Genomic DNA, 115,815 nt, shown 5'->3' with positions numbered 1-115,815 from the left:
AGGTGGTGGAAAACTAGGAAACATGCTTCTTGGACCATGCAAATGATATCTAATGGGATATGCGTTTTTAGATGCTCATGCATGATGATTGGCAGGGAGAACAAGGAAAAATGCATCTTAGACCATGCAAATGATATTTTATGCAAAGGCCTTGATGTAGATGAGATTAAGGCATATAGAAATCTCCATGCCCATCAAAGACTTACACATTTGAATGAGACACCTTGATGCATGGTTTTGGACCCTCGTGCATCCCCAACCATGAGAATTACATCCGATGGGCATGGTACTTTGCATAAGCCTTAAAGTGGATGATATAAAGTTCCCGTTAGAGATTTGCATATGCATATGAGGCACCCCAATGTGTATTTTTTGACCCTAATGCATGATGGGTGGTGAAAAATAAGAAAAAATGCATTCCCAACCATGAAAATGATATTCGATGGATATGATAGTCTATACAGGCCTTACATTGGATAGATTAAGGCCTGCACAAAGCACCGTGTCCATAGATGACTTGCACATTCGAATGAGGCACACAAAAACAAGGAAAAATGCATCTACAAGCATGGAAATGATATCCAATGGGCACAATACTTTTGCATAGGCCATACAGTGAATGAGATTAATGCCCATACAAATGCCCAATGGGAGACTCACACGTTCAAATGTGGCACCGTGATGTGTGTTTTCCTCTGTTTGGAAGCTTCATTTTCTTCGAATCTCTAGTTCGTTGAATAGGCTACAAACAGTTTTTGCACCCATATGAATTCTCTCAGATGAATGGTTTTGATGGAAGATGAGTCGTCTTGTCTTATAGTCCAAAATTGGCAAGTTTAGTAATGTAGAGGATCTTTAGTACTTTGAGGGTTTATACTTTACCTTTCTTTTATTGTAATTTGGAATTGAATGAGATAAATTATGACAAAAACCACCTCCCTTTTGAGAGATCCAGGAATCTGACCCTTAGAGTGGTCTCATCTAGCTCCCATGCCTTGTGAGCCCGAGGGCTAAGGACTACCTCATGAGCCAAGCTTTTGGGTAGGTCTTACAATTTGTGAACTACTTGGAGTACATTATTTCAATTTTTAAGACTTTAAATTTGCTTAATAACTAAAAAATTCTCTATTTATATTAACAAAATTAAACTTTGAATAAAAATAATATAACATTATATTCAAAATGTAACAATGAATGAGACAAAGTATGACAAAAATCATCTACCTCTTCGAGAGAGTTTAAAGATCTAGCCCTTGGAGTGGTTGTATCAAGCTCCCATGCATTGTGAGCATAGGGGCCAAGGAAAGATTCAAAAAAGGCTACAGTCAATGATAGGTACTATCGACTGCTCATCAGATCTCTTATGTATCTGATTATCACATGGCCAGATATTTGTTATGCAGTAAGTTCACTTGCATAGTTTATGTCAAATCCAAAACAATCTCACTCGAATGCAACCAAAAGAGTCTTGAGATACATCAGAAGTACAAGACAGTTTGGAATAGAATATAGAGGAAGTCATCCAAGATTGCATGGATATTCTGACAATGACTATGCAGGAGATCATGAGACTAGGAGATCCACACAGGGATATGCATTTTTCCTTGGTCAAGGTGCTAAATCGTGGTTGTCAAACAAACATCCAACTGTTTCTTTGTCTTCAACTGAAGCAAAATATAGGGCACTCACAATAGGTGCATGTGAAGCTAATGGCTCAGAAGACTATTGTAAAAAACATATTACTTTCATGAATCAAAGCTGATGAATCAAAGTCGACAACAATATACTGTGATAGTCAATAGACTATGCAGCAGATCATGAGACCAGGAGATCCACATAGGGATATGCATTTTTCCTTGGTCAAGGTGCTATATCATGGTTGTCAAACAAACATCCAACTGCTTCTTTGTCTTCAATTGAAGCAGAATATAGGGCACTCATAATAGGTGCATGTGAAGCTAATGGCTCAGAAGACTATTATCAAAAACAGATTACTTTCATGAATCAAAGCCGGCAACAATATACTGTGATAATCAATCAGCTCAAGCATTGGCCAAGAACCTAGTATATCACTCCAAGACAAAGCACATTGATGCCAAAGAGCACTTCATCAGAGAAAGAGTGTTACTTGGTGACATGACACTGTAACATTGTGATAGCAAAGAGAATGTTGCATACATCTTTGCCAAATCACATGGCAAATAGCTTTTTGAGAACTAGCCTAGCCACTGATAGGAGTTTAGAAAGACATAAAGATCAAGACCTTTGGCCTTACCTACCACGTTTGGTTCATTGTGATGGACTCGCATGGACAACCATATGGCTATGATGTCATTCTAGGGAGACTCTTCATGTGTGCTATGGGTCTAGTCCATGATTGGGTCTCTAATAGAATTTATATGCTCTTGGTTTGATGTAGAGGAAGGACATTCCCATTAAAGGGGTGTGATGGAATGTAATGCTCAATCCTTCTTCGATTCCCCAGAATCATCATCTTGAGGGAAGGCCTACTTCATGATGTTGATCTTGAGGGAAGGTGTCGAGGAACCATCTCAACATCATATGTTCGATATTGTGCATAGCACTAACACATGGAGTGCTATAAAGGAAAGGGTTGGAAACCCTAACCCTAACCCTAACCCTAAAAGAGTTTGTATATATTCTACATTTTCAACTAAATTTAGCATACACTTAGTCATTTCTGGTGTGCTCTCCACCAGTTGTGCCCTCTCTCCTCATATCCACTCTAGGTGGCAAGGCAAAAGTTTTATGCTGTAGACAGGCCAATGTGGTTGTACTCGAACCAACACGGTGGTCAGTGCAACAAAAGATTGTGTTGCACAGTGATGACGGATGGTGAAGCTACATAAGCAAACATGGCAAGGCAAAGGTTGTGTGATGTAGTCAAGCTAGAGGCAGAGCAATAGTCTCTATGCTCATGAGTAAATGCATATAGTGCCATGTGTTGAGCTCTGCGCTATTGACCATGATAAGATTGTGTCTCATTATTATGCTAGTGGGCCAATCATGATGCTGGAAAAACTTCCAACGATAGCATAGATCTGCGCAAAATTCAAAATCTCACCCACCAATGTGTCACGTCACGGCCCCAAAATGGCCCTGAAAATAGTTCTGCGATTGGCTACACCCAAGCAAACATTGACCCAATTATCTTTATTTTTAGTTTATGGCTCAAGAAACAATGTCAAAGCCCTACATAAACATGCCAATGTTGACTCTAAATGCACAAACCCTCCGTGGCCCTTTCATAGGATAACTTAAGGCATTTTTTACTCTCAACATTTTTGAAAATACCAAATGTGAGTAAATATTGGGATAGAACGTCACCCTTAGGCAATGTCAAACCGAGAAGAAGCTCTTGAAATATTCTTGGATGATTTCTCAATCTACAACACAAAGCAAACACACTTGGAATGTCTACACAAGGTAGGGAAACAAAATTTCCCTCAATCCATACAAGTACGTGTTGTATGTGCTCTTAGGAGTATTTCGGGGAACACAATTTCTATGAAAGTATCATGACCTCCAAAATTGATGGAATTCAAAAGTTGGAGGATTTGAACAATGTCAAGTAAGTCATGCTCATCGTAGGTTTCCTTAGTTGCTCCAGATCCTTCATCAAAAAGTTCATGGGAGTGGCTAAATCACTTAATAATCTAACAAAAAGCTCATGGGAGCAGCTGAATCACTTGATCATATAACAAGCAAAGATAGGAAGTTTGAATGGAGTGAAGCCCAAAGCGAAGCATTCCAGATCTTGCAAGAGATGGCAATAAAGGCCTTGTGCTCGTCAAGGACAATTGTAAGGAATGAATTCCATAGTGTGTTGTTTTCATGAAAGGCATCGTAGACTATGAGCATCTGTCCCCAAGCATCTAAACATCTACGGGAAGGCATTATCGATGAACAAAAGATTTAGTAGCTATTAGTTTGATGCTTGAATACCTCCCTAAGACCAACTCGGAGGTTCACAATCATGGCACGGTCTAGTTTCCAATGCAAAACATTTAATGTACCAAAAAAGAAGAAGAAAGATCTCAAACTTAAAATGTTGAATATGCTATATAATGCCGTCTTTCTAAGTGTCCTAATAATAAAGGTATGTTGAGCTCATATTCAATACTATCGATGACTTTTTGCATCCATTCTTTCATTACAAAAATTCCATTTCGTATTGAATTTCAAAATTTATATAAAATTTTAAGAACTCAAAAAGCCAGATGTATTGCCCCCTTTTTGAAAGCATTGTATATGTCTTTCTAAATATAGCATAAAAAGAGTCAACTTTTATATTAAAAATAAAATCCCACTCCATTCTAGTTCGTGTGCCATGCTCCCCACTTGTTACATATTAGTGTTCAAGGATTCCAATCTTTGGGAATTGAAGGAAAAAGAGGAGAGTTGCATCCACACACTTGGAACATTTATTGAATTCATTATACTCAAAGTCAAGCAAAAATGCATGCAAAGAAAAAGTCAAAGACAACTTGTAAGAATATGCAAAAATGCTCAATCCTTTAGTTATTCTATTGATCTCAATGTGCTCTTAGAATATGAGATGTTATCTATCTCCATACTTTCCACATTTTAAATGCTCTCCTTTTTTAAAAAAAACGCTCTCCTTGAATGTGCTTTTGACAATATAAGATGCTTCCTCTATACATACTATAAACTGTCTCCCTCTTGCACTCTTCTACTCTCTCAATGCTATCTTTCAGACCTCTATTTACTACCCCTACCCGAAAATTGAACTTTTATCCAAACGCTCAATTTTATTTTTAACCCTTTGTTAACCCTTCTTAACATTTATCAAGCCATAAACGCCGATCTATTCCAACCCTTTTTATGTTTATCTAATATCCCTACAATCCTCTCCTACTTTAGATGTACTTTTTGAATTATCAACACCATAGACAAGATGATTAAACTCTTTCCTGACTCTTCTATACCTTAAACTTTAGAGTGGTTTCTAATCCTTGTATCCTTTTCACTTTTACATGTCTACTAAGTTCAATGTTACTACCTTCACATGTGTAAGTGATTCTAATATTTCTTTTCCTATCCTCTCATACTGCTCCTTTTTCACTACCCTTCCTATCACCTCAATGGAATATAATCAAAGGTGCTATGCTACATTGGCACCCACTGTAGTCTAGCTAACAAAAGCCTCAACCTTCAATATTGAGATATAGTGAGGAAATTTGCACCACTACCAACGAAAGTAGTGCAAAAAATGAATAATGAGTATGTAGCTATGTGCATGAAGAACAATATTGAAAACCTTTAATGGCAAATAACCTGAGGTTTTCCATCATGAGCACATAATAAGTGAGTGGAACTCAACTCTTCAAGTTCTCTCATATTCAATTTCAACTGTGCATATAGCCTTTAAAGCTCACAATGGTTACATATGCACCACTAGACTAGCATCACAAGAACTACTAATTAAGCCCCTTACAACACTTGGGACTTAAAAAAAAAACTTAGCAAAAAATTTGTGTGGTATAAGAGAATTAATTCACAAATGCTAGAAGTGCAAGGGATATGCAAAAGACTTGCTTGATACATTTTGGATAACAACCATATGCAGAATATCCTATTTGATAAATGGGTCTCCCACAAATGCGATCACATACGTGATTGTAAGAAGCATGGATCTGACACAACCCTTATGTCAAGCATCTATAAAAAATGGCATTCATAATGGATTTATGCCTCATATAAGACTTGGTGAACTGGTCTTAGTGCAATGTTAATCTAGATTTGATGGTTCTTTTCATCAAGGTGTAATAGAGCCTTGTTTGAGGATGAGCCCATGCGCATGGTTGTTTCCAAGGCAGTCTAAGGTTAGGATCCTACATTTTGTACAAGGTCTATGGTTGCTCATGCTGCTCGCTCTTTGGAGAGCAAAAAAAGTGCAGGATGACCTTGATGAAGGTATTTAGACAATTCTCTTACATAAAGAAGATGGAGCATCATCAGATTTGCACTGACTGATATAGACAGCCAATGTCTCTAAAGGATAGGACCTACAAGATGAAGTTCACAACGTAAAGCTTATGCACATAGTCATAGATTCCCAATTAAATGAACTTATAGAAGCATCTCAAGTGCAAGATAAATATGCAAAAAAGGCAAAGAATAGAGCTTGGGGAGACTGTATGGACGAGGTCACACTTGCTTGTGATCTCAAAGACATCAATATCAAGCAAAAGGTTAGCTCCTAGGAAAAAATGTAAACAAGATAAAGTATCTTCATTGGGCCTGACTATATAGGCTATTGTATGTGTTGATTTGGGCCCTTTTTTTGGTTTTTTCTATGATGTTATTGTTATGTAAAGTAGGGAGTGGTCTGACCAATAAACATAGTTTGTTCCGTGCTTTGGAGGTTATGTGTTGTGGTTGGTCCATATTTGGTTAATTGTGGATATGTATATTGTTGTTGGTGTTGTGTCTAGTTGTTCCATGTTGTAGGTTTTCATTATTTCTTTTTTTTTTTTTTTTTGGATTTAGAGTTGTAGTCAATGTTGAAGTCTCCTGCAATATATGTTTTTGTTGCAGATGGTGTTGTCTCCAATATCTTCTTGTTTGTTTCTGCCAAATTTTATGTTTTGATTTTTGATGATTTGTATATGTTTAATAATAATTATTTGTTTCTTTTCTCTTGTTTTGAATTGTGTGAGTAGTGCTTTGTACCAATCATCATAAAAGCCTTCTTGTTGTAATAGTGTGAGTGTGTTTCTGGGGTCTATGGCTAGGCCTTGTCCTTTTGTCATCGAGACATTTTGAAATCTTGGCAGCTTTGTTGGGTTTTTTGTTTGGTCATGTTTTTCTTGTAAGCATAAGATGGATGGCCCAAGGATGCTTCTCGAGGATAACAAATCTAATTTATTACTCTCAGTTGATCTTGTGTTTAGGCTTTATAGCGTTTTGTCATAGTTTCTTTCTTCTTCGAAGTCGATTTGTTTGCATATACCATTGTCTTTCTATTCTTAGCGTTGATAGTTCATGCATAACTTGCTGGTCTACTTTGATGTATTTTTTTTCTAGTTTTGAGAGAAAGAAAAGGTTGTCTGGGTTACAGATCCTCGATAGAGCAGTGTATATGAGGCCATGCATTTTTATTCCAGAAGGGTCAAATGTGAGGGATTGCATGGTGATACCTTGCGAGCGGTGTATAGTCCTCCCGGTTGTAGCTTGGATTGGTAATAATGTTCTTGTGATTGTGTTTAGGTGGTTGTTGCCTACTTGGAATTCACGCATTATTTAAAGAATTGGTGTCCACGTTTTTGGTGTGCAACATATAATCTTGTGTTATCGTACCTTGTTTTCAGCCCTATTTTTTTGTCGTTGAATTCCACCCATGCAATAAATGGTTTGTTGGTTATTTCGAACCCTTTGAATATCTCGTTTGCACTATTCAAATACATTTCAACATTCGCATTCTAAACTTTTCTTGATAGCATATCTTTGACTGACTGATCATGAGTACCAGCTTGCTTTGAGAACCAGCATATCAGAACCAAAGTTCTTCATGAAAAGGGACCCGAAAGACATCTACACAAACAACTTCAATGTGTCTTTGACAAAACTGTGGGGAGCAAACATGGACATCCAATTCATTCTAAACCCCCACGGAGCAGCCTCTTGCTGCACATCATACATAACTAAAATAGACAAAGAGACCAACAATGCCGTGAAGGATGCGATTGTCCAAAGCGTCCAACAAAACAGGCCGACAAATGAACGTGTTCAAAATGTAGGCAACACAATACTGAACACTCAAGACATCAGTGTACAACAAGCTGTATACCTATGTCTTTCATTGCCACTTACAAGCGCGACAAGAGAATTTGTCTACATCAACACGAGCCCACTCAAGCAAAGAAAATTACTTTTAAAACATCGAGCACAACTCGAGAAACTCCACCCAGAAAGCACCGATGTCTTCTTCAAGGACATAATCACGAGGTCGATGTTTGTTGTGCTTTTGTGTGTATAGTAACATCGAATGCCTTTTGCTACTAATGTTGCCATGAATGTTTTCCCCACTCCTGCGTTCTTGAATAAGAATAGGGAAAGCTGCTTGGATGGATATGTTCTTTTTACGAGCTTTATGTCGTAAAAAATGAGGCGTCGTCGTGGGTTCATGTCTCTTAGAGAGGAATAGTACTTTTCATTGGTCAGATGGATTTGTTTACTTTGATAAAGATTGTTTTGCTTGCTTGTCTTTTTTTGTTGGCCCTTTTTGGTTCCCAAGTCATATTTCTCTGTTGATGTTGTTGACCGGTTGTTGCTCGTGCTTGTGTAGGATGTGTTGATCTTGTGTAATATGTAAAGGGCTTGTTAAAGAGTCCCTTTTGTTCATCAATACTATTTTGGTAACATTTGTACATGTCTTTCCAAGTTTTGAATTGTTCGAGAACATGTTCTTTGAAATGAAATGGCAAGTATAACAAGAACATCTCCCTGTAGTGGTCCTTTGGCTCTTTGTCCTTGCTGTAGTTGTTAAATCGTATTTATCTACCTCGTTTTCTTTTTTTTGTTTTCCCTTATTTGGAAAGGCAGCAAGAACAATTGGAGGTAGCACCCTACATGGGGCTCTGCACTTGCCTTTACTAATAAGTACATACATTGGGCTTTCACTAGAGAAACAACAGGTCCTTGCAGAACAATACCAAGATGCCCAACTAATTCTAATCGATGAGATTTCACTAGTGGGCATTAACACTTTCCTTGCAGCAGACATGCAAATGCGATTAAAAAAACAAAACCACCAACAACCATTTGGCAAGGTCGATCTTATACTATGTAGTGACCTTTGCCAAGTGAGCCCCATTAAAGACTCCTGGATTTTTAACACACAATCAACAACAACTTTAATGCTTGGATCTTTTTGGAGATCGCATACACAATACTACAAATTGCTGGAACCAATGCACCAATCAAATATAGGCTTCTTAGAGGTCCTCAATAGAATACGCACAAGAATTCATACTAATGTGGACATCGACAATCTAAATGCAAAACACCTTAAGGACATACCAGATAAAAACAACACCTCGCATTTGTCCCTAATGCAGAAAAGGACAATTACAATCACACCATCTTCAACAGCATGCTTGAGGAATTCTTCCAGTGAAGGACATCAAACAAAAAACATGTAGCAAATTGTTTCCAAGAAAAACTTGCGGCCTACATGAACAGTTGCAACTCAAAAAGATATGATTATCGAAGTATGATCAGGGAACCTTGATATCAACGTGACGACATTGTCATTCATGTGTCCCATAGCGAAATAAAATCTCCAAAAGTGTATTCATCATTCCCAAGAGCACACTGAAGGATGTATATCTTTTGCATCTCTCATCTATAAAGCTTAAATTATACTTTTTTGCATCTTTATGTTTCATATGAACTTGAAGTGTTTCTTGGTTACCCAAGGTCAAAATGTTTGTGTTTTGCATAAGTGGTATGGGAAATCCAAAGCGGCATTGGTTCTTCTTTTTTTTTCTTGTTTGCCTATGCTTATGGGTTTGCAAATCTTGGTTGTTGTGATGGATTTTTGTGCTGTCAGTTGTGATGTAGTTGTCAATAAATTTTTCAATGCAAGCACTGTCAGAAGTATTCAACGTTGGTGCCACACTTATTCAAATCAAATCGTGGTCATGTTGGCTACCTCTATTTTGGAATTTAGTGGCAAAAAAGACATCCTCCACTGAGCCCAAAATATTGTCACCTTGCTGCAATAATATTTTCAAGGCTTTGAATTTGTGCACATAGTATCGGGCTGTTGTTACAGGGTCTGATATGATGAGGTATCACACATCATGTTGATCTGGTTCTTAAGTTTGGCTAGCACCAGGTTGTTTAAGTGTACAAAGGCATGCAATTAATGGCTCCCACCTTTTCTCTTCTACAAATAATGTGATGAAGAATGTTGGCAGGCCAAGTTGCCGTAGCATTGCGAAGACATTTTGCTTCAACTGTTGTTTATAGTCTGTTGATGTTTGCAAGCAAACAAAGTCTCGAATTCCTTTTTTCGATTGTAGGAGTTTTTCAATGTTGGTGTCTAAAGTTACTGTGCTTATTGCAATAGTTGCTCCCTATAATTGTCCTTTTCTCATGCGAACCCAAGTTGATGATAGTACTTGTTGCACAAGAATTTTCATTGTTTTGAATAAATTTTTTTCTATAGACCATGCAAACCTTTGGTCTTCATTCCGTAGTTCCCATTTCACTATGTCTTGGTAACTAGTTCGACTTGCAAGGTCATACGCACGACTATGACCATAAAATAAGGTCAGGAATGCCAGCTCTTCACATTGTTCATCTTTGAAAAGACCAAGGGGTGAAAATCCTTTCAAAGCTGCAATGATTATCGGTCTTCTCTCAAAGTCTATGACCTGTTGACTTGTATATAAGCCATGACTAATGCCTCTGTGTTTAGGTCATCCAGTGTCTCATATTGTTATGATGTTCCTATTGTTTGATGTGGCTCCTAATTGTCTCGTAGTAGTCCGTGCATATGTTGGAGCCATTCGTGGTTTATCATGACGTTGTTCTTGATATATAAAGGTGCTTCCAGCATTTAGGAAAGGGCACGCATTGTCAACGTGGGTCGAACCAAACCATTGATGTAATCATGGTTGTACTGCGTTCGTCTTTTAATCCCCACCATGACACTCGTATTGTCATTGTTGATAAATCTTGGAAGCAGTTGTTGTGCTTTGTCAAGGTCTGCGAAGACATTGATTGCACTACCATGGAGCCCTAGCTGTCCTTCATATGTTAATTGCCTAATTTGTGTAAAAGGAATTCTTATAGAAATAAGATGCTGTTCGATTTTATTAAGAGCAGATGTGTTTTCCTGGGCTCTGGACATTTCCATGTTTGCCTTGGAGAACCTCGGTATTTTGTTGGCACAAATTCGAGCATGGAACAACTAACAAACATAGCTATTGCTTTCCGTTCTATCTATATCCATGCCACTATCTGGCATGAATGATTGGTTGTCCATGCTGATTTTTTTCAATTTTTCTTTGAACATGAGGCAACCGCATATGAGCAAGCATAGTTTGGAGTGCTGTTGATTTTTGACTAGTATGTTCTATGCGGCTTTGAGATGCCTCGCTTTTGCTTCAAGTGGTTTCCTACATTAAGGCTTGTATCGTTGTGTGTGCTCCCCGTGGTATCATTATTTTGAAGATCGTGTTTTGATCTTGGAGTGAGCTCATGCTTGCTTGCACCTGCAATGGATCATTGATATGTAGCTGATCTTATTTTGTAAACCTTGTTGCAAATTGCCATTGTATTGTGCTTGATGTTTTGGTGCATGCTCTCATAAAGCTTGGATACAATAGTTGCTGGCAAATCTAAATGTTGTTGCAGGAGCTCTATCAAGTGTGCCTCATCCTCTCTTGTCCACATATTGTATGTCTTTTTCTTCTTTTTGGGGAGGAGTGGCCAAATTGTTATGGGGCAACTTGTTTGATCTGTCAATATCATGTTTCTTTGTATTTGCAATGGGTCGTCGAGTTCCCATTCATGCACCAGTGTTTGACCATCATATATAGCAATAGAGGAGGGGTCATGGAAGATGTTGTGGAGGATTTCAAGGCAATGGTAAACCAGCGTCAGATTTGTCGGACAATCTTGGATTGCCTGTAGCAAGTGAACATTTTGGTGCAATATTTCTTTCCAGGCTTTCTCCTTTGTCTGCGTCCAACGACGGCATTGTAATCTGAGCGAGTTTGAATGTCCCAATATTGCTCTAGAGCACATCAAGGATCATGTGGTAATTGTAGGCAGGACAGAGCACAAGCAAGCAAAGAATCATGTCGGTGTTGTTTGGATTTGTCTTGTTGAACGCTTCATTCCATGCTGTGTTGCAAGAATCCAAATTGGTTCCTTTGTCCGTTCTGAGGCACAGGGAAAACAAGTGTTCTTGCATGAAAGGACCGACGAAAGCTTTTGGAAGGAAACGACAAACAAATTGCGCCCCTTGGGAGATGAATATGTTATTAAAGCAAATTGCCTAAAGGCAACATTTTTATATCGCAAGGAAGAGTACAGGGATTAAAAAGTAGGGAATAACCAAAGCACCACACAATATTTACATGGAGAGCTTCCGTACATGAAGTCTCTTGTAGTGGCTTTTTTTGGTAGTATCTCTTTAGATGAGAGGCATTAAAGCTACGATGTGGAGTTGTTAAAACAAGTTTTTTATAGATTGTGGCTCTTGGCGGGCTGGTGTAATGACCAACAATCTAGTGTGGAATAAGGTTTACGATTAAACCATGCTTCTGCATGGAAGCATGAATGAGAGCTCCCAAAAGAAGACAACAAAGGACTTCGACCGTTGAACAATGAAAAACTTCTTTGGATAAATTATGCAAGGGAAATTTCTTAGCAATGCAGGAAAAAGTATTGGAATTAAATACCAGGGAATAAGCAAAATATCACACAATATGTACATAGAAAGCTTCCATACATGAAATTTCTTACAATGGATTTTTTTTTTTCTGACAAGGCTATCTGTATAGTGTCTTGGCATGGGCGAGGCTATGCATGTGAAATGCAAGGGACAAAGCATGAAAAAACTTCAAGAACAACACTCTGAAGGGTGAAGACAACCTGAGGACGAGTATTTTCAACAAGCTAGGAACGGAGGACATCATTCTCCATATACACTTTCAGTGAAATTTGTGACGAAGCCTAAACTATTGATAGTGAACTCAATTGCTGCAAAAGAAGAAGTGAGAAGACGCATCCATAGAGACAAAAACACACACATCCAAGGATTCTGCTCCCTGCATGCATGTATCAAAAATCCCTGTCCGTCTTGCTGAGCGACCAGACAGCTGCATGGTAGATGTGCAAAAACACTAAAGTCTGGATGCTTGTGCTAAAATCCACAGATGCGTTTCGACAAACCCAATTCTTGTTTCTACTGCTGCTGCGGCAATTGAGCAGCAGCTTGAGATGGTCCCCATGATGTTGCCTTTTTGCAACAAATCAAAAGCTGGTTTTGCAAAACATCCAAAGCTTAGCAGAAAATGGGAGGAGATGCTTGCTATATACACAATGCTTCCATCCTTTCAACCTACACATTGGCCTCCATGAAATCCTCGACTCTTTTGATGCTCAACCGATGGAATCGCAAGAAGCACCCTTTGGCACGTTGAACGCTGAGGCCTCGTCCCCCCACAACCCGCATTTACGTGATTCACTTCTCATGCAAGCCTTGGCAGAGAGATCCGGAGGTCTACGGATTTCGAGGATAGGATCTGTGCATGGTTCTTGCTTGTTGAAGGATTGCATGCTGATTGTGCATGCCCACACCCAAACGCCACATGTAACACCCACAGGCCATGTGTAGCACAACCCCCCAACCCCGAGATACCTTCGGAAGCCCAAATAGGAAAAGCCACGTTCCAGGAAACCAAAGTATAGAGCGCCACGTGTAACGTGCTCCACCACCCCCGTGATGGCTCTCAAAGCCCAAATACAAATTACCACGTCGCGGGAGACTCAAAAAAACACCAAACATTCCAAAAAACCGAAGTATAGAGTGCGCCACATGTAACTCCCAAAGCCCAAAGAGAAATTACCACGTGCCCTGCAAACACCAAAAATCAATTTCGCTTCTGCCAAAGTCACATTTTCAATACTAAGCACAACATCACCATACGCTAAGTGGACACCGGTGACTTTGAGCAAAGTGCTGTTGCCCTCTTCTATTTATGTCCATGGAGCCTGATGAAATATGCTTGGTGCTCTCGCGGGCTGCAGAGCTGCACGCAAAGATCAGCGCAGCCATCCATAGGTCTATCAATTCGGATTTCAGGCTGACCTCCACAGACGAGCATGACTGTGTTGCAGACATGGTCGCAGTCGCACAGGATAACCACCATACTCGAGAGTTGGCCATCAGTGGAGCGGCCGAGGCTCGGAGTCTTGTTTCCATCAGAGATGCATTAGAAGTTCTCGAGGAGCAATTGGAGTGCCTGAAAGTATGAGCTTCCAATGCAACTCAGCTCACGCACTCTCTATATTGATTTTTGGCAGTCGCCCCGTCACCTTGTGAGTTTGGGTTAGCTAAACTGAATAGCAAAGGATTCTTTGCATCGCGTGCTCATGGTAACGTTCTTGTCGTAAACGGTGTGGAGTGCAGGATGTTGCGGATGAATAAGCAACATCTAACCGAAATGCTCGTTGCATCAGCACCAGCTTGCGGTGTTATTTTGCAATTAAACTTGAAGACACTCAATAAATATTGCATGGCAGCTAAAGAATGGTCCCGTTAAAGATGCAATAGCCTCCAATACCTATTACCATCTCATTGTCTCAACTTTATCACTTTTTGCCTTTGTTCCTCTTCCATCAACCTGGACTCCTGGAAACATTTCGTTGACAGTCGCAAATAGCCGGTTGCTCCAGGGACCAAAATCCTCGTGGCGATTTCAGCCTGCTTGTTCTCTCGCTCTGTTTCACGTCGAGGTGTGAAGTCCATGAGCTTGCTTAAGAGAGCAGCAACATCGGGAATTCACAGGTGTCATGCCAGCACTGGTTTGTGCAGCAAGTGTTTTTGCAGGACAATAATTACTCCTTTACATGCTTTGGATGCAATACTCATCTGGACAGAAATTAGGTCTTAATAGCCAGCTGTTGGCTCAAAAGTCAGCACGTCTAAGTTCTATTTCTTGTTTGTATAGTCTAATGGTTAGTGAGATAATTTTTCTGTTAAATCAACGGAGTTTACAAAGCTAGGCATTTAGTTAAACACCTAATACTGCTCCTCCAATTTAAGGCTTACCATAGTAGATGCACATCCCTGGTTTCTCGGGGTAGTGTCACCTTCTTCAGTCTCAATTCTGTATATTGCTGATTGACTATCTGCAAATATTGAAAAACTTGCTTTGAAACCACGTACATCCTTATTTTTTCTAGCACGATAAGCTTCACTTGATTCATAATTACTTGTATTTCGGATATGTGCAGATTTTGCAACAGCAACAGAGGGTGGAGAAAGATGCCACTCTTGCAGAGCTTGAAGAAAGTCGCGAGATTCTTCTTCGTAGGTTGAAGAAGCACCATGGCAGGGAATGGGAAGTTATAAAAGAAGCCTTCTTATTTGCTGGCGAGCCAATGCAGGAGAAAGATGGCCTGCAACTTCCTCCGTACACCATGCCAATTGCTGCTGATGCTTCTTCATGTGCTGATTTTAATCACCCTACTTCCTCATTTTCTGCTAGCTCATCGTTTCAACAAGATGCCACTTCTGGACACTTGGTCTTTACGGATGGACAGGTAGACAGTGACCAAGAAATGTTCTCAGTGATGGATGAAGACAATGAGAGGAGAGATGTAAGTGAGGAGGGAGAGGCAAGTATCTATGAGGATGATGTACAGAAATCATGTGGAGGGCTTTTTGGTGGTCTGAGGTCTAGAATTTTAAAGTTCTTTAGCGGTAGACTTGCAAAAGCGTCAGCTAAGACTTTCCTCCTGATGGCTGGAGCAGCAGCGATAGTGAAGCTCTCTGATGTTGCCTATGGGAGGCAGACTAGCAGAGGATCTGGAAGAAGGGATACGTTCATAGGACCAGATATGTCAACAGAGCTGTGGTTAAAACCTCAAAGAGGAACATGTCCTCCTGGAAAATGGAGTGTTGTACAAGATGGGGTGCAAACGTGTGAGATAAAGGAGCGAACTGAGATGCCTTTTGAAGAGGACATACACACTCCAGATGTGTCGTATGGACGTGGCTAAGACCCTGTATATTTCTTTGAGAACAGTGGACGGTCATCCGTGGGCTATTAAAATAGGACTCCTGTCTCAGAATTTTGTCAGCTGAAAGTTCCTGAATGAAGTTTTCAATGGCCTGCTTCTTGTACATAAATGTGGGCTGTCTATACATGAGAAATTTCTCATTGCATGAGCCATTATCCATTTTGTGATTTTGTTTGGTCATTTCCCCCCTCTTGTTAGGGTTTAATCTGGATAGGGCAGGTTGTGTTTAAATTTCTTTAGGAATAGTGTATTGGACTAAACTTGTCTTGCAAGTTTTGCTCTCCACGTAATCCATTGAACATTCACTCAAGAAACATCTTTTGAAAATCTGTATTGGGGTCAACTTGTCTTATGTGTTGTTCCACCCACGCTCCAAATTCTGGTGCCTTGCATTGACGCTGCTGTATCAAAGGCCCAGCGCTAGAATGTAGGTGACAAGTTTTGTAATTTTTTGAACGCATGATCATGAAACATCTGTTCAAAGACTGATTTGAATTTTTTCATTATTTTTACTCTTCTAGAGCATCATTTCATGATTAAAGCAAGGAAAGAATGAGACATTATTTGAGAAACATCAGCTCACTGGCCTCAAAGAGTAGGAGAATATGGGCAGGTACAACAGCCCAACTTGGCTTCCAGAATAGAAGTATGGCTTCAGAATCTGCAAAATTTGAGGCTGGCCTGCTGCTGGATTTTCAGAGACTTGTGCAGAACTGCTAGGGGTTAGAGCAGGAGTCTTCAACTCTTAAGCCCTTGTTGTGCACACAAATGGGGTCCATCAAACCTTGGTTACCTCGTTTAGGTGGGGAAATTCTTGCTGTTAGGATTCAAAGGGGAATGGCGACCCATGCTACATGATTCCAGCCGACTATGTACATGTCACACCTCGCCGACTTGAATGGCAGAAGGCCTTTATGGCATGGCATCCTGCTACAGTTGAGGTTGTTACACCTCGTTGAACCTGCATTTGTTAATCAAATCACCTAGGTTTCGATGAGTTTGGCATGTTCCTAGATTCATCTAGATATATGCTTCTGCCGTATTAGTGGACATTGTGAAGTTTTCGTCCATGTTGCGGCTTGCTGATATTGCGATAAATTCTTTCTATCTTAAGTGTGGCATTGCCTTATCGGTAATTCCTAGTATAGGCAGCCTTCAAATGGCTTGTAAATAAATCCCAAAGCTACCACGTGGCATCCTAGGATGGTTATCCCATAAGCATAGGTGTACTTTTTCCTGGCCTATACCTATAAAAGGGGGCCCTAGTTGTACTCGGGGACTTATCTTTCACATCTATTCATGAATCCAAACTACCACACATTCATTACTAGCTGATCCTCCATGCTCTTGGCTGTTTTGAATCATAATTAACTAGGACTCACCCTCCTAGCCTAGGAACCCTCTTCCTAGCCTGTGGCTTGTGCAGCCCCTCACAAGCTGAAGACTCACGCATGTTTCCAGGTATTTTGATCTTTCAGCTCATGAATTTCTGCAGTTTACATGCTGTCCTTTTCTTCTGCATTCATGTGCTGCCATTTCTACATTACTAGGCTGCTGAACTAGACCTCAACACCCTGTGCTGAAGGAAGAGTGATAGTGTCCCAAGATACTCTTGCTCTGGTATCCATTGAGCCACCCCCTCCACTCCATAGGAAATTCCTGAGCAGCCTCTTCACTTGTGTGATGTTTGTCTGCATAGAAATACTAAGAGGAGGCCACATATCACATGGTATCCAGAAGCACCTGGTTGAGGTGAGTCTACGGGCCAAGGAAAGTCGAGCAGTGCTCCAGTATACTAACCTCCTTGGTATACTTCCAGCATAGGTACAAACTGTTGAGCTGGAGACACACCAACCCCGACTTGAAAGCCAAGATATCTAAGTGCCTCCGAGAACCCAAGTGAAACCTCTGTCAGCACCCGAATCCAGAGTATCATGTATAACACTTGTCCAAATACTTTTGATTCATTCCAATCGTAAGGCTAGGCAACGTGTCAATGGATGTAGCAGTGGTAGTCAAACTGTGCTGATCTCCCTTGGCTGTGATTGATGTGTCGTATGCAAACTCCATATCTAGTAGCTCCTGCTCCTGCCTAATTGAAAGAGTCCCAGTGTTTCCTGACTGGTAGCCTACAAGAAGCAGCGCATAGCCTCAGCTACAAAAAGGAAAAGATATGGAACTAGGGGGTATCCTTGTCTAACTGATCTGGAAAGGTGGAATGGAGGGACTTGACCTCCACATGACACCATCGTACTGGTCGTTTGTGAGTATAAGGAGGATACCCAGGAGATCTATTTGTCATTGAACCAAGTCTCCTAGGAAACTCTTGTTGATTTTGTCGTATGCCTTCTTGAAATCGAGAAGTAAGACATCAATATCTTGGTGGCTCATCTATGCCCAGTGCGTGGCCTTCCAAGAAGAGAACACGTTGTCCAAATTTGCAATGATTAGCCGGTCGTCTGAGTGGCTTGGATGATGTCAAGAAGAAGGGGCCTATGGCACAGACTTGGCCATGATCTTGTAGGTAGTCCCAAGAAGTGTAATGGGTCTCCAGTTCCTAAGGATTGTCTTGTCTCCTCCTTTTGGGATGAGACTAATAAGACTAGCACACATGGGCTCATTTGAAGATCCAAGATGAAGAGCCTTTGAGAAAGTAGACAGGAGGTGTAGTCTGATGAAATCCCTCAAGGTCCTGAAAAAATGGGAAGATAAGCCACCCTCTCTTGGGCATCTATTTGTGGGAAGCTTTGTAGTGCATTTCTAACCTCTTTTAGAGAGAGTGGGCAATCTAGCATCTGGCACATCCTGTCTAAAACAACCTGCTTGGGAACATTGTCCCAAACCGCCTCCCTCACACTAGCTCTCGTCTGTCACTAGATCTGACATAGAGAGACAAGAATAGAAGGTAAATGTAGCTCGATGAGACGGGGGTTTACCTATAATACTCCCCCATCGGTTCTACATCTCCCCAGGCTATCTAAAGAACTGGCCACCCTCCTAACGTCACGTGTCCACACCTTTACAGCCTCTTGTGCCTGCTGAGCCACCTACGCCTCATGTACCTCATGTGCCTCCGGACTCTGCTCAACCCCCGTCACCTCTTATTCCTCGCATTCCCACCCTGTTCCTCCTCCTCTACCTCCCGAGCCTCCTAAGTCTCTTGCGCCTCCGTGGCCTCTGCGGCCCGCAACAACTGTTACTAAGCCTCCTGACTCTCTTGCGCCTCCATGGCCTCTACAGCCCGCAGCAATTGTTACTCAGCCTTTGGAGCCACTGGAGCTTGTTGCGGTCACCCTTCAAGGAGAGCATCAAATCAGGGTCTGGAGACGTAGATAGATGGCGGAGATGTACGACTAATACAGAGATACAGTCGCCTATAGATCAAAATTGGTTGCTACTCAGCGAGAGTTAGACATTGGAGGATCACATCTCTTGCTTTAGTCTCGGGGGGCCCTAGTCATGACATCACCACAGTATCTTTACAATGTTGCAGTGGTGGCCCCCTTTCTTCACAGCAAGAGCCAAGGATAGGAGCTGCTCCTCCCACGGGTGACAGTCTCAGGAGGTCCCCGTTGCAGCTTTTACGGCAAGAGGGAATTCTCTCCCCTCAGTACTAGGTGACTCAAATCAAATGATCCCGCTCACATCTCAGGTGGCCTTCCTAATTGTGAGGGATTCTCTGGGGAGCAGCAGCTCAGTTGCTCATCTCGTGTTGGAGTCCAGACAGCCCCGTCGCTCTATTCCGATTTTTGTACCTATGAGGAGTGTCTTGCAGGACTCATTCGTCAGTTTGTCGGTTTTGCCCGAGCTCCGAAGTGTCTCTCCTTTCTTATGCACACATGGTCTTATGCCCCTGAGTGTCTTTGCTGCTGGCAAGAGGTCTTATGGACATGGTCTCACATTTCCTGAGCTTGGGAGTAGAGATGGAGGGAGACAATTATAGCTCACAGTTTCCTTTCACTGAGGGGGATCAGGTTTGCCATGTAGTCTCTCTGCTTAGGTTTTTCTCAGTTTGGGAAGGGATGCATTGCCGGAAATTAGCATTTCCAGGACAGGTAACAGGTTGGCAGTCAGAGTACTCCCCTCTACCTTCTTGTCTCACTTGTCACCAGGTTCTGCAGAAGAGGGAAATCAGAGACTTGAGTTGATCCCAGTTCTCTGAAGATAGTCGGGCAAGTCGGAAGAGTACCTAGGCTCCACGGTTTCTACCACTGAGGGTCATATCTCGCACTCTACTTCATGTGGTTTCGCATCACATGGAAGTGGACATCAGAGCAAATCGATAGCGAGATTGCCAGATAAACGATGCATGGGACACATACTTCTTTCGTCGTAGTTTGGTTCGATGTCAGATTCACTCGTGTCTATGGGTACTTTGGTCCAACTTTGGAGAACAAGCATGTTTTCATAGTCTGCGGTGAGATTCTCTTAGACAGTTAGGCACACCGGTTGGACATTCAGGACCTCGCTTCAATATGAAGTACATTCTCACTTGGGATGCTGTCATTTTTCACTTGAGTCAGGTGTGGTCCTCAATCAAAGAGAGTTTGTAGACTACCCCTTCCCTAAGGAATATCCGTGTTGTTGCCAGTGGCACCTCCTCACTTCCCATCTTATCTCTAGATCGTCCATCATTTTATGGAATGTGAGGGGCCTTAACAGCCACAGATATATCACTGGCCTGAACAGTCACAGGATGGGAGTGTCTAGATTACAGATTCTCAGAGACTCCCTTCGGTCCATCCACCTCACTGGGATCGCTTTCAAATTTTGTACTTCTGCAGGAACATAAGTTGTTGCAGGCCAGGATTAACAGATGCAGATCACTAATCAAGGGTTAGAGTAGGACTAATTAGGGTCTAGCAAATGGCACTAGAGGAGGGTTTCCATTTCGGTTTCCACCAAATGACTGCAGACATAATTCAAGAGCACACATCATTGGAGAGCATATCAGTTTACATTATCGTTAGTATAAATGGATGCTCAAGTATGTGTGGGTGTGTGGATTTGTATGTGTGAGAGCATATTTTTATACTATGGTTTACACCCACGGCGCTGATGATGTCAGTGGGGATGTCATAGTAGCTAGTCCCTGCTATGCGTGATGGAGTTTATGGTTTTTAATCTTATGAGTGACTATCGTGAGATTGAAACTGCACTATGTCGTGTTTTTAGAGGATCAGTTTGGGAATGTTCCTGGATTCATCTAGGTATTTACGTTATCGTTCGTATTACTGTAGGTATTCTCAACATACATGCTCCCACTATACCAGCGCAGAGATGTGTCTTTGGAGACATCTTGGGGAGACTCTTCCTCAAGCTGACACTTGGATTGCAGAAGGGGATTTCAACATGCGTGAATCTCTGAAGACAAGACCAGTTAGAATGAGGGAGGACTTTCTGACAGAGAAAGGACAGAATGGGGCGTCTCTTGCTACATGCGGATCTTCATGACACATCTCAGTTGTTTGAACTTTCTCATCTACCAGACAGTCTACAGTTTATTTGGTCACGGGTCTCCCATGGTTCTCTCTCCTTAGCCAGACTAGACAAATTCTATCTCGATCAGTGGGGCCAGGCTAGAGGAGGGGAGGTAGGTATTCTGTCAAGCTTTGTTCTCTCGGACGACAACCGGGTGTTGATTCGACTTCTAGACTGGGAGGCACTGGTACAGTCAGAGTTCCAGATTTTCTATTTCAGGAGATAGAGTATGTGCAAGAGCTTCAAGATATCTGGCTCTAGAGAGAGTCAGTGCCAAAGGGGCATGGATGGGTTAGGCTCCGTGGGAGTGGGCTCTAGAGAGAGTCAGTGCAGCACACCAGTTAAAAGCAAAACGGGAAACGGCAAAGCACAGACAAAGAGGGGCTCACAGGGCTGAGGTAGACTAATTTCAGGGCTTGGTACAGCGTTTCCCAACTCCCTTTTCCTTAAATGTGAGTTTTTGCAGCTCAGGAGAGACTGGAGAACTTGCAAGGTACGAGAGCCGAGTTTCGCTTCTATTGCAGCAAATGTTTTGTGTTCAGAAGGGTGATAGATGCTCCATAGAGTTCTTCGCAGCAGTTGGACAGAGGTCCTTTGATGAGTTACCGATGGAGATTTTTGCATCCTATGCATATATCTGGGAGTGCTTTTCTTTGGCTTGATCTTCACAATGAGACCACTGATGCATGCTCCATTGAACAGGGGGTACCTAGCGCTTGCTAGGCTTGAGCGATAGTGCTTTCGCTCAGACTTCTAGGATCGCTTCTGTGGGATGAAGGCTCTTCTCTTTGATTCTTTGGTCCGCCCAGCTAGTATGCATGGCAGCCCATGGTCCAGTCTTATCCTGAACTGGGCTTAGGTGGAGAGGCTCCAAGTTCTCTTATTGGCCAATGGTATGGATGATCCATAGTAAGTTGTCATTCCCACACCAACATTCCAGGTGATCACATACCTCCACAAAGTCAAAAAATTTGGTTCCTCAACCTCCGGCCGATGCAGGTTACCATGGCTACGTCCATGACATTAGTAGTTGAGGGCGAGCCTTGGATTCCACATGGACAGATTGCCTCCCTTTCAGTATAGCCGCCTGCTCAGCACCAGGCTAGCTAGCTCATTTGGGAGAATCTTATAGAACCTATACACAAACAAGACCTGATTAACACCGTGAGCTTCCTTCGAAGCTCAACTTCTATAGAGATCATTGCCTACAGACATCAGAGGGGGGCTTCATTACCCTCCATTACACATGGATCCACCTCGTCCACTCCTAAGGATCTTGAGTGGGCAGTTCCATGCTTTTTAACACTGATTACGTATTGAAACTAGACGTGCTAAGGGCATACCTAGAGAGGGTTGTTGGAGGTGGCAAACCTCCCAGCGCTTAACTAGACGTGTTGAAGGCATACCTAGAGAGGGTTGTTGGAGGTGGCTAACCTCACATGCACTATGGACACGTGGAGTATTGCATGCATGGCAAGTTCTCTGTGTTGTGTGGCATTTGAGCATGAAGATAGTGTTAGATATGGGGTTGTTGACAGCCTCTTGATTCCTGCACACTCACTGACTATTTGGCATCTCCTTGGTATGCGAGATTGCCGCCTTGAATCCCCTGGCTGATGAAACGGATCTACTGCGAGGTTAGCTCACCCTTGAGCTTAGTGGAGTTTGATCTTCATCTACAAGATGGCTCGGTGTTGGGGTCTTATATGGCAAGGTCCTCAGTTTGTTGTCTTAGCTTTCAATGACGTATCACTGAAAGGTTTGATCCTCCAACAAGACCTGTAGGAATGAGGAGGATCCTGCATGAAGTTCACTGTAGAACTTTTGTCTACATGGAATAATAGAATTAGGGTTGCAATTTTATTTTGGTTATCAATCTCTTTCATTTTTCGAGTCGTGTGTGTTCTCTGAAGTATTAGCTCATTGATGTAGGATTAGAATTCGGTTGTGGTTCTACAATTGGTATCAGAGCGCGAGAAGGTATGGAGGTGAAGATAGATTTGTTAGCTTCAAAGATTGTTGCATTCGCCAGTTACGATTTTGCTGCATGGCAGCTCAATCCGAGGGCGTACTTCATGGAGAATAAGGCCTGTGGGCAGTAGTTGCAGGCACAAAGCCTACCAGCAAGTCTGCTCAAGAGTCCTTGAAGAAGGTCACCGCATGGGAAGGTAAAAACGAATGGCTCTCGGAATTCTTGGACGCCCTCTAGGTTCAAAATTCAATCACCATCTCGATTTCACTAAGAATGCTCGTGAAAACTGGGCCGCATTTGAGACTCTTTTTGGTGCAAGATTGAAGAACTCAAAGGTTCTTCTCAAGCAAGAATTCTTTGGCCTGCAAATAAAGGATGTCATGCTTGGAGAGCATCTAAACCGAATGAAGGCGATACCAAGTCAGCTCTCCTTTCGAGTCTCCCCTTGATTTATGATGACATCATGAAAATCTTGTAGATAAGTGCCCATATTTATCTAGATCTTGGATGATGAACGCACGAAGACTCAAGTCGATGAGGAAAGAGTTTATGCTTGCAAGACTTTGAAAGGCAACAACAATGTGAATATTGTGGGAAACCTAGGTACAAGATGCAGTTTTGCTTCAAGAAGCGAGATGATACTGAAAAGAAGAATAGAGGGCTTTAAAAAATAATTAGGTGGTTGTGCAGAATAAAGGCGGCTTAGTATGAGCCCTGTATGTTTGTCAATGTTTTTATGTTTTCTTAGTGGTAGTCTCTTCATCTTTGAGATTCAACAGTCTTGTGTATGCCATTTTTCACTCCTCTTTGTTTTGGGAAGGTGTGAGTGTTTTCTTGTATTGTGCTCTTTGTCTTCTCGGGTCTTTTTTGGCACTAGATGAAGAATCTCTTTTGCCCCTATTCAGTTTGAGGTGGGTGTTGAAGGTGGCAAACCTCACACGCATTATGGACATGTGGAGTGTTGCGTGCATGGCAAGTTCTGTGTGTCACATGGCATTTGAGCATGAAGGTAGTCTCAAATTTGGGTTTATTAACAGCCCCGTGATTCCTACACTCTCATCGACTCCTTGGAACGCGAGATTGTTACCTTGAATCCCCTGGATAATGAAACGGATCTATTGCAAGGTTAGCTCACCCATGACCTCAGCGGAGTTCAATCTTCATCTACAAGATGGCTCGATGTTGATGGCAAGGTACTCAGTTTGTTGTCTTAGCTTTCAATGATGTATTACTGGAAGGTTTGATTCTCCAAAAGCCTCTAGAATAGTAGTATCCCTAAAAAAGATAGGATCTAATAAAAATCATCCATACTTTTGTGGTTTTAATGTGAACTCTTTCACACAAGATTAGTTGTCAAGGGGTATGCATAGACGTATGGCATTGATTATGAAGAAACATTCAGTCCAATTGCAAGGTTGGCAACCGTAAGAGCAGTTGTAGGGATGAGGAGGATCTTGTATGAGGTTCATTGTAGAAACTTTGCTCTACATGCAAGAATAGAATTAGGGTTGTAGTATTATTTTGATTAGTTTTTGAGTCTTGTGTGTTCTTTGAAGTATTAGCTCATTGGTGTAGGATTATAACTAGGTTGTGATTACACAAGGGTCACATCTACATCCTATGTGATCTACAAAAGATTGAGTCAGAGGAGCACTTTGCTTTCAGATGTCATGTGTACTATGAAATTTAAAGTCGTCTTTTTAGAGATGGATTTGAACCCTTCTCCAACCTCGTGGTTCGTCTGAATTAGAGACCTTTAGCAATCTTCATTAAGGAGGCTATACGACACAAAACATAGAGTCGAGTTCGACAGGCTCAACTGGGCTTCAAACGGTGATCAGCATAGCATGGGCCAACAGTCCCAAGGGGGGCATCATAATCGAGACCTTGAGCAAGAGACATACAAACCCGCCATCGTGTTGATGCACAAGGGAGGGTTGGGGATCTTGCTTCCATGTTTGCTACAACAAGGACATATCCAACAGGGGTGACAATGGCACTCATCTAGTGGAGAGCTACTACTAGGAGACCACAGTCGACCACACAAGTTGGTTGATCAGCACTCTATCTCGGATTTCATCAGCATTGATGACCGTCGGAGCCTTTGTTTGCCAAGAATTTCCTATCGATTCTCATGCCTTGTGGGCTTGGATCCTCAGAGACAATATACAATGGAATGTCACATACCACATTGTATACCTATCTTTCCATGGGTTCATATATTTAGTATTAGTATTTGTATTCATCTTGGTTGCAGATGCTTGCCTAGTGGATCCACCCATTTAACTCATTGTATTTGTTTTTTAAAGTCTTATATTTCAAAGACTTTAACAAACTTTCTTTCTTTCTATGGATGGACATGCTCAAAGTAGCAATAAGGCTCTCGTGGATATTGGATGTTTGAGCTCAAATCCCCTCTTTGCATGAAGCTTTGAACGTGTCCCTTTGACTTTAGCATAAAATTCGGCTACTCCCTCTCTCCAAGGAATAAACAATCAATTCTCAATTGAAAAATAAAGGCCCCTTCAATTGTCTATCTCCTTAGGTTAAGTTATATGTATGTAATAGTTTGTCTCTTTCCTAAAGTTAGAGTTATGTGTATGGAATAGTTTGTTGAGGATGAAGGGCCTTCAATTTAAGTGTAGATGAGCAAACCAACAAAGGGAAGTAGGTGAGAGCTGAGAATCTATTACATTTCCCTAGTGAAAAATAAAGTAGCACATTTCTTAGAGGACATCAAACCGTAGGCATGATAGAGCATTGTATGTATGGAGCCTAGTCACATTATTTCTACTAGGAACCATTATGCATCCTGTTGAGGATCAATAGACCTAGTGTCTAGAACTTGGCTCTTCACTTGAAGAAAACTTGGACAAAAAATTTAGTCTTCTAGTTTTGACACATAGGAACTAAGTTCCCTTAGTTTTGTTACATTTTAACCAAGGCTTTATAGTTTTCTTACAATGTAACCAAGATCGTTCAATTTGGTTATTTTGTAGCCAAACATCTAGTTTGGTTACATTATAACCAAGGCCATCTAGTTCAATTACATTATAACTAAGACCATCTAGTTCCGTTACATTGTAACCAAGACTATCCAGTCCAATGACATTATAGCCACATCCATTCGGCTCAATTACATTGTAACCAAGACAATCTAGATTGATTACTTTATAAACAAGAACATCCAGGTTCATTACATTATAACCAAGACCATCTAGTTTAGTTGCATTATTACGAAGACCATCCAATTCAATTACAATGTAACCAAGTCAGTTCGATTACTCCAAAACCATGTTCCCTATTTACAAAACCATATTCCCAAATCATGGGCACTAAACCATCTATCTCTAACTGTGGGCTCCCAATTGGTGGGCTAACTAAAGAACCAATGAAGTTAGGTTCCCAATCCAAATCCGCCTTAAAAGAAGGCATTCTTCATTAACTTGGCAACATTCCTATGTTTTGAGACTCGAATGCTACTAGAAACCACATCTACCATTTTTCCATCCTCTTCATGTATAGGTGCTCCTTTTGCAATTTCCACCAATTTCTACTCCTTCACTTCCTCCTCCCGTCCACTTCTTCCTCCATTCCTCCTTTCTCCTTGCTTGGGTGGTGCTTGCATGTGCAAGTTAAAGTGAAGAATTGGATCCAAAGTGTCTCCTTTAAGTCACCCAAATTTTCCCTCTCTTTCTTCATCCTCTTCATGCCTTAATGATGAAGAAAAAGCTTCTTGTTCGTAGGATAAGCTCTCCTTCATGGGTGTAGGAATTTTCATTCATGGAGATCTTGGTGATACAAATGTAATCTTGATTTGGCGAATTGAATTAAGGGGCCTTATTTGTGTTATTTATTGGCAATTAAATGAAATCCTCTTCATAAGGGTTTGGGATAGCCCATTTGAGTCCATATAGGTCTTAACAATTCCTTTTATGTAATCTTTATCACATTTTTATGAGTTGAATTCTAATAAAGTGAATTTTCTTATGATGATGCTACATCTCTTTGTTTATCATACTTTTTTTGCTTATATCTTTCATTTCGATGTTGGATTCCACAATTCTAATTTATTATATGCTTGGGTTAAGTTAGTGTTGAAGTTGCTCTCTAGAGTTAGGAATGAAGCCCCCTTGCTTTAGGTTATGACATAAGCTATCAAAAAATTACAAGATCATGCCCCTTGTAAAAGGAACTTGTTAATAAAGGCTATAAAAATAAGATCAAAGTGCGTCCAAAACCATAGCAATTTTTTTGACACAAGTGCTCAGATTATCTCAATTAATGGTGTCAAGATTTTCATAGAAATGTGCCAATATGTTCATCTTTTTATGTTTGAAACCTTGGTTCAAACTAGGTTGAAATTAGCTCTAAAAAGGGCAAGCTATGGCTTTTAGATATTGATTAAATTTTTTAAAAGAAGATTCCTTTGGAACTCTAGGTGGAAGTGTAAACCTACTTAAAGTCTTGACTAAAACTTGTGTAGAGGCTTAATAGAGCAAAGGATTGCTAGAGGCATATTAGTTTCGTCCAAATAAGAGGGCCTAAGGTCTAGTGAAGTTTTACGTAACTAGGGTCATGTTGTTATATTCACCTACCCAATCGTTAGTCACACAAGTGCGACCCTAGATTAAAGATTGGCCTAGGGTTTGCTTGAGGCTAACCAAGGGCTAGGAACATATGGTAATTAAAGGGAAACAAAAATGTTGACTTGCATGAAACTGTAGGGAATTAAATTATGAGACGTGTATTGATCTAAAAGCCTCACAAATACCTAGATGTAATAATGATCACACAAGTAGAGGTGAGAATGATCACACAACTACAATGATCAAAACTCTTAAATGTAAGAATGGTCATACAACTAGAGGGTTTCAAAGCGGGTGATGGAAATGGAGGCCTAGGTAAGGTGGGCTTATGGAACACAAGAGTTAATAATAGGGGTGGAAAAAATGGAGGATGTCTCGATAGTAACACAAACATTGGTGAGAAGTAACATGCCACATGTATATGACTCAATAGGGACATATAACCCCTTGATGGGATATAAGCTGCCATTTTGGCCCTGTGTAAATCCTTATCTACTTGTATGGAAAAAATATATGTATTATTTTACAATGATATTGAGATTGCCATCTCTAGGAGGGCATTAGTTAAGCCTATGGAAGAATACAATGATCTCTTATAGCAAGCTAGCAAAGCGTATGGCTTCCATAAATGGAAAAAAAAAAAAGTCATGTTAGGGGATGTGCATCACATTTGTCCCTATTGATGGGTATTGGCCTGTGATCTAGCTAGGAAACTTTACATAAGAAGAATGGAGGCTACCACAAAGGTGATGGATGTTGTTTGTGGAAGGATGATAATGAGGAAGTGCTTTTGTCAAGAAAAGTGTACCCAATGTCCTAACCAACATCTTGCCCATGTTGTGAGGTATAAAGTCATGATAAGGATTCCACTATCTTCTTGAAACTTGTTTCTCCTTCCTTTTTGTTCATTTTGTTGCAGATAATATCCTAGATCCCTATTATAAATGCTACAATGCTTATATGTTTATGTTTCATAGTTCTTCCTTACGTAATTGTTTAATTTGAAAAACAAGGTTTTCACCACCCATCCTCTCCCCCAAATCTCAATTTGGACGCGGAACTTATTTCTCACATCGACAACATGGGTAAATTGCATGCTATTGCAACAACAAGGGCTAATTAATTCTTGCCAATTATGTTTGCCAATTGTGCTACGATACAACTAAGTAGGTTGTATGACAACATTTGATGACAAGTGAAAATCAATGCTCTCTCAGCCTCCATATCTCCCCTTATCTCAATCTCCCCATGTTCTTACCATTTGCCCCGAGGTGATTCTTCAAGTGATTAGGTCATACTTACACAAATATCCAGCTCTAATGTTTAAGAGATCAACTCTACTAGATGCTCTTAGACCAACAAAAGAATTCTAGAGATGACCATTGACTTGGTTTGATGCTCTTTCCAGCCGATTTATCTCCAAGTCTAAGATTCTAGATATGAGAATTGACTTGGATCGATGCTCTTTCAAGCCAATTTATCTCCAAGTCTAAGATTTAGGACCAAATTCCCTCATGGTCACTTCAAGATAAGGGGCAAGATATAGGCCTAGTTAATAGCTTGGGATTTACTTGAGGAGTTGCATGCTGTCTTGATGTAGGACTAACTTGGATTGATCCATGAAATTCTAGAAATGACCACAGACTTTTAACGATCCACTAGGATCGATGCTCTTCAAGTGGATTCATCCTCTCAAGTTTGAATGGCCGTGGTCGATCCAAAGATACGAGACAAGCTTGGGACATAGTTGAAGAGTTGTTGGCATAGAAGCTCCCCAAAATCCAAGGAGGATGGACTCACTTCCACATTCTTTTGAGACTTTTGAGAATTCTCTCTATTTATTTTAGGAGAGCCTTTAATAATAGGTGCATGCCTTCCTCCCTATCACATGGCCTTGCCTCAAAGATAGAGATGGAGTAATTGTTTAAGAATAGCACCCAATTGTTCTTCTTGATAGGGATTACAAGGTTTTAGTTAAGATTTTCAAAAATTTCTTCAAATTTTCCTCGTCGACATCACCCATGTCATGCATGTAAGTTTTGTCCAACACCTCATCAGCCACAACATCTTCAAGTTTTGGGAGGCCATTGTTGAGCACTAAGCAACAACAACTTCAGGGCATGCATTCATGAGGCAAAGTTATTGTTCTCTATGCTAGTAGCTCAAACAAAATGTACATTGCTGATGTTGCACAAGTGAAGTATATCCCCTCTCAAGATAAGTCTACTAGGGCTACCTCTTGGATACAAATAATCACATATTCCCTAAGCTAATATGTGTACAATTAGGAAGGCATCCGTTTCACATTTTCACACACCAACAAAGAGCTCCAATTTTGAATGATACCCAATATTGATTTGAAAAACTACAAACTTGGTAGTGAACAAGATCTTGGCCAAAATTTGTTATGTCTCCTCCCAATGCTTCCACAAGAGATGTATCACATACTTAAAATGACTTATATGGAACCTCCTCTAGGGAGGCTTTGATGGGACCTGTGATAGCCAATATAAGCTATCATAGAAGTAGTGATCATCCACTAGGAAAAGGAGGTTTTTGTATTATAGATCTACATATACACAACAAGGTGCTCTTAGGAAAGCTCATTGCTCATAGCTTGACTCCAAGCAACAATCCCCAACTTCCTTGCATGGACTTCTCCAAAACACATCCAAGGTGCAAAGAGCAATGGCAACCTTAATTTAGACTCTTTTTTTGAGACACTTATGTCATGTGGTGTGCTTCGCCCTTTATAAAGAAGTTCATATGAATTGGGAATAGTATTCAATGGATCTTGTCCTAGACTCCCTCTCAATGCAAAGAGAAGGTTTAAGAGGAACCTCTCCTCTTGCTTCCATAGGTCAAAGCTCTAAATGGGATAGGATTGTGGCTTGTAAGCATATAAGTTGGGCCTAATGGGATGTAGGGACAACACATTTCTTTGGTGCATGGATCCATACTAGAGAGCCTAGTCTCTCTTTCACATGAGAAATTCCTTAGATTGGACTCTCTTTCATGAGAACAACCAGCTTCAAAAGCAAGCTCATCCCCAAATCCTTTCCCTTTGTGGGCTAACTTGCATCTACTCACACAACATCTTTCTTACTATTTTTACATGTATGGCATGACCTCATTGAGAAATTATATGGTTTAACAAATGTTTAATGAGGATGAACAATCGGAACTTAGCCATAGTGAATGTAAGTTCATGCTTTTTACAAAAAGAAATGTAAGTTCACACACTGAGTGTGTTTGATTGTGATGCACGAGCACACATCTCTCTTTGTGAAATGAAGCAAGAGGAATGTACTTCAAACTCATTCACACAATCAACATGAGTTATCTTTAAAGAATCCTTTTGCTATAATGAAGTAGAATGTAGTATAAATGATGAGGACAAAAAACTCTACTCTATAATTGTCTTTGAAATAATATTCAAAATGTGTATAATGATTACTCTGTATCTAGGTATCTTCTTGTAAGGCACCTAACCTTCATCTAGTCCCAAAATCAAGTCTTGAATCTACCTCAAGCTCTATGCAACCTCTAAAATATGCATAGGTTCTCCCATGTGGTTCCCTCCTATAATGGTGACTAATCTATGCAAACTATATAGTCTTACGCATGCTGCATTGTGCTTGGGCCTTGCAATTAACCTTTGGGCCTATTTTCAATCCCACTCGTCTGCAATCCTAGTTGCTAGAGCCAAGCGTGATTGCATAATAAGCTTTACATTGGTGGTGGTCCACATGGCCTATGTAATGCGCAATGTATCCGAAACTAACTACTCTTGGCATTTGCACCACTGCTAAGATCAAGCTTAGCAAAGCTTTACTAATATTGTTATGTGCATCTACACATACAATCTGGCAAGAGAACATTCTCCTCAAGTTAGTTATGCCAAACTAGAGACTAGAAACCGAAACTCACTGCCCAACTATAGAGCTCATCCAACTCGCCCACAAGCACATACAAGTCACTCTAGTAAGGTGGATAAATTAACCCTAGCCTAGTAGACTTCCATGTCCCATACCATGGACACAAGGCATGCATCGAACTAGCTCATCAACCTGCTAGCATCAGGTAACCCATGGTTAGTTAGGGATGTAACAAGAAGTCTTGCAAGTTTGTTGCTTCTTAAGAGTCTAAGAAGTGAATAATGTCAAGGTAGATGTCTAACAATGGTTGCAAGGCACGTATGCAACCATCCAAAAAGTATTAAGAAGCAACCCAAATATGGGATAGTGTGTATGTTGGCTATCATATCTCAAATGTTGTGCTTTTGACAGTGTTTAAAATAACTTAAGAGAGCTTGGATTTAGTCACTGATCCATCCTAGATCATTTAAGTTGTGACTTGACATGACACAATCTATCTCTATGATGCTCTTCAACAATGTAGTAGGCCATGCATGTTTTCAAGAACATAGTACACCTGATACAAGCTACCATGCATGCACTCAAGTAACTTTCGCATATATTGGAAATCTCCTTCGGAAGACAACTGCAACCACCAAGCTTCCCTTCACCAATACTAGGGAAATATATAAGGTTTGCTTGTGCTGAAAATCTTTCCAAATTTTCAAAGGTTTATTAAAGTCTGTAAAAGGCAAAAATAAGGATATCAGACCAAGAGACTTTAAGTGAATGTGAAAGTATATCTTCCATGGGAGGAGCTGGAGGTGTATTACATAATTCAAAACAAGAGATACTAGCACGCACGCCCACCAACCCACCAACCCACCCACCCACACATTAATTTTTTCCTATTCTCCTATTTTTTCTATTTTCCTTTTCTTTTTATTTCTCTAAATTGCCTTATTATTCTATTTTTTTTAATTTCCTTTTCTCCCATTTTTATTATTTCCCTAATCTCCCTAATTTCCCTAATTTCCTATTCCTTTCCCCCTCCTTTTTTTCCTATTTTCCCTAACCCTATTTTCCCTAATTTTTTCTGTCTTTTAACTAAACCTAAAAGAAATTAGCCCAATTTTTTACCTGGCTTTTAACTAAGCCAAAAACTAACTAGTAAACCCCCCCCCTTATTTTATTTTCCTTGTTTAATTAAAATCTCCCTCCTATGCCAACACGTGTGCTGCCCCTTCTACCTCCCTTCCCACTCTCCTTGCTTTGCGGGCTGATCTCCTCGCTCTACGCGTCGTACCCGCTTTCCCACAGCAATCCTTACGCCTCGCCTTCCGCGGATCTCACCTCCCCGACGGTCCCTACCCAACTTCCTCTCCTAGTCCTATATATTAAGGCACCTCACAACTCATCGCTCTACCTTGCTCACTCTTTACTACTCAACAGTCTACCGGCTCTACCCACGACCCTTGCACACTGACACACCTATGTGCTCCTAGTACCTCTCAACCCACAACACCCCTACTACTCTACTCTCTGCGCACCCCTGCCCATTGCGCTATCCTAGTACCTCTCTGCCTCTTCTACATCTCCCTACTCCCTTTTGCCCTCTCACTGACCATGATTGACGCACGAAACTGTGCGAACTACTGTGCAACAAGCCTCCTCCCCCGCCGTACTTCAATATGGACTCTCAGGTTCTTTTATTATTAGTATTCTCCCCCTCCTTTTTTTACTTCTCTTTCTTAAGTTATCTATAATTATTAACCCCCCCCCTCTCTCTCTCTCCTAGCAGTTTATTTAGTTCCCCCCTTTTCAAAATTTCCCTCCCTCCTCTCTTTATATATTTCCCCTATCTTCCTTTTCCCTCCCCCCTCTCTAAATCCATAATTTTACCTTCTTTCTCCCTACCCTCTCTTACAATATGTTCATTAAAAACCCCTCCCCTCTTCTTTGATTACGTTTAATAAATATACCCTTTCTTTTTATTTTCTATTGCAACTTATTTTTTAAAATTTCTTTATGTTTTCTCTATGTTCCCTCTTAAAGACCCCTTCCTTTAAAAACCCACTCTCTTACAATAATCCCTCCTTTTTTTGCTCCCAAGTCTTTCCTCTTACTTACCTTAAAAAGTCTTTCCTCACCCCCTTAAGCCACCCCTATCTTATTAATTCCTTTTAATTAAAACCCTTTCTCTCTCTCTTACCTTTTTCAATTTGCATTAATCTTTTTTAATATAAATATGCATTATTTTTTCCTCATAAACCATTGATTGATAGTGCTAAAAATTGCTCCTTAAGCTTAATAAGTGCGTAAGCAAAAGCATCAATTTTTATTGTGACTCCAATAATAAGGAAGAGGTGTTGATGACATCCGTCTTCCCAACCAAAGTTAAAACTAATTCTTACTATTTTGCTTGTTGGATGGTGACAAGTAAGCAACTCCCCTCTTCAATAAATGTGATGCTGCCAATGACTTTTCAAAGCTCTATTGCTCGCTTTCTCTCTTTTAAAAAGATTGTCCATCCTTTAATGATGTTACTTTCTTTTTTGAGAATATTTATTGCAAAGTATTTCTATTAAAACATCTCTTTTTTCACTCCAAACTTGTCTACTTTTCACTATGAAAAGGCTGTTGTTAATGTCTACTATACACACACACATATATTAATATTTGCAAAAACCTCATGTGTCTATGAGACAAAGTACAACACCAAGTAGTAACTTACTATATCTGGATAATCAGAGAATTGGGCACAAAGCTTGACTCTTCTTGAGCTATTATACAACATAGCTACATTCTAGTACTATTATATAATAGCCTTTAAAACAAGAAGTTAAGACAAAGAGCCTTGGTTTTAATTTGCAATCCCTAATCAGTGCTTGCTCATCTAGATAAACTACTCATTTGTCTGCTTTCTTTACTTTGGTGACTTTACTATTTCTTCATTTGAGCTGTAGTAGGATTTCCTACTCAAGTGTGTTAGCTTTTCCTAGTGCAAAGACATACAAAAAGATGAGACCATTTGAGACCTCCAAGAACGTATTTATTATCTAGAGCTTAAGTTCGAGATCTCAAGCTTTGACTTGCAGCCTAGATAGCAAAGTGCATTATATGGAAGGCAGTGGAAAGCAAGGAGTCATCCATGAGGTACTACAAAAATGTAATGCATCTACACCGTCATTGCAACTAGTTTCTATCAGTGAAGTAAGAGATGATTGCAGATGTAAATAGCAAAGTGAATAAAGTGAATCTTTACATGAAAGTAAAAGAGCAAGAATCTAGAGTGAAGAACAGAATGATCTTCCACGTGAATGATGGATGCCTTCATGATGATGAGGAGAAAGACATAGACGATATAATCCTATGCCTTAGAAAGTACCACAAGTCTATGGGATGCGAATGACATGTATTAGTCAAAATTGCACATTAGCACAAGTCTGCTTTAGAGGGAGGGCAACAAGAGTTAAGATTCTCATACAAATACATAAGTTAAAGGGTTAAAGATTTGGATATTTAAGGAGCTCACTCTGACAAGTAGAAAACGACTTGAACTTGGTAGACTCCATGTTGGCCTGCATAGATCCGACTCCCCCAATGCTGTTATAACCTTCAGGTTGGGCCAGAGATTCAACCCAACCTGGAGTCTATGAACTAATTGATTGTCTGTGAGCTAACTGAAATGTCCATCTATGAACTGACTGAACTAATTGAACTGAAGTGACCTGACCTGAGATTAGATTTGTGAACTGAACTTTGGAAAGAGATGAGCTCTGAAGCTGAGGCGATGCTGGGAGCTGATGTGAGGCTGGGCTGCTGAGAAGTAGGTGTGCTGAGGAAGTGAGGCGGAGCCTAAATGGACTAAGAAAGAGGCCTGAGGTGAAGATCTGAGAGAGAGAGAGAGAGAGAGAGAGAGAGAGAGAGAGAGCCCAAAACAAGGAGATCGCACAAATAAAACGATTTGAGAATAACATGCAATGGATAACATCACAAGCTTAAGCAATTGAAGGTCACTGATATGATGTTGAAACAATGAACACATGTAGACTAACAGCATATAAACAACTAACTGGCTAATATCATTAGAGCTCTTGACGTTCCTCGTTCCTCCCACATTGGTTGGAGCACAAAGCACCTAGACGAAGAAGCTACATAATTTATCATTAAAAATATTTGTAACAAATTGCTAGAAAGGCCGCCAAGAACAAGAAGTTCAAGCCTAACCATCGAAGTCAAGTGTTTTCATGAAATAGTCCCTCTTCAAAGGGACGGGAACTTCCAAACTTCAAATGAGGCAATTTTATAGTTCTTTTAAGTTAATAAACCACTGGCGTTAATAAATCACCAAATTTGGCAAAAGGGTTTTGTAGAAGAAGAATCATCTGGTACAGTCAATATGGCCCCTTAAATGTCTTCTCAACTTGCAAACTATTGTTTAACGCATCCATGTTGAGCCAGAGAACGTTAAAGTAACTATTGTACAAATGTTACACTGCAAGTATAATACTGTAGGCAATCAAACGAGATAGCAATCAACCAAAGTTACCGAGCGGATAAAATTCGAGCAATTGCATATAAGACAACTGAATTGTGAATTTGATAGATTACCTCATTTTAATGTTGGTGTACTACTCTTGCTTCAGATTCTCACTATATATTGAAGACTACTTTTACAGCTCAGTCTGGATGGGAGTGCCAGAGAAACTTGTAAATGCTCTGCTGGACTTCCTTTTTGTATTTTCTAATCCATGATGTGAACTATTTGTTCCAGCCACTAGAAGAAGGTTTGGTTTGAGAGACTGCCAACTGGTGTTTGATAAGAGATAAGCACACTCTGTTGCCAGAACACTTACAGCGGGTGCTGCTATACACCTTTCCACCTTGGTTCAAACTTTTAAAAGAGACGCTCGGATCCCTACACTAACAAGCCTTGAACTCTGCAAAAGTTCCAACATTTTCAAACTGAACTCACAGGTAAGCCCATTGAAACTCAAACCGTCTTTGTGAAACATAGAATGATCCCACCCATAAAACCTTTTATTAAGCTTTGCTGAGCAAGATATGACACTAATAATGCCTCACATGTAAACCCATTGTGTCTTCAACAACGAGAGACTCTGTACCATAGCTCAGGCGACACGAGGGAAAAAAATAATGGGAAATCTGACCACTCAAAGGAATAAAGGTGCCATGACCAGAGTTATGGTTGCCAACATCTTTATGAGCACATGAAGTGATGGTCCTGCAGTATCTTTGAATGGATCACCTACCCTGTATAACAGAGAAACAGAAGCCTGTGAATTCTTGAGGAAAAACCAGTACCCTCATAAATAAACGTACAATGTAAGACAAAGATGCAAGAAACCATGGAAGGGGTCTGTGCTCTGAAGAAAACAACACACCAAAAAGTAGGGTTATTTGGACCTGCACTAAACGATTAGCTAAGATTATAGCGTCTTTCAGGTTTTTCCATTTTGCGTTGGATTTATCCTGGTGACATCAAAGAGAGGCAAAGATAAATGAGTCAGACTCACGTGTCTCCTGTGACCGCTGCTTTATGAGCCTCACTTCCCTTCCCACCAAGGGCACCGCTTTCAATGAATTTCTTGGCATTATCCCAGGCCCCACCAGCGGTGTTAAAAAAGAGTGCCATCAAAATGCCTGAAACTGTGGCAAACATGAGCATTGCAGCAACTGCTTTTGCTCCCAAGAGAGGCTGATCTGTGTACTGCCCAATAATTTTGAAAACAACGCCTGCATAAAACCAGTAGTTGAAGATCATGGAGATATCAGAACTATAGTATAAAACTATCAGAACAGGAAACATATACCTTTGTAAGACTAGAATATATCCAATCATACAAATTTAGATTTTTTGTTGTTCTAAAGTCCAAAAATCTACACAGAAAATAAAAAGAGAAAACGAAAGAGAAGAAAAAATAGTATAAAACTATAAGAACAACAACAGGAAACACATCAGCTAATTCAAGAGAGTCTCACAAAGCTGAAAACCATGCAGTCATTGATTTCATCTTAATGCAACCTAATTATGTCATCAGCACGCCAAGGCAGGGTGCAGGTCATATGAACAGCCAACCACTCCGATTCTCTACCACTATACAAAGACCCCATCACCCCCGGGTCTCTGTCCCCTCGCTTTGAATCCATCTTGAGTAATCCATTGCATCCGATACTGAGGAAAAACCTGTAAGGCCTGCAGTAGGTAGGAGACTCTGAGAGGAACTCCTATCCTGGAGAACTGCCAAAACCTGTGTGGAGGGTCTGTGGCATCTGGGATAGAGTCAAGCCTCTCCTGCCATGCCGTTGGGATGGCCTCTTCAACATCCTGCTGCTGGCCCCTCTAAAGTGGCAGGAGCGCTCAGCCTCTCCTCAGGCTTCTAGGGAAGCCAACTCCAAACCACAGGGATCTCACTGGCCCGTTGTCCCAATGTGCCAACCCAATGCCCTAGCATACGACCATCGTGGTCACAAACGTCCGGGTGCTGGACATCCTGCTCTGAGGGGTGCCTCGAATGAGGCTGCCATGAGAGATGCCACCACTCTCATCAAGCTCCACATTAGTGGTGACCCCGTCCTTGTGAGGGGCTGCTGTAAACATCCATTGGTCAGACTGCTACCATTGTCCTTCTGTGCGGTGAGTGCTCCTTATGAGCCCCTCTGATTAAAGAGCTTCCAAGGTTTAAAGCCTACAAGGTAGACCCCTGTAAATAAGCTTCCATAACACGGCTCTCCTCTACATCACTGGTTCAATCTGCCTCAGAAAGAACCACTGTCTTCCAGGCGACCCTGGCCCGAGTATTTTGTGTGCCATACGAGCTTGCCCAAGAAAATTGCACACCAAGCGCCTCAACTGCCCCATGGACCCCCTTTGAAAGCACCAGCATGATGTGATGAACTAGGCCGTTGCCAAGAGGACCTGCTTCACCACAATCTCTCCTTGCCAAAGAGCCTGCTGAGCTCCAAGAGAGGCACGTGCGCCGAACACACTAGCATTGGGAAAATCTGTTGAACTGCTGAAATATCCAATGTGACCTGACAGCCTTGGGATCTAGCCGTCTCCCCCGAGGGAATCCACACAAGCTAAGGCCAGTGCCCCACAACTAGAGCTCCTTGAAGACTATGCTAAAACTGACTAACTCATTCCAGTTGACCTTGGCACCCAAAGCCAAACAATGCACCTCCAAGCAGAGCCAAAGCTTCTTTAGGCCCTGGAGTGACCCCTCTACGAATAGCTATATCATCTACAAACTCCGAATCAAATAATCTGTCGTCCTATTGGATCGGAACCCAGACTGCTAGCACCTCCAAGATGTCCTCCTCTGCCTGAAACAGCTGCCAGTAAAAGGAGGTGATGACCTCTAGGATATCCCACAGGTCCGAGTGCAGCTGGCATCCCTCATCTCTCAACAGCCGGAAATAATACCTTGCCAAGCTACGGCCCGTGGTCTGAATCTGCCGTGTCATCCGGTCTCTGCACCCATCTCGCTTTGGAGTAAAAGTAGTTTACGCGCTGGATCTCTATCACCTTTAGGTCTAGCTTGGTGCTCTTGTATGTCTCCACAAGCCAATGAGAGACCAGCCCCGGCTCCATTAATTGCTCGATGGAGGCTAGGTCCCTCCTGTGTGTTATCTTGCTCTCGTGAAGGGACTACCTGCGCACTGGAGAGTCAGGCTATAATGTAATACAAATAGGAAGTGGTCCGACTTTGTTGTCCCAAACAAAATGCCTACTGAACCTCCCCTATGTATGGCCTAGGTAAATTCTTCTGGTCTCTCTCAGTAACCATCATGTTGACGCTACAAAAGCGAGAAATTGAGCTCCTTGGAAACCCTATAGACTCATCCTCTCACCAAAAGTCCTAGCCATTGATGGTAAAAATAAGTTGCTCCCACGTGCCCTGCTCCAAAGGCAGTCCCCCATCCTTCCCCAAGCTTGTCCTCCTCGTACTCCAAGTTATTGATGTCTCCTCTAACAATGCAAGAATCATATCTGAAAGACTCTTTGTCACCTACCTCTAAAAGGATGCTATCTGTTTGTCGACACACACATGCATAAACGTACCTCTAGTTAGGTATCTCCCATGCCCACTGCACGTCTCGCTATAGGCTCATCCTAATCATACACCTAGCTAGAGTAGAAAAACGTCCCTCGCATAGATCATGACGACCTAGACTTCCGGGACTAGACTCGCCTAGACTCAATCTCAAACCTGTCATCCCGTGGGAGTAAAGTCAACAATTCATCCTACTAGACCTCAATCCTGAAGGGAGAGAATACCTTTCTCCTTTGGGGTCCAGAGACCTACAGATTGTCAATAGAGAAAAGCTTTGCCCTGGCACGAAGAAAGAGAGAAGGAGATCCGGATGGATGATGGTGGCGAGGATGCTCCCATATGAGTCCCTCTTGGCTAGACTAAAGGGTCACCTTCTGAATTCCTTCCCTTTGTCAAGCAAAACCTACGCTTGCTCTAGCAAGAGAAAGAAAAGGGAAAAAGAAAAAGGAAGGTAGATACTCATATACATATGCATATATGCACACACACATGTATAAATACAAACAAACAAACAAACACACGCATGCAAGCACGTGCGCGCACACATATGTTCGTTTGTTAGGTGAGCATTTGTGTGTGTTTGTTTATATAAACAACACACAAGTGCACGTGTGCACGCTTCCACACACATGTTCGTTTGTTAGGTAAGCATTGGTGGAGCTAAGGGGGTCAACACTATTGCTTGCATTGCAATGCATGCAACAACAACAGTATTGGGGTTGGAGTTCAGATGCTGCTGCTTTCCAATAAGAATCTTGCTTTCACGAAGGCGATTGGCCTGACTCTCGACTTTAGTGACATGCCTGCAGGATTAGGGATCTGTTCATGGTGTTACTCATTGCTTGTAGAGGACAGCATGGTGATGTGGAGGAAGGTGGCTCCTTCACAGTCAGCGGAGGAGAAGACATCCTAAAGGCATTCTGAATTCCAAACAAAGCCAGAGTTTGCTGCTTCTGTCAGCATCTTGTCTTTGGACTCAGGAGCTGATTTCATAATCTCGACAGAGCAGGCTCCGTAGCTTATGGTGTGCTAATCACTGTTGCCTCTGCCTCGCCCCTGTTACATACGCCAGGGCAAGCATTCCTCTGCAGCAGGCTGAGGGTGGTCAAGTATGCCACGTGGCTCTCCAGGAGGAGTCATGAAAGCACTGACAGAGGCTTTCTCAAAACTCCCCACGCCCCCCCCCTCCGATGACACGGTCAAAGAGTGTGGGGTATCCTTAAGGGCTGCCTGTGGAATGCATGCAATGGATAAAATGCCTAGAGGAGACATTGGATGCTATTAACACTGAGAATTAAGGCCTAAAAAGGATGGTAGAGGAGCAGGCCTCAAGCCTCAAAGCCCTTCAGCAGCAGTCACATGCACACCACAGGTGGACTTGGAGGAAATTCAAACAGAGAATGCCGACCTGGAAAAAATGGTCGAGGACTGAGCTTCAAGCCTCAAAGCCCCTCTGCTTGAAAAACAGATTGCATGTGCACCACGAATGGATAGCTTGGAGAAAAATATGGAAGCATCATGTACAAAATGCGGATCTGAAAAGGAAAATTGAAGACCAAGCATCATGTATAAGGGCCCTTCAGCTTGAAGGCCAGGATTTAAGGGCAGACCCAATTCTACTAGATCACAAAACAATGGAGTTGCTGAGGGATGAGAATGCAGCACTTAAAGTTAGTTAGAACCAACCATGGACAAGCCTTGGAGGAATAGAAAAAATAGAGGCCAAAATGAAAGAAAAACTAGAAGAGCACACCAAGACGACCCAATCCTGGTCCCAAGAGCTTAAGGGGCAGCACCCTATGAAAATGATCCAAGAAACACTCGAGGAGGATACTACAAGAGGGGAAAAAAACATTAAATCTCGATCTGGTGAAGGTGACGACACGGTCAGCCCACTGGAAAAAGCCACAGTGCACACCACCTTCGGGGTGTGGATAAAATTCAGATTGTGAATGCATGGAGGGTGGGCAAGATGACGAGAGAAAAACCATCGAATGCCAAACTCAAGGATGCATCTATGAGACAGCAAGCCTTGGAAAAGAGAACATGCCTGAGGGGTACTATGGTCTTTATTAATGAGGACCTCCCACAAATGCAGGTAGAAAAACACAAAGAGGGCATAAAAAATGTGATGGAAGCCAGAGAAAAAGAAAAGTGGGCAGTCTATAGGGATGGAAGCGCCATCACCCAAATAGACTGATAAGGACACGCACTTTGTGGGCCCACGAGTGCTTTGTCTTTTGTTTCTTGGAATGGAAATGGGACCCTGTGGTCTTCCCCTGGGAACCTTGTGGGAGACCTTCCGGGGGAAGGATCCCATAGTGTACACCGAGACACACTAGAGCCCAGAGACGGGATTACCGACAGTTCATGGATGCACATGGCAGTCTGCATACAGGTCAGAGACCCGCACAAACGGAGGAGTACATGGATCAAGAGGGGAGGCGATTCCCTTCGGTTCCCATCTATAGGCGCACATCACAGTCACTAGTACAGATAAGCATGCCCGATCTATGTGGATCCGACTCAGGACCCCAGATCTGGGATGTATACATTGCAGCATGCTTCCTCACAGTCATCAGATTATGCTATAACAGCCTCGGGGAGACGACAGACATCCCCTTTCCAGTATTGCATGAGGACATTCAGAGATACAGACAGTAGGGGGAGGTCCTACTTATCATGTACTTCAATGCTAGGACCAGAGGCACACAGGCAGGGATCCTAGACTTTCAGAGAGATGCCATAGCACTACCACCTCCAGCCTGGAGAGTTCAGTCGCAGATGGAGGACACACATGGATCCTCCATCATCCAGTACAGGAGACATTTGCTGGATATGTCTACCCATCACCAATTAATCATATATATTGGATTACAGAGCTGGCCAAGCTCAAAGAGATATATGTATTGCCCACACGGAGGTGGTCACAGTGTAGTTGACTACATCATGGGATTTCATATCGCAGATCTCTGAGAGCTGGCCCAGCACAAAGAGATATACGTATTGCCCACATGGAGGTGGTCAGTGTAGTTGACTACATCATGGGATTTCATATCATAGATCTCTGTGACTTAATAGTCCACCCGCATATGCCAAGAGTCAATCATACCTCTTCCACATTACAACTTCGACCATTAATTAGATCACATTTACAGATCCACCTCTCATGCAGTACGGATGCCCATCGGCCAGCCTAGGACATCATATCACACTCTCCACATCCAGGTAGGATGCGAGATTGCAGCCACACGACATCGTACAGATTTGAGGCTCTGCACACTATACAACACACAGCAGCTGAAGACTGAGGAGCATGCCTTGACATGATGCTCCCGATACTATGAGATCCGAGGGACGTACCATTGCCTTTTTGTCGAGGGGTTTTAACTGACATGATTCGATCCATTGACTACCCAGATCTGCACTCTTTGTCCACGCTCATAAGACATACTACGCCACACAGCCCCGAACAGCAAGAGATCACAGACTTCTTCTTCATAGGAGAAGAAAAGACCCAGAGATGCCGCGATCATGGCCTCGACTTTCAGATACGTTAGGTTAGTAGGAGGTTGGATACAGGCCCTGCGAACACAAGACCTGTTCGGGGTACCATCATAGCAGCCGTCGCCCCCAAGTATGCTCTGCAGAGAGAAGAGAAGATGCCCCAACAACAAATGTATGATATGTTCCAAAGACATCAACACTCTCGATAAGATCATTGTCAGGCCCACAATAGAGCTCAAATCACACCCCTCAAATCACACACCTACATAAGATCATTGTCAAATCACTCTCAAATTCATGACATGAGAAGATTTACTCCCGACTTATAGAGCACTCTCTCTAGTCCGTGATATTCACTCTAGCTTTTGTGTATCCGTTCCTCAGTAGTTTTTTCTTTGGAGGTGTGCTAAACACCTGTAGTTCCCACCATGGGGGTGTATTTCTCATCATGGATTTTGGCTCCTTGGTCTCATAGGGTTTTTTGCTCTTTGCAGATGTCTCTCTCTCTCCGTGCGTGCGTGTGTGGGTGTGTGTGGGTGTGTGGGAGGAGCGATGGTGAGCTCAGCCTCTCCCCCACCCGTCCTTGTACCTTGCTCGCAGCCTGCTGCTGCTGCTCCGCCTGCATCTGTACCCCCTCTGTCAGCCCCCGTACACCCTCTGCCTAATTCTGTACCAGGCCCGCTGCTGCCTGTACCTTCTGCGCAGCAACCTCTGCACAGGCCGTCCCCATCCGTACCATCTTTGCCTGTCCCCTCGGTGTTCTCCTTTGCTCTTGCCCCTGTGTAGGCCGTGTAGGCTGTACGGTCGTCAGTACAGTTTCCTTCATCCGTACCTGCTCCCATGTCCGAACAGCCGGGTTTTGTACAGTCTCTTCCTGATGTCTCTTCCTCCCCTCTTCTTGTCGCTCTGACATATGGCTCCTTCGTTTTCTCAGCTTCAGCCCCCCCTTCTGCCTCTGCTCCTCCTGCACGTGTCTTCTTTCGACGGAAGCGTGGTGGTTTGCCTCCCTCCACTTTGGTTAAATCGGCAAAGCTGGATATTGCGGATGGTCCTTCATCTTCCCTCCAGCTGGACCTTCTTCGCCAGATGTGCTTTGCTTCTGTCACAGATGTTCCTTTGTTGGGTTCACCGCTTGGTTGTTCTTTGGATTCTACCCTTCTGGTTTGCGGTCTTCTACAGCCTCAACAGTTTGGGGTCTGTCTCTACTTTATGGGTAGGGTTTTATTTGCAACTCAACTTCGTCGTTGGGCTGAAGTTGCAGTGGGTCAGGATTTCCTTTCCTCCTTTGTCTTTCTGGGCAAAGGTTTTTATTATGCTCACTGCTCTTCGCCTAATGTGGTGGAGCGACTTGTCTCAGTTGTGCTGGTATTCATGGGGCTGGTTTCTTTGCTTATGTGATGCCCTGGGATCTGCTTTTTGATCCGTCTGTCTCTCTTCCGACTCACTGTCCGGTCTGTATTACCCTCAAAGCGTTGCCGCTGCCTCTTCTTCTTCCTACTCTTGCAGCGCTTTTGGGGAGGCCTCTACATGTTCCGAGACACAAGTTTCTGCAGGCTACCCGGGATATTCGCCTTTGTATTTTATGGGATATGATGCAGCCCGTGCCCTCTGCTCTGGATCTTGATTTGGGATTTGCCCATCTGATGCGCATCAGGCTGCATTTTGCCTCTTTTCCTACAACATGTTATCGGTGCCGGCAGGTTGGTCATTTTGTACGTGCTTGCCCTTTTGCTTCAATGTCCGCTCTTCCTACTACTCCTTCCACTGTGAAGGTTACTCTTCCTTCTCCTCCGTTTTCTACTAAGGCTTTACTCGATAAGCCTTCTTTTACTGCTCCAAAGCATTACTGGAGGAAGGTAGAAAAATCACAAGCCAATCTTTCTCTTGTTGAAGAAGTTTAATATCCGACTCCTGTTGAGCATTATCAGCCTCCTCCTCAAGATACGGATGTGCCCCTTGCAGAGGGAATCATGCAAGATGCTGCACATGCTCTTTCTCAGGTTGATCCTCGAAGTGAAGCTGAAATGCTGAGTCTTGCTTTATCAGATGCAGCACTTTCGTCGGAGGATACAGATGTTGATCTAGCTCCTTTGCCTCTGATGCCTGTGCCCGAGTCTTCTTCTGTTCGGGATGCAAAAGTGTCTTTTTTACTGGAATCTTTTCATCCCATGTTACAACAAGTTGTTGACCCTGTGATTCAGAAATTTCGGGTGCCGGCGATTTTGACCCTATATCAAGAAGAATCACAAGGACAAAAAACAGCTTATTTTTATTGATGGTGTGGTTTCATCACTGCATCAGTTTTTACAGAGCAATAATTTGAAGCTAGAGGATGCTGTGTTTGATCCAACTTAATATGTAACTTTTTACTTGGCTGCCTCATGACTTTTGCTCTGAGGCTTTACTTGTAAAATTTTTCCTTGTACTTATTGGTGGGTTTTTACCTCTTTTAATGTTTCCCACACAAAATATAAGATTTCACCCAAAAAAAAAGAAGAAAAACTTTCTCACTGAATGTAAGGGATCACTATTAGTTGATAGTGATCCCCATAGATCCTGAAGAATCTCATGTGGACTTTACTACAATCATATCATATCATCTCTCCCCCCCTCTCTCTCTCTCTTGAGTATGGGCTGGCGCAGCGAGGGAATGGAATGGATAGAAACATGGGGTATGACAGCCAGTGATTTACCAGATCAATGTGAAATAAGGGAGATTGTGACGCAAAAAATGTTACAAAAACTCTGGCAAAACCCGGGGACAAAAATGCAGTTTTATAAACAGGAACTTTACTCAATGGACAGCCATGGAATGCAGAAATACCTCAGGGAAGATGTATTAACATTTAAAAGGCATCTTATTTGCAAAATCAGAACTAGCTCACATGATCTCGAGGTACAGCGGGGTAGATGGGCAAGACCACGGATTCCTAGAGAGGAAAGAAGGCTGGGTGCAGCAAAAAGCTTAGTTTTCTTCCACCTCATAAATCAACCATCCATCCTAAATAATGGGTGCACTCCCTTCTCAAGCACTATATTCTAATTCAAGGTGTTTTTCTCTACATAAAAGACTTAGCTTTCTTCTACCTTGTAAATCAACCATCCATCCTAGATACCTGATAAAAAATACGATTGCACTCCCTTCTCAAGCACTACAACCATGTTCCATATTGAAAAACCCTCATCTCAAATATACAAGCCTCCTCTTCTGTGTAAAAGAATTTTCATCCTCTTCTCCTGCGTGAAAGATTCTATTGCCATATGTGATGTCTAGACTCCCAGTAAAAACGACCACTGAAAAATTGGATGAAAAACCAATTGCTTGAGGTTTTGATAGGAACAGTTTGGATTCTTAGCATTGCACCACACAAAACAAAGAGGCAAAGGACGGGAAAAATAAGCGCTGGGTTTCCATCATCAAGGATGCCGCAGCATGTTCCTATGCTTAGAGCAAGGGACGAGCATTTTCTGAGAGAAATCTTCCGAGCGTCCGAGCGAAGGAAAAAAAAAGCTTCCAAGTATGCATAAATATGGCAAAAATCGATTAGAAGAAAACATAGTTTCACTTAGAAATATGCAAAGTATTATAGCTATGCCTATTTTATACAAAAATCTTTAGGTGAATCTATAGGAATGGTGAGAGCATAATGGGATGGCTTTTGAAGAAACCCACATGTAGAATAGACTTCTCTATGAAAATTCCCTTATGATCCTTCTTACAACTTTTACTTAATAGGGGGTGACATTGAAAACCCTCTCTCAACCTATCTTCATGAAAGAGTTTCTTTAAAGAAAACTCATTGAAGCAAGCCATCCAGGTAGTTTCGCCAGCGAAACCCCTTCGAAGCAAGTCTCCCAAGGTAGTTTCGCTGGCGAAACTACCTTGGACAGCACTTTTAAAAGTGACAACTTTCATATCCAATGTCCAAATATAGTCATTCAACCACTCAAATTGATCGGAACACCCCATTTGAGCACATCTATGGAGTTATATTTTGGAAAATCTTTCATATATAGTATTAAATATTACATGTATTTTATGAGAGTGATATATAAGCCCAAGTTAATACTTATTTATAGTAATTTAAACTTCTTTAGAAACATGTCCATAAATATGCTATAAAAACACTAAAAAGATATTGCCATATGATATAAATGTGTTAATAAGTAATTATATATGCATAGTATTATTACATTGAGAGTGATTATGAGGAATGTTTCTTAAAGGAATCAACACTTTTTTAAGGTAATAACAGGGGTACAAAGGGATGTCTCTAAATAAGAAAATTATGTTGTGTAAAAATGAATGAGTGACTAGTCTGTATATTTTTATGATAAAGGGATCTAGTTCTAGTGAAAATAAAAGTGTAAAAACCAACCATGTTTCCTAAAGAAAAACATTTTTAAAAATCTCTTGAAAAACACGCTCGGATAAACCTGCTCATAGGTTTTTGCTCGTAAAATTGACGCATCCCTTAGAGCACAAGTAAACCATAAATTTGATATACATTCAAAAGAATAGATGGCCTGCTTTACCTATTGCTACTGGAGAGACCACAGCTAGCGCTCCAGGCTTAATCATTTCGCGTAGAGCTGCTGATGCTACAATAGACACACAGCGACCATAGTCTGGCTTGTCTTGATAACTCTGCACACGTTTCCCAACATGCATTAGAAGGAATCCTTCTCAACCAGAATGCGTATTATAGGAACCTTATGGAGTAAGGGGAAGGAAATAAGTTTTGTGCAATCTACATGCAGTGCTGCATCAGTTATTTCCTTATGTCATAAAAATTTGACGACATGTTTCTAGTCTAAACAGCCACAAGTGTTCGTATGACATAGCTTACCATGATACCAGGGCGTTCTATGAATTGCCTCCGAACTTCATTCACGACCTCTTGTGCAGTTCGACCAACCGCAACACATGCCCATGCACTAAAAAGATAAATCAACATTGAGCCAAGAAGACCTCCAATAAAGACTTCGGGGATGGCAATATCAACCTGCTCAATAAAAATCCACATACTCTATATTTTTAGTACATTTGAAACAGACTGTTCATCAAATCCACTATAAAAAGACAGGCCACTACATCAATTAATATGTGAGAGAGAAAACACACAATCCCCATGAAAATGCAAGATTGTCCTTTCAGACAGCATCAAAATGTCAGCCATTTGGAGTGCTTCTCATGTTTAAGGAACAACAGAGAAGGACCCAAATGGCAGATTGTCTGTCCATCATATTTTTTAAGGTTCCAAAGTTAGACAGTTCAGTTCATCCATAAACTCAAGTGACAGTTCAATGTACCTCCAAGACAGGACTGACACCATACTATGTATATATTGAGTTCATCCTTAAACTTCAATTGATGGTTCAATCTTCCTCCAGAACAGCAACAACTTAATACAACACACACATACACATGCACACGTGTGTGTGGTATTAAGTTGGTACTGTCCTGGAGGTAGATTGACCACACTTCTTTTTTTGGCGGGGTGAAATCCATATGTTGTTACAAGAGGCTGTCCCCAAAGTGGAGATCAGAAAATTTCATCGTACGACAAGCGTAATCTATCTGACGAACAGACATGCAATCATAAAGAGATTGCCAAAGCGACGTCCGGAAATAGTAGTACATGGAAGAAGTAGGCTCTCTAAAGACTCGATGGTTGCTATCTTTCCATAGAGTCCAGTGTCACCGAGACGTGAAAAGTGATGTAAAGTATCTTTGTAACTCAACACACGCTTGATCCGGGTTTAACCATGGTTAAGTCTAGTAATGGTTTGGCCGTGAGGAGAGGAAGTGCACACTTCCTAGAAGTTCCTAGGGGCAAAGTCTAGGTGCACCACTAGGTCCTAGGGGCAAGGCATAGGCACTAGAGAGGGGTCTAAAAGTTGGGCCTAGGGACAACCAACGTTGTCCTTGGTCAGGTAGCTTAGAGCTTTAATGAAGGGCCAAGTGTCATGCATGTAGGTGCATGCCCTTCTACCACTTCTACCACTACGATCTCTCTCCCCTCACCCTCGCGGAGCATTCCAGGCCTAGCAGAAGCTCCCTACACAGATTTGAACGTCAGGCTCAGGTTTTCTCCTGCTCTTTTTGCTATTGGGTGCACTCCTCACGTTTTGGGTGGCTCCTCCCTCTTTTTCGCTGCTGCACACAGCCCAATGCTGCAGGCTCGAGTCTAGAGGCAGCTGTACGGTTGTCGTGCAAGTTGTATGGGCAGAAAAAAGATCCCCTCCGTGGATGAATGCCAAAGATCCAAAAAGCTTGCCAAAGCAAGCTATGGGAAAGTGTGCTTGGAGGCGCTGCCTATGTGCCAAGAGTAGGCCAAAAGGAATAACACCTAGCATCACTCGCCATAGAAAAACCTGCTCATGAAGAGGAAGTTCTAGTACCAGCGCTGCTGCAATCTTTTACGCCACCATTTGGCATTACGATTCATAGACCAAAGCTGATTCCCCTAATGTGACAACAGCCAAGGAGGAGGCATCAAAACCCAATATAAACCAGGCACCAAGATATCGTCCAGGCGTAAGGGGTGGGTAGCAAAACCATGGCGATGTAAGGTCCAATCAGTAAGACGATACATAAGCTCTAGCCTAGGCAATGGTAAAAAGTCATGACGCATCTGAGAAGTATAGTGCCAAAGAGGTCTATAATGCATGCCGATTCCACATTGTCTGGCCGCCAAAGGAAAGGGCAATAAAGTACCATCATCAGGAAGCACATCATTAACCAAAGCAATCCCTTTCAATGAAAGAAAATATGGGCATCTGGGTTCCTACAAAGCAAGGGGTGACCAGTGCAGACTCTCAACATGCAAGGAATTCCCATCCAAAGAGTCACGACCATGCCATTTTGAGATGTGAAAGAAGACTTCCCTCAATGCCTGGCTTCTCTGTTGCAAAAAATTGCAGGTTCTTTGGGCAAGGTGGTGTGTCCACCACGGCCAAACGGTGGTGTGTCCACCACGACCAAATGGCAACTCTAATAGATTTTGTATTTTGTGACAAACTGATAACAAGGTGGTGTGTCCACCACGGCCAAATGGCAACTCTAATAGATTTTGTATTTTGTGACAAACTGATAACTCAATTCCAGAATCTTCTGTTGTTACTGTCAACAATGTTACCATGGGAAGTGCTTCCTATAAGCTTAAATGGGGATTACTTGCAGGAGCTTGCTTTGAATGCAAGAAGTTTAGACACATGGCTTTGCAATGCCCTCTGGTTTTATACAAAATACCTCCAGATGCTATGCCTGCTCAAATGCATCCTAAGGATTCTCATGGCTCTTCTTTGGTTAAAAATAAGCCAAACAAGCCTCCTACTGCAGCCCAGGATAAGGGAAAATCTCCGGTCGTGTCGAACGGAAATGCCTCTTCTTTGATACCTTCTACTTCTCAATCGAAAGTAAAGGAAAAGACTTTGCAGGACGCTTGGCATAGTCCAAGAAAAACTGAGACATCATGGAGACCTCTCCCTCCTTGGACATGGAATGGTTCATCTTCAAATGGTCATTCTTCTCAAGAAAATTCGAAATTGGTATTACATGGCCTGCTGTGACAGCAAGTCGGACCCGCTTTATCTGGTTCATAGTGATGTTTGTGAACCCATGAGGGTTGCAGCTCTTGGGGGCTTCTACTATTTTGTCACTTTCATTGATGACTTCACCAAGTACACTTGGATTTTCGCCTTGAAATCCAAATCTGAAGTTTCTTCATGCTTCAAGCACTTTATTGCCTTGGTTGAGAATGAGAGTGGGCTGCATATTCCTCATCTTAATATAGATAGAGGGGGTGAATACATGTCAAAGGAGTTTGCTGTTTTTTTGGCTTCCCGTGGCATACATCATCGAGACTTTTGCTCCCACTTCCAGGATCACTACTATTTGCATTGTTATTGCCTTTGCTGCCCACTTTCATCGGAAGATACATCAGCTTGATATCAAGACAGTTTTTCTTCATGGGCATTTGCAGGAAGAGGTCTATGTTTCCCAACCTCCCGGCTTTGAGTTGAAGGTTCTGAAAAAAAGGTATGCCGCTTGAAAAAGGCCCTCTATGGATTGAAGCAGGCACCTCGGGCTTGGTATTCCAGGATTCATACTCATTTGCTCACACTTGGCTTTCAGAACAGCCCTACGGAGGCTACCCTTTACATCCACAAGCGTGGGATAGATTTGCTGATTTTAGTCCTTTATGTGGATGACATGCTTGTGACATAGACACATGCTCAACATATTACAGATTTTAAGCTTGATTTGCAAAAAACATTTGCTATGTCTGATCTTGGTCTTTTTTGGTCTTTTGCACTACTATCTGGGCATCCAATTTACTAGCAGTGAGGGGGGCATTTTGATGTCACAATCCAAATACATTGGACAGCTTTTGCAGCATTTTCAGTTTGAGGATTGCAAACCAGTATCCACACCATTAGAGCTTGGTTTTCAATTCTCTTCTGAGGATGGCAGCGGTACATGTGATGTCACTCTCTATCAGCAGGCAATTGATTGTTTGATTTACCTATGCCATACAAGACCTGATCTACAGTATGTTGTCTCACAGTTGAGCAGATATATGCACAGCCCATCTATGCATCATTGGCATGCCGTGGAGCGTGTTTTCAAAAATATCTCAAAGACACACAGCATTTTTCTAGGAACTCATCGAGGTCTTGTAGGTGAGGTGAAGTTGTAGTTGAGGGTGGCAAGGGAGGCTAGGAGGAGAAAGGAAGCAGGAGAGGCTAGGGGGAAAGAGCACGCGAGGGTAGTGAGCTAGAATTCACTAATAGTGATTGGGTTGGTCGTTCAGACACTCGTATGTCACACAATGGCAACTATTTTATGCTTGGTACTTCATGTGTTTCTTGGTTCAGCAAGAAGCAGAGTACAGTTGTACTTCTAGCTGTGAAGCTAAAGTACATAGCAGCTTTTACAGCTACAGTGGAATGTGTTTGGCTTCGGAAGCTACTTACAGATTTTTACGCATGTCAGAGTGCTCCTAACGTTATCTTCACTGATAGTCAGAGTGCTTTGGTTGTTGCACGGAATCCTGTTTTCCATGCTCGCACAAAGCATATTCGGGTTCACTATCACTATGTCAGAGAGTGATTATCAACAGGTAATATTAGGTTGCCTAATGCTCCCACTGAAGACAACTTGGCAAATCTTTTTACGAAGGCTCTACCTCGACCTAAGTTTGAGGCTTTTCAACGAGCTTTAAACTTAGTACCTTTTGTAACTTGATCTATTGTACTTTGTACAATCATAGGTTGCTATGACCCTACAGGACGAACATGTGTAACCATGACATTAGATATCTAGGTATCCTAAGCCATGTCCACGATACTTCCGCCCATACCATGGAGGGGTGTGTGTAGGCCATTCTATGGGCTATCCATAAGTGCCACTTATTCCTTGATATGTGCCTTGTAAGCCTAGTTATAGTCAGTTAGGACTATTGGTACAGTTAGTACATGTACCACCTAGGTCAGTTAGGATAGTTAGCCCTAGGGTTTTGTTATGTTGGCTCCCCCTTGAGCCTCCACACTTGCACTTGCAGCATTTTCAATATAACAGCTCGTTTTTTGCTTCCTTCCGTTCATTTCTAAGCTTCCATTGCTTGCCATAGCCAACATCACTGTTGAATTCTTCTTAGCATATTGGAATCTCCTCAAGTCTCCTTGCTACAAATCATAAATAGTGCTTGGCAAAATCTTTACATGCCGGATTCTTGGAAGAAAGGGCTTGTAAAGCTTCTGCCTAAGAAGCCAATCAATGAATCTTTGGCTGATTGGAGACCTATCCCTCTGATGCATGTTATTTATAAGATCATTAACAAAATGGTGGTTCATCGTATCAAAGAATATTTGCATGATGTCCTTCATCCAGCGCAATATGGTTTTATTCCTCATAGGCATATCACTGACAATATTGCCTATAATGGGATTAAGTATGCCAAGTATACATTGCAGGATATTCTCTTGTTGCAAGTAGATATTGTAAAGGCTTTGGACACTATCCAATGGGATTTTATAGCTCAGACCATGCAAGCTTTGGGTCTTGGTCAAAAATTATAGCATATCATCTCTTGGCTCTACAGTGACAGCAAAGCTGCATGCATCTTGTCGAGGCATATTTCTGAACCTTGGACACTCCGTTGAGCAGTTTGCCAAGGTTGTCCTCTTAGTGCTATTCATTATGCTATAGCCACACATCCTATGCTTCATTATATTGATCATTTATTGGCGACTGGCATGTTACATAGCTCACACATACCTGAAAGTCGCCCTCTGGTTGCTGGGGCTTATGCATATGACTCTTTTTTTGTACCACGAAATACTGAAAGGGACCTTGCTTCGCTTACGCAGGCTCTCTCACTATATGGGCTGGCTGCTTGCCTTCATGTCCATTCTCAGAAATCTTGATTGTTGCCTTTGCATTCTCAAGATTGGCATAGTCTCATATGGCTAGGGGAAATTGTCCCACCCATTCAACTAGTACGCCATCTTGGTTATCCTCTAGGTTGGACAATTACCCTCTGGGAAACTGTCCCGCCCACTCAACTGGTACACCATCTTGGTTATCCTCTGGGTTGGACAATTACCATCGTCAACAGATTCATTGGGTTCTTGCAAAAGTAAAGAAAAAGCTGGACTATTGGAAGTTAGCTACTTGGCCTTTGCATGTCCAGCTCATAATCGTTCAATCTATTTTAGTGCCCTACATTCAATTTAATCTGCCATTGACATTTTCTACCAAAGGAGATCTTACATCCTTTATGTCCACCATCATGGAAATTTTTTCGCATTCAAAGCAGGAAAAGCTTGTGCTTGCTTCCAGTACAGCAGTTATGTTCACCAAACCATCACTGAACGTTGAAAATGGTGTGATAATATCAATTTCATGAGCAAAATGCGACTTCCTAGCACAAACTTGCATGTGCATATTCTGGCTCATAAGGGAAAAATGATGCTACAATTCCAACATGGTGATCACCCTTGGGCTGCTATGATGCGCTTCTTGCTTCTTCAAATTACCACTCCTGCTTTTGGCTATTGGAAACCTACTCAGAGGGATTTTCTGTTGGGCAGTATTAAAGGCAAGGTCAAAGGTTGCTCTCTCGTCTCTCAAATGTTTTTGGATTGAAAACATACTCTCACATTTGGCTTGCCATGGTCGTGCCTCTTTGCAAGGTAACTCTTTGAGAGCTGAGAGCATCCACTGATCACGGGTTTTTTCTCCTCCAGTGGCTTTGCACGAGCCCAAACGCTCATATTTTCTTAATTCAAAAGGAAACTCCTCTGTGGCATACCTAGATGAATCCAAGAACTTTCCCCAATTCATCCTCTAAAAACACAACATAGTCTCACGATAGTCACTCGTAAGATTGAAAACCATAAACTCCATCATGCATAGCAGGGACTAGCTACTATGACATCCCCACTGACATCATCAATGCCCAACAGTGGGTGTAGACCATAGTATAAAAAACTCATCTCACACATACAAATCCACACACCCACACATACTTGAGCATCCATTTATACAAAGTCTTCGTACTGAATTTCTGTCGGCACTTTGGAGGTGAAGGGCAGATGTCATTCATAATGATGGCACTCTTCTATCCTTTCCTTTGGCTGCTGAAAAATATGGTTTAGGAATGCATTATCGTCCCGTATAACAAGCCATTACTCGGATGCTTCAGTCTTTTCAGCCAGTATTGCCTTTAGAACTTCAAGATAGGCTTGAGGATTGGACTCTTCTTCCAGCACACTAGTCCATTCATCCTTTGAAGTTGTCTCATATTATCGTGTCATCTTTATATAAGATTCTATGTTTTCTCCTTTTGTTTTCTTTCGCCGTTCTTTGCAATAATCACTCTTTGATTGTCTGCAAACTCACTACAGAGACTACAATGTATATTTGTCCTACATGGAAATTTTCGCTTTATGTATTTTTTCAGCTTCCCAGTTTTGGGATAGCTACCTTGTAATCTTACGCATTCAAAGTTTTCACCCCCCCCAAAAAAAATGTGTGTGTGTGTAAGAGAGAGAGAGAGAGACATTGTATACAATCTCATAAACTCAGAACTTTTTAAAAAATGATGGGAAGAAACAAGAGACTAGTAGAGAGACCATAAAAGAAGACGACAAAGGAGAAGCAACATTAGAAGAAGAAGAAACCCAATCACCAAGGACAAAACAGTAAAGAACATGAAAAAGTAGCAAGAAATCTAATTACTAGACAATATACCTTTGTAGAACTAGAATATGTCCAATCATACAAATTTAGATTTTTTGTTGTTCTAAATACCAAAAATCTACACAAAAATTAAAAGAGAAAATGAAAGAGAAGAAAAAAGAGGTAAACAAAAACTTTTATGAAAAACAAAAGGAAGACATACTTAGCAAGCAAAGCAACACTTATGTCGTCATCAGTGCCCAAGCATAAGCAGCTATACTAGGTTTCTAAAGACCCGCGGAGTCTCTTGGGAAAAGTTATACTTATTTTCTCATTGTATGAAAAACAAAAGGAAGCATACTTAGCAAGCGAAGCAACACTTATGTCGTCGTCAGTGCCCAAGCATAAGCAGCTATACTGGGTTTCTAAAGACCCGCGGAGTCTCTTGGGCAAAGTTCTACTTATGTTCTCATTGTACTAAGCTTAAGTTGTCATCTAGACTTCAATAGGTTCCGTGATCTCTTGGAAAACCCAATGCTTACTAAGCTACTAAATACAACCTAAATACACTTGAAAGGAGGGGGGGCATACGGGGGGGCAGAGAGAGAAAGAGAGAGAGAGAGAGAGAGAGAGAGATTCGTGATAGCCATACAAGTCCAGATGAGATAAAATACCTGACTGAAGTCCGTGCCAGCAAAGTGTGCTACCTCATCCATATATGCACTGAACAGCAAAAATGATGCCAAAGCAGCGGAACCAATGGCAAACCCCTTGGTTGTTGCTTTTGTTGTATTGCCCACTGCGTCCAGGAGATCTGTAATCTCCCGCACATTGTCTGTCTGCATAAGCATGCAACTCTCAAATAAATCTTCGACCCAATCACGACTGTATGAGAACGATATTTGTATAAAATCCCCCCCCTTCCCAACTAAAAAACAAAACGCAAAGCCAGGAAAAGAAAACAACACGTTCCAAGAACATCCACCAACCTAATATATACCTAGATGAATCTAGGAACATGCCCAAACTCATCCTCTAAAAACACAATGCATAATTCAGTTTCAATCTCATGACAGGCACTCATAAGGTTGAGAACCATAAACTCCATCATGCATAGCAGGGACTAGCTACTATGACATCCCACAACGCCCAACAGTGGGTGCATACCATAGTATAAAGTTTATGCTCTCACACCACAAATCCACACACCCACACATACGTGAGCATCCATTTATACAAAGGTCTGTGTACTGAGTTTCTGTCAACCAACCTAATACTGTATACATAATTTAGAGTCTTTTTTATTTTTTTAAATTTAGAGTCTTATTCTACCTTCTTCCTATGGCATGGTTCTCAAAGGGAGCAAAGAGTGCATGTGTAAAAACTTCATGTGAGTCATCCAACTGGTTAGGAACCATGACCTCCATTGTCTACTACTGACTCTCTACTATCACATTCCAACCCTCATTACGTAGAGTTAGATGATGTGTGAGTATATGCTCTCTCTCTCTCTCTCTCTTCCCTTCTGCTTAGGCTACATACAGCTCTGGATACTCAGGCTGCACTCCATCAGCTAACTCAGCTTGGCTTCTCTCTCTCTCTCTCTCTCTCTCTCTCTCTCTCTCTCTCCATGCATGCGTGTGTGCACAAAACATTGTACAAACGGTGATACTCTATGGATGTCCGGCTTAGGCTAAGAGTGGAGAGGGTACAAGAGGTTTACATTACAAGAACTAGGAACTAAATTCCAGACCTCCTACCCATTTCTGCTAGCAAATGCAACTATGCTAAGAGTGAAGGGGAGCTCTATACCAACACATTTGTTACCTTGTTACAGTTGAAGAAATGTTCATGAATTGCAAGACGATGGAAGCATACAAACACAAGGTTTCACGTATGAGGTTAGACACATCAAAGTTTCGTCAACAAAGATACTGCCATCTGAGAGATTGTGCTGCAGAAATTCCTAGCCAAGATAAAGCAGCTCAAGACCTTTGGCGGACTGCCTAGTGTCCAAATCACCAGCCAAAGCGAATCACTGTTAAGCATGTAAATGCAAGTCAACCCCCACCCCCCAAACCTAGGAAACAGCAAACCAAAAGGCCGAGTACCTTGCAGGTATCTGCAAACACGCGTCACAAGGTGCTAATACGAAGTCTTCGGGCTGTGCATAAACCTGCTGTACATATTGAATGGCTGGCAGTATAATACACAAGTAAATTAGGCATCTTACAGCCTGGCTGTAAATTCTGGTATCAAACGGCTCACTGTCATGCGTGGATAACTTGATCCCTAGCGCCCAAGGAGTTGTAACAGGCTTACAATTCTGAAATCCAATCCATTCAAGCAGTTTCCCAATGTTCTTGGACTGCAACAAACCAATGCACTTGTCATCTTGTACAAATCGAATGCCCAAGAAAGAGTGTAGCAGCCCCTAAACAAACATCTCAAATGTCTACTGCAAATCAGCCTTAAAATCTACAACTTTTGCACCATTAGTACCCGTGAGCAGCATAACATCAATACACAGCATATCATCAAAATACAAGCTGATGATGAGCAAATCACCCCCTTCTTTCTTGACATAAAGGGTGCTTTAAGTTGGACTGTTCTGCATACCCTCGTTGGTCAAAAATGCATCAATCTTTGCATACCAGGCTCAACAAGACCAATGGGTTGAGACACGTAAACCTCTTCCAATTGGTCCCCATTCCAAATGTTGTCTCGATATCCAACAGATGGATTGCCGTCCATGAAATGCAGCCATGGCAACCACACACCTAATGGTAGCCATATGAAAAGTGGGAGTAAAAGTATCGTCATACAACAGCCCTTTGCAACAAGACAGGCTTTGTACCTGTAAGTAGATCCATATGATCTGCATTTTAGATTATATACCCACTTTGTATGTATTGCTTTACAGGCAAGTCCACCAAATTCCCCGTGTGGTTTTTTTGAATGGAGTCTATCTCCTATTGCATAACCTGCATTCAATGCAAATTATCACGTGCATCCAAAACAATCAGGTTCATTCATTTCCAGCAAATTACCCACCCAACTAGCTGCAATGTCTTTGCAGTCCTACTGCACCATCCTTGGGGAATGAGAATACACCCCTCACATATATGCTTAGGACGAGCTTCCAAAGAAGGCAAGGCATGTATCATCTGAATTTCACAAGACTACCAAGTTTACATGCCCAAACCTGGCATGCCACAACTGTGCATCCTACATGGCATAGGTACATATAGAAATGAAATATGCACTTTGTGCTCTTTTCGCACATGCATCAAGCTGAAAAAGGCACAACAAAGTGTGCCTAATAACACCGATGCATACTCTTCTCCCTGTCACAAACCGTACACTTGTCATCCTCAAAGATGATCTGAGATTCTTTTCTAGTGAATGAGGAAACTGAAAGAAAATTCTTCTTATCCCGGGGACATACAAAGCATCACTAATGCGGAGATCAAAGCCATCAATAGTTGTAAGCAAAATCTCACCAATCCCTCTAACTGGATAAGAAGAGTTGTTGGCGCAGGATACCTTCTCGCTAACAAGAAAGAAAAAAAGAAAGAAAGAAAGTTTATTAAGTCTTCGAAAGACCGATGGGTCTATGAGACTGTGAAAAAACCTAATACAATGAGATGTGGTAGTGGAGCTACTAAACGAGCATCCACACCAATGCAGAATGCAAAAAAAAAAAGCAAAATGGCAGTACTAAGTCCTAAGTACAACATAGTCATATCTCGATTATATATATCAATCTCAGCATCATCGTCGACATCATCATAACCATCATCATCATCAACAGCAGTAGCAAGACATCAAGATGGATGAGGCTATGGAAGTGGAGGCATGAGGTCAGTAATAGAATAATGTCACCCCCTCAAGGGTGCAGTCCTCGTACGTCTCCTGGTCATAGCTCTGCTTTTAACCAAGGCCACTGTGACCCTCGTCGGTCGGGCTCCGACCCTAAACAAGGAGGGGATGTCCCCAAGTATGATCTGTGAGTCAACCCTCTGTCTGAGCTGTTGGGTCACAATCTCCGGGTCGCGGTCATGTCAAGGTCTCGCCTCGTGGGGGTCTATGTGATCTGGCTGAAAGAACTCCGTGAGAACTCTAAGAGGTATCAGTCGAGGGAGAAGTTTGCTCCTATCTCCGTGCTCGGAGTACCCTATCGCGGTGCCTGAGCACCTCATGAATGAAACCAGCCAAACATGGCTGGTCTGGGTAGGAGAGTAAACGGGCCAACACCCCATAACTATCTCTGAAGAGGCAGTAGGAACGCCCTCGGATCTCATAGTAAACAGGATACCTGAAGATGAAATGCTCCTCTGTCTCAACCTCCTGCATGTCACACATTGTGCATATGCGCCTCTCCCTGGGTAACCGCTCTGCTCTGCTGCTCTCGATACGAAGTTTGTGTGAAGAGACCCAAAACTGCTGCCCAAGGGAGATCCTCAGCGAGTGGGGTAGGTGAATTTGCGTGTATCCTAGTGGATCAATGAAACCCTCCACTGTGATATGTAAGAAATGATCTTTGTAGAAGCCCAGCTTCACTGGAAGATCACTCGGGCCCAACCAAGTCCGGAATGTGTGTAGCTGTAGTAGATCCTCACCGATAACCTAGTTGACCTCGTGTGATAGGAGGGGAGAGAAAGGAGCATCCATGTTAAACTCGAAAGGAGGTGGTCTATCCATGTGGAGCCCTAGTCCTGCAAACCATCTCTCTGTGCGTGCATACTAGCACCTCTGATCTCCCCCTGCTGCAAGTGCCACAGAAGAGGACAGTGCTAGCCATGGTATCCTGCTACACCCGGATGTGTAATCCCCATACTCCCTGACTCGGTACAAATATGTAATGACCTGAAATGCACCATCTAGCTGTAATGGGGGTGACCCAAACTCCGCCCGAATGATCTGGTGAGGGACGGATGGCTTACCATGGACATCATCGCTAGTGACAGAGTCGCAAAGTCCCTTGAAAACCAAAAGATTTCTAACCATAAGGCACCACAGAGAATAGTTGGTGCCATCCAACTTATCATCCTGGGGAGTACATCAAAAACATCACTTGGATTCTGGGCCATCTCAAACAGATGCACATATACAACAGGCTCTAACGAGTTCATGTACTGTGAACACAATGCACAACCAATTGAAAGCTCACTTTCAAAGCCCATGTTTGGCTTGACGATGCACTTCGGACAGCAAAAGTTGACAATTTGAACAATCCCAATGTTCCCTGATGCAAAACAGCAAATGCTCCTCAAATGTGACTGAATGGCAGCACCGCATGTGCACCAAACTATGGTCTTCACAGCGTCAGTACAAAAAGAGATTTCTCAACCTTTGTAGGGTAACACTATGAGAACCGCCATGGAAGATGGCCCCAAATAGCAAGAGACCACAATTTTCTTCACATGAGAACAGTGGTTGGGAGACATCAGGACCGAGACCCAAACTTTCTAGCACCCTAGGTCAACAAGAGACTAGACGAAGGACCGATGACCACTTGCCCCATTCAAAGTACCATCATTACAACACCTCAATGTTAGGCTATCTCACATCGCCCACAAGTACATCCTACAAAGAGGAGTCAAGGACGTTAGTAATATATCTCGGACATGTTCCAAAGAAGGACCCTAGTCTCACCCAAGCGGACAGAAACATCTTCACAGGCAAGAAGACACCCCAAGACTGAGACCCTGACTTTCAGGCACGCAATGTCACTAGGAGACCGGTCACATGCCTCGCAAGCACCTGTCCCATCAAGAGGACCATCCTTGTGCATCTAAATGACACCTAGTGTCACACAATCTATGAGTACACCCTACAAAGAGGAGTCACAAACGATAGATGTCACAGGCATCTACAGCCCGTGGCCATACTGGACTGCCACGCAGGCAGCCAGCTCAGCAGCAGCCCACACAAGCAGCCATGTGGCTTGCCACGCAGGAAACCACGTCAACAGCTGCCACGTGGGACTGCCACGCAGTCAGCCAGCAAGGACAGGGTGCAAGAACAGACACAGCAGAGGTGCCATCTCAGCAGCACCACGTCAGCAGCCCGTAGGCCACATCAGCCCTCATTCATCATCCACACCTCAGGCCTTCACGCCTTCAGAGCAGCACAGCCAGGCCTCCCCGCAGCAGACCAGCAGGCAAGCCTCAGCTTCTTGAGGGAGCTAGTGAGGTTTCACCTCCTCTAGTTCTCTCCAGTTTTGCAGTTGAGGGTTTCAGCCCCTCCTTTGGGCATTCATACATTTCGGTTATATTCTCTCCCTCTGATTCTCACACACACATCCACAGCATCACTTTGTGTATTGAGTGCATCATCTTGCAATTTGCAGCCAGTGAGCAGGAGAGAGAGTGAGGATAGTCTATCTCCCGCTGCAATAGAAGCTGATCTTAGACGTGCTCCAGCGAGACACCGAGACTCAAGATGGGACCCAAGTTGACCTCGCATGGAGCTTAGACTACTCATAACCGAAACTTGACTCACAATACATGTTAGGACATGATAGGAACTACTCCGAACACATGGAGTCTTTCTTGCGCTCCTAGGTTCACAAGTACTTTATTTTATCTTTTGTTTTCGAGACACCTCTGGTTCCTACCCATAAGGTGTACTTTCGCATTGACTTCAATCTCTTAATCTCATGGGCTTTTTTGGCCTTCCACATTATCTAAAGCTCGGAGTCATGCAATGAGACGGACCCTTGGTGAGCATCAAAGGCCTTCCAAAATCCTCTAGGGATCATCAATGACCTCCTACAAACACCTGAAGAAAGACTCGTCCTCGCCTAGGCACTTCTGTATGACGCGAGCACCTTGAAAGCCTCCAAGAGCTCCTTGTCTGTGAAACATGTCCCCACCTACACAGGATGATCACAGAGGGAATGTGCACCTGAACTACCTCTCAAGCTGCAATAACCTGACGGGACTCCTCCCGAGAAAGCTAGCTTTAGAAAAAGGTGGTCATCTCTAGTATGTCCTCGCTGTCCAAGTGAATTGTCCTCTCTTATCCATAACCACTGTAGCTGAGTCCTTGCCCAGCATGGACCCATGGTATGGAATAATTGCCTACCCCCTTGCTGAACCCTCGCACCTTGGAGAAGTGATAAAGAGATCTCTTTCTTACGGATCTTCGGGCCCGGGGATCAAGCCACGCTCTCTCGTACCTGCCTGCAAGCCATTGTGACGTTGGTCAAGTTCCCTAAGTCTCTCTAAGGAGGCCATGTCATTGTCTCAGTGCTCTCTTCTACTCCTGTACAGATTGTTGTCACTGAAGTGCATGCGTCTGTAGCTTAACACTGCTACTCTGGATAGCAACTGCTACCCATCTGGCCCAACCATCTGGCGGGGCATCATCCTCCTACTTCCACATCCCTTCTATGGCTTGCTCAACCTCCTTTGAGAAGCAATTTGACATTGCCCTGCTGCCAAAATGCCCATGGCTCCACCTCTATGCATAGCTTACTCCCCCCACATCAGTCTATCAACTCTCTCAAGTAGTCCGCCATTATGCAGCACGGAGAAGGAGTAGCGAAGGCTACCCGGGTGTCTAGCAAAATTTGTCTCCCATCGCAAGGGATCCCAACTGCTAACAATGAAGATAAATTGATTCCATGGCTTCGCGAATCGAAGGCATCGTGAAGGAGGCTCTGCCCTACTTGTCCTCCTCCAACTCTAGGTTATCTTTCTATCTGCTGCTCGCGGGTCGGGTTAGGAGGGGCTGGTGGAGGCCTTGTGCTCGCTTACTCTCATGATGGCTTCAGTTCTTTGCAGCACTCTTGCCAAGCTTCTTGCCGTCCATGCAAGTCCAAATCCCCTCGGATGGCTCGACCCAAGGAGTTTGCGACTCCTGCTATCTGTCAATGAGGGGAGGTCTATCCTATCGCCTCTCCCAATGTTATCCTCGCCGACACTGCAAGTGGAGGGAGGCACGACCTCCACTAGGAGGGCAAGGGGCATGCTCTCGCAACCTGCCTTGGCAGACTTGAGATCTCGACCCTCTGTCTGAACTAGCCACCGTCCAAGGTCTCTAGAAGAATCTCCTCGAGTTAGCACTCTCGAACTCTGCAATCATCCTCTATCTGAACTCACCGCTATCCAAAGTCTCTAGAAGAATCTCCTCGAGCAAGCACTTTGGGAACTCTGCAGTCACCTTGAGCCATGAAACACCAATACCCACAAGGACTTAGCTTATCACCTCCAATATCTGAGCAAGCACCGATGGACCATAGAAAGGATCGACATTCCTATGAAATCCCCAAGAACGTGACATCACTGGAAACTTGGCACATGATCTATCGTAAAGCCATGGTACCAAGGTATGAAGAAGATCAAGCATGGGGTCCAAGGAAGATGGGGGACTCTACTCCACAAGGGCCTGGGTAAAGACTTGTCTCCAATAGATGGTGACCTCCTGGATGTGGTCACCCTCCAGGCCCACCATTCTCTGTCCTAAAGCGACTATACAGCTATCTAAACTTACTACTTGCCCTCTAAGGAAAGGGAGACCCGAAGAGCTCAGGGAGTCAAGGTAGCTGCCATGAGAACCCCTAAGTCACTCACAAGATTGCAATTAAACAGAGAGCTGCTCCTACTAGCAAAGGAGGAAAATGGAGAACGGGGGCAGACGGGCGGGGCACTGAGGGAGAAACATGGAAAAAGAGGAGGGGTGACACAAGGGGGAGGCGGAGACGGACTTAGCATGAAGGTGTCGAGCAGGGAGTGGAGTCCAATGAACAATAGTAGTTCCTTCATCTGAGCAAGGATGGCTTCATCCCGACAGCTGGATACCTAAAACTCAGACTACTCATGATCAACACTTGATTCACAATACATCTTAGGACATGAGAAGAACTACTCTAGACACATGGAGTCTTTCCTATAGGTTCACCACAATTGTAACAATGTCATCATGGGTGCCAAGAAGGAGCATTTAACCCGCTATATTTTCTAATACATATACTCCACTCCAGGTCATTATTTCCTCAACACATGGTACAGACCTGCTCTTGATGCCTTCTTCACTCCTTATGACTTTGTGAAACTTTTCTATGCAGTTTTCGGAACATTGTTTGGAAGCAACTTATGTAGGCTTACAAATATTCCCAGGAAAAACTTAGATACGATCACATATTCCAATGTAAAACGAAACCAAAGATCACTAGACGTCACCACCACAAATATGTCTTGAGGAGCTTATATCAAGATTAAAACATATGGTTAGAGATCACATCCAAAACCCTATGAGTCAAAGCACTATGCTTGTAACATAGAGCAGGGCATTCCTCAAGATATGGGATGGCAGGATTCCTTTTGGTAAAGGGATGTGGCATAAGTTGCCATTTCCTGCTGTTTCTATAGCCGTTGTTCATTCAATACAGCACACAGGATTGGAGTTGCCTCTTCTCGCCTTCCACCTCAATACACTTTAACCCTAAACAGGATTGGAGTTGACTCTTCTCGCCTTCCACCTCAATACACTTAACTAATCAGCGCTATTACATATTTGCAGGGCTATTGCATATTTGCAGCTTATCATTTTCATCGGTGACAAAGCATTGCAGACCATCTGTTAGCATTCAAGGATCATAGTAGCCCTGATTACCACTTTGCTCATCAGGGCTATTACATATTTGAAGTTTATGTTATCGATTGGTGACAAAGCATTGCAGAACATCTGTCGGCATTTGGTGAATTCCTTAAAAACTTTGAAGGAGCACATTCATACTGCAAAAGAATCTCAATCAGTGTTCTAGAAAATTCTCTTCTTAAACTAGATATTCTGATTAGCATGGCTGCCATAGACCTGTTTACCTGTTGACTCATCTCTGCAATGCCACCTGCATTGTCCGCTATCGGTCCAAACATATCCATAGTGAGAACATAAGCAGCTGTACTCAGCATACCCATTGTGGCAACAGCGGTCCCAAAAAGGCCACCAATCGGTACTCCATGTGAGTCAACCAGACCTGAGGTTTTCCCCAACCAATATGCACATAATATGGAAATGCTAATTGCCAAAATAGGCAAAGCTGTCGACTCCAGGCCAAGGCCAACACCTGCTATGACATTGGTCCCATGGCCAGTGGAACTTGCTAATGCAATTGCACGCACAGGTTCGTACTTGTAATCTGTATAATATTGAGATATCCAGACAAATGTATAGGCTGCCATAATTCCAACCAGCCCACACAAGGCAAAGTGCAACCAAGCTGCCGGTGCCTGTTCTGTGTATAAAAGCCACCTTGTGGACTGTCAAAATAAAAATCAAATGCATCAAAGCAGGCAAAACTTTTCCAATGCTAAATTCTTACATGTATCACTTACAAACACTAACAATGCAAAGGATTACATTTAGCAACTTACTCCACCAAAAGCGAGAACTGCCAAAAACAGAGTCAATGAGTAACCCTTCTGCAAGATGGCCATTGGATCTTCAACCACAGTCTTCGAACTCGGATCGCGCGTACCTCTGATTGACAGTATTCCAATGGCAGACACCACCAGATCAAAAGAATGTATCACAAGAGGAAAGAGGATAAAGCCCGAAGCATCTGCAAGTTCACCCCGCAATCACTATCATTTGCAAACTTTGAAATCCTCAATCTCCACTATTTACTCCAACCAAATTGAAATTTGATTTCTGACAGCCTCAATACTTCTGGCATGCCTAGAAGAAGTACAAGATACCTTCAATTCGGCATTGTTTTGCCATACTTCCTCCTAATATCATTGCACTTATAATTTCTGCAGCTATGCTTTCAAATAAATCTGCCCCACGTGCTGCACAATCACCTACATTGTCACCAACCTGTACAAAAATAAGCCATGGATCAAGATGAAAATTCAGCTTGCACTCTTGAAGTACTTCACATTAAAAGAAACAAGTTCCCACCCATACCAAGCCATATTCAAAACTCTCTAAAAACTAATGTAAGTTCAGAGCAAGTGTGTGCTCAAAGGCAGACAATGCATTTGTACTCTTCATCCAAAGTAAAAGAAGTTTTACGTACCTTAAAGGCCAACTTTGGAAAATTTACAACACTATTTGCAAGCTTGAGAATCAACGGAAAGATTCGACCTAAAAATGGCCTGTAAGCATTATGATATGGAATAAGTAGACAAAGCCATAAGAGCACTTAGCCACTAAAAGTAGCTGGATGGGCTTATCATAACCTGAATTGAGAAGCAAAAACCCAAGCAGTACTTGGAGGTCACAGTATAAGAAATGCATCCTCATTTGCATCTATACTTTTTGGGTCTACTTATGCCAGCACCCTCCTTTCAAAGCTTAGTTTCAAATCCATTGAGGCCCTTTTTTTTAAAACACCCAAAAGTTGTCATTTCAAACTCTTTGCATAGTGTTGTTTTGAGCTGCTCTAAGTTTCCATGTGGACTGATCTGTAGTCTGTGACTTGCGTGTGGCATGTTTGAGCACTTTATGGCTGCATGTAGGAGTTGTGGTGTGGATGAGTAAAAGCAGGGTTGCATACATCTAACGTATATTCTACAAGTACTTTTAGAAGTACTAACACCAAACGTATGTTCTAAAAGTACTTTTAGACGTACTCTTAGAGGACTTTAAGCCATAAACACTATCCTTACACTTCGGTGAACATGTATATGTGGCTTGCATGCCACCTTTTCCTGGAAGTGCCAAAGCCCTCTTTCTATACATGTGATCCGTACATAAACTGCTGGCCATCTTTTTTTAATTCGCATCTTTCATGATTCAACTCTCAGATATTTCGTCCAGAATTCTAGCCTCCATGCCTATCTTCGGCCTTGACCAAGCCTGCTTGATCTCAACAGCTTTTCAACAACCTCTTGCCTCTACAAATTGCTCTCATCTATCCTTTGCTATCCCTTATTCAAGGACTTAGCAAACCACCCCGCTCCCCTACCCTTACATCCTGGCTCCCCCTCTCCTTTCTTCACCTTCCGTGGCCTCATATCAATGCTGAGGTGTTGTATAATCTGTTCCAGCAGACGCAGACTATGTAGATTGCACAGCAGAGTCACAAGTCCTAATGTTTACACAACAGGATGCCAAACTTTTCATAGAAGTTTATTCAGGAGAAAAGGAAGAGCATGAACCAAGGCATGTGCACTCCCGGTTGAGTAGATAGGTGGTGCATTTTTGTTGGAGATATTGTAACATTAAAAGGCAATGACCAATGGATTATATTCTTAGGAGGGTTAGGGGCACCTTCTTCTTCTAAAGTTTTTCCCTTGACCACAATTAGTGGTTGAGTGAGTTTTAACTCACCCTAGGGTTTACCTAGGATTTCACAGTTTTATCATGTTGACAGCCCCTTTGTACTTCATTCTTGCATCATCAATTCAGGATCGCTCCACGTTTTTGCTCCCCGTCCATCTCCACTTCTCAAGTTTGGAATCAGAACAGGTTCCCCCTACATCCCCATGCTTGCCCAAGCATCCAAGGCAACTTCTGTCACGCAAGAAATCTGCAAACAACACATTTTTGGGGCAGATTGATTCTGTTTTGGTACTACTTTAAACACTCCAATTCTTTAGTTCAAAACTGATATATTTGAGCTGCATTTGCCTAGCAAGGTATTGGCTTGTGGAACAGTGTTCTCTTGTTATAACATGTAAACTTCTGGGACTGTTTGTGCATTCATTTTTGGGCTTAGAATCAGAATTGAAATGTTTTTGGACTTGTGGCAAAGGAGGATAAATTGGATGGCACCAATTATTCCCTGTCAAAGATGGTATCCTCATAGGAGCACAGATGTAACTATGTATGAGCACCATTTTCCTCTCAACTCTAAAAGATCCATCTTGAGGAAATGCATTCCTATGCATTTTTTCTAGTATGCACCCTTCACATAAACGTCTAGGATGGTTCTCTAAACAAGGCATATCTTGTACCATCCCATGTCTTTGCAAACTACTACATGGCTGTATCTTGCATGCCATAATTTGGCATTTACATTTTTGCGACCACTCTCATTAGACAATCACGTTTGTCCAACATGGTACAAACCTTGACTCAAAGAGCATGTAGTGACCATCTAATAGTCTGTCTTTCTATTCCTAGCAATGTCCTTATTATCCTTAAAAATGACAACAAAGCCTCTTTTCAGAAAAGCGGACATACAAAGTGATTCTTCTTAATCCCTAGCACATTTTGGACGGCATAAATCAGTCCCATCAGCCTATGACAAGCAAAATCCGCCCACTTCTTTCACAAGAATGAAGAATTCTATTGCCAATGGGAGCGGGCTGCAAATCTGTAAATAAATCCTTCTTGGAAGTAATGTACCTGGAAGCACCACTAAGAAAGTACCAAACTGCATCACTCACACTGCGGGAAGCAACCTCGAGGTTGGCATTACACCTACTATCCTGATTGCAAAGGAAAAAAGACCAATCTTCGACAACAAAGGTTGACACTTAGCCCTGATATGGCATTGTAGGCTAGTTAGGACAATAGTCCTATCGCGAAACATAGCACAATTAGGACATTTTAGTCTTTCGGCCTTAAATTCTCCATCTCTTGTACTTTCTCATTATCCATTTAAAAGTACACTTGAGTTCTCTCAGCCTGTTGTTTGCTCCCTTGCATTCCATCTTTGTTCCATTGCTCCCCGCACCCAATAGTGGTATCACAACAGGTTATCTAATCCTTGCACTGGCATTGGCATTAGAATGCATTTGCTTCCCCCAACTCTATACCTTGCTGGTTCAACTCATTTGCTCAGCCAGCTCATAGTCACAAGAAACGTTTCGTCTGTTTCGTTGTTTCGTCGTTTCGACAAGTTTCGTTTCGGCTTTTCGTACGAAATGGATAGGTTTCGAATTGATACTTAATAGATACCCTTATTGGGACAAAAAGATATGTTATATTTAAGTTAGAGTGAACAAAGAGAAATATAAGTCAAGATACTAAAAGGAAATTCAAAACATAAACACCTTGGATTCTAGAAAAAACGGGGCAAAAACGTTTATTTTGATATGGGCAAAACAAAGGTTTCATTGAGAGCGTTTCGTCCTATTTCGAAACGTTTCGTCTGTTTCGGGCTTCGAGGTTTCGAACACTACGAAACGGGTTTTCATGTGACTATGAGCCAGCTACAGTTGGCGATTTGGAAGCAGTGAACTGCTCGTTGCTATTGGTCCTCCCCATAGTTGCAGCAATGGCTTAACTGGCTACATTCGGTGATTTAGCTACGGCTATAAACTAGGAGCGTCGTCATCCAGTCCGCCATGGCAGCCCACTTTGCTGGTCGCTCAGCTCTACACCAATGCTACTCGTCTCCAACGCTGCAGAATTTTAGCACTGCTGTACACACCCTCTGTAAATTGTCAGTCCGTACCGTACAAACGTCAATACAGTCCGTAAAGATTTCTAAAAGAAAATTTTGCAGTTGCAGTCTGGACGTTGTGTCCATCTACACCTATCTGTACATGCATTTAGAAGTCTGTACAACCTATCGAAACTCTGTACATCCATACAACTGTATGAATTCTGCATTTTTCCAGTGAGTACATTGATTCCTTTGTTTTGGTTATAAATTACAATTCTCATGTCCTTTATTTAGACTAGAAAGCTTATGAGTATTTTTTGAAGTTAAGAAAGCCTTACTCTTTTGTTTTATGCTTTCAAGGACATCGTCATTCAATTTTGTGCTACACATATATCTGTACTCCTTCCCACCACCTCGACATGCCTTCCATGCTTCTTGCTACGACTCTCAATCTAATGCACTCTCGAGTCCTTTCTTCATTTTTACCTCCTCACATCTAATGTGGTGGCCTACTATCCAAGGGCCATTGTTGGCTTTGAGCCCTTTCAAAGCTTCCCACGATAGGACTTGTGATGAACATTTGTGAGATGAGGCTCTCCAACAGCCCTCGATATCCTTTGCAGCCCTCATCTCTTATTGTAATTGACTGTTGACGATCTTCAAACCTTGTTGGATCCTTTGCTTCACACTCTCTAGACTTGTTATCATTGACTCCTTTCTTTCATCCACACTCTTCTTTAGACATAAGCCTCCTATCACCTTAATAGCCATGTGACCCTAATGTCACGTTATTTGGTCAAACCTTAGTAGATTGCCACCTCATTAGGTGTTATAATTAGCAAATAGCAACCAAAAATGCCACCTCACATAGTAACATGTCATTCATATGTCCTTTGTAGGCACACTGCCCCTCACAAGCATGAATATAATGTCACATCATCATCAAACATGTGAACATATTTCAACCATAGAAATTGTTGAACATTGTCATTGAGCTAAGCAAAAGACCAGAACCTCCTACAACAAGCTCAATAACACTAGCAGATGAAGCAAAAGTATTGAATGAACAACAAAGCACATTGTGCTCAATTCGCACTACCAACTTTTCATGTTCCAACTTGGCACATCCTCTTTATTGGGAAGCATCCAAAGTGTCATCCCCAAGGTCTAGTCTTGGTAATATTAGATCTAATATTGTAAGGACCACTACTATAGTAGTCTCTTTCATGGATCTCTTTGAACTGGCCCTTGTGCTTGGAAATTTCATTTTCAGCAACATTTGAGCAGACTTGAGCGGATATTTGCCTCTAGATTTAAGGATTGGCCGGTGTTTTGGTGCACATACATCTGCAGAATTGCTAGTAGATTTGTACTGATTTCAGCTTGATTTAGTGGTTGGACAGTGGTTCCTTGCCAAAAGTATCTTGGACAGTGTTTTCTTGGACAGAGTTTTGCAGGACAAACTCAGGCGATCGTTCTATCTGCAAATGGTCAGTACTACTGAAAATCACTGCTTTGGTCACAGATTTGAGGCTTTCGGTTGTCATTGCTTCAACTTTACACGAGATTGGCTCTTATTTGCAGGATTGCTTTGCTCTTTAGAAATGGGGCTTTTCATATTGGACTTAATTTTGCAAACCACAAGGCTTTCGGCAAATTTACAGGCACTTTTACACTCATTTAGAGTGAGGGTGCAGACATCTGCTATAGTTAGTAGTCTCAATTTGGTAAATTTTGGGGTTTTTTTAGCTGACGGTAATTTATTGCAGACATTGTATGCAAAAGCACTGACATTGGCTAGAAATTGCATGATATGAGTCACATTTGCAGAATTTGCAGCACAATGTGCAGTCGCATGTAGCTCGATGGTGTTAAGATGAATGAAGGGGACAGCATGGATGCCTACTTCACAACAATGAAGAAAGCAACTCGTCAATGTTGTGTGAGAAAATGCAAGAGAGCAAGAGTGAGCAAGATGGAGAGTGAGCTGAACGTAGTTCACTCCCAAACTTAACTGAACTGAAGTAATTGAGGTGTAGTACAATGAAAGAGATAAGGGTTTTGTCTAAGTGACAAAACCCTACTAATCACTAACCGTAGTAAGAGATTAGATCGTGGTTAGGGGGAAAAACCTCTAAGAGGGACAAGTGCCCCTAACTCACTTATTACATTACATTGGCCACCGCCTTGAATATAATAATAATTCTGACACCCCCCTATAGTGCCAATGTGGTGTACAAGGTAGTGATCAATCACCACAAGGAGATAAGTTTAGGGCACTGCGAAATGCCTCAAACTTCTCACGTGGAAGTGCTTTGGTGAAGATGTCTGCAACATTGTCATGTGTTCACACATAGATCATACTTATCTCCCCTGCATGCAACTTCTCTCTGACATAATGATAATGAACCTCAATGTGCTTCGTGCGAGCATGAAACATAGGATTCTTTGCCACTGCAATAGCACTCTGACTATCAGTGAGAATAGGAGAAGGACACTCCAATATGAGACGAAGATCAGCGAACAAACATCGCAGCCAAACACACTCAACTGTCGCTGTCAAAGCTGCCTTGTACTCAACTTCACATGAGGAAGTAGCCACCGTAGATTGCTTCTTGCTTAACCAAGAAATGCAAGCGTTGCCCAAAAAGAAACAATCACCACTAGTGGACTGCCTAGTATCCTAGTCTCCAGCCCAATCTGAATCACTGTAAGCATGCATCTGCAAGTCACCCCCCCTCGGAAACATCAAGCCAAAAGACTTTGTGCCTTGCAAATCTCTGAAGATGCGTTTTACAGCCTGCCAATGTGTTGTCTTTGGGATGTGCATATATCTGCTCACCTGAGATAATGCATACTGAATATCGGGCCTAGTATTGCACAAGTATATGAGGCATCCAATAGCCTGGCTGTAAAGTGTGACATCCACTGATTCACCTACATCATACATAGGAAGCTTCAGCCCCCGCTCCATGGGAGTGGCAATAGGCTTACAATCATGCATGTTGAGCCTATCCAAGAGCTCCTGATCATACTTGGATTGAGACATAACGATGCCATGCTTGTCTTGTATAAACTGGATCCCCAAATAAAAATTTAACATGCCTAAATCTGTCATGTCAAATTCAGCTTTCAACTCAGCCTTAAAATCTGCAATTATATCCTTATTTGCCCCTGTGAGCAGCATGTCATCTACATAAAGAATGATGACCAAAATATCCCCCCCATCCTTCTTGATGTAGAGGGTGCTTTCCGTGGGACTATTGTGTAATCCCTTACTTGCCATGAATGCACCTATCTTGACATACCATGCACGTGGGGCTTGTTTCAGCCCATATAAAGCTTTGTTAAGCTTGCAAACCTGTAGTACATTGCCAGAGAGTTCAAATCCATGAGGTTGCTTGACAAAAACCTCTCCCTGCAAGTCCCCATTAAGGAAAGTTGTTTTTATGTCCAACTAATGAACATTCCACACAAAATTTGCAGCCATAGCAATAACTGACCGTATGGTGGTCATCCGGGATATAGGAGCAAAAGTCTCCTCATAATCTATGCCCTTCTTTTGAGCATAGCCTTTGGCAACCAGCGGTGCCTTGTATCTGTCAATAGACCCATCTGGCTTCCTTCCTTGAAAACCCACTTCGTACCAATGGCATGCTTACCCGGTAGCAAATCCACAACATCCCAAGTCTGATTTTTATCTATGGACTGCAACTCATTGTGCATGGCATGCATCCAATGCACATTATCCTTTGCTTCTTCAAAAGAGTCAGGCTCCTCTTCATCAAGAAGAGTCCCTGCATAAGCTGTCTCAACTGAAAGAGCCCCCCCTGCATGCCTTACTGCACTACGAGTCCTGCCAGGCAACGGGGCCTCAAGCCTCTTCTCCTTGATAGTATGTAGCAACCGATTCGGGACTGTTTTGGCTGCGTGTATCTCTTGAATCTCTTGCCTGACGCCGGTGGCTGAATCGGGGGCATGTGGATCAAGAGGAGGTTGCTATAAATTCTGATTTTCAACAGGGGAACCAAATGCTGTAGGAAGCATCCCCTCAAACACATCATCTGAAGAAGCTGGAATCTGAAATTCAGCATGTGTATGTGCTGAATTTTCAGAGAATATAACATCTCTACTAACAACAATCTTGCGTGTAGCAAGATTGTAGAGACAATAGCCTTTGCTTTGTGAACTATAGCCCACAAAAATGCATTTAAGTGCCTTATCTGACAATTTGTGTCGAAACTCCACAGACACGTGGGCATATGCAACACAACCAAAAACTCTGAAATGGTCCACTGAAGGCTTTCTCCCATGCCATGCCTCATAGGGAGTGATTGTCTTCAAAGCCTTTGTGGGAGCCCGATTCAAAATACAGTTGGCACACATGAGGCCTTCAAGCCAAAACCTGTGAGGCAACTTCTTACTTGTAAGCATGCATCTATCCATCTCCATGGCAGTGCGATTCTTCCCACTGTAAACTGATGCGTGATACCTTTCTCCTTCAAAAATGCCTCAAATTCATGAGACATATACTCTCCCCCTTGATCTATGCGAAGTGTCTGCACCTTGAGTCATGTCTCATTCTCAACCATAGCCACAAAGTGTTTGAAATGCATAAACACTTCTGATTTTGCCTTGAGACCATAGAGCCAAGTGTAGTTGGTAAAGTCATCTGAAATCTGTGCCATCAGTGGATGTGAGAATAATGTCTCCTACTCCACACACTGAATAAGAAGACTTATTTGCACAAGTCACCTTCTTTTTGGTGGGTGGAGGATGCAGAGATTGAAAAACACTCTTCTTGGAAGTGATGTGCTTTGAAGCACCACTGTCAAAATACCAAGTATAAAGTGTCTCATTGACACTAAGAGAGCATGCATCCTTTGAAGGATCATAACTGCAAGTCAAAAAAGCATAAGGGTCATCATCATTAGTGGCTGTAGCATCTGAACTACCCTACTGAAAAATCTTAAGTGCAAGATAGAAAAGCATAGTGCTCTTCCACAAAGTTGGAAGCAACATCTCTTGCATCACGAGAATGTCAAGCTGATGCATCTGACACAGCAATACCTGAATCCCTTTTCTTCTCTTTGGCTATGCGCTTCTTGCATTCTCCAATATAATGACCTGGCTTCTTGCAATAATGACAAATGTCTTTCTTTTTCTGCTCATCTGCATCACCCTTAGCCTTATAAGAGGGCTGTCTTGAATCAGCTTTATGCTGATGTCTGGGCTGATTTGCATGTGGCTTTTGCTACCCTTTACCCTTGGGCTTGAACTTGGAAAACATGGCATGCTCGCCAGCCCGGGTTGCCATATTTCTGCGAGTCTGCTCCTCTTGTAATAAAGTCCTACCAACTCGTGAAAAGAGAGAGGATCGCTGCCCCCCCTCAATGACAAATCCAGCGAGGTGTGGAAACCAAGATAGGACTTAGGAAGAGAATTCAGAGTGGTGGTGATCATCTCTGAATCCGGAATGACTTCATCAATATTCAGCAACTATTCCCTCAAGTCCTGAAGCTTTGTGAGGTGAGAATTCATGGAATCTCCCTTATCCATATGCGTAGGGAAAAGCTCTCCGGTCGTGTAAGACCTCCAAGGCAGCGTGGGATATCTTGGAAAGCATGTATGCAGCTCGGAATGATGCAAGGGTATCTTTCTTGAAAAGAGAGTTGAGCAATACACATATGGAGGAGGGTGACTCCATGTCAATCCACCTCACAAAGCTACAGGATCTCAGAGAGCAATTGTTAAACATAGATGAAATTATTCCTGATTCAGAGATGATTACAACCACTCTGAATTCTCTTCCTGAGTCTTATCTCAGCTTTCACACTTCGCTGAACTTATCATTGAGGGGGGGTGCAAATCCCCTCACTTTTCATGAGTTGATAGGACTTCTGCTTCAGGAAGAGCAGACCAGGAAAAATTTGGCTTCACGTGCAGGTGAACAAGCCATGCTCTCAAAATTTAAATCAAAAACAAAAGGACAGGCAAAGACATCAGTAAATCAGCCTTCCAGTGGGTCAGGACAGCCTTCACAAAAGGCAAAAAATGATGCAAGTAAGCCCAAAAAGAAGGGTTTTTGTCACTACTGCAAAAAGCCAGGTCATCACATAGCAGAATGCAGGAAAAGGCTTGCAAAAGAAAAGAAAAACAGCTCAGGTATGGCTGTTTCAGATTCAGCCCCTCATGCATCTGACAGTGGGGATGCTGCAGCCAACTTTGTTGGTCAGAATTATGCCTTTTTATCTTGCATTTCAGATTCTAGGTTGGCTGTTCCATATGCTCGGGATAGTACAGCCTCTTGCAGTGATGATACATATGCATTTTTGACTTGCAGCTTTGACTCTTCTACAGATGCATCTGCTTTCAGTGTTAATGAAACACTGAACTCATGGTATTTTGACAGCGGTGCATCCAAGCACATCACTTCTAGGAGTGTCTTTTTACTTCCTTGCATCCGCCTCCCGTTGGTAAGAAAGTCACTTGTGCCAACAACTCATCATATTCAGTACGTGGCACAGGAGAGGTTGAGCTCACTACCATTGATGGCTCAATTTTCAGACTTTCAGATGTCTTATATGTGCCTGGCATAACCAAAAATCTCCTTTCAGTGTCCACTCTTAACAGAGGGGGATTTCAGGTCATCTTTGAGGATGACAAATGTGCTGTCCGAGACAGGGAAGCTGACTATGCCTTAAGGTTATCTGGTACTCTGATGCGTGGGCTTTTTCAGCTTGATATTTTTGAGAAAAGAGCAGTCCATGCTCTGGCTGTTTCTACCCCTACAGCTGCCATGCAAAATGCAGAATTATGGCATGCCAGATAAGGCCACATGCATTACAACAGCTTGATGACACTTCAGAAGTTTTCAATGGTTGATGCATTGCCACCTCTTGAGATACCTCCTCCACATGCGTGTGAAGGGTGCATTTTAGGTAAGATGCATAGATTCCCCTTCAAGAAGGATGGTTCAGTTAAAGCTGTTCGCAAATTGCAGCTTATACACAGTGATGTATGTGGTCCCATGAGGACTCCGTCGTTGGGTGGTCATCTCTACTTCGTTACATTTACTGATGACTACTCCAATTTCACTTGGGTTTATGGGCTGAAAAAGAAATCTGAAGTGTTCACGGTGTTTAAACACTTTTCAGCCATGGTTGAAAATGAAACCGGACTCAAGATACAGACATTGCGCACGGATAGAGGTGGGGAATACCTATCTGCAGAATTTGATGCTTTTCTCAAGGGCAAGGGTATTGTGCATCAGCTCACAGTCAGGCTGACCCCTCAGCAAAATGGTAAAGCTAATGAAAAATAGAACCCTCATGGAGATGGACAGATGTATGCTGAAAAGCAAACACATGCCTCATAAGTTCTGGCTAGAGGGTTTGATGTGTGCCAATTACATTTTGAACAGGGCTCCCACTAAGGCTTTAAAAACAAAAACCCCTTTTGAGGTCTCGAATGACAGGAAGCCTTCAGTGGATCACTTCCGCGTCTTTGGATGCCTTGCCTATGCACATGTGCCAGTTGAATTTAGGCACAAATTGTCAGATAAAGCCATCAAATGCATATTTGTTGGATACAGTGCAGAAAGCAAGGGGTACCGTCTCTACAATCCTGCTACACGCAAGTAGAGATGTGATATTTTCTGAAAATTCAGCTCACACTCAGGCTGAATTTCAAATGCCTTCGTCTTCAGAGGATGTCTTTGAGGGGTTGCTACCCATTGCTTTGGGTTCCCCTGCTGATTTTTCTGATCCAAATCAGAATTTACAGCAACCTCCAAATGCTTCAGTTCCGCCGCAGGATGTCTTGCCCCCTCCACAGGCAGTGGAACAGGTGGTGCAGCAACAAATTGCAGACATACATGCAGCAAAAACAGTCCCAAACTGGCTGTTACAGACTCTCAAGGAGAGTAAACTTGATGCTCCGTTACCTGGCAGGACTCGCAGTGCAGCAAGGCACATGGAAGGTGCTAATTCAGTGGAATCAGCATATGTAGGTACTCTCCTTGATGAAGAGGAGCCTACCACATTTGAAGAGGCAAAGGATAATGTGCATTGGATGAATGCCATGCACGATGAGTTGCAGTCCATTGCAAAAGATCAGACTTGGGATGTTGTGGACTTGTCACAGGGCAAAAGCCAGATGGCTCCATTGACAGATATAAGGCCAGGCTGGTTGCTAAAGGCTATGCTCAGAAAAAGGGCATAGATTATGAGGAGACATTCGCTCCCACATCCCGGATGACCACCATCCGATCAGTAATTGCAATGGCTGCACATTTTGAGTGGAATGTTCATCAGTTGGACATAAAAACAGCCTTCTTAAATGGGGACTTGCTGGAAGAGGTGTATGTCAAACCACCTCCGGGCTTTGAAATTACAGCAAATGCACTTCAAGTATGCAAGCTCAACAAAGCTTTATATGGGCTGAAACAGGCCCCTCGTGCATGGTATGCCAAGATACATGCCTTTTTGACCAGCAAGGGGCTGCACAATAGTCCTACTGAGAGCACCCTCTACATCAAGATGGATGGGGGGGAAATATTAGTCATCCTTCTTTATGTCGATGACTTACTGCTCACAGGGTCCAATGAAGGAAAAATTGCAGATTTCAAAGCTGATTTGCATACCAACTTTGACATGTCAGATTTGGGGCTGCTTCACTTTTATTTGGAGATCCAGTTCTCTCATGAGAGACGTGGCACTGTTATGTCTCAGTCCAAGTATATTCAGAAACTCTTGGACAGATTTAACATGCAAGAGTGTAAGCCCATAGCCACTCCTATGGAGCCGGGGCTGAAACTCACAATGCATGATGCAGGAGAATCAGTTGATGCCACACTTTACAGTCACGCTCTGTTGGATGCCTCATATATCTCTGCAACACTAGACCTGATATTCAATTTGCAGTATCTCAGGTGAGCAGGTACATGCACAGCCCAAAAACTATGCATTGGCAAGCAGTTAAGCGCATCTTCCGTTATTTGCAGGGCACAAAGTCTTTTGGCTTACTATTTCCCAGGGGGGGTGACTTGCAGATGCATGCCTACAGTGATTCAGATTGGGCTGGTTATTATGTACCTCATCATGTGAAGCTGAGTACAGGGCAGCTTTCACAGCAACAGTTGAATGTGTCTGGCTGCGATGTCTATTTGCTGATCTTCATCTGTCTTTGGAGGGTCCCTCTCCAATTCTCACTGATATTCAGAGTGCCATTGCAGTGGCAAAGAATCCAGTGTTTCATGCTCGCACGAAACACATCGAGGTTCACTATCACTACGTCAGAGAGAAGTTGCATGCAGGAGAGATCAGTATGATCTTTGTGTTCACACATGACAACGTTGCAGATATTTTCACCAAAGCACTACCACATGAAAAGCTTGAGGCATTTCGCAGTGCCCTGAACTTATATCCGTTTGGTGATTGATCAGCCTTGTACATGACATTGGCACTACAGGGGGGTGTTAGAATTATAGATATAATTCAGCAGTGACCAATGTAATATAATAAGCTAGTTAGGGGCACTTTTCCCTCTTTAAGAGGTTTTTCCCCCTAACCGCAGTTAGTTCACTAACTATGGTTAGTGACTACTAAGGTTTTGTCACTAGAACAAAAACTTTATCTTTCCTTCAGTGTGTTGTACTCTTACACTCTTCTATTGCAACTAAGCTTTCATCTTCCAAGCTTCCAGCGCTCACACTCTCTCTTGCTCTCTCTCACTCACTCTCTACTCACAGCGCGTACCAAGCATAATAAAGTTCACTATCATTATGTTCGGGAGCGGTCGTCAGCAAGAGACATAGAGTTGTCCTATCTTCCCACAGAGGACAACATAGCAGATATGTTTAGAAAGGCACTTCCTCGTCCCAAGTTCGAAGTCTTCCTCGTCCCAAGTCTGACAGGCTTTACACTTTGTTCCCTTTGTTACATGATCTGACATCCCTTGTACATTCATAGGTGGCTATATCCTTTTGGATGAACATGTGCCACCATGACCAGAAATTACTAGGTATTCTGAGACGTTTCCAGAATACTTCAGCCCATCCCATGGAGGGGGGTTTGTAGGCCATCTCCTGGTGGTTCTACTGATGCCCTATAGGCCATGGTATGAGCCTTGTAGGCATAAATATAGGAACTTGTAGTGTTAGTGCCTTTTAGGCCACATAGGACACTTAGTCCTATGTGACACCTAGGACACTTAGTCCTAGGTCTAGGTACTTGTACCTTGTACTCCTTTTTTTTCATTATCCTAGTTGACGTGACGGCAGACTCTATCGACTCTTTGTACCTTGCTCTCTCCCTCTTTCCATTCATCGATCCTGCACTTATATTGGCCATCTCTTGTAGTTTCTCATTATCCATTTGCATGTACATAGTTCTCTTAGCTTGTTATTTGCTCCCTTGCATTCCATCTCTATTCCATTGCTTCCCGCACCCAACAAGAAGGTTTGTTGAAGCACCACCCTTGCATGTGTCTAATGCATTGGAATCCGAAACAAACATTCTATCTTCTTCTTTTTCCTTTCTTCCTCCAACCTTTTCCTACAATAATGGCATTTACCTTTCTTCTTGGGCGGACCTGCAACAACCTTGGCAAATGATTCCTTTCTTTCGCATTTTAGATTTGTGTCTAGATCTCTTGCAATAATGGCATTTACCCTTAGATTTGTGAAAAGAACATCATTCCCATTATCACATACGGCTAAAACTGAAAGCAAGTTCTTTTTGGGTCCACGGGTTATTTACTCATGGACGTGGATCTTGGTGTAGAATCCATCAAACTTCGTAACGCACCACTCACAACCGCTAACCGCCTTTGTATTCTTTAATTTACAACTTTGTTCATTGTCATTTTCTCCCTACCTTTCTACATTCCTCTACATCCTCTTTGAACTCCTTGATGAGACATATGCCCTATTGACTTAGCAAAAAACTATTTCATCTTATCCCTTGACACTAAGCCCTTGTACTAAAAGGTCTTACAAAACTCCAACGTTGATATAGCTCAATTGCACTATGGCTGCAATAGTCACTACTGATGAGAATGATCTCTTACAAGCTAATTCTGTTGAGCTTCTTGTGTTAACCTTTGTAAAAGTTGATCATTTCTCTCTGAAATCTCATTGTAGTTCACAAAAGCCTCTGCACTACACATACATAGTGTCATAAGACACATCAAGTTGAAAAATCAACAGACTCAAATAAGGTTAAGCTTGATTTGATATCCCCAATCAACCTGTAAAACTCCCGCTACTAAGCATGGCCAAATAATTCTAAGTGATCCATTCGGGAGCTCAAAATCAGTTTCCCGATTACAGCTCACTTATTGCATACGTTTCAAAAACCACAGTAACAATACACTGCTCAAACATTTATCAGCTATAATAATAATGGCATTTGTACTACACTAGGATTCGTTAAATGTGTACAGGAAGGAAAAGTGGAGTAAAAGTGCATTCTTGAAAAACTTTGAAAAGTGTGCCAATATCTTTCAGATGGGACGTCCTAGTAGGCAGCCATCCTGAGTGGGTGTCCAGTGTACCATTGCATACACTGAACAACTATTTAAAAAAATCATGCCACGTCATGATATCTGTATGCTATTGAAGGGCAGTTTCTGGTATTAATTTTTTGCTGAGGGTGTTAATGTAAGATTTCTAAGTTAGAAATTGTATGAAGAGATACTACATACCCCTAACTGCAAAACAGCATCCTTAGTGTATAGGCCAGAAAAACTATACCATCTACAAAATATCAAAACCTTGTGATCTACAGTTGTCATACCTCACTACAGAATAACAAGACAAAAACCTACTTCATCTTATCAACTATAAATTGAAGTGTACCAGGTCTGCAATAACAGCAGGATTCCTTGGATCGTCTTCAGGAATTCCTTGCTCCACCTTTCCAACCAAATCTGCACCAACATCTGCTGCTTTTGTGTATATCCCTCCACCAAGCTGAGCAAAAAGGGCGACAAATGATGCTCCAAAACCATAACCCACAAGAAGCAGAGGTACTGCAGCAGGGCAACAATAAAATATCAATAAATAGTTATGTGAGGTGTTGACTGAAGGTAACCTACTCAATTAGTTCTAAAAGGAAACATTGAAAAGCCATGAAAAGAGTCCACTGTCTAAAAAAGTATGTCTCACTACAATATCAGTTCCTCAAGACCATACAACCAAAAACTATGAGTCTTTATACTGGGCCTTGAGCGTGAGCCACACAATGATCTTTAATTCGATATGGTTAGATTAAAATTACACATTGTAAACCTCTAAGCTGGAACATAATCTTCCAAGTGTTTTTCCTACAATCTAAAGTGCTACCTTAATCATTCACATGCACATTAGGTAGAACACGCCATGATGTATCCAATTGTTTTTTCTACAATCTAAAGTGCTACCTTTATCATTCACATGCATAATCTTCCAAGTGTTTTTTCTACAATCTGAAGTGCTACGGTAATCATTCACATGCACATTAGGAAGAACACTCCATGATCTATTCATTGGCCAAATTTTGAGGGGAAAACCCAAGTTTTGTAGCCTTATTCGTGAGTTTAACAATCCTAATTTAGTTCACGAGTTCTAGCTGTAGCTCTAATGAATAGTATATATCCAGATGAAACCAGGAACATGCCCAAACTCAACCTCTCAAAATACAACACATAGTGCAGTTTTAAGCTCATGATAGTCACTCATAAGCTTGAAACCATAAACTCCATCATGCATAGCAAGGACTAGCTACTATGACATCCCCATTGACGCCATCAGCGCCTGACAGTGGGTGTAGACCATAATATAAACATATGCTCTCACACATAGAAATCCACACACCCACACATAATTGAGCATCCATTTATAGAAAAGTCTTCGTACTGAGTTCTTGTCGGCACTGCCGACGTGAAGCCGTGATCAAAAAATAATCCACTTTCTCTTCATTCAAGCTAGAACTGCTTGTGAAGACTATATGATTTCATTTTAGTCTCTCCCAAATGAGCATCCAAGCACAAAAATGCTCTAATTAATAGTGTGAAAAAACTTTTAGAACTCATCAAAAGTACAAAAAATTAATATATATACCTTCATAAGACTAGAATATATCCAATCTTACAAATTTAACTTTTTTTACAAAACAAAAAAAAATTTAAGAAATGATAAATGAGAAAAATAAAATAGAAGGAGAAGAAGCTACACTTATGTTCTCATCAACATCAGCTGCCATCTGGGTTACGAAAAATTCCAAAATCTCTTGGGTAAACCTAGTGCTTACTAAGCTTTGAAATCGCAACCAAGTAACAAAAATTTTAAAAGAAACAAGCCGAAAATTAGAAGAAGAAAAGCAAAGAGAGAGAAAGAATTAAATTAGAAGAAAAGCAAAGAGAGAGAAAGAGAGAGAGAATTAAATTTAGATTAAACCTCCATCACAATCCAACCTAACCCTTAAAAAATTTTAATTGTAAATGAAGCACAAAGAAACAATAACTAATGTGCTAACACAAAGAAACAAAGATAAACCAACGAACTTACACAAGAACAAATTAAACACCAATGCAAGCACAAGGAAACAATTATTGTCACTATTCTGTAGTTAGTTGGTTTTTTATTTGTTTATTCCAAATTTATAATAATAAAATGTATATAATAAGAGTGGGAGTATAAGTATAAAAAACAAAATTATATTTATATTTGCACACACACATATATGCAAAACTAAACTAAACAGGTACCTTCGACTACAAGAATTCCAAAAACAGAACAAATCTAAAAATTAGAAAGAAAATGGGCTATGAAGCTCCCCACGTTCAAGGATCCGAAACATACCTAAAGCCGAAATCCATAAGATACAAATACAACGAAGGACAGAGCAGAGTTTTTCAATGGGAAACAACTTCAACAAGCGAAAGAATAAAGGAGAAGAACAAGTCACAAGGGAAGAAGGAAGTTTGTAAGAGACATGAAACTAAATACTAGTCCAAATACCAGTAAAAGTGAAAAATAAATATAAAAGCTATAATTATGTTCTCCAAAGCTGCAATCTAGGTTACTCTGAGGTAAACCCAGTGCTTACTACGCTTTAAATTCCCAACAGGTGCCCCATCCTCTCTAAGCATCATCCTCTCTTTCAATTTGAGAATTAAGTGGTTCAATGCACTTATAGGATGTTGCCTCTCACAGACTTACATTCACCACTCGATATGCCACACTGGAATTCTTAACTTTAAAAAATCCAGAAGTTGGGTACATCCCAGGCAAGTCAGATCTTGTGAATCCTCCAAATTGTGGAAACTTCAGCTCCCCACATGCATACGTTTTGGTGACTTTAAATCCCACATTTGTGAGCCAACTACATGGCTGTGCAACCAAGAAGTGAAACAAAGACATTAGCAGCTACATTCTAATTGCCCTTCTTCTACTCTATGTCGACATCCACACCTTGAACATGCAAACGTCTCCTTCACTTTTTGCTTAAGGTATGAAGTGAATTGCTTTAAGCCTATATACAAAAAATAATGCCGCGGTCTCCATCCTACGGCTTAACACCTTCTCCAAGGCCCTTAACCCTAGCATCTACATCTAGCTTAAAGGTTTTAAGGACGTTAAAGCATACCAAGATGGAGGATCCTGTGAAAGCCCTACTAAGAATACGGCTATAGCAACACAAAAGGCACCCTTCTTAATAAATAATCAGTGGCAAAAGTCTCGTCGCATGATACTTTAAAAGCCTCTTTAACAAGATGTGTGGCCAGACGTTCTTTAACCTGCAGAGCACTTGAATCATACACCATTTCTGTAGGACCTTTGAAAAGTCCCATCTAATGCCTTAATTACCCACAATTTCCACATCTCTAGCCACGAAGCAACAGTACTTGACCCAAGGATATAGATGATGAGAATTCGAATAGTTGTTGATGCCTTTCCTCTCTCGTCTTGCTATATTATATTAAACAGCATGCAAGGAAAAACCAACCCTCAAAGACCAAAGAGTAAAATATCTTTGAAAACTCCCCAAGCACAAAACAAATTAAGGCTGCTCGTATCTCCTCCATAGCTCTTTAGTTTGAAGTCTACTTACATATTGACATATTATTAAAAAAGAACATAAATGATGCCATACAGAGAATACTTTTGATATTCCATGCTGGATAAACCCCCATATTACTCAAAGCACCTCATCATTACCATCTAGAGCAACATTAAAATCAGCATCTCTTCCCACATCTAGTAAGCGCACTCCCATTCAAGAACTGTAACCTTTGAAGCCCTACGATAAAAGCACCCATGTCAAGAACCGTAACCTCTGAAGCCATCAGGGTTGCTTCAATGAGAAAAAGCATGCTGGAAACGTACCTCTACACAACACAAGCATCTTATAGCACATTACAACATGCCAGCACACCAAGTTTGAAAAGGAAGGTAGCAATAACGACCCTCCATCTCTCCATAACTCGCATGCTTCCCCTTTTCTGACCATCTACAGTCTCATCATCATGAAACTCATTAATCGTGTTCAAGTCAATCCCAGCCTTGCAAAAGCTCTCATGTTGAGGAGCTACATTTCCCCTTAGATACTTCATGTGTACCAACATTGAAAAAAATGCAAAACTCATTCAAGGGATCTTATAATAACATCCACATTTATATAGCTTTACAATAGTATGGAATACAATAGGTGATAGGTTGTCACTACCACTGTGTTGACATGCTTTGAAATATACGTTTTGTAGCATCCATGTAGGACCTCTCCCCAGACTGACCCACCCCTAACATCTCTCACTTTATAGTTTGAAGCGTAGCTTGCATTGCCCACACCAAGTTTCTATGCCCATAGCAAACACATCTTTAGCAGTGCTTCAGCATTGTATATGCTAAAATCAATTACTAAAGTATAATAAATCCAATGGCCCAGAGCCAGAGATGTTGAGGAGCAAGAAATTCAATGCCATCAAAAATCACTTTGCACAATTGTTGACAAACTACTTAATATTCCAAATAACTATGAGAAAACTGGTAATATAATTGCCACATACAGTAGAGAGTTTTCAAAATTCCTTGAGCAACACGCTCTTTCAAACCAGTCATATGAGGCTCGAGTTCAGTACTTGCTCAATAACGGCATTTAGTTTTTCAAAGAAAAGACAAATATATAACTAAAAGCAATACTCATGGCATATGAGAGTTGAAGGGGGGAAGTTATGTCCAAAAGTCTGAGCAAGCCCACACCACAAGAGTTCAAATACTTATTCTGGAATACAGTTCAGATCAACGCTCACAACCTGTGTCATCCTTCACATCTATAAAGAAGTTCCAAACCATGTAAAAATTTTGAAGCAACTGTCGGTTGAACTGTATAAAGACAACATCATAGAGATCAAGCGTCATGCACAGCCTAAAACTTACATTCTGTCACATGCATGGAATTATGGTCATCCACCCTCAGATAGACATAGAAGGATGAATAAAGGACAGCCACTCCCAGTACAGTCATGCCCACCACAACCAGAGCTGAAACTCCACCAGCACGTAAGGCAACCTACAATGTCAACAATCCCACTTTAGTAGTATGAGCACTTTGCCATTTGAATTGTAGTCAGAGTGGCCTGCTGTTATCTTGCGCAATCTCAGCTACCACCATTCAGAGTACTGCAACATCAGTTCTACCAATACCCCAGATGCAGAAAACACAGTCAACATAAAGCAGTCCCTAATGTTGGTGTCTGAAAAATTGGGAGGGTTCCAATCTTAAACCTGCAATGCCTCCCTTGCTGTCCGTCGTGCTGCACTTGCTACCCGTACATTTGCCCGAACTGAGACCCACATGCCAATATATCCAGCTAGACCCGAGCAGATGGCTCCTAACAAGAAGGCTAATAGAGTTACATAGGCTGACGTTGACCTGCCATATGAGATGAAGTTTTTAGTCATGTAATTTGTATCTCATTAATCATTAAAATCATGATTCACTCCATACTTCTACAACAGCTGGTTTGTAAAGAACCAGCCCAATACCTCTCTATACCAGAAGCCTCCTGTTGAGGACTGGAGGTCCGAAGAAGATAAATTCCAAGGATTACAAAGGCTAATAACACTGCCATTTTTGATATAGTGCTGTACTGTGTACGAATAAAACCTTCAGCACCATCTCGAATTGCATCTGAAATCTGGGAAAACACTGATTTATTCTCAGAAAAGGAAATAGAACAAATTTCACACCAAACATGACTCTTCAATATATCAGATATGCTTTAAAAATCGAGCCAAATACTGTCAACTTTTTATGTCCCCAAAATTTTCCATCAATGTTATGTTCACATCAAAAAGTCAGACTTTGAAGAAGCATAGGCCACACAATGGGTCCCTCCCTTGCTTTCAAGGCAACCATGAGCAGTAAGCCCCCTTTGCCAAAAACTTGTGAAAAGAAATACACTCCCTCATAATATCCCATCAATTTCATGTGTCATTAATGGTTATGTAATATGGAGTAATACATATCTAGATAAATACAAGAGCATGCCCAAACTCATCCTCTGAAGCACAAAAAATAGTGCAGTTTCAATCTCATGACAGTCACAAGGATGAAAACCATAAACTCTATCACGCATAGCACAGAGTAGCTGTTATGTCATCCCCACTGACGTCATCAGCCCCCAACAGTAGGTGTAGACCATAGTATAAAAAAACACTGTCACACAAACATATCCACACAGCCAAGCACACTTGAGCATCCATTCATACAAAAATGTCAGCGCTCCTTACATAAAGAGCAAGTTTAGCCAACTGCAGCAGGGGGGGGGACGAGGGTCGTTGGTTAGGGGGGGAGGTAGAGGGGCAGCTGTGTCAACCACCCCCGAGACAGTGGGCCTCCAGAGACTTGTGGTGGTGCCGGAACCAGGGTGCTCTGTGCTCCTGTTGTTGGGGAGGCTGAGTCGAAAAAAGTCTCCTCCTCCGGTGCCTCCACTGACTGCTTCTCCTGTGGAGGGGAAGCAGCCTCACTCTCTGCTCTCATACGCTCTCGGAGCCTAGCTCTACACCTGCGGTTCTGCTGAGCCTTTTTTTAAGGCTTCTTGCGCTCTACCTTGGTCCAGGCCCCCCCTGAGGGTTCTACCCAAGGTGTCTGTGACTCCATCCGCTGCCTCGGCTCGTGCTGAGATCTCTCAGGGCACGCAGCCCTCTGCTCCTAACAGGGCTGAGTGTGGTCTCTACCCACCCCCGTCTACAATCTCCAGCCAAGTGTCCCATCTATCTGCATCATCAACACTGGTCTGCGAGCCCTACAATCTCAATACGCTGCCTGAATTCTCCACCATCAAGGGCTCGAGGAGGATCTCCTCTGGTAGTGTCTCAGGGTGTGCCACTGTCAGTCCAAGATGGAGGATCCCATCATCAGCTACCACTGACGTTACCAAATGGGGTGGCAGCTCCAGTATTGTACCAAAGACTCCAATAGATTGGATGATGGTCTGATACTCCTTTGGGAGGCTCGGGAAATGGAGCGTCACCGTGAATCGGGACACGTGATGTATCACCTTCATATGCTATAACATGAAGCCATGGTACCAAGGAATGAAGTAAACCAAATGCGGGCCAAGTGGAAGAGGGCACGGGTGGCTTGCACTCTCAAGCATAGCACCAACAGAGGCACCTAAGGCACGATGAGGTGGGGTGGCGGCTCCAACATTGTACCAAAGACTCCAATAGACTGGATGATGGTCTGATACTCCTTCGGGAGGCTCGGGAAACGGAGCGTACCTGTTGCTTGTCAACTAGGGAAAGAAGAACCTTAACGGCTGTGGGATTCGAGGGTGTTGCCATAGAGCCCCTCTGGCCAAACCAAGGGTCACCACCAAGGTTCTTCTTTCGCCTTAACAAGCACAAGTGGTCCCGCTGCAGGCAGGAAGAAAAAAGGAGGGTGCGGAATAGAAGCGTCAAAGGGAGAGGCGGCGGCGAGGCAGGGTGAAGGAGGGGGCAAGGATAGAAGTGAAAGAAGGAGGGCGGGAGGCGGAGGAGGAAGGAGGGCGAGAAGGCGAGGAGGGAGAAAAAGAGGGAATGAGGGGGCAAGGGAGCGGAGAGGAGGCGGGAGAGGGGGGGAGCCAACGGAGGAGAGGAGGAGGACGTCGGGGCGAAAGAGGAGGAGGTGGCAGGGGGACGAAGGTGGAGGAAAGGAGGCAGAGATGGAGGTGGAGGGAGCGGGCGGGGCTGGCGGAGATGGAGGTGGCGGAAGCGGACAGGGCTGGCAGGAGCGCAGCAGTCAGAGGGGGCGCAGCACAGGCGGAGGAAGGCAGCAGAGGCAGAAGCAGGAGGGGCGGGTGTGGCAAGGAGACGGGAGCTGAAGGGGCGGCAGAAGCGGAGAGGCGAGAGCAGACGAGGGGACAGAGAGGACGAGGGCGTGCAAAGGGGGAGTAGAGGGAGGCGGACGGGGCGAGGCAGCGGGGCAGCCAAGGGGGGCACGGCGGCTCAGCAGGAGCTCACGAGGAGCTCAGCTCTCCACTCCTTGACCTCCTTGCTGCTATGTCGACCTCTACTGAACTGTCTAGGCTAAGGGCATACCTAGAGAGGGTCGATTTGTGATCGACAAGAGATCGAGTCCGTAGCTTCTTACACTTATGTAATGCTTCCTACAAAGATGCAAAATTACAATCCTAATTTAGAAAGCACATACATAGTAAAGTGATCAGATTACTACATTGAGAGATAAAAGACTCCTTAGTTGTACAAAGGCGGGAAAATCTATGGAACTAGGAAGAAATGACTCCATGTTTTGCCAAATCAGAAATGTTGAGTCAATGTGAGACATTTTTATAATGTGTAAACCACTATATTCATGTTCACGTTTATCACATATATCAACCTCTAATCTTACGGTAGATTGAGAAAGTCTAAGATCTAAGAAAATACAAGAATCCCCTCTTGACGTGCAATTCAGTTCACAAGAGTCACGAGCATAGAATCCTTCTCCAAAAGCACAAGAGTCTTTGTACATAACGTCTTGAAAGATGGTACAAATAAAGCATCTATAAAACGTCTAACTTGGCTAAGCTTATGTAAAATTATAGGGCAGGTATTGATAGAAATAAGACATTGCATAAACTCAAATTCTTAGTGAAAAGATAAAAGTTTGCTAAAAAGACAGCACACTGTAGGGTCACCTGAAACGGGGTCATCTTCAACTTCAATTATCATGCTCAACTTTACACCTGCCTTAGCTTTGCAAACATTTCTATTCTCAGGGGTCCACTTCTCCCCACAAAGATAACATAAGTCCTTTCTGTCTCAATGATAGCCTGAGACATTTGCTTTACCACATTATCCTTCTTATCATTTGACTCGTCCTTAGGGCTAAGGCCTGATTAAAGCCTTCTCATTCCCAGTCCTATGGGGTTTTGTGTTCCCCAGTTTCCTGCATACCTGGGAATAGGAGAGGTTGTTGAAGAAAAATTCCTCGTCTTGAAGCCATTTGAGGGCTAACCTTCTTCACAGGTCCTCTGTCCAAATGACCAATACCAACACCCTTCTCCTTCACATTATACTTGGGTTCATAGAGCTCAGCACGTCTCATCTCCTCTTTAAGGGTGTTGGGGTTTTGAGCTAACACATCAGTAGCTATGCTGGGATGCAGTTCATAAAGAAACCTCAGCAACTTGCTCCTATCATTAATTCCGTCTGTTGAGGGCTAAATCTTCAACAAATGCTCCAATTTAGGTAAGAACAGAATAGAATAGAGCAAGATGGGAGCTAGTGACTGAAAAGCCCCAAATTTCAAGGGCTGCAGGCTAACATTGACAGTTGCTGACAACTGCGCCACCTGGAAATCAATTTCGATGCAGCTCCGATACCAACGTAGCTAAGCCAGCTAACAGCCTGCTAACTAAGCAGACTAGCAGAAGTGATAGCAACTAGAAGTAGAGGGATAGAAAAGCAAGTAATCATAAGAATCCAGGTGCATAATCATCAAAAGGCACCTGGAAACCGTGAAGTATCCAAAGCTTGTGAGGGGCTGCACAAGCAACAGTCTACTAGTCCAGGAGGGGAGATCCTAGTTCAGCTTTGAGCAAAACAGGGCTCAGCTCTAATTGGATGTTCATTAGCTTGCATTCAACGTTATATGACTACAAGGTACAACAGAGTTTGTAGGTATAGGCCTGGACAAAATACCTCTTTGCTTATGGGATGGCTGTTCTAGGATGCCACATGGTAACATTAGGCCATCCTACTAAAAGTACTACTAGTTACAACGCCATTTAAAGGCTAGAAACTAATAACTTAATTGGCCTTCGTTACATATGCTAAGGAGAAAGGTAGGAAGAAATATGTGAGAGACTCCCCATCAAAATTCACAATGAAAACCAATGAAATATAACAATAGTGATGGAACATAACATAGGTTTGTGATCTATCCTTACCTTAACCCATGAAACATAACAATAGTGATGCAACTTTTGATTGCATGGAGAAAAGCCAATCTTTCAATATCATAAGTAGCATAAATTTGCTCATTCTCATCAAGCGTCTTGGCTACATAAGCTATGACTTCATGGCTATACAGCAACACAGCTTTCACACTTGCATCCTCTTCAAGACAAAAGAATTGTAGGACAGGAAGGGAACTGAAAGGAGAGGGAAGAGAAAGAAAGAAAGTCCATTAGAATGAGAGAGAACCATCATGGGCATATGCAATCCAAAAAGGCTTGCACATCTTGCTTAACATGCTGAGCTGTAAACCTCTCTTTCCAACCCCACAAACTGACAAATCAAAATTGTCTCGCTTGCTGCTTTTTATATCCATGCAGCTCAGAACAATGAAGCTAGAACACGGACTGCCCCCCTTGAAAAAGCATTTGGACAAATTATTTTCCTAACAATTAGCGTAGAATGTTTCTTTCAATTAAGTAGCTCCGTATTTCTTCAACCCAGGTCGATTCAAAACTCCCACATTTCTTCATGGCTATACTTCAACACAGCTCCCACATGCCTCCTACTTGCATCAACTTCAATATGAAAGGGTTGTATGACAGGAAGGGAACCAAAAGGAGGCCCGGGGGGGGTTTTGGGGGGGGGGGGTAGGGAGAGAGACAGAGAGAGAGAGAGAGAGAGAGAGATTATGGACATATGCAATCCATGTTAGGCCAGGCAATCTCCAATTCTCCACGATCAGATAAACAGGTACAAACACCACTGGTGCCTCTCCAAATCCTGTCAAAGAAACCCCGAATCGGAGGCAAACACCACAACCAAAGAAATGTCAAAAAGCCCTAGTTCAGAGGATAAACCAAATAAAAATTTTATTTAAAAAATGTTTTTCTGGTCTAACCAGATCTGGCCGACCAGATTGACCTGGTCGGTCAAAACTGACCAGGTCGGTCAACCTGTTGGTTGACCGACTTAAAGCCCCTTCCTATTTAAAGGGGGGGGGGGGCTAGGTATTCAAACATAATCTCTCTTCCAGCTCCAGAGGTTCCTGCACACCCTGAGCCACTTCTGCCTCCTGGCTGCCTCCTCTGCTGCCTCAACTTCTGCCTCCTGGCTGCCTCCTCTGCTGCCCTCTTTTCTGCCCCAGATCTGCCCCTCCTTTCTGCTCAGATCTGTCCTCCTTTCTGCTCCAGATCTGTCCCCTTTTTCAGCTCCAGATCTGCCCTCTTTTCTGCTCCAGAACAGCCTTCCTTTCTGCTTCAGTTCTGCTCTCCTTTCTGCATCAGATCAGCTCCAATTTCTGCTCCAGATCTGCCTTCTTTTAGCTTCAGATCTGTCCCAACTTCTGCTCCAAGATCTGCCCTCAACTTCTGCTCCAGATCTACCTCCAACTTCCGCTCCAGATTCTGTTCTTTCTATTCCAAATCTGCAGCAACCCCTGCATCAGTTTGCTGTCTCAGATTTGGTTCAGTTCCAACTTGTGGAGCTAGTGCAGAAGTCCACTACAGTTGTCAGGACTGACGTTTGTTTCCTCCAGAGCTTCTCTCATATCTTTACTTGTACTGAGTTCCGTTTGTGATATATATATCTTCTTCAGCCATTGATTGTCTTCAGTATTGTTTTATTTGTCTCCAAGTATTTTCTTTATATGGTATCAGAGCCAGGTGTGCCAATCGACACCTGAGCCTTGATCTGGAAAGCTTGGAAGATAAATCATCACCTGAAGATGTCTTCTCCCTCTTCTCCGAAGCGATCTCAGCCTGAATCAACCTCTATTCAACCATCACCTTGGACATATGTCGAGAGAGAGTCTGCTAGGATTGAAGGTGATGAGTACCTCTCCAAACTCTTTAAAGAATTTGCTGAATTCCAGAAATGGAAGGAACTTGAAGCAGGTACCCGCACACCTCGTGCCTCTACCTCTCCACGGTTCTCTCCAATACGTCAACAAGGACCTCTATTCAACTCAGAAGAAGCTGAGCAACATCTCAAGTTCGGTGCCAATGAAGAACAAGTATCCCCTGACGAAAGAGGACAGGCCGGCATGAGAACATTGGATTATTCGACAGTGCCTATTCCACAAGAATCAGTGCAAGGTATGATGCCCTATTCCCTTAGTGCAACTCCTTCTGTTATGCAAGGCATAGGAACAAGTAATCACGAGGACACAGATCCATACATGCATGTGAACACTCGCAGACGAGAAAGGAGAAATGCGTCTGACAATGAGTTTGCTTTCGGTTCACATCCCTCCCTCCCTCCCATCCCTCTCATCTCTTCCGCTGCCATCTTTCCTCCAGTGGTTTCTCATCCTCCTCCTTCTCCCATGCCACTGGATTCCTATAGTTTATTTCCAAATTCTTTTATTCCTCCGGTGATGCCACCTCTCCCTTCTTCTCACTCTGCTACTATTCCAAATTCTCTTCTGCCTCCACCGGTTGCTTCTCCCTATCATTCTATTTCTTCCCCTCACCCTGTCTCTGCAACAGCCAAACATGCTTTCACTGATATGACTCGTTTTAACGGGTCTAATTATACCACATGGTCAAATCTTATGCGCCATGTGCTTGATTCTCAAGACCTATGGGAACTCGTTCAAGGTACCGAATCGCCACCTGATCCTCATGTTTATCCTCCTCAGGTAGTTCGTTCGTGGCGACATCGTAATGCCACTGCCATTGTTGAAATTATGCAAGGTCTTTTACCTGAATTTCACTCTCAATTACAGCATTTTGATCTTGCCTCTGAGCGATGGGCACATCTCACTGACCGCTATGCAGCTCGAGATCGTACTCGTCACATCAATCTTGACCATGATCTCCAACAATTCCAGATTCTTGCTGACGATGATCTCAAGGTTAAACTAGCCGATTACCGGCGGTTAGTTGCTGAATTTGCCACAACTGGTCCTCCCAAATCCGAGGATGACCAAGTTACTTTCTTTTTAAATAAACTTCCGCCCAAGTATTTCAGTTTTATGCAACAAATCATTTCTCAACCTTCTCTTCCTACTTTTTATGAGTTTGAATGTCAACTTTTGCGTTATGCTCGTCTTTACTCTCAGGTCCACCAAAAACATAGCATTCCTGCTTCAGAGGGGGCTCTTCTCTCCGGGATTCCAAAAGATCAACCAAGCTCCGGAAAGCCCTCTCCTACTCCTAACCCCTCTAGTAGTAAACCCGCCTAGCACTCCCTTCCCAAAAAGAATAGGTTTTGTCAACATTGCCAGAGAGTTGGGCATATTGACGATGAATGTCGCTCCAAAGCCAAAGGCCTTCTTCCTCAGCCTCCCACCATGACTCCTCAACCACCCCGTTGGACTCCTCAGCTCCCTACCACGACTCCTCAACCACCCCGTTGGACTCCACAGCCCCCTACCACGACTCCTCAGCCACCTCGTTGGCGTCCTAGGGGTGGTCCTCCTCCTCCTCCTTCGAACACTAGTCTCTGGAGACCCCAGGGCCATGTCACTAATCACTTCACTCCATCTCCTCCCTTTATAACTCCTAAAGGTCTGTCTGACTGGTCCACCGGAGATTCTCTAGACTTCACTTCTCAAGCCTTGATCCATATCACCGAGCTTGACTCCTCTCCCTTATCTGGGTCAGCTTTTCATACTCTTCCATGTGACTCTAAATCTTCTTGGATTGTGGATAGTGGAGCCACTCATCATATGACCCCTCATCCTGATCTCTTCATTTCTCCCCAACCGGCAACAGGGGGAGTTCGTTGTGGCAATAACTCTGTTGCTACTATTCATGGTGTTGGTTCAATAACTTTTGATACTGACAAAGGTCCCAATCTTGCTCAATTGGATCAAGTGTTTTATGTGCCCCAATTAGGGGTCAATCTTCTTTCTGTTCATCAACTTTGCCTCCTTGGTCGCACAATGCTATTTACAAAGATGCATGTTGACATCATAGATGAGTCCTCGGGACTCCTTCTAGCTCGAGGTGATGCTCAACCTAATGGTTTGTACTTTATAAATCAATTTCTTGCGACTCCCTCCCATTGCCGTTCTGAGTTTCATCGGCTTTACGGTAATGCTACCCTAAAAGATCCAACTGACACAGAACGATTATGGCATTATCGTCTGGGACATTTGTCCTATGACTCTTTATATGAAATGTCTCGGGATCATCTAGTTGATGGCCTACCTAAATTATCGCGCGCTAAAGATATTTATCATCCCTGTCAATTAGGTAAACAAAGCCGCACTCCTTTTCCTTCTCATTCCACTTCTCGAGCCAGTGAGATTTTGCGTCTAATTCATCTCGATATTAGTGGCAAATCTCCTGTTCCTTCCCTCAATGGTTCACATTATTTCTTCTTAATTGTGGATGATTACTCTCGCTATCAATGGGTGTTTTTCATGAAAGAGAAATCCGACACTTTTTCTTTCTTTGCTACTTGGGCTCGCTTGGTTATGAACCAAACAGGCAAGTCTATTGGGATTGCTCGTAGTGATAATGGTGGTGAATTCATTTCCCATGAATTCACTCACTTCCTTCAAGAGCATGGTATCCAACGCCATCTTACATCTCCAAATTCGCCTTCCCAAAATGCTCGTGTCGAACGGCGACAACGTACTGTCATGAACATGGCCCGTTCCATGCTTTTTGCAGCCGAGTTGCCTCAACGTCTCTGGCCCGAAGCCGTCAATACTTCTGTCTATATCCTTAATCGCTGTCCTACTCAACCCATCCTGAACATGACGCCTTTTGAGGCCTTCTATGGCTATCGTCCTTCTATTTCTCATCTTCGTATCTTTGGCTGCCGCGCGTACACTCATACTCCCAATGATACTCGCGGTAAACTCGAACCTCGTGCTGAACTTTTTCTTCTAGTTGGCTACTCGGCAGAAGCCAAAGCTTATCGATTATTTGATCCTCGTACAAACAAAGTTTTGGTTCGCCGAGATGTGGTCTTCGATGAAAGAGCAGTGCTTAAAAAATCCTCTATTCTCTCTACTGATGACGTCTCTACTCCAGTTCCCTCCGACAATTCTCCACCCGAAATTCCTTCCTCTCCTCCCGAAACATCTCTTCCCCCACCAGGTTTTTCTCCTCCTGGCCATGAAAATAAGGTTTTCCGTCTCCGCAAAGCTCTTTATGGACTCAAACAAGCACCTCGATCATGGTTCCACCGGATAGACACCTTCCTCAAAACTAATGGTTTTCATTCTACTCCCTTTGATCCAAATTTATATATCCATCATTCGTCAGAGGGAGTCTGCTTTATTTTACTCTATGTCGATGATCTTTTGCTTTTAGGCTCCACTCCCACTACACTTCAGTACATTAAAACTCAACTCAGCATCACTTTTGAAATGATTGATCTCGGTCGGCTCTCCTATTTCTTAGGCATGGAAGTTGTACAACATTCTGGTGGTACTTTTGTTTCTCAACAGAAATATGCTCTTCAACTCCTTGATCAAATCATTCCTCATGAGCCTAAGCTGGCTGCCACTCCCTTAGATCCCACCGTAAAGCTCTCAAAAGACTTGGAGTCTCCTCCCTTTGATGAACATCTCTATCGCCAGGTTGTTGGCAAACTCCTCTGGCTCCTTCACACTCGTCCTGATCTTGCTTACTCCGTCTCTATTCTTAGTCAGTATTTTAATGAACCCAAGCTCACTCATTGGCATGCATGTATTCGTATCTTGCGGTTCATTCGTGATACTTACTCTTATGGTTTACATTTCAGACCAGGACTAACCCTACAGGGATACACTGATTCCGACTGGGCTGGTGACCCGGACAATCGTCGTTCTCATGGCGGCTATATTTTCTCGTTTGGCTCGGCACCTGTTTCTTGGTCTAGCCGTAAACAAGAGACTGTTGCTGGTTCTTCTACTGAGGCTGAATGCCGGGCCTTGTATGATTGTACCACAGAGGCCATATATCTCCGACAGTTTTTGACAGAATTGCACTTTCCTTGTACTGAACCCACGATCCTCTACGTCGACAACAAAAGTGCCATTGCTCTCGCAGGCAATCCCATTTTTTCCAACCGCACCAAACATGTCGGTGTTCACTTTCATTTTACTCGCGAGCAAGTGGAATTAGGTACTATTCGGTTGATCTATGTTCCAGCTGCCGATAATCATGCTGATATTCTTACCAAGCCGGTTAATCGCCCTACTCTTGAGCATCTCTGCCCACGGTTGGGGATTGGTTTACCTCCTCCTCTTTAACAGTATTTTTTCTCTTTGTGTACTTAAGGAAGTGAACAAATCCCCTGCGAGGGCACTCCTTCAAGTCTTTCTTTCTTTTTTTTTTGTACCATCATCTGGGCATTTAGTGAAGATGAAAACCTACTCTGTAGGCATCTCCATCTAAATGAAAACCCCCAAAATAAAAAAACAAAAACAAAAACAAAAAAAAAAAAAGGCTGATGAAGATGATAGATCACTCATGGAACACCTCTTTGCTTCTCCTGTCTGCATTGGACATTGAGAGGGGGTGTTAAGCCAGGCAATCTCCAATTCTCCACGATCAAATAAACAAGTACAAACACCACTGGTGCCTCTCCAAATCCTGTCAAAGAAACCCCGAATCGGAGGCAAACACCACAACCAAAGAAATGTCAAAAAGCCCCGGTTCAAAGGATAAACCAAATAAAAAATTTATTTAAAAAATGTTTTTCTGGTCTGACCAGATCTGGCCGACCAGATTGACCTGGTCGGTCAAAACTGACCAGGTCGGTCAACCTGTTGGTTGACCAACTCAAAGCCCCTTCCTATTTAAAGGGGGGGGGCTAGGTATTCAAACATAATCTCTCTTCCAGCTCCAGAGGTTCCTGCACACCCTGAGCCACTTCTGCCTCCTGGCTGCCTCCTCTGCTGCCTCAACTTCTGCCTCCTGGCTGCCTCCTCTACTGCCCTCTTTTCTGCCCCTCCTTTCTGCTCAGATTTGTCCTCCTTTCTGCTCCAGATCTGTCCCCTTTTTCAGCTCCAGATCTGCCCTCTTTTCTGCTCCAGAACAGCCTTCCTTTCTGCTTCAGTTCTGCTCTCCTTTCTGCATCAGATCAGCTCCAATTTCTGCTCCAGATCTGCCTTCTTTTAGCTTCAGATCTGTCCCAACTTCTGCTCCAAGATCTGCCCTCAACTTCTGCTCCAGATCTACCTCCAACTTCCGCTCCAGATTCTGTTCTTTCTATTCCAAATCTGCAGCAACCCCTGCATCAGTTTGCTGTCTCAGATTTGGTTCAGTTCCAACTTGTGGAGCTAGTGCAGAAGTCCACTACAGTTGTCAGGACTGACGTTTGTTTCCTCCAGAGCTTCTCTCATATCTTTACTTGTACTGAGTTCCGTTTGTGATATATATATCTTCTTCAGCCATTGATTGTCTTCAGTATTGTTTTATTTGTCTCCAAGTATTTTCTTTATAATCCAAAAAGGCTTGCATTAAAACTGAACATCTTGCTGAACGTGTTGAGCAGCGAGCTGTAAACTTCTCTTTCCAACCCCAGAATAGCATTCAAAACTCCCATGCTTTTCAAGTAAAGCATTCACTTCAAACTGATGAATCAAAATCATCTCGCTTGCCCACTTTTTTATATCCATGCAGCTCAGAACAATGAAGCTAGAAAATTGACTGCCATCTTGAAAAAGAGTTTGCACAAATTTGTTTTCCTAACAATTAACTTACAATGTTTCTTTAAGTCGATCCACATTTCTTCATACGAGCTCAATCCGATTTTCTATTACTTCAGAAGAGAAAAAGGCTCCCCAATATGAATCATTGCAAAAGTATCATCCCATAAATAAAGAAAAAGAAAAAGCACCTGAATCATTTCAGGAGGACCCTCATCCTTTGCAAGGACCCAGCTTGTAAGGTATGCTGCAAAGACGATGCTGACCGTGCATACCCCCAGCACAAAAACAATAATTGGAGAAGTGCATACACCGACATAGAACACTGCTCCAAAACATAAAAAAAGCAGCAGGTAATACACCCGCTTATTGAGACTGCATAGGACCTTTACAAGCTGCATTACACCAACAATAAGAAGTCAGCCTGCAGCCCTTTAAAAAGCTAACTATAGCGTTTCCCCAAAACACATCCATGAAAGTTTGCATCACATAAACAATTCAAAGGAGTCAGACCACAATGGAAATCGATGATTCTGCAACAGCAAGACCTTTAAGAACACGGTATAAAATGTACATTTCGGACAGCATCCACAAATTCCAAGCATTAGACTTAACCTTCTGCAAGATGGACTTTAAAAAACCATATAATGGAAGAACCCGCTAAGAAACCGAAACCTTGATCATCCTCCAACCCCCCCTCCCGCAAAAAAAAAAAGGGAATACAAGTAAAGAAAAGGAAACTCCAGTATGAAATCTTTTTTTAATTGCACTAAGCAAAGCTATAGGGTCCTGAATACTAAACAGTAAGCTACATAAGATCTTAAAAATCCTGCAATCTCTTATAGGTACCCTGAAAACATACATATGCTTATACCCCAAAGCTCCACAAAACTTGTAATACATTTCGTTTCCTCCCAAACAAAGGTTCTGTATCTCCAAAGTGCCCAAACAAACAGAACCCAAACAATAAAACAAACATAATCCAAACAACATATTGTTCAGAATCCAGAGTATGGTTATGAGGGACGATAACTACTCGTGAAGCTTGTCTTGGAAGTGTCTTATTCATACTAATATATCACTCAAGTACAGTTTTCAAAATAGAGGCTAGTTTGAGTGTGGCACATAAATGAAAGCATAAAGGCTAATGAGCTTTATTATATAAGTGTCATAAGAAAATAACTGCAAACTTCCACAACAAATTCAGCCAATCATAGCCATCACTTAGACCTTACCCAGCCGTGAGAAAAAGAAAGCTAGCTACGAGGAAAGCAAGGAACAAGAGAGCAAGAGAAAGACATCCGCAGCCATGTATGAAGCAAGATGGATCTGTGTGTCTCCGTTGTGTTCATTCCATATTCACATACAATTCTATAGCCTCAATCAAGGCATCAAATCTCTCCTAAATCAACTCAATCAACCCCTAGAATCGTGCTGAATCACACAAACTTAAAGTCGCACCTCACAACTTAGATCACACTCACACACATCATGTATCACCTTACTTGCTTTGAGTCATTTTTAGCCCTCTATAACATCCCTTGGTCTTCTGATGGTTAACATTTACAACCTCCACTACAATTGTCCATGTCCTCATGGACTTGTTTCGGCACATCATTTTTTTCCATGAGCAAACACGTGAAGTCGACTTTCGTTTACAGCCTTGCTGCCGGTCTTCTTCTGATCTCGTGCATGCAATGGTATGTCACATTGGTACTTCCATGGTTCATGGTTGTTTAGAGAGGTTGTTTAGAGACTGATCCTTGGAAACTCTTGTCGTCTTCATGCCAACTACCTCGATTTGTGTTTGGAGGGTGGATCCTTCAAAGCGCTTGTCTTCTTTATCCCAACTCCCTCCATCTTGTGTTTGGAGGGCGGATCCTTCGATGCTCGTCTTCTTCATGCCAACTCCCTCATGTTTGTGTTTGTGCTCTTTTGATTGATTCATAAAAACATGAATATTGGTGACCGAAGGGTACCTCTATGTGGTATCTCGTATGTGCATATGCTATAAAGATCTTAATGCAATACATACATGAGAAGGCTAAAGAGGTAAGGATCCCTCTTCCTTTTCTACTCTCTACTCTATGTGTAGACTTCTTGGTGTCCCTCGTCTAGCAGCATCATGGTGGACTCTCTTACTGCCAATCCATAATGCTCTCACCTCCTAAAGCTCCTCTCCCTCAGCCTCACCGACAACTGACTCAGATGCATAAAAGTCTGTAACAAAAGTCTGTGACGTGTCGATATCGGTGACCTGTGGCATCAGTCTCTGTTGCTCTCTGATCTGTCGCATCAATGTCTCTCCGTCGACGCATCTCAATCAAGTAGAGCCCAACACAACCCTGATCGTGAAAATGGATCAGCACTGTAAGTGGACCAAAGCCATGCCCCTCCTGAAAGAGGCAATGGTATCGACCTCGTATCTCATACTAGACTCAGCAGACACATAGAAATGCTCCTCCGTCTTGATCTCCTCCATCTGGCATAGTGTGCAAGTCCTCTTCTCTCTAGGCATGCCTGCAACTCTCCCTGCCTCAATCCACAGCTGATGTGATGAGACTAGCAACTGACAGATGGCAACCCTCAGTGCATGTGAGACTCTCTGTCCTCGAGATACTGAGGTCTAATGACAAGACCGTGCTCTAAGACCCTCAGGAGTGGTCATGGTAAAACTGGATCTTGGTGAGGAACTCCTCTCCCTCCAAGCCCTAGATGTATGGAGCTGGAGGAGGTGCAACCGTATGATACAATTGATCTCATCTCATGGGATCATCTCGGGTGGTGCATCTCGACTATACTGAAAAGGGGGAAGTTTGCCCATTTGAATGCCGTGGCTACCAAAGCACGTGGATATCCGTGTATACCAAGCCGTATCAATACTGCTCTCTACTAGAGAGAGAGAGAGAGAGAGAAGGAAAGCAAGAAACAAGAGAACAAGAGGAAGACATCAGGAGCCATAGATGAAACAAGAAGGATCTATGTGTCTGTTGGCTTCATTCCATATTCAAATACAATTTTATAGCCTCAGGCAAGGCATCGAATCTCTCCTAAATCAACTCAATCAGCCCCTAGAATCACAACTCACAACTTAGATCACACTCACATACATCACGTATCACCTTACTTGCTATGAGTCCTTTTTAGCCCTCTATTACATGGTCTTCGTCCCTTGGTCTCTTGACAGTGAGAGCACCTCTCAACACAATAGCAATCTTCAAATCACTCCATTGGACAGCCAAATCAAAGACCCCCCTTACCTGCCAAACGTTGACTACAATATACTCAACTATATGATTTTGAGCCCCATCTTTCAATCTGAGTACAGCATTAAGTGATTACATTTGTACATAAATCTAGTCTAGTCACATTTGTTTCTCGTTTAGCTAGCTATGATTGACTCAAACAGGCACACCCTCTTGAGACGCATGAACCTCATTGTATGGGAAATTAGAGGTCCCTAGGTACAGGATGAATAGGAACGAATACCACTATTTAGCTAGCTACCATTCACTCAAACAGCACAATCCCATTGCTATAGGATGAATAGGAACAAATGCCACTTGGGCCCACACATGAAGCAGTTATGAGGAAACTAGTGTGGGGCAGCTTGGCAGCCATGCCCATAGTGTGAGCCAGCCTAGAAGGCCCAGAAACAGCCATCCACAGCCACGTAGAGGCAGGACAGCAGCAGCACCACACCCAAGACTGACATCAACAGCCAAGTCACCAGCCAAACTCCGTAAATTGCATAGATACGTGGGACAACCAAATACTCACAAGCGGCAGCAACACCAGCTGTACCAACAGGTTGGCACAGACTACCATGTGAGCAGGGTCAGAGATCGGCCAAATATGCTACAGGGTGGGACCTGTAAAAGCCCATATCTTTCGACAAAAGAGAGCAGCCAGGGTGGGACCTGTAAAAGGCCATATCTTTAGACATTTTTGCAACCTGTGCTACTCCAGCTCGGCCCAGTGCATGTGTGTAACTCGAGCTGCTCCTGCTGCCTGAAACAGCCACAACAAACAACCACCATTCATAAGAGCTTCCCAAGCAGCCTATTCTGTGCCATTCCCTGCCGTTTGGCAGCGCCGCCACGCTCCTAAACCAGCTGCTCTGCTCCAGCCAACCGGTCTATCAAATCATCCGAGCGAGGTAGAAAATATTGATTCTTACTTGTCACTTTATTTAACCATTTGTAATCTACGCACATCCTCCACGAACCACCTCTCTTCTTTGTTAAAAGGACAAGTGAACCCCAAGGTGATTTACTTGGGCGGATATAACCCATGTTTAGATAATCTTGAAGCTGTGAAACTAACTCGTCCTCCGATACACATCATAATGAGAAGTGTTTAATATATTCCAAAGCTGCATCGTAGATACAATAGGCTCATGAGAAAAGGGAAAATCATCACATTTAATACAAACTTGGGTGTCCTTATCCAAAAAGGAGAGTATGATCTTTCCATCCGATCTCAATATCGTGGGTTTTAAACTACTCTATTCCGATCAACAAGTCCACATGTTCCAAGTGCATAACATAGCACGTAAGAGTATCTGTCTAGTCTTGAATCCAGATAGAAAGTTCGTCGACCTTGCGATCCCAAAACTGCTTCCTAGCTGGAAGCTGCACCTCATAGGTGTGATCGCTAGGCGCAACAGCCTTTTGCACATTTTTGACTTGTTTCAGGCTTCACCAAACTTGTCCGTACAGACAGCCATCCATACAGATGTACGGATCTGTACAATTGCAGTTGCAGACGTCCGTACACAATGCCAATCAGTTTTTCTGTTCGTCTAATGCAAACTCAGCATTTCCATCCGTACAGTAGTGACTTCTGCCAATTTTCAATTTTTCCACCTGTGCCAGACTTGAGCAGCTGCTGAGTTAATTTTCGTTCATATTGGCTTGGATTTTTTTGGACATTGCAGTGATGGGGCTTTCAAGTTCTTTGGCAAGCACATTGGAGTCAAGAGTTAGAGATTTACAGACCTTTAGAGGTTTACTTGAATTTGCCCTCTTCTTGGTTTAATTACCCTCTCAATTTGCAGTTAGATTGCACTGGGAGAGTAAAATTCTGTATTTTCCCTTCCTTTTGCACAATTGCCCTCTCAAAATTTCGGGCTCTGCTCCACTTGTTCTTGGAATTGACCCTTGTGTCTTTGGGGTTCCTAGGTCCCCGCATCGCAAATTGCAGCTGTATGCCCTTGATTGAGTAGCTGGACAGAATTCTGCAGGACAGAATTTTGTTAGACAGATTTTTGCCGGCAGATTTGCGCATTTGGCAGTGTTGAGCAGCACATGCACTTGGCTGTCTTTTTTGCTTGACATTTACAGATTTGCAGTCACCTTTTTTATCATTGTAGTGATAGCCTTGAGGCCTTTGACATCTGCAGAGCACTAAACTTTTTTGGGGACTTTAGCAATGGCAAACAATGATTTGCTTGGAATGCTTTCAGCTGAGGTGAGCTTGATGGCACCAACTATCCCATGTGGTCATACAAGGTGTGCCACTTGTTCGTTGCCAAGAATTCTTGGGGTATTGTTGCAGGACCACAGGTCAGACCTGCCTCTCAAGCACAAGCACCTGCTGCTAGAACACCCACTACAGGTGGTCTACCGTTGCTACATCTGGATCGCAGGCACATGCCTTCATTGCTTTGTCTTGCAAGATGTTTATTATACCTCATGTTCGGTCTTGCAGGACAGCCAAGGCTGCATGGTATACTCTGGCTAATCCTTATAAGATTCGGAATGAAGCCAAGGTTACCTTGTAGTTGGACAGTGCTAAGATGGATGAACACAACAGCATGGATGCCTACCTCAAGAAAGTCAGGGACTTTAGAGAGCAGCTATCAATGTTGATGAGATTGTGCCAGATTCTCAAGTGGTTTTGATGACATTGAATGGACTACTTGATTCTTATCAATGCTTTGCTATGACGTTGAGGTTAGTGCCACGGGTCACCCCAACCAATACACCTTCGATAGCTTGTTACATTACTCTTGCAGAAGGAGCAGACGCTCAAATGGGGCTGCCTCCATCAATGCGGACCAAGCCTTTGCCATGGATAACAAAGGCAAAAGAGAGGGGGCAACAATTTCACCAAGCCCAAAACTTCTTGTGGTACCTCATCTTCTTCTACCCCGGCTGATAGGAAAAGCGTTGCAGCTATTGCAAGAAACTCGGAAATGACATCTCCGAGAGTCAGAGGCACATTGCTTCAGAAAGAAAGAAAGTATTAACGTCTTCAGGAGACCTCGCGGGTCTATGAGACAAGATACAAGATATATGTAACCCATACAAGCCACTGTGGGCTGAAGCAAAGGGCTCACTAAGGCCCTTGCTAAGTGCTAAGTGCTAAGTGCTAAGTGCAAAGGGCTCACTAAGGCCCTTGCTAAGTGCTAAGTGCTAAGTGCTCTCCTAGAACTCTGTATCTGATGGGCTACATCGAGAGTAATGCCTCATCTTTGGCGGTCCCCTCTCAAGAGGGCTGAGATAGGTCAGACCTCAATCGTGTGCTCTGGTCGCCCCACGTGTCGTGTGTGGTCTCCGCGTCTCGTCCAGCCACATCCTGGTGACGGGTCTCACTGATGATCCATAGTGCTCTCATCTCCTCGAGCTCCTCCCCCTCGATCTCATCTGGTGCTGCTCGAGCCCCTCCTGAAAGAGACAGTGGTATCGACCTTGGATCTCATAGTAGGCCGCACAAACACACAGAAAATGTGACCCGCTGCTCTCTAGGTATGCCGCCCGCTCTCCCATCCTCAATTCGCAACTAGTGGGACAAGACTCGTATCTGTTCAATAGCAATCTCTCCTAGCCTCGAAATACTAGGGCCTGATGATGAGACCATGCTCCGATATCCTCAGAAAGTGGTCATGATAAAACTGGGTCTTGGTGGGAAACTCCTCATCCCCCCCCCAGCCCGAGATGTTTGAAGCTGGAGAAGGTCTAACCGTATGATACGCTTAATCTCATCCTGTGGAAGGAGCTCTGGTGGTGCATCCATGCTGTACTGAAAGGGGGGGAGCCTATCCATCTGAATACCGTGGCTATCAAACCATGTTATCAAAGCCTCTCTTTGCTAGTCGTCGAGATGACTCCAGTGCCAGTCTCGGTAATCTCCACTGAGATAGGGCCCAAACTCTGTGGAGAAAAGCCACGGTCTCGAAGAGGGCGTCCACCTGGAGAGGTGTCATGGCGAACTCTGCATGTATGATCTGATGGGGAACTAAAGACTTACTCCGAATCATCCTAGATCCCATAATCACGTGTAGCCTCTCAAATCCCTTCCAATCAGTAGCTGAAATGTCACTCCCCCAAAAAGGTGCTACATACATGGCAGTCGGTCTCACGAGAGTCAAAAAGCCAGCCCTTCGTCAGTGGATCTTGGAAATGCGCCTGGAAGCACTGTCTCTCTAGTTGGACCAAGGCGCCCTTCCGTCGTGTGAGTCGTGCTCTAGCGGCATGGGTCATCGTGAAGCCTGGTCCCTTGAATACTGCCCCTAGGTACGTGTAGGACTGCACTATCTCCACTCGCTCCCCTCGATAACTGAAACTACATCGACGTCGATGTCGATGAAGCTCTACTTGGGATGTGTTGAAGATCATAACCTTGGTTTTCCCAAGGTTGACTGTCAGGTCCCTCTCTCTGTAGAACATCTCCAAGGCCTCTAGGTGTTTCTAAATGAGGACTATGTCATCTGCATATAGTAGTATATGTACCATCAAATCAGCCAATAGGGAGCCCTCTCGTCCTAGGCAATCAACAAAGGATGTGATCTCATCAATGTATTGCCCGAAGAAAGTCGGTGAGAGGGGGCAACCCTGCTTCACCCCTATGGTGCTCTCAACCCAATCTGATAGCCCCCCAAGAGCGCGGACTCGCCCTCTGACGGACTCGTATAGACTCATCACTCCCCAAATCATGACCTCTAGGAGATGCAGCTCATGTAGTCGCCTGATCAAGTGAGAGCGAGGGACTGTGTCAAAAGCCTTCCGAAAGTCCACAAAGCAAGTATACACCTTCTGGCGCCTTGAAGATGAACTCAACCTTATGCAAATTCAAGCCGATACCATCCTTTGAGATGATGTGGCCTTCCAAACAGCCATTTTCAATCCCCCTTGTGCTCTCTTCCCCTAGATAGATCTGACACCGTCATGTGCTGTCTATTTCTCCTTCTTCTCTTCCAACCCTTTCTCCCCTGTCTGCTCTCTACAAGGTCTTGCAATGACAAATGTTTCTACAGTCCATGAGCACAGCCATGAGGCACAAAATATAGCTCATGATGAGTGGGCACTTGATTTCACTGCCACTACAATCCATTGGAGCATGATGCATCTATGTCCTTGTAGATTTCATGTCCGACTAGTATTTTGATAGTGGTGCTTCCAAGTGCATCCTGCAAAAACTTATTTCAGTACTTGAGTGATGCACCTAAGGGGGGCATTGTCACATGTGCCACCAAGGCATCTTATACAATGAGAGGGATTGGTTGAGTTCAAGTAACTTAGTGTCAAGGGATGTAGTGACTCTTTTGGAAGTGTTATATTTCGAGGTATAGAAAAATACATGATTTCTATCTCAGTCATCTCTACCAAATGGTTTCAGAGTCACTTTTTACGGTTATTGAAACCCGCCTTCAGTTTCCTAAAGGGCAGTAGACCATAACTTGCATTGCATATTCATTAAACACAGCCTCATTGCATCATTTCCAACCACTTAACTTAAACAACACCACTTAGAAAACAATTTGAGAAATAACTAGATGGAGGCGAGAGTGCCCCTGCTCAATGAAACCAAGTACAGGACACCACACTGGCCCCAAGCACTTGGCGCCCCTTCCGGTATTTATTTATTTCTTTAGGAATGAAATTGGTACACACAACAAGAGCTCTCCCTTGTGCTCTGCCCGACGGGCAATTCCACTGTCCAAGCCAAACCTTGGCTATAAACTGCATTCCATCCTAGTGCACACACTAGCACCCAAGTGCCAAAGCAAAGCTAAGGCATTCACCATTTGTCCATCACCAACTGTAAAAGTAACGTCCATGACCAACTGTAAAAGTATCCAAGCATTCCACAAAGACTGTAACCAACTGTTAATGACCAAGCATCCAGACACTTCCCAAAAAATCTCCAAATGCAATCACATGAAAAGGATAGCGACAAGAGAACTCAAACCAGCTTCAACTGACTGCAATCCAGCTCCGAAACACCTCCAGAAGCAACACATCCAGCGGTGAGGCTAGCAGGAGTAACAGGCAGCTAGGAGAGGGGACGGAAGAGAGGGATTACGAGCTGGAATCAGAGAGAGAGAAAGAGCAAGAGGATCACGGGCAGGAAAGAGAAGATGAGCAGGCCGTACAGCAAGGGAAAGGGGCCGTACAACAGGAAAAAACGTCCGTACAGCAGTCTTTGGAATCCGTGCAGCAGCAGTAGCAGCAAATTAGCGTCCGTACAGCCAGCAAATAAACGTCCATACAGCCAGCAAAATCACTCGTACTAGCAGGAAAATCATCCGTACAGTCCGCCTTGGATCCCGTACAACAGCACGTCAAAGGTCCATACAATCAGCCTAGAAAAGCGTGCATCTGTCCGTACAGCCAGCAATTGATGCAATTCAGCCACCTTGGCTCACATGCCAATCAAAAGTTCTGTCCGTACAGCAGGCCACCGTACAGCTGGTACGGACACCTTAAATGCAGTTTTTGCAGTTTGTACAGCCGTACGGACTGCCTCGAGATGCGTGCAGGCCAGACATGCAAGGAGTCAAGCCTTCCTTGCACTTCGTACGGCGTGCCCTCTTCACCTTGGGATGCGTGAAAGAAGAGAGACAAAACCAACGTCCAAAATCTCGCTTTTTGCCTTGGAAGGAGAGGAAGAGAGTAGGTGTGCATGAGAGAATGCCACGTGGCCCCCTCATTAAAGCTCTAACCCTTGCAAACCAATGGAACATTGGTTTGCCCCTCACATTAAAATCCTAACCCCTTCTAACCAATGAAACATTGGTTTCCTTGGGCCTAACTTTAAGACCCCTCTAAACCTTGCCTTGCCCCTAGCAAGTAGGCCTAGTGTGTTCACCTAGGGACTTCTGGGAAGTGTCTCTTCCCCTGGGCTAGCCCCCTAAGCCAAAGTAAGTCACGGTTCATAACTTCACGTCCCCGTGACATACCCTCCTCTTGAAACAGCAAACTATCAAGTTTGCTGCTATAAACATAAACCACCAGCAATGATGATATGGTTTAGGAGAGCGCGCGTGTCCATCCATATATCAATGCATCATCCATGTGGAGTGACTAGTACACTCATCATAGAAGTCCCGTAGCAGATGTATTGTCAGCAAACAATACCTCGGGTGAGACATATAATGTCATCAAGCGACTTCTAGATACCGTGAGCCTGTCTGTTGACAAGGGGGTGGAACTACCCCCCTCTTGAGCATCAGGCAATGCTCTAGACATATGCTCAGCTGAGCCTGAAGGAGCTACAACCGAAGTCAGCTCAAAGCACAACAACTGAGTTGACTACACCACTCTGAGTGAAATCTGCTAGTTCACTCGCCTCCAATAACTTGAACCACACACACATCACAATAATGCATCCTAGGAACATAGATCCCGGTACTCGAAATCCTTTCAGACTTGCATCACCGCAAGCTGAATCGGTTCAGCCGATCTACGCTAGACTTGGATCCTTGTCTCATGGTTCAAATCAAAAACCAACTAGCATGTACTAAATGGATTTACTGCTCGAGCTATGCCGGGCAACAAGAGCATCCAAAACAGGCATGTGATACATGGATGTGCTGCTCTAGCCATGTTGGGCAACAAGAGCAATCCAACAGTAACAAGGACTACTTATTCTGCAATTTACCATTCAGCCTAGAAGAGGAGACTCTCCATCTTCTGACTGATACAAAAATCAACAAAACTAGCAGGGAAGAACCATCCTGCAAATTACTATGCAAAGCTAGCAGGGAATGAACATCCTGCAAATAACAAAGCAGCCTAAAAAGAGGAGACTCTCCAATTTCTGGCTGTTACAATTATTCATACCAATATTACTGCTTTTTACAAAAGGAAAACAAATCTCCTAGCGCGCGTGGCTGTCCTTTTTCGCTTCTTGTGCTCCCATAGGTTGTTTCCGTTTACGATTGGGGCAATCTTTGGCCTGATGGCCCTCTTCTTTGCAAAGGAAACACTTTCCAGCTACAAATAGGGCTTGCCGTTCCTCAGGAGACATCTCTCTTTGGTACTGGGCTTACTATTAGGTCGCTGGTCCACATCAAACTTGACTTTGGTTGTCTTGGCAGATTTCCTTTTCGTGAAAGAGTCATCCTGCTGCTTACCTTTGAATCCTGGAGTCATCCCTTGCATGAGAGCATAGGCTGTAGTAGCATTCTCAATCAGTTGAGATATGTTGGAGACCTTTGTCTTGGTGCAATAGTCACGAAGCTCCTTTGGCAGCCCACAACAATACTTTTCCACCTGCTCAGACAATGATACGGTCCTATACGAGCTGACTGGCAATAAGGCCTCCCATAACTTTTTGTTATACTCTTCAAGATTCTTACAGTTTGCGGCATCCAGCTTATGCCATGCTGTCATTATATCCACTTCAAAAGTGGTGGTGAGCCAAGCAGATGAGGAAACTTGCTTGAACTCAATCCGGAAACTTGCTTGAACTCAATCCAAGTGTTAGGGGCTTTACCCTGCAAAAGCAATTTGGTCCACCATTGGGAGTGTGTTACCCTTCAAGAAGGTGGCTGCCTTTCGTACCTTGAAAGACTCTGTGAAATGACCACCGGAATAGGCAGCATCAAACTGTTGCACAAATGTCAGAGCCTTCAATCTATCCTGCATCCCATTGAAGGTTTCTAACTTCACAGCTGCCCCTCCCTCCTTATAATCTTTCAGCTTACCTTTGGGAGTAAGATTATCATAAACTGGGGGCTGTAAATATGGTGGAGGCATCGTGAATCCCATATTCTGTACCATATCGCCTGTGCCCATGGTGGGGTTGACCATTCCAGATCCCATTCCTTGCATCTGTGGCACACTCCAAGTGTTGCTTATCATTCCTGGCATCGCTGTCTGCATACCGGGCTGCATCCCTATGTTTGCATACATCATATTGGCATTTGCAGGGGGCATTCCACCCTCCATATGCTGCTGCAAATTCTGCATTCCTGGCTGGAAACTACCCAAGTATGTACCAGGCATACCAAGCCCTTCGGTGGGCTGTCCCACCATTGACTGGAAAACCGATCCTCCGCCAAAATATCCTGGATGCTTCATGGGCTAAGGAAGGACTTGCTGTCCTTGATTAACTGAATGAAAAGTATTGACATTACCTGCTACAGGGGTGACTGTGGGCATCTCTGGTGGATGTCTACTGAAAGATACACGCCTCTGAGTCGTCTTATGCTTTGTCTACTTCTTCTCAGCTGTCTTTTGCATTTGTAACTAAAAAAAACATTGGGATCAAGCTCCTCTGCCTCATCTAACTCGTCCTGCGAATCCTCAGTGGCATGCTCAAGAGAAACATGCTGTCCCTCATCATTTTGCTCTTCTTCACCCTCACTGGTGTTGTGCTCCATCTTAAAGCTGTCTACTTCCTGCTCGGAGATAGTCAGTGATCTCTCGCGGTGCAACATGATTGTTGATGATATGGCTGTAACAAAAATGCAATGGGGCTTTCTTCACCCAACACTCCCAGGGCTCACCTCTGTAGGAAGATGGTGATATCCCGGCAATGGAACCACTAAAACCGGCCAGTTTCCTAAAGGGCAGTAGACCATAACTTGCATTGCATATTCATTATTCACAGTCTCATTGCATCATTTCCAACCACTTAACTTAAACAACACCACTTAGAAAACAATTTGAGAAATAACTAGATGGAGGCGAGAGTGCCCCTGCTCAATGAAACCAAGTACAAGACACCACACTGGCCCCAAGCACTTGGCGCTCCTTCTGGTATTTATTTATTTCTTTAGGAATGAAATTGGTACATACAACAAGGGCTCTCCCTTGTGCTCTGCCCCACGGGCAATTCCACTGTCCAAGCCAAACCTTGGCTATAAACTACATTCCATCCTAGTGCACACACTAGCACCCAAGTGCCAAGGCAAAGCTAAGGCATTCACCATTTGTCCATGACCAACTGTAAAAGTATCCAAGCATTCCACAAAGACTGTAACCAACTGTTAATGACCAGGCATCCAGACACTTCCAAAAAATCTCCAAATGCAATTACATGAAAAGGATAGCGACAAGAGAACTCAAACCAGCTTCAACTGACTGCAATCCAGCTCCGAAACACCTCCAGAAGCAACACATCCAGCGGTGAGGCTAGCAGGAGTAACAGGCAGTTAGGAGAGGGGACGGAAGAGAGGATTACGAGCTGGAATCAGAGAGAGAGAAAGAGCAGATCACGGGCAGGAAAGAGAAGATGAGCAGGCCGTACAGCAAGGGAAAGGGGCCGTACAACAGGAAATAAACGTCCGTACAGCAGTCTTTGGAATCCGTGCAGCAGCAGCAGCAGCAGCAAATTAGCGTCCGTACAGCCAGCAAATAAACGTCCGTACAGCCAGCAAAATCACTCGTACTAGCAAGAAAATCATCCGTACAGTCCGCCTTGGATCTTGTACAACAGCACGTGAAAGGTCCATACAATCAGCCTAGAAAAGCGTGCATCTGTCCGTACAGCCAGCAATTGATGCAATTCAGCCACCTTGGCTCACATGCCAATCAAAAGTTCTGTCCGTACAGCAGGCTAGCAATCCGTACAGCAGCGTTGAAAGCACCGTACAGCTGGTACGGACACCTTAAATGCAGTTCTTGCAGTCTGAACAGCCATACGGACTGCCTCGAGATGCGTGCAGGCCAGAAATGCAAGGAGTCAAGCCTTCCTTGGACTTCGTACAGCGTGCCCTCTTCACCTTGGGATGCGTGAAAGAAGAGAGAGACAAAACCAACATCCAAAATCTCGCTTTTTGCCTTGGAAGGAGACGAAGAGGGTAGGTGTGCATGAGGGAATGCCACGTGGCCCCCTCATTAAAGCTCTAACCCTTGCAAACCAATGGAACATTGGTTTGCCCCTCACATTAGAATCCTAACTCCTTCTAACCAATGAAACATTGGTTTCCTTGGGCCTAACTTTAAGACCCCTCTAAACCTTGCCTTGCCCCTAGCAAGTAGGCCTAGTGTGTGCACCTAGGGACTTCTGGGAAGTGTCTCTTCCCCTGGGCTAGCCCCCTAAGCCAAAGTAAGTCACGGTTCATAACTTCACGTCCCCGTGACAGTTATCGTTGTGCCGTGTATGACAAGCGGCATGATAACTACATTGTACTTACTAGCACAATCTCCAAAGGGCAAATGCAGTCTGTAATTTCACACACGCATTTATGGCATGAGAGACCAGGACATCTCAACTATTGTTGTAAAAATCCATCCTAAGGACATGGTGGTAGAACTTCCACCCATACATGTCTGTGAGGGTTGCTCGTTTAACAAAGAATGGGACTATTGGTGCATCCAAGAAGTTGCATTGAGTACATAGTGATGTATGCAGGGGGTACTCATATACTTTGCCAACTTTGTGGATGACTTCACTAGACACACTAGGCTTTATCCCTTGAAATCCAAGTCCGATGTCTTTGCTTGTCTAATGCACTTCCTTGCCATGGTTGAAAATGAGAGCACAAACAAGCTCTTGACTCTATGCACTGATAGGGGGGTGAATTCAAGTCCTATGGATTTTATGATTCTTTAGCAGCCCAAGGCGTTATAGATCAGTGCACTTTGCCATACACTCCACAGCAGCATGGAGTCGCAAGGTGGAAGAACTAGGCATTGATGGAAATGGCTAGATACATGCTTAAGGGGAAGCCTTTGTCCAACAAATTTTGGTTGGATATCTGTCAGGAGTAAAACAAGACAGAGCAGATCAACTATAAGAAGTCTGTTCCTGAGAACACTTGAGATACATCCTGTTCCAGACTAATCGCAATTGAATAACTTTGAACTATGGAGGTCTCTGTTTAGCAGACTTCCAAGTACCAAACTAGAGCAGAACCATAATCCTGCTACAATCAAGTTAAATATATGGTAAGCTTACAAGTTGACAGTTTGCCCCTCTGACAAACATATGCCTCTTGTCTCTGGCAAGTGGTGGTTCCCCTGCTAAGCACAGAGAAATGTGAGAAGCAATATGTTTGTACACTTGGAAAGCGCCTCATGAACTGAAATTGATCATGCAAACAGGGCTTCATTGATTGTTAATAGCGAGCACCTGGCTTCATAAGGCTACAGTACCCCCAACCTTACAAATTGAAAATTTGAAAAAAAAAAAAGTAAACACAGCCAAGGGAGGGGAGAGAGAGAGAGAGGCACACAAAAAGAACTCCTTAGCAAGCAAGCGGAGCTTACGTTCTCATTGGTACCCAAGCACAAAATGCCATCTAGAATTTGAAAGATTCCCAAACTTTCTGAACATATGTTAGTACTAAACAGACGTCACTGACGGTAAAGCTATCGTTCATTATTCCCACAAATGGCAATTTATTCTCAGAAGGGCAACCCAACATATAAACAAAACACCCAAACTTGCCAATGGTTTTGCAATGATCATTACTCGCAGCTATGGACCTTACAATTGCTTTAAAATTATCCCAAATAATTGATATGTTGAAAGTTGAATTTCACTGATTTGTCGTCCCAATATGGGAGATAAATATATGAGTTTGGACAAACCGACTCGGTTCAGATGAAAGGGAATGACTTCTAATGAAAGCACAGAGACAATGCATGCATACTCATTTCAGAAGAAAAAAATGGAAATTTATTCAAAGCCAGGGCACAATGCAGAGCCATTATTTCAGAATAACACACGGCAGAACTTACCCACGGTACTTGAGGTTTGCTCCGCAAAGCAGGGAAGGTCTTTGCCTTTTCCTGATAAGGACCCATTAACGCTACCTCCACATCGCCACGACTGCTGTCCATCATGCTTGCAGCTGATGATACAGTTCTGCGAGCAACTATGGGAATGTGTTCCCCTACCGGAACTAAGTCGATTCCAGATCCAAGCCGCTGAATTTTGGCAGGCTTAATAGAGAAGAATGCGGCACACAGTGTGTGCCACACTCCTCTCTGCTTGTACTATCTGCTCGCTCCAAAGGAGTGCACAGAGGTAGTGCTTACAAAAGCCTGCAATCCACAAACAAGCATTCTGGTCAAGAGAAGGCGCGTATAAAATTTGCAAGACGACCAAGAAAGGTAATGTCTAAATCCTCCTTTTAATAGATCTGACACTTGCGATGAAATACGACGTGACAAGACGAGAAAGGCTTTTGTCCAGGTTCAGAAGATATGAAATTGCAGCCAGAGCCGGAGGACTGGCTTGATGCAGCAATTGGTACGAAGAGCACAAATGAAAGAGGGAGGTATAAATGCACAAACTAAGAGCAGAGTGAAACTTGCCTGGCGCAGCACTCGCGAAAACGTGATCCGAATACAAATCGCATGTACACTGGATTGATCTGCAAGGAGAATCAATGTGCCAGAGCAATTAGCTCAAAGGAGAAAGTTCACGAAAAAATTGAGCGACTGAATCTGCAATAAGGCAGCTGGGAAAAGGCAGATCAACAAGCAGGTGAGGTACGTGCAAACGATCAATGCGCGGAAGAAGCTTAAACAACCCTAATCAGGTGAGCTCCCTGTCGGGTTGGTGGACATTCTAACATGCGCTTGGGTCTCGCTTAAAGTTGGGTGAGGGAATGCCACTTGGCTAAAGGTGATGGGTAAAACACCTTCTTGGACCACTCTTTTAGTCATCAATTATTGGCGCACGTACCGCGTTCATATGAAAATGTAACGCATTCACATACCTTCTTGGACGATCAGCTCAATGCTCCATCTCCTCACCCAGCCAGAGCCCAGTCGTAGGGCGCCTGCTTTAGGGTAGGCCCAGGGCAAGGTGCGCCTAGATA

At 43.1% G+C, this 115,815-nt stretch overlaps 2 protein-coding genes across 3 annotated transcripts; one reads left to right on the top strand and one right to left on the bottom strand.

Annotated features, from left to right (window-relative positions):
* The first annotated feature begins 13,714 nt into the window (after nt 1-13,714).
* Nucleotides 13,715-15,993, top strand: LOC147883733 (plastid division protein PDV2-like). The gene is made up of 2 exons (XM_087398778.1): nt 13,715-14,036; nt 15,025-15,993. The coding sequence occupies exons 1-2, from the start codon at nt 13,767-13,769 to the stop codon at nt 15,790-15,792; spliced, it is 1,038 nt and encodes a 345-aa protein (XP_087254904.1). The 5' UTR covers nt 13,715-13,766; the 3' UTR covers nt 15,793-15,993.
* A 20,783-nt stretch (nt 15,994-36,776) lies between these two features.
* On the bottom strand, nt 36,777-115,581 carry LOC147883732 (pyrophosphate-energized membrane proton pump 2-like). Of its 2 annotated transcripts, none has more exons than XM_087399142.1 (16): nt 115,488-115,581; nt 115,307-115,365; nt 114,728-115,033; nt 98,999-99,202; nt 86,813-86,964; nt 86,552-86,699; nt 86,204-86,336; nt 81,644-81,816; nt 66,200-66,320; nt 65,876-66,063; nt 65,324-65,761; nt 56,165-56,329; nt 48,151-48,306; nt 47,837-47,948; nt 37,253-37,472; nt 36,777-36,989 (listed from the first exon to the last, which is right to left on the bottom strand). In XM_087399142.1, the coding sequence occupies exons 3-16, from the start codon at nt 114,830-114,832 to the stop codon at nt 36,890-36,892; spliced, it is 2,415 nt and encodes an 804-aa protein (XP_087255268.1). In that variant the 5' UTR covers nt 114,833-115,033; nt 115,307-115,365; nt 115,488-115,581; the 3' UTR covers nt 36,777-36,889. The 2 variants fall into 2 exon arrangements, with proteins under 2 accessions (XP_087255268.1, XP_087255269.1); XM_087399143.1 differs by having other exon boundaries at nt 115,525-115,543.
* Between the last annotated feature and the right edge of the window lie 234 nt (nt 115,582-115,815).

Source organism: Dipteris shenzhenensis, chromosome 27, assembly GCF_047967505.1.
Source record: "Dipteris shenzhenensis isolate YYH24624 ecotype China chromosome 27, Dip_SZ_1.0, whole genome shotgun sequence".
Lineage (NCBI taxonomy): Eukaryota > Viridiplantae > Streptophyta > Polypodiopsida > Gleicheniales > Dipteridaceae > Dipteris > Dipteris shenzhenensis.
The sequence above is the reverse complement of the archived record's forward strand: the minus strand, read 5'-3'. Positions and strand labels throughout refer to the sequence as shown.

Excerpts from the sequence above, each read along its gene's own strand:
- LOC147883732 (XM_087399142.1), bottom strand. The coding sequence starts at position 114,832 with ATGATGGACAGCAGTCGTGGCGATGTGGAGGTAGCGTTAATGGGTCCT. Across the intron at positions 56,330-65,323 it reads TTGCAGAGATGAGTCAACAG|ACAGACAATGTGCGGGAGAT; the intron begins GTAAACAGGTCT and ends ATGCTTATGCAG. Across the intron at positions 47,949-48,150 it reads TAGAACGCCCTGGTATCATG|AGTTATCAAGACAAGCCAGA; the intron begins GTAAGCTATGTC and ends AAACGTGTGCAG.
- LOC147883733 (XM_087398778.1), top strand. The coding sequence starts at position 13,767 with ATGTCCATGGAGCCTGATGAAATATGCTTGGTGCTCTCGCGGGCTGCA. Across the intron at positions 14,037-15,024 it reads AGCAATTGGAGTGCCTGAAA|ATTTTGCAACAGCAACAGAG; the intron begins GTATGAGCTTCC and ends GGATATGTGCAG.